The sequence below is a fragment of the Vulpes lagopus genome, chromosome 13, assembly GCF_018345385.1.
Source record: "Vulpes lagopus strain Blue_001 chromosome 13, ASM1834538v1, whole genome shotgun sequence".
NCBI lineage: Eukaryota > Metazoa > Chordata > Mammalia > Carnivora > Canidae > Vulpes > Vulpes lagopus.
In genome coordinates this window covers 27,716,153-27,860,331 of record NC_054836.1, presented here as the reverse complement: position 1 = coordinate 27,860,331, position 144,179 = coordinate 27,716,153, and positions in this window count along the sequence as shown.

Here is a 144,179-nt window from a genome sequence, read left to right as displayed (position 1 = left end):
GCTAAAGGATATTATGCTCAGCAAAATAAGTGAGCCAGAGAAAGAAAAATATCATCTGATTTCATTTGTATGTAGAATTTAAGACATGTAACAGATGAACACAGGGAGGAAAAATCAGAGAGGCAAACCACAAAATAGACTCTAAGCTTTAGAAAACTGAGTGTTACTGGAGAGGAGGTAGATGGAAGAGGAATTAAATGGCTGATAGGTATTAAGGAGAGCACTTGTGATGAATTACTATATTCTGCACTTGAACCTAATAGTATATTATATACTGTATTTTACTGTACTATACTATACAGTATTAGCTAACTGGAATTTAAATAAAAACTTGAGGAAAGAACAATACTTATTTAAATAGTATTTAAAGTCCCAAATTCCTTCCTTGCCTCAGCTTGGTGGATGATTGCTATGTCTATTCTCACCCCAGTAGAAGTCTGGGGACTTATTCTCAGAAGAGGTCTCTGAACCTAATGATAATAAGCCAATAGCTTCATCTGAACACTAACCCTAACACAAACCCTATGGAGATGTCTCCTAACTGTAGGATACCAGGCACCTACCCTCATCCTAACCATAACCCTTGCACTAACCCTAGATCTGAGAAAATGGGTTCCTGAACATATGGCAAGAAAAACTCAGAAGCAGCCTAGTTATTATGGAGAAAACCCCACACATTTAAGAATTGGTAATATTTCTGAAAATGGACATGGAGGTAGATAAAAAGGGGGGGGGGGAAACCTGAATATTTATTTATTTTTTAAAGATTTTATTTATTTATTCATGAGAGACACACACACACAGAGAGAGAGAGAGAGGGAGGCAGAGACACAGGCAGAGGGAGAAGCAGGCTCCATGTAGGGAACCCGATGTGGGACTTGATCCCGGGACTCCAGGTTCACGCCCTGGGCCGAAGGCAGGCGCCAAACCACTGAGCCACCCAGGGATCCCCTGAATATCTATTTAAAGAGTATTCAGAGCCCCAAATTCCCTACTTGCCTTGACTATATAGATGGTTGCCATGTCTATTCTCACTCCAGCAGAAGTCTGAGGTTTTATCTGGAGAGATCTCTAAACTGCAGCAAACTAGGCATGTACCCTCATGCTGGCCTTAACTCTATCCCTAGAAATGAGGGAAAAATAAGAAAATTTAGTATATATATTCAACAGAATATTACTCAGAAATAAAAAAAAGAATGAATTCTTGCCATTTGCAACAAGAATGGAGTTAGAGAGTATGATGCTGTAAAATAAGCCAGTCATAGAAAGACAAATGCCATATGATTTCACTCATATGTGTAATTTAAGAAACAAATGGGCGAAAGTTTAAGAGAGAGAGAGAGAGAAAACAAGAAAACAGATTCTTAACTACAGAGGATGAACTGATGTCTACCAGAGGGAAGATGGGTGAGGGGATGGATTAAATAGGAGTGCATTTGTCCTAATGAGCACATGGTGTTGTAAGGAAGAATTGAATCACTATACTGTACACCTGAAACTAATTTTACACTGTATGTTAATTAACTAGAATTTCAATAAAAATGCACAAAAAAGAAAAAAAGTTTGCATAGGAATCCAACTGTGTGTGCATGTGTGTATTTTACTCTAAACTCTTAAAATGTCCAAAGCAATTTTTTTTTAATTTTCCATCTTATAAAACTTGGGTAAAAATTAAATGTTTGAACTCAATTTTTCAACCAATTTTTTTTCTGATACAATTCTTACCCAGCAGGTTTCTCATTTGAATTCTTAGTTTAACTAGCCACACCAAATTTCATTTGATTAGGTAGACAATCTTATATATCAATTGAGAGTTGATTTTCATTTAGTGGTTAGACCAGCTCAAAAGCCACATAAAATTCACCAAAAAATATCTTTACTTCATTATAAATAAGTAAATTACACGTATCTGATTAAAACTATAAAACAAGTAATTTTCTTCCTTCTTATTCTGTGTAATGAATATTTTGCAATGCAAAAGTCTTGAGTTCTGAGACTGTATCATTTTAAACGGAACCGAAAGCATGAGTTACATAGTAATTCCATTAGGATTTTGACAAAGCTTCTTCAGCCATTTAGAAACATAAGATTTTTTTTTCTTTTTCTATTATCCCTGTAAGAAAGAAATATATAGATCAATATGAGAAGTACTAGTGGTGTCAGTTGCTTGATAATATTCTCTCTAAATTTCTTTTACTAAAAAGTCATGCAAGACATATATTAATTTGCTTAGAAAAGTTTGGGAAGCACAAATGAGATATTGTGGGTATAAATGAGTTGTTTGGTTTTGGTTTGATGCCCAGACTTAGGCTGAATTCACTTTGTTCTTGTCAAATCAAGAGCTCTTCAAGAGAGTTACCAGTGGTAAACAATAATCATAAAGCAGCCGTCAATCACGTGTCATCCAGAGCCATCCTTTTAACATCACAGGGTAGATTCTAGGTGTAAAAGAGGAAAATATGGGTTGCCTTTAGTAACCTAGTATTTTTAAAGGAGAAGAGAGCTGAAAACAAATACAGTAATGAGAGAGCTAATAATACAGCCTCCTGTCACTAACAATCTAAATTATATTCAGGTGAAAGTTGAAAAACATAGTAAAATATGACTATTTTGTCTGCAATATGTTCACCAAAAAATTCAAGAGAATTTCTACAATAGTCAAAAACCGTTCTGACATATATTCCTATGTACAAATGTGTGACAGTCACTGATAGACATACGTATGTGTGCATATGTGTTCCTTGATAGAAAATGTCATTGGTTCTAACAATTTACTCCTAAGTAAAAACTCATATATATGACTGATGTCATAATGTAAAAAATCCAGAGTTTTTATTAGTATTATAAACTCACTATTAGGGTTTAAAGGTTAAATTTTTTAGATAAATGAAAACTTAGTACTTGAATTTTTAATGCATAAAGATTATTGAAGCAGCTAAGATCTGATAGCAGCTGCACAGCCAGCTCTTCTCTGCAGTTTTGTGACAACATAAGTGAATAACAACATAATGATCTGCAAGAAGAAGATGGGGCCAATTTAAAAAAAAAAAAAAAACAGAAGATTTTTTTCTTCCTCTTCTTGATAAATATTAGGTAAAATACTATTCTCCTGCTAGAGTTCACCAGATAGAGATCTACATCACACTGATGGTAAGAATAATTTATTTATTTATTTATTTATTTATTTATTTATTTATTTTTAATAATAAATTTATTTTTTATTGGTGTTCAATTTGCCAACATACAGAATAATACCGAGTGCTCATCCCGTCAAGTGCCCCCTCAGTGTCCGCCACCCAATCACCCCCACCCGCCGCCCTCCTCCTCTTCCACCACCCCTAGTTCGTTTCCCAGAGTTTAGGAGTCTTTATGCTCTGTCTCCCTTTCTGATATTTCTTACCCATTTCTTCTCCCTTCCCTTATATTCCCTTTCACTATTATTTATATTCCCCAAATGAATGAGAACATATAATGTTTGTCCTTCTCGGATTGACTTACTGCACTCAGCATAATACCCTCCAGTTCCATCCACGTTGAAGCAAATGGTGGGTATTTGTCATTTCTAATGGCTGAGTAATATTCCATTGTATACATAGACCACATCTTCTTGATCCATTCATCTTTCGATGGACACCGAGGCTCCTTCCACAGTTTGGAGAGGATGCGGAGAAAAGGGAACCCTCTTATACTGTTCGTGGGAATGTGAAATGGTGCAGTCACTCTGGAAACTGTGTGGAGGTTCCTCAGAGTTTTTTTGTTTTTTGTTTTTTTTATTGAGAGGGAGAGAGAGGGGAGGGACAAAAGGAGAGGAGAGACAGAGAATCTTAAGCAGGTTCCACTCCCAGCATGGCCATCCCACAAGATGATGATATGAGCTAAAATCAAGAGTCACATGTTTAAGCAACTGAGCTACCCAAGAGACTCAAGAATAAAATGTATTATGGGAGATATGGGCTTCATCAGTCTGAGACCAAGCAATGCCCCCAAACTCCAAACTTCTCCAAATGATAACATATTTCCATGATTAGTCAGTTTATCTATCTATCATCTATCTATCTATCTATCTATCTATCTATCATCTATCATCTATCTATATATATATCATCTATCATCTATGTATCTATCATCTACTACCTATTTATCTATCTATATGTATCCAACCACCCATCCACCTATCTATTCTATCATATTTCTATTTACCCTCCCATATGTATTAATGATATATATAAGAAAAATGAAGTATGAATGGGATAAAAACTCTGTGCATAGCTTTTTGCTTTGCTTTTCTTTTTTTTATAAATTTTTTTTAATTTTTATTTATTTATGATAGTCACAGAGAGAGAGAGAGAGAGAGAGAGGCAGAGACATAGGCAGAGGGGGAAGCAGGCTCCATGCACCGGGAGCCTGATGTGGGATTTGATCCTGGGTCTCCAGGATCGCGCCCTGGGCCAAAGGCAGGCGCCAAACCGCTGCACCACCCAGGGATCCCCTTGCTTTTCTTATTAAGTAGGCAATGATTCCTTGTGTGAGAAATAGGAATTACTGCTTGAGGAATCTATGGAGGAAATCACTGATATAAAATGACTTAGGACTTCCACATACTAAGGCTACATACTAAGTTTTTTCTTGGCTGGCTAATAAACAGAGTTAATTGCATTGCCAAAAAAAAAAAAAATAGCCTGTAAAACTGCAAAACAAAACAAAACAAAAACCTATGTTTATCATAAAAAGGACAAATAACAGTAATATAAGATATTTTCTTTAATTGATTTAAAACCAGGCAAGTGTTAACTATAGCACTTTCTGAACTCCTGAAGCTTCCATTTTTAACCTTCATTTTGAAAACATTGTAGTGTCATATCTAATTTGACATACAAATAGTCATGTGCTCATAAGTGATACCGTTTCCACAAATTGACTATAAGCCTCTTGAGGACTTGACAAACTGCTTCATTCTTTTACTTCAAACCAAACCTACTGTAAGGTTCCAAGGAGCTTATTGAACAAATACTGAGGAATAATTAAATACAGTTGTTTACTGGCACTTATAACATTCCTAAATATGGAAAGAAAGAAAGAAAAAAAAACAAGCACTGGATATTTGATCTACATGTTAAAACCCTAATTAGCTTTATTGGTCTTCATGATGATTTTTCTTTCTTTTTTTAAGATTTTATTTATTTATTCATGAGAGACACAGACAGAGGCAGAGACGTAGGCAGAGGGAGAAGCAAGCTCCCTACAGGAGGCCTGATGCGGGACTCAAACCCACAGTCCTGGGATCATGACCTGAGCCAAAGGCAGATGCTCAACCACTGGGCCACCCAGGTGCCCCTGATTTTTATTTCTGAGACTTTGGGAACTCTTCAAAATATTATTTTTTAATAAACAGATTAAGATGCAAAGATAGAGAAGAAGAATATTCCTTTGGAAAGAATGGCTTTATTAATTAATAAGAAACTATAATCTCTTATAAAAATACCTCAGAAGTATAATTTTTGCTTTAGTGTACCATGAACATAAATACTGCTTTGAATCAATAAAAATGCATTAGTGACAAAAAGAATATTTGCAAATTTCAAGTCATTGATGCCTAACTTGTAGCAGCTTAGAGGGGAGGGTATCAGGATGATAAGTTAAGTATCCAGGCTACTGGTGAGCTGACTTTGCCAGACTGTGATTTCAAACACAAGATATCATAATGGCTCATAGAGGCAGAAAAAGCTAACTACTTCCACATTCTGTTTTCTGTGATGGAATCTTTCCTGAATATCCCCAGGCCACTGTTATTTATTTCTACAAAACAAGATTATTTTAAGTTGTGAGAGAAGGAAAGCTTCACTTAATGAACATCATTTGGAGAATACTGTTGTGAGGTGTTTGATTCCGATGGATTGCAAATGTTTCAGCTAGTCACCAGAGGCTACAGACTCACACACAGCCCCACACATACACATCTGAACTCCCTGACGAGAACAAATAAGTCTATTGTGTTAACCACTCTTTGTGAAGAAAGCCAATTACAGCTAATTCTGCATTGCTCATTGTACAGTTTGTGGAATATTCAGGCAATTATTTAAACCTTCATAAACGTGCACAGAGCAAACACCCTGCATTTTAAGCCGGGCTCCATCACTTACTGAGAGACATCTTGGGAAGTTAACTTGTGAAAAAAAGAAGATAAAACACGGATATCCTCAGGTTTGGGTGCAGATAAAACAAGGTGGTAGATACAACTATTTAGATCTCAAAGTTAAAGTATTATTATTAAAGTCTTCAGGCAGCTTTGTTGCAAAGCATGCAGACAAATCAACAATAAGAAACCACAGAGGAAGGGAAAATATATTATGAACTAGAAGTGCCATCTCATAGTACCACAGGTTAGGTGGCTTAAACCACAAAAATAGATTTCCTCACAGTTCTGATGTCTAAATGTCCAAAATCAAGGTATTGACAGGGTTGGTTTCCTCACAGGCATTTTTGGCCTGTCTGTGTGCATCTTCTCCCTGTGTATACACGTGGTCTCTCCTGTTTGTATATCTCCCTCATGTCCTAATGTCTTCAGGTATGGACACCAGTCATATTTGATTAGAGCCTACCCTAACATGATCTCATGTTAACCTAGTAATTACCCCTTTAAATGCTTTATTTATATACTCACATTCTAATACTCATTCAAATATACCCACATGTAAGATACTGGGGATAGGACTTCAACATATGAATTTTGGCAGGGACACATTCAGACCATAACCAAGAATGTCAGGATTACCAGAGATAAGAAAACATGGTAAGTGAACTGACTCCAGATTCCATGCAAGGTCAGTCAGATAACCCATAGCACAGTTTACAACTGAAGGTCTTGAGGGCAGAAAATTCTCACGGAAAGTTTGATATCTCAAGTATCTTAGCACCTTACACAGAGTCGACTCTCATTCACTGTTGGATATACAGAATTCAAGTGAACTCAGGATTGATTTGGGTAGGCAACTACATACAAACATATTTATGATTAATAATTGGTCTTTCCAATTATGCATAATAAAACAATTGATTTGTCAGTATAATACATGATAAAATATATATTAATATGTAATATATTGATATGCTATATACAGTTATATATAACAGTATAATAGGTCATACATGGTATGATATACATATCATGCATGTATTAATATATTTATATATACTAATATGTAGAAATTGAAAGACAAATTAGGATGAACTTACCCTTTGAATGAAAAATGATAGGTGAAAGGATATAGTAGCATTTCAAAAAAAGGAAAAGCTTCTTTCAATTAATATTGAAGATATTAGGAGATAAACACTGAAAGACTGGAGGATACTTTAGATGTTATAGTTCATCAAGGTTGGAATAGCTACATTTCAGACTTGTATAACCAGATGCCTGTAGGTGGTATTCCTTAACATTAAGAACACTGGCCATGAATACAGTTTTTTAAAGATATTTATTTATTTATTTATTTATTTATTTATTTATTCATGAGAGAAACAGAGAGAGAAGCAGAGACATAGGTAGAGAGAGGAGGAGGCTCCCCGCAGTGAGTCCGATGTGGGGCTCAATCCAAGAACCCCGGGATCAAGCCATGAGCCGAAGGCAGATGCTCAACCACTGAGCCACCCAAGTGTCCCGGTATGAATACATTTTAAGGAAAACATGTTAAATTCAATCTTGAAGATGATAATCTTCAGATGCACTTAAGATTACCAAGTGGATATTTCAAATCAAGAGTGTATATGCGTCCATATTCACACTGCAGTAACAAATTTCTCCGAGCTAGAGAATTATATCTTGCATGACTATGTGTAGATGCTAATCTATGCTTAAACAATTGGACATCTACCATGTTCTAGTACAGTAACAAAAAAAGATAATCTCTAATGTCAGCTGTGATGAGATAGCTATTAATCAAATAATCACACAAAGACCTATAAAATGAGACCTACGGAAAATGGTGGGAGAAAGTCCACTGGATTTAGTGGTGTGAATGTTGATAATCACCCTTTTCAGGTCCTTTCTCCCATGATTAGTGGCTCCCCCTCCCCCTTGAGCACTGGTGTAGGTTGCAAGAAAAGTGGCATGTGAGGAGTTAGGTTCTGTGAATGAATACACATTTTCACATATTTCAGAAGTTTGGCTTTGAAAATGGGGAGAAAATTGATAACATATGGCTGCAAAGGGATATGAGGTCAAACGAAGGAAACGTTATTTTTTAATGGCAGATATTCTGAGCAAGTTTATAAACTTACCAGAAGGGTCCAGCTGAGAGCAAAATTATAAATAATTGATGGGATAAGATTATTGATAAGTTGTAAAGAGATGGGATGCAAAGCTCATGTGAAGAGCCTGATCTAAGATGGGGAGATGAGTGCTTCTCAAGTGTAACAGGACACAAGGAAAATAGTATGCATGCAGGTGTTAGATGAGAAAGTACCATGTGAAAGTTTTTAATTAAATATATATAATTTTAGGTTAACATAGAAGTTGCAAAGAAAAATGGAGTCTCTGTGTATTATTTACCCAGTTTCTCTGAATGATAACATTTTATGCAACCAAAGTACAATTATTAAAAACAAGAAGCTGTCATTGATACAATACTATTAACAAAACTACAAGTTTACTTAGATTTCAACAGTTGTTGTACAGTTCATTCAAATTTTATCACATGTATAGATTAATATAAATACCACCAGAAATCAGAAAAAAAGGCTGAGTCATCAACCCCAAAGAAATTGCCTCAGGCTATTTTTCACAGTGACAAACACCTTTCCTCGCCCCAGCCCCTGGTGACCACTCTTCTCATCTGCAGAACTATAACTTTGTCTTGGGAAGAATATTATGTAAGTGGAGTCATACAATGTATAACCTTTTGAGATATTTTTTTTTTCATTTATTGCAATGCCCTTAAGATCCATCCAATTTGTTGTGTTAAAAATAATTTGTTCCTTTTTATTGCTGAGTAGTAGTCAACTGTATGAATGAACCATAATTTGTTTATTCATTCACCCACTGAAGAACACGTGGACTGTTTACAAGTTTTGGCTATTACAAATAGACAATGAACATTCATGAAACTTTTCTTGTGTGAACATAAGTTTTCATTCCTCTGTGGTAAAATTCCAGGAGTAGGATTCCTGGATAACATGGTAAAGTGTATTTATAAGAAACTTCCAAACAATTTTCTAGTAAAGATTATCTGTAGAAAATGAGAGAGATGAATAAATAGCTGAGGAAGGTGAACAAGTTTTGAAACAAATGCCAGCTTTCATATAAAATTACTGTTTGGGATCCCTGGGTGGCACAGCGGTTTAGCGCCTGCCTTTGGCCCAGGGCGCGATCCTGGAGACCCGGGATCGAATCCCATGTCGGGCTCCCAGTGCATGGAGCCTACTTCTCCCTCTGTCTATGTCTCTGCCTCTCTCTTTCTGTGTGTGACTATCACAAACAAATAAAAAATAAAAAAAATAAATTACTATTTAAATTATTTATTATTGAGATTATTCAAATATTCTCCCATCAAAAACATATACACACATTGAATATATTTAAATACTATCACATTGAATATATTTAATACTATTATATTTTAAATACAATTACATCTAGAATTTAATCAAGTGTCCTACAATCACAGTTCATCATAGGATAAATGCATAAATCCATGGAAGAGGCTCTGCTTTAAGAGATGTAAGGGACTGTAAAATTCTTTTTAAAACAATCTGTAAACGTCATTTATTAATATCTTCACTAAATTTCAGTGAAGACTGTAGCCATTCTGAAGAATAAAACATGATGTTTATTTGCATATGCATTTATTTTATATATATTTTTAAATTCTTGAACATTATAAACATTTTATATGCTTATTACTCTCAGTTGTGAATTACAAAAATGACAACTCTGTCTAAATGATAGTGAAAAGAAATTGAACTTACCCCAGCCTGAAGTCAATTTCCCATGTATAGGTAAAGGTATAAACTAAACAAATGTCAAAAATCATAAAACTCTTTTTGTGTGAAGAGACACAAAAGAAAAGAAAGAAACTCAACGTTTGGAATGTGTCTCTTCACACAATGTTCTTTAATGTTCAAAAGGCCACTTTAGTTTTCAACACGAGTTTCACAAATAAATATAAAAACAATTCTTCACCTGGAAAGAAAGATATAAGTTAGGAACATAACCACTTACTGTTTATTTTAAAGGCACTGAAGTTTAGAGACAAAGATTTAATAGTCTTCCTTTACCTGTTTGTTTTCCTCAAAGTGGTACTGAACAGGACCTGAATTTAAAAATAACAAAATTTCCTTTCAGTTTCTAGAGCAATTAGACCAGGAAAATCTATTATTTTGTGATAGGAATTGGTAACAAAGTCTTTATTTTCTATTTCTATCCTTTCCTTCATCATTTCAGGAAATCATTTGACATTTTGTTTGCATTTGGGCCAATCAGATTGACTTGACTTTTCTTGCATTGTATCTATTGCAAAGTGGAAGAACAGGAAGTTGTTATAAGTAACATTCAACTAGTCTCTGAAAAGACTAAGTAGCAAGAAGCTATGTTCTACGTCAGGGATTCTAAATTGGCTTTATATACTGAAGATTTAAAATGCTAGAAAACTGGCTTTAGTAGAAGCTGAGTGTCTTCTGGGAGGAAAGAAAGCAATCCTAAATGTAACAGCCAAACCATACACAATTGTTCCTAACGAGTCAGGATTAAATAGAGTTCAATAAAAATTCTTCTCAAAAAGTTTGTCCTTTTATTCTGGGACATTTTTACGACTTGAGGCAAATTTCTGCTTTTAATTTTAGAAATACTAACATGCATTCTATTAGAATTATTCCTGTATATTGTTTTTCTCAACCTTGGTATCATTAGTACCTTAAAGACAAAGGCTTATTTTTTCATCTTTATATCTCCCATGGGCCTTCCATGATACTTCACCAAAAATTCATATGAATGTGTATTGAATTGCAAAGGCTTAATCCTAACTTAGAAATGGTGTTAGGAAAGGGAGGGAGTGAAGAATCCCACAGAGACACAGTCTTGTGCTTTCCTGGAGCCTTCCGTTCTGGTGAGATACACACTAGCCCTCCAGTGGCTTAAAGAAATTCTGTTTTCCCAAATGTATACTTATCCAAAGTACTGCAAATTAAAGGTTTTTGTCTTATATCTAGAAAGCTTACATTTTCTAGAATTCATCTTCCCTTTTTTGTCCTACAGGACAGGGAAGATTCAGTTTTTGTTTCCTTTTAACAACACAGTCAACAACAGATATTGGTGACGATGTGAAGAAAGGGAAACTTTCTTACACTGATGGTGGGAATGCAAACTTGTACAGCCACTGAAAAACAGTATGGAGGTTCCTCAAAAAGTTAAAAAGTAGAATAGTTAAAATATGATCCAGCAATTGCACTACTAGGTATTTACCCAAAGGATACAAAAATACTTATTCAAAGGGGCACATGCACCAGATGTCTATAGCAACATTATCAACAACAACCAAATTATGGAAAGAGCCCAAATGCCCATCCACTAATGAATGGATAAAGAAGAAGTGGGGTGTGTGTCTCACACACACACACACACACACACACACCCACATACACACACAAGAATGTTACTCAGCCATAAAAAAAAATAAATAAATCTTATCATTTGCAACAACATGGGTGGAGCTAGAGAGTATTATGCTAAGCCAAATAAGTTAGAGAAGGACAAATACCATGTGATCTCACTCATATGTGGAATTTAGGAAGTGAAACAGATGAACATAGGAGAAAGAAAAAAAAAAGAGAGAGAGAAGGAGGGAGGCAAACAATAAAAGAGACTCTTAACTATAGAGAAGACACTGAGGGTTGCTGGAAGGGAGGGGGGAGGGGGCATGGGAAAATTTAAGTGAAGAATCACTAAATTCTACTCCTGAAACTAATGTTGCACTGTATGTTAACTAACTAAAATTTAAGTAAATAATTGAAACGTTAAATTAATGCTTTCTATGGGTACATTCCTCTGGAATTCCCATAGTTCCCTCAAGTAGATGTTGAACTAATTTTATATTGCGAAACAGACATGTATGCATGAGGCTGGGGACAGACATACCTAGACACATTCTTATGCTTCATTATATGTGTATGTATGAGACTTTAAACATTTATTCTAGCTATTTTGCCTTTTTCTACTTTCATTTTTGAAGGAATTTTTAAATTGCATTCTTATCCTACAACACCCAGATGGCAGATAAGATGAAACAAAAGTAACTGTAAGAAAAACTGAAAATAAGTTTCTTAATAAGAGAAAGATTTAATAGAAATGATGTCATCCCTCTATATAGATGCCAACAAACAGAACAGAAATACAATAAAACTCAGGCAGTGCTGGAAAGCCATTTGCTAGCTATTTTCAGCTTCAGCGAATGGAGCCAAACCTATGAGGTTGGAGTGCATTAAGTAAAATCCTGAAAGCTTTATCAAGAGTTTTATTTTGACATGAATATTTTGCTTCCCTAATATTCAAATGAAAGATGAAGGATGGCAATCCAATTAGATAGCTTCCTATATGTCCCATATTCATAATTTACTTTTTAAAATATCTTGCCATTTGAAGGAAGAAAAGCAAGTAAAATCAACTTCAGACTCAGTAATGTCTATCAAACAATTTCTTATTGAGGCCAGCTCGCTTCCTGTCTCTAAAAGGAAAATAGACAAATAATGCAAATAGAAAAATTCTGTCTCTATGAATTTTGCATTCATTATCACTCTTGATAAGCAACTGAATTTTTGGCAACAGAAACAGAGTTCAAATTCTAATTTATGGTCCTTGATTTTTACATAGTTTGCAGATAGGAAACAGAGAAGCTAGATTCTGATGGCAAATCTATGAAAATTTCAGTGAGTTTGTATACATGCATTTATCCAAAGAGAAATTCCAGACTTTCAAAAATATCCAAGAGGGAAAAAAGTTGAGCATCACTGTCTCAGAGCACACTTACTAATTCTTTGTCCTTTTAATAATATAACTTAAAAGACTTTCAAAATAAGTTAAGATGAACAAAAAATTATAAACTGAAAGATAAAAGTGTCTTTAGTAATCATTAAGCCCTACTTAGTAAAGGATTGTTGAATTTGAATTCTCAATCCCATATAAACTAATTATGGAATGCCTGAGGAAGAGTCAGCAAACTTTTCCTTCAAGGACCACAGAGCTAATATTTTAGGCTTTGAGATACCAGGGACAAAGTCAAGGATATTTTATAGGTAAGTATATAATTATTTTAAAAGCAACCATTTTTTAAGAGTATACAAATAAAAGTAGGCAGTGTGTATTCAATTTGGCCTGCATCTTTGCCTAGAACATGTAGAACTTTGCTCTATAAGAACAATTATACCTTTATGATTAGATGGGTTTTAGCTTCATGATTGGAAAAGACAGAATTATTTCAATTTTAAAGGGAGGAAGAAAGGAAATTATTATATACTTTCTAACTATGTGAAGCACTGCATTAAATGCTTTATGAATATTGTCTTTTTGAAAGCACAGGACAACCTTGTTAGCAATATGTTGTTCCAGTAATGCGGTAGATAAAGAAACTCTGGGATGTTTAGTAATTTTTCCAAGGTTATTTATTCGGAGTTTTTAAGTCCAAGAACTGTGCTGAGTTCTGGGGATGCAGCTATGGAGAAGAAATGAGGCCTGACCTTAATATTTAGGAAGAGAAGGTAGGCTGGTAATTAAGCAATAGAGGAACACTAAGTTACAGAGAGAAGGCCAGGGAAGCTTCTGGGAAGAAGTGACGTCAAAATGTGTTTGGAAGTGTCTGCATATAACAGACATGTGTGCAAGCACAGTATCATGAATAATTCTACCCATCTTTGTAGTGGACATCTGGTAGTTTTGACCATTTGTACCTGTGCATTAGAAACAGTCTTTATTTTTAATGGGCAATCTTTTTCTAATCTCAGTGCATGGGTTTTAAGTGAGTCCCTCTCATTCCTAAATCTTTGGTGTCCACGAATTAAGCTAGACTTTTATTGGTGCAATTCAGAAACTGAGTAACAATTTATGCTATGCATTTTAAGCAGATTGACTAAAAGCTTGCGCCTTTCAAGTTCATCTTTAACCTCTTTGAGGAAGGGCGAACTTGAAAATAAAACCAATACAGATTGAAGAGCTATTAGCAAAGCTCAAATTAATTAATTCATTACTTGATTAATTAATTGATTTTCTAAATCTAATGATGGCTGAAAATCATCCTGGAACTCTTTAGCTGTGATAGCCAACAAATTCCCCTCCCTGTTGAGATGAGTTTGATGTGGTTTCTGTAACTTATAACAGAAATATTTCTAATACAGCTATGATCATTTCTAAAATGTGTTACTCCATAAAAAGTATCTTAAGGGTTATGGGCAAATTGTAACATTAAAAGATTTGTGCTTTTAAGAGGATGTTCTGGATTATTTGAAAAAGTAATGATTAGGTGATAAAAGAGTCATGCCCACAGAAAACAGTTTGATGCTGGGTGGTATTCTAGACAAGAGATGATAGGTCACAGAAGGTGAGAATAAAAGGAGTAATATTTATACAAATATAAAGTACTAATATTTAAGACTTGGTGACTGATTGGATATGGGGAGGGGGAGAGAGAAACCAAAGTCAAGAGTAAGGCTCTATGTCTAGTTTAAGACACTGAGGAATGACATGCCTTCAGATAGAGAACTTGCACCAGATATGAGTGTCACCAATACGTCCCTGGTAACTGGAACTAAAGGAATGGATGAACTTACTGAGGGAAAGAGTGAGAAGGGAAAAGGGCCTATGTGATCACTGTGAGGAATATCAATATTTAATGTGTGGTTGTAGGGAAGAGGAGAGTGAGCAAGAGCAACCAGAGCAGATGATAAGGGTACAGTCAAGCATGAACACTAAGGAAGCCAGAGACACTAAGGGATAAAGCGTCTGCTGAATCAAGCAACCAGGAGGTTTCTGGTGACTCCTGGTCCTTGTGTTCATGTAATTTACCAAAACTCCTGGCTGACTCCAGCCTCTCCTTCAAACATCAATTGAAATGCAACCTACCTGGAGAGGCCTTTCCTGTAGAGCCTTTCATTTCAATTTGCTCAAGTGTTACAGCCTCTCAAAGACCTTGTGCTGTGTAACACCTAGGAAATCTGTGCCTGCCCTGCCTCCCCCCCCCAAGAGCCTCTGAAGGGTGGGCAGCACTCCTTTCAGGAGTATTTCTCCAGCACCTGTTAGATTGCCTCACACTCAATAACTCTTTTTGTTAAGTTAATGAATAATATAAAAAAGGAAAAATACTGACTTTTTAAATCATAGCTTCTAAATATCACAAATTTAGTGTAGAGACTTTCAAAGAAAGGGAAGAAACAGACAAGGTATGCAAACTTGAGAGGTTTTATAATTAACTTTTGTGTCTGCTCATGAATAGGATAGAATGATCTCAATTAATAACAAGAGACTATCTATATGTTGAGGATGTAGCAGTTTCTGGACTTCTAGGATTCAAATCCGATCTTTACCTAGTTAGTGATATAACTAGGGCAAATTACTTATATCCGCTGAACCTCAGTTTACATATCTGTAAAGTATGGGGACAAGATAGTACCTATTTTGTAAGGTGTAGAGAGAATTAATAATGTAAAATATAATGGCACCCACTATAGAGACAGGTACAGAGTAATATGTATTCAAGAGCTTTGTCTTATTAATATTACTGATTTGATCATAATAGATTATATGTTTTCAAGATTTTTCACCGTGAGGATTTTTTTCTACTTAGGTTTACACTTTGGATTATACCTCAACAAGGTGAAAGAGAGAAATGCAAGAAAGAAATGTAGAACTGATTAGATAAACACGGAATTCAAAATTTACCTTAAGCAATTCAACGAATATTTATTTTGTACATGCACATGAGAATAAGCCTTTGTATAAGCATTGTTTCTTTTTCTATTTTTATGAAATAAACACAACTATATGTTTTAAATTCCTTTCCTATTGCTACTACTAGCGTTAATCTTAAATCCTCTATTACTCCTTCCCCCAATCATAAATAGGACAATCGAGGCATTCTGGCATTCCGAAAGGCATATGAATATCAAAATGTGGCCTAAAGCTTAGATCAGATAGATATTTCCAAAGACTTCTTTCGCTCCTTCATGCTAGGGCAGAAAACTTTTTTTGGCGTGATATTTACTTTAAATTTCTATAGGCTTTTTCCCATAAGGGTGTGACATTATTTTGACACCCCTACAGCCATCTGTTTGCTCTTACAGCTGTTCTTCTATGAAAAAATTTGTTGAGTTTTCCTCTCACCTTGTAAGTTCCTCTGTGCCCTGTGGTCCAGAGGTAAATACTTGCTCAATCACTGTAATCCAGTGAATACCCAACTGACAGTATACCAGGCTGAGGATGTTGCCAAATGATCTATGCATGTTGAAAGGTACACCAGCTTAAATCTTGATAGATTATTACCAAGCCCCTCGGGGAGTACCAAGTTTTCAGTGCACACCTGACAGCCATTAAGCAAGTCTGGCTGCCTAGAAATACTCACTCAGTTCCTAAGGTTGATGGAATGTCTGTACTTAGTAGAGTTGATGACATTTTGTGTCTAGCCCATTTTTCATCACTAGTAGAGTGACACATGATTTCATAATTGGTTCAGTATCATTCACTTTCCCTTACAATAGAACAGCTGGAAACTGATGTGAAATATAAATTTTGTGTTCTAAGAAACACTTTAACCTAGTGTATATGTCACCCCAAGCATCTCTAAAGTATTTAACTAGGAAAAGCATCCTAGTGATGATTGCTTTATAAAAATACATATATAGAATAAAGTAGGTTTTACTAAACCAGATCAAAGGATTGGTCAAATATTTAGGGCTGATATCCTAAGAAGAGTAAATAAACAATTCAGCACCAATGGAAAACATTCACACAGGCAAAGTTTAATTATAAAATTCAGATGAAAATTGAAATAAATTCTTCAATCTATATAGTACTATGCTACCTAAGGATGAACTAAGAAATATGGAAAATTAACCTAAAGTGTTGGACACATATTTCAGCAGATGCCAGATCAATCCTTTACTGTAAACATATTAAGTCCTTTTTAAACTGACTTTGAATCCAGTCATTTCAATTCAATTCAACAAACATATAACAAAGAATTTCTATGTGCCAAGTACTATAAAAGACGTTGAGTGCCAAAAAATATGACTAGGATAAAATTCCTGTCCCCAGATATCTAATATTTTAGCACTAGGCAGAAACAATATAAATGCATACACGTAACTGAAATGAAATGGCTGAAAATCAAGGACTATGAAAAAATTATTTTATGTTTTCAATATTTCTAGTACCAAACACCATGACAAGTTCAAAGTAGCTACTCAATGAATTTCTGTGTGATGAAAGGAGAATTAGTAACTCTTGTTGATAAGGAGTGTTGAGGAGGAATTAAAATCTCGACATTTAATTATTAGAGGCTTCTGATTCATGAAGAAAAATAAGAATGCCCTGATTCAATAGAAAACTATATTTTCAGCAATTGTGCACAGATATCTTCCTTTTGCCTATTATCAAAACTATACTAATAAAATTCCGCTACTGCATATTTACCCAAAGAAAACAAAAATGCTAATTTGAAAAGATATATACATCCTTACATTTATTACAGCATTATATATAAGAACCAAGAAATGGAAGCCACCCAAGAGTCCATCAATAGATGAATGGAAAGAGAAGATATTATATATATATATATATATATATTACATATATATATAATATACACACACACATATATATATACACATATTGAGATACATGGAATACACACACACACACACACACATACACACAATGGAATATTATTCAGCCATAAAAAATGAGTTCATTTCATTTACCACATGGACATTATGTTAAGTGAAATAAGTCAGACAAAGAAAAACAAATACTATATGATTTCACCCATATGTGGAATCTAAAAAACAATTGAACAAACAAAAACAAATGCATAAACAAACAAAACGCAGAAACCCACAAATACAGAGGACAAACTGATGGCTGCCAGAGAGAAGGTGGTGGGAAATGGTCAAAATGGGTAAAGGAGAGGATATACAGGCTTCCAGTTATGAAATGAATTAAGTCATGGACATGAAAGGTGCAGCATCAGGAATGTAGTTGACAATATTGAAATATCATTGTATGGTGACGGATGGTAGTTACACTTGTGGTGAGCACAGCATGACATATAGAGAAGTTGAATATCTATGTTGTATACCAAACTAATGTAACATTGTGTGTCAACTATACTCAAATAAAGGAGGAAGAAGAAATAAGAGCCACTTTATTTGTGGATGGGCAAATGGATAAAATTCCAAAAGACAAAAATGAGTACATAGAAAGAGCTTCTGACACAGAGAACCATATACTGAACATGAGTACAGTATAATCAGGAAAGCAAGAATTACATTCTCTGAATACTGAATATTCTATCCAGGATACAAGAAGATTTGTATCGGAAAAATGTGGAAGTATGGCAGTCATATAGGTGAATATAAAGTTAAGAAGAACCTACAATTTTGAATTATGGAATATGGATTTATTGGAAAATAAGTGAGGAGTAATTCAAGATAGTTGAATAAAATGATGACAGCATCAAGTGGATAAAAGAATCAGAGGAGCGATCAGGAAGTATTGAAATATCCTCATTTATGGAGAGACAAGCATTTAGATGTTAAAGTGGGGATGAGTTTGATTTTAAATTATTATTAAGTCTGCCTGCCTGATATTTTTCACATCTAGCCCTTAAAACATATTAAATATTCACAAATCATATATATACACATATATACACAAATCACACACACACACACACACACACACCATCCCAACTGAGCTAATTCAATATGTTACAACATATTAAACATATTTTAAATATACTTAGTTTACTCTAAAATCAAAGAGATCTACTTATGAAACTTAGTTATAATTATTTAGAGCATTCCTCTTTGAGAAAGTTTAAATGGTGGATAAAGAGAGTATTCTGCTCTTATTAACAATTTCTTGGTTTATTATACTGTTCTCCTGATACCTCTGTATCTATTTTTCTAAGCCATTTAGAAATAGCTGTGAGAACTATTTTCTTTATATATAGTTTGAAAGCCTCTTATTGCATAAATAATAAAATCAAAAGGAGTGGCATTATCTGAACCAAAGTATTTAGACACAACAATCCAGAAAAGTCCACTTCAGACTTGAATTGTTTTAAGCCATATTCCTATTCCCATGTGTCAAGCTTACCTCCAATGGCATCCCCTTTCCCAAGAGCCCCAAAAGTGACAATGCTAGCCGATCTGGACACTGATCAAACAGATGACAAAAATGCATGGCACACGCTCTCCACAACTAAAAATTTTATGTTTCCTGAACTTATCACCTTTGTGCTATTGATTGTTACTTTCTTTCCCCTGTCAAAATGCTGCAACAATATTTGAAAGCTTCCTTTACATTTCATGTCCAGAATTTCCCTTTAATCAAATTGAGTACTCCAAGTTGTAGCTTGCTGTATCTCTCCCTCCCTCTCTCTCTCTTTCTTCCATCTTCTCTCTCTCTCTGTCCACCCTTCTCTCTTTCCTTCTTTCTCTCCCATCCCTTCTCCTTCTCCTCCTCTTTTCCTGTTAAGTTAAGAAGAACCTACAATTTTGAATTATGGAATATGGATTTATTGGAAAATAAGTGAGGAGTAATTCAAGATAGTTGAATAAAATGATGACAGCATCAAGTGGATAAAAGAATCAGAGGAGCGATCAGGAAGTATGAATATCCTCATTTATGGAGAGACAAGCATTTAGATGTTAAAGTGGGGATGAGTTTGATTTTAAATTATTATTAAGTCTGCCTGCCTGATATTTTTCTCATCTAGCCCTTAAAACATATTAAATATTCACAAATCATATATATACACAAATCACACACACACACACATACACACAATGGAATATTAGTTCAGCATAAAAAATGAGTTCATTTCATTTACCACATGGACGTTATGTTAAGTGAAATAAGTCAGACAAAGAAAAACAAATACTATATGATTTCACCCATATGTGAATCTAAAAAACAATTGAACAAACAAAAACAAATGCAATAAAAACCAAACAAAACGCAGAAACCCACAAAGATAAGATTGAGAATGATTATTGTATAAGTATACTTAGGAAGCTAAAGAAACACAGAGGAGAGTATTATAACTCAACTAAGATTCTGTGGACCCCCCAGAAGAGGTGGTATTTCCACAAAGCTTTGAAAAATGATTTGAATATTAAAGATTTTGGTAAAGTACCTTTGGGATGAAAGGTATAGCTTGACAGAGAGAAGGGGGGATGGACAAAATGGGAGAGGCAGGTCCAGGCTTATGGTTTATAGGACTAAGCCACAGGAATAAAAGGCACAACATAGAGAACACGGTCAATAGTATTATAATAGTGTATGCTGTCAGGTGGTAGCTATACTTGGGGTGAGCATAGCATAACATATAGAATTGTCCAGTCACTGTGCTATATACCTGAAACTAATGTAACATTGCATGTCAACCATATCTAAATAAAATAAAGAAACAATTAATAAAATTATGTCAAGGAAGTGCAAAGTAAGTCACAAAAGGTATGGCTTGAGCATCTACATGCTAGTATATAACATTTATGTGCTTTTAGGGTAATTAGAAGTCATACTGGACAAGATATGAGGTGGAACATTGAGGAATATAGTCCTGAGAGGATGACACAAACTTTTATGGAAAGGACCAGAGGGACTGAGGACATCTGAATTACAATCCTACCTCCCCTGCACCTCTAGAGTGATGGTTCAAAAAAGCTTAAATATAGTGACTAAAAAACAAGGAGGAAGTGTCCCAGTTATCCCTGACATTTTCTTATAGACTTTTAACATCATGCCTCATGATTTCTGATCAGTCTTTGCCTTCGATATCTAGGTTTTAATATTCACTGGTCATGGGATGCCTGGGTGGCTCAGTCAGTTAAGCGTCTGCCTTCAGCTCAGTTCATGATCCTAGCACCTGGTATCGAGCCCCATGTCTGGCTCCCCACTGAGGGAGGAGTCTGCTACTCCCCCTCCCTCTGCCCCTCTCTGCCCCCCATCCCACTCATGTACACATGCTTTCTCTCTGAAATAAATAAAATCTTAAAAAATATATATTCATGGGTCATCTCCAGCATCAGATTCCTTTCCAATATAGTATCTTCCTTAGTAAGCACTACTTCTCTGAAAGGCCATATTATAGATACAAATGGGGCATCTCTTAATTTTAAGCTCCTTATATTTCAAAAACCTTCATAAAGAAGGTCTTTAACTTATTTAAGACCTTCGTATATATGTTTCCAAAGTAGAACCTTGGTACTTCTTAATTGCTTTCAAAGGAAACAAAACTATATTTGGATAACACTATATAGATAAGCAAGCATTCATGCACATTGTCAGCTGATATCAATTCAAACGGGACAAAGATTCATTTATCGATTATGGAGGTAATCCTGAGTTTAACTTTGAATAACAAGGTGTAAAATTACATAATGTGTCAAATAAAGATATTTGGAATCATAAAGTCTGTGGCTCACACAGTCACAAAATAATCTATATTTGCATCCTACTTCTCTATATTTGAGATCTTAATCATCTGATCAAATTATAGGTAACATTGCATGAATGAAAAAATTTAACATCTCATCCTTTTCTGCTGAAAGCACATGTAATAAGGTACTGTAATGTTTTATGTTAGCACATAATAACATGAAATAAGAGTGTAGATAAACAAAAACTAAAAGATTGAAATCCAATTTTAAAAATGTGTTTCTCTAATTACTAACAGTATTTTGGGTGTGGGTTATCAGATTCCAAAGTCTGTCCAGTTCCTGCAATAAGGAACATGATACTACTATGGAAAATCTGGATCAGAGGGGCACCCGGGTGGCTCAGTCAGTTAGGCATTGGACTTTTGATTTTGGCCCAGGTTGTGATCTTGTGGTCATGAAATCCAGCCCAAGTTGGGCCCCATGCTCTGGGGAGAGCCTGTTTGGGATTTTATCCCTCTTCCTCTGTCCCTTGCTCACCTTGCTCATGCTGGCACATGCTCTTTCTCTATGATAGAAAATAAATAAATAAATCTTTTTTAAAAACCCTGAAAATCTGAGTGAGATAAATCTGTGAGGACAAAGGGCTCAAGTTGCTGAAAACATCCCCATGAGTGGATAAAATGATACCTTAAAAACATAAAGCTTGATTACAGATTTTACAGGGTCTATGTCTCTTTTCTCATACAGAAACATTAGCATTCTAAGGCATTCTATTCCTTAAATAAATAATCATTAGCTTTTTCTGTATTGTAGTATGTGTCCACAACACTGGGGATATAGTTAGTAAGAAAGTGAGGAATAGAGACACCTGGGTGGCTCAGTTGGTTAAGCATCCGCCTTTGGCTCAGGTCATGAACCTAGGGTCCTGGGATTGAGCCCCACATTGGGCTCCCAGATCAGTAAGAAGTCTGCTTCTCCCTCTCCCTTGGCTCCCACCCCCTGCTTGTGGCATGTGCATGCTCTGGTGCCCCCGCTTTTGTGCTCTCTCTCAAATAAATAAATAAAATCTTAAAATTAAAAAAAAGAAAATGAAAAATAAGGACAGTAAGTATTCACACAATTAGTGCAATGTCACTTGCTATTACAGTGGAGAATATTCCCACTCATTCAACTCTTAGTAAGTTCCTACCTTAACTCATGACCTGAGTTAGGCACAGGGCCTACTGTAGCAGGTCAGGTCTAATTCCTGATTTGAAGATGTATGCTGTCTAACTAGGATTTCCAAGCCTATACATCCTGAAAAACCTCTCGGATATAGTGAGTCACAATCTTTAGATTCTATCCAAGGTATTATAAGAAAAGAAAGAAAGGAAAAAAAATTGTTCCAAATGATTCTGGTAATTTTCTGTTCGTTCATGAAATCTTTCTCCTCTCCAACAACAAAAGAAAACATAAAATGTTATCCTTTTATTAAACTTTGGCATTTGGAAAATATTTACTCTGATTCACTCTGGTTTTTTTTCTCCTTCATCACATCTGGTAAATGCTGCAGAATGGTCAATTTCCTAAGGGATAATATCAAATTTACATAGATAGGTAAATAGGTAGATAGATAGATAGATAGATAGATAGATAGATAGATAGATGATAGATAGATGATAGAAAATAAAATTTCACTTTCAAGTAATTTGAAATTTTTAAGGTTTCTTTTTTTTCCAAGTATGTTTGACATCTAAATTGCTTTTTGATGTAGTGGCTATTGATACCATTTACTAAATACATAATCATAGCAATCAACACAAAACTATTTGATACATTTGAGACGCTTAACCTACTTTGACTCTGACATATACATATGGTGTTATGCTTGTAAAGCATTGAATTATGTTGGCAAGAGTTACTTGTCCATTCTGGAATAATAATACTGGAAAAACTGCCTGAAACATGTAGCATCTCCTCTGGCATAAAAACTCAATCACTCTGCCCATCTATTCATAGAGATTTCTTTTTTTATTTTTAATTTTTTTTCTGTGTGAATTGAATTGCCAAGAAGGACTCTCAAGATAAACACTTGAATAAGAGGTCCAATACCAGATCTTAAAAGAGTTCTATTTTTACATACGAAGTTATTGGTCTTTGTTGCCATTATTGTATGTAATTCTAGTATATCTGTCATGACAGTGCTGCTTGATTTTAACTAGCTAAAAGCTGAGGAAACAAATGTAAAAGTAGCACTCAACCATTCATATATATTATTAATTTTAAGGTTCAGAAGAATTTCTGGAAGCTGGAAATGAAGAAATTTAATGCCATTCTTTCAAGTTTGGTGGGGAAAAAAAAAAGTCCATGATAGCATTAACCCAGGTGCCATTTGAAACAGTTTAAATTATGCTCTTAAGAGTTAAAATTAAAACAAAATGACCTTATTGAAGTTCAAGCCTATGCTTCGATTGCTGCATGCTATATTAATTTTTTTTCACCAGTTCAGCTATTCCAGTATAACAAATTGGCTTTATCTCCATTGGTCAGCTTCTTCCTCTAATGCAGACAACTTAATGGATTTCAGTTCTAAATAGAGTATGGTTTGTTTCTGGGTATTAATTTCAACTTTAGTTATTGTGCAAATTATGCCCTACCTTGAAATTGAACCACGTTGACCACTAAAACAGAAAAGCCTAATATATGATCCAAATTAGCAAATGTTGCCCAGACAGCAAAGTTAAGTTGGCTTGATTTCCCCATCCTTATATACTATTTTGCAAAGCACGTTCTCCATCTAGTGGTTAGAAAGCTCATAGTATGATCCAACACTGATTCTCTATGCATTCATCTTTTTAAAAATAAATAAATCAGGGGTATGTGTATGTACACACACACACATTTACATATATAACAGGTGTGTGTGTGTGTGTGTGTGTGTGTGTGTGTGTTTTCCTACCTTCTACACTACTTTGGTGGAGGGGACCAGACTTCTTTCCTATTAATTATATCTAAAGTTGGACCCTGAACTTGTTGATAAGAGAAGCTGTTCTTAAATTGCTTGGTAAAAGAAGAGTAAGAATCATATGAATAGGGGCAGCCCAGGTGGCTCAATGGTTTAGTGCTGCCTTCAGCCCAGGGCATGATCCTGGAGACCCGGGATTGAGTCCCACATTGGACTCCCTGCATGGAGCCTGCTTCTCCCTCTGCCTGCCCTCTCTCTCTCTGTGTGTGTGTGTCTCTCATGAATAAATAAATAATAAAATCTTAAAAAAAAATCATATGTATTTAAGGGTTTCTGCAAAGTATAAAGCAAAGTATATCTCCTGGAATCTGGGTTCTTGGTTATGGTTCTATTAATTATTTATTTTATAGAGTATAACACTCTCTACCCAGATTCACATTAGGACCAAGAGTACCTCATGTTTCTTTTCTCTGTGTCATTACCAATAAAATGCTCCTTTTCTTTTCATTCTGTTAGTTCAGCTTTGTTTCTACCTATTGACACATTCTTAAAGTAGTTCTTATGCCAAAACAATTAAAAAAATAAAAAGCTGTATCTTGGGACACCTGGGTGGCTCAGTGGTTAAGCTTCTGTCTTTGGCTCAAGGCATGATCCTGGGGTCCCAGGATTGAGTCCTGCTTCAGGCTCCCTGGAAGAGCCTGCTTCTTCCTCTGCCTATGTCTCTGTCTCTCTCTATGTGTCTCTCATGAATAAATAAATAAATAAAAGCATATTAAACACTACCACAGATCATAAGACATTGTTGCTATTTTTACACAAATATTAATTCCTATTGTTTTTATCTGGAAATTTTGAAGAGTTTTCCTTGTTCATCTGGCAAGTGTTGCTTTGATAAAGTATGGATGCCTCTGTGAACCAAAGCAAATTCTGCAAGAGCCAAAAATCTCCCCCTCGCTAATGCCAGAAGGGGAAGCTTTAGAGCCAGAAATGTTAGAATTTATATTCTTCAATCTGCCCATTTCACAGGAGAGAAATATGGAGCAGCTCAGAGCAGTTAAAGGATAGATTAGAGGAAAAGAAGGCTTCAGAATAAGCATTAGATTCAAATACTCTCTTCCACTACTTACAAACTTTGTTATCCCAGACAGGTGACTTAACTCAACTGATTCGTAGTTTTCTGTTCTACAAAATATAAGAAGTATTATCGCATTTGGGAAGATGCTTATTATGCTTATTATGAAGATGAGGCAAGATATGCATATAAAGTGCTTATAACAGTGCCTGAGCCATACAAGAATATCAAAACAAACAAACCAATTGCTCCATGGTATAGTAAGTTAAAATGAAAGACCTCGGTCTTAATCCTGTCTTCATCCCAGATTTTCCATTGTATCACATTACGATACGTTTGATCTTCTAAAGATTCCATGATAAAATAGTAGAATCATGAAGCTGAGCAAAGAAAGTGCATATAGCAGTTGCTGACTTAATGACTTGATGTCTCTAAAACTTAAACAATGAGGAGAAACATTAAATGCAGTTGTAATGATCAAGTATTTATTCGTCCCCCATTAGACTAAAATCTAAATTTTAAAAAGGTGTAATGTCAATTGTATCTCAATTTTTTAAACTATACTTATTATATATAAGACTATAAAACTGGAGCACCTGAGTGGTCCAGTCCGTTAAGTGGCCAACTCTTGATTTCGGCTCAGATTCATGATTTCAGGGTCACAGAATTGAGCCCCCACTCCTTGGGCTGGTGCTCCGCATAGATTCCGTTTTGGATCTCTCTCACTTTCCCTCTCCCTCTGCCCGTCCCTCACCCCATTCATGCACAACTGCACTTGTGCATGCTCTCTCTCTAAAAAAAAAATCCGAACTATGAAACTAGTTACGTATATTTGTATTTATGTTGTGTATCTCACATTTCTCAGGTGAAAATGTGTCAAGACCATTTCTCTCTTAATACCACTCTAAGCACCCATATTAAATAAACAGTTTCTTTATAAGAAAAAGAAAAAAAGGTAGTTAATTACCAAATGTATTACAGCATGAATAGCTATTAAAAAAATCTACAGATTTTTTTTTCATTAAGTTAAACAGATTTTTCTCTATATGATATCTAAAGTCAGATAATTACCAGTCTTACAGTTCTTTTTGGAGAATGACAATTGGAAGAACATTCTAATACATATCTTAATTTTGCTGGAATAATTTTTTTAAAATTTTTTATTTATTTATGATAGTCACAGAGAGAGAGAGAGAGGCAGAGACACAGGCAGAGGGAGAAGCAGGCTCCATGCACCGGGAGCCCGACGTGGGATTCGATCCCGGGTCTCCAGGATCGCGCCCTGGGCCAAAGGCAGGCGCCAAACCACTGCGCCACCCAGGGATCCCTTGCTGGAATAATTATAGCCAACAATATTTGACAGTAGTAAAATTAATTAAAATATTTTATTAAAAAGTTATAGACATGTGACAGAGCTAGTTCAAAATACAAATGCTTCTTGATAGATTTCTTTGCATTATATTTACTCAAGTAGATGTCAGTCATTTCTTTGTATTCAAAGACAATAAATTCTTCTCTAACTGAAAGGGATATCCTCTGGAAATAAACAAATGTGAATATGTAATAGTAAGAAATACTTTATGGGCAGCCCGGGTGGCGGGCGCAGCGGTTCAGGGCCTGCCTTCAGCCCAGGGCGCGATCCTGGAGTCCCGGGATTGAGTCCGCGTCGGGCTCCCTGCATGGAGCCTGCTTCTCCCTCTGCCTGTGTCTCTGCCTCTCTCGCTCTGTGTCTCTCATGAATGAATAAAAATTTAAAAAATTAAAATAAAGAAATACTTTACGGTTTATTCTGGAAAAAGATCTGTGAAGTTATTCCATTCATTTTTTCCAGTGAGTTTAAAGAATGCAGTTCTTGGAAATTGAGTTATCAGGACTCTCTTACACCCTATGTCATACTTTATCTTGTTTTGATCTCATTTTCTAAGTTCACGACAAAACTGGATGGGATTTCTAACATTCCAAAATACACTGATATTGTGTTTTCCCTGGATAAATATTTAGAGTTCTTTGTAAGTTGTTTTTTTTTAATTTTAAACAATATATAATTATAATAAATTAGAGGCTGTGAGTATAAAATAAATTTCAATAAACGGACAATTTTAGGGACCTGTTGCTAACATGTTTATAAAGGCCAATATTGCCATCTAGTGGTTACAGGTGAGATATATGATTTATAAGAAAAAGCACATTTCTTATTTTTAAGACAATTCAAATAATCTAAACGTACTTGATTGTACAGTTTTTAAAGTAAGTTGCAAAAACAATTCAGTGAAAGAAAGATAATCTCATTAAAAATGGTATTGGGAAATTACACATCCAGAGGCAAGAAAAAAAATGAACATTGACCTAAACCTCATGTCTTATTTAAAATAAAAACAAACTCAAAAAAAGAGCAGACTTAAATGTTAAACATAAAACAAAAACTTTTGGGAAAAAAGTATAGGAGATAATATTTACAGTTTAGGGCTTGATAAAGAATTCTTAGACTTGATTTCAAAAGGACAATCTATAAAAGAAAAAAAATTGAAAAACTGGAACTCATCATAATTAAAAATCTTTGCTTTGTGAAAAAAGGGTATTTTATCTTGTTAGGAAAATGAAAAGACAAGCTCATGAACTGAATGAAAATAGTTTCAAACCACATATCTGAGAAATGAAATGACTATTGTTTAGAATATACAAAGAATTCTTAAAACCCAATAGTAAAAAGTAAACAATTCAGTAGAAGAATGAGCAAAAAATATTAACAGACATTTTATTGATGAGATATGAAGATGACAAAAAAAGCACATGGAAAGATATACAATAACATTAGCCCTTTGAGAAATGCAAATTAAAATCACAATGAGATATCATATCCATTTATCAGGATGGTTAAAATAAAATAAAAAGTAGTGACAACACAAATATTGAAGAGAATGTGGAGAGGCTGGATTAATTATGTTTTGCATGTGGCAATGTAAAATGGTGGAGCCACTATAGCAATTTCCTATAAACCTAAACAAGCAACTAACATAGATATTTAAGAACAATTTAAATAATCTAAACATATTTACCTGTGGAAGCATTTATTAATTTTAATTGCTTCAAATTCAAAGTTAAATATGTTCTTTATGAAAAATGTTATTTATGAGTAAGAGATTGAATGTGTATGCTTCATATGTCATAGTTTTTTTTTTCCTTTGCATATGTGAAAATTGAGTTGAAACAGAGAAGAAAAGTGTATTTGATAAATTAGGAAGCATGTAAAGAACTGTCAACATCCAGACTGCAAAAAGCCTAGAAGAAATTTTCTAGAATGTTTATGTAAATAATTTCTCAAATAAATCACAGTTACAGAATTTCACTGGCATAAAATTCTTCCTTTTATATGTTATTAATAGCTAGCAAATATAGAAATTGTATCTTTTAAGTCAAAATGACAACAATTCTTCCTAATATAAGAAATGCAATGGATTTTTCTTTACTTTGAATTATTTTTCTTCCCACAGTAGAAATATTGTACTCATGTTTTCTTATTTAAGTGATAGGCTACTGGAATGAGACTCACCTGGAAGTAGTACAGGAGAAGCAAGAAGAATGAATGTCAATAAATAATTACATATTTTAAATTTAATTATATATAATAAATATTTTCATTGAATAAATAACTTTTTTAGAGAACTATGAGATTTTGCAATACATGGTATGGCTTCTTGATTTATTTGTGGAAAAAAGAGGTAAATATGTGAAGAACTCTTGACTGAAAGTTAAAATTGAGAGTCTAAAAAGCTAAAAAAAAAAAATGTATGACATTGGGCAAGTCACTTAACCACTCTGGGCCCCACTTTTCACATCTGTTCAAGGACAGAAATGTACTAATGCATTTTCCTACTTGACTGCTCCACAAAACCAAGCCAGGAAATAACCAACTTGGAAAGCTTCATGTTTTGAATGCTCAAGTGAAGGTGTTTGGTGTCACTGTTCTTTGTTCCCAATGAGCATTGTATGGTGATAGATGGTGACTATACTCACAGTGGTTTTAAAAAAAAAAAGTAATTAGGCAGGGTGTCTGGGTAGATCAGTCAATCAAGTGTTGGTCTCTTTTTTTGGTTCAGGGTCATGATCTCAGAGTCTTGAGATCAAGCCCTATTTAAGCTCCGTGCTCGGTAGGGAATCTGATTGAGATTGTCTCTCTCCCTCTCCTTCTGGCCTTCCCCCTCCCCTAAAATAAGTAAATATTTTTTTAAAAAAAGATTAGGCTAAGTTCAGTTGTGGACTGCAAGTCTGATTCAAGGAACTCTCCCCAAAATACTAGGCAAAGGGGGAAAAGAACAGAAATGCATTAGAGCATTTGGAAGATAGATTCAGTTTCTCATACTCATCTAGTCATGGTCTGTGAAGGAGCAAAAAAAAGAAAGGAAAAAGTTAGAAATATTAAAAAAACAATTCCCTAAAATGAAGATAGATATACGTCTTCAATCAAACTGAATGCCTAATAAGATGGATTTTAGAAATATATCTGAAACTAGACATCACTGTGAAAGTATTGAGAAAATGTTAAAAGCTGCAGAAGAGTGAAGTGGTGATGGAAAAGTTACTTAGAGAAGAATGAAAATCAGATTTACACAAAATTTCTCACTTTCAGAAACTAGAAAATGGAGGAATTGTATTTAAAGATGTATGAGAAAATAATTTGGACTTAAACAGCAATTTAACTGTGGGGTGGAAAACAGCATCTGATATTAATGATAACTCTTAAATGGTCCTTGCACACTGCAAGGAGTGTTTTCCTGGTGTTTTTTTACTTCCCTCCTCAAAAAATGACAGCTTCACACATCTTCTCAGCTCAAATTTTGTACCCATCCCCCTACTCACCACACCTTCTTATTGTCTATGCTGATGTCTTGCTTTATGGACTTAGGAAAATAGAAGCAGTCAAATGAATATTCTTATTCTCCTATACTCAATCTATCATTTTCGCTAAACTCTCCTCTTAAAATAAATAGAATATTACCATTCTTTCAATGGCTGCATTTTCCTTATGACTCACATCCTCTTCCTCTTGTTATCCCAACAATTCTGCCATTATTCTTTATCTCCTCTGCAATATTAATTTTTTACTTCCTTCTGGATGTACCACTTGATCATGTTTTAATGTCTCCCAGTGCCCTGTAGCTAGTACCTTAACTCTTGCTTCCCTCCATAGTCTCTGTTGTCTGTGGTCACTGAGGCCTTTTCTCACTTCCCATTCTCTCTGCTTCCCTCTGCAATGAAGCTTCTATTCCAGATCACTACAGAAATGACCTTTTTTTCAGTTCTCAAAAGAATTAAGGTTTCTTGTCTCCTCACTATGACTCCTGTGACACTTTGCTTCTCAAGTACTCCTGACTATTCCTTGTCTCTTTTTTGGGTTTCCTCTGTGCTCCACCTCTAAATGTTCGAATATCCAGAGCTTAGTTTTAACCTCTTTTTTTTCTCTATATACTGTTCTCTCTCTTGGAAAAATTCTGTCTCAAATTTTATCTAGCTCAATTTTTGGTGGGGGGGTGGGGGCAGGCAGAGATATAGTCAGAGGGAGAAGCAGGCTCCCTGTGGAGAACCTGGTGTGGTACTCGATCCCAGGACCCTAGGATCATGATCTAAGCCAAAGGCAGACACTCAACCACTGAGCGACCCAGGTGCCCCTAGCTGGTAAGTTCTTATAATTTAATTCCTAGCTGAAATGTCTCTTTCTTCAAAAACACCTCTCCTAACCACTCAATATCTCTCAGATTGTATTGTTTTGATTTTCTCAAAGCAGTTATCACTATCAAACTGTTCTCAATTTATTCTTTCTTTTTCTCTCTAGAATGTAATCTTGGTAACATGAATGAAAGAAAGGGCTCATTTGTTCACTACCAAATCTCAAGTACCCACTTTTAAATACAAAAGTACACTTTTAAATACAAACAATGCGACAGCCCAGGTGGCTCAGTGGTTTAGCACTGCCTTCAACCCAAGGTGTGATCCCGGAGACCTGGGATCGAGTCCCGCCTGGGGCTCCCTGCATGGAGCCTGCTTCTCCCTCTGCCTGTGTCTCTGCCTCTCTCTCTCTCTTTCTCTCTGTGTGTCTCTCATGAATAAATAGATTTTTTTAATAAATAGATTTTTATTTAAAAAAAATAAAAATAATAAATACAAATAATGTTTAACATATAAAAATATTCTCAGCTTTATAAGTGTTCAGAAAATACAAACTAAGTTTATGATATTTTATTTATTACGTAGGATATTATAAAATATTAATACCGGCAATATTAACCAATAGAGGCTTTGGAGAAGGTATTTTGGCAGTATCAATCAACATTGAAAATTCACGTACTCCTAGGGCACCTGGCTGGCTCAGTCCATAGATCATGCAGTTCTTGATCTTGGGGTTGTGATCTCAAGGCCCACATTATGCCTAGAGCTTACTTAAAAAAAATTCATGCACACGGTGCAACTTTCAGGAAAGTACTCATGAGGATTCCAACATATGTACAGAGAGTTTTGTATAAGGATGCTAGTTGCAGAGCAAAATAAGGATGGAATCTAAATATGCATCAGTAGAAGTAGATAGTGCTCTCTTCCCCACAGCCCACTCTCTTTCTCTGTTTGGAAAATTATCTCTCATTTTTTAAAAATTATCATAGAAGGTCACAAATGCCCATAGGTGAAACAAATTATATTCAAATATAATAATACATGTTATGGAAATACATAGAAAGTGAACATAAGAAAACAAAGTGCACTGCAAGCTCTTTATGTCTGAGGAGAGGGTTTTTGTGTGTGTGTGTGTGTGTGTGTGTGTGTGTGTAATTAGGAGATAGAAAAAGGAATTTTACAATCTACATTCTACTTGGTATGCCTCTGCAATGTTTGAATCATATATATAAGAGATTGTAATAGTGTATAATAGATGCCTATGTCTCTGCCTCTCTCTCTCTCTCTCTCTCTCTCTCTCTCTGTGTGTGTGTGACTATCATAAATAAATTAAAAAAATTAAAAAAACTTCTGTAATAGTGTATAACAGATAATTTTTAAAAGGTAAAATATGTCAAAAAGAGAAAAAGATGGTTTCGGATGTCACACTGATAATAGATTTTAAATGAGGCTAGTGGAGACCAAGCAATAGATGCCTTAATCTAGCTTTTAGAAATTAAAAATGAGAGACTAATATCCAGAGAAAGGCTATTTATATATATAAAAGTGATACTGTCATTGAATAATTGAATTAATGAAAGAATGAAACCCAGGGTATAAAAATAGAAATCTAGACAGAAAATCGAAATTTGATGTCATGAGCATATATTGACAGTAATTGGAGTCATCAGATGTGATGAGATCAAAAAGGGAAAATAGACAGAATGAGAACACAGAGGGAAAAACACACACACACTTAATTGTTGGGCTGAGAAACTCAAGAGAGGAAGACAGAGTATGAACAGGAGTAAAGATAGAAAAGTATGGCTTCTAAGTATCTTAAGAAAATGTTTCTGGAGAATTAGAGAATGACCAAGAATTTCAAATAATGCTCAGTGATTAAGCAAGATCAGTATTAAAATGTGTCCAGTCATCATCTAAAGAGGGAGCCAGTGGTTACCTTTGGGAGTAAAAAGCAGTTTTTGTAGAGGCCATGGTAGAAATCTAGATTGAAGTAGGTTAGTAAGCCCATGTGAATAGAGAAAATGGAGCAGGTAAGTGTAAGTCTTTTTTTTTTTTTTTTTTAGAGATAGAATGAGAGGCAGAGGGAGAATCTTAAAACGATGCCACATCCAGCATGGAGCCCTATATGGAGCCCCTAAGGGAGCCCCTCAAAAGGCTTGATCCCACAACTGTAAGATCATGACCTGAGTGGAAATCAAGAGGTGGGCACTTAAGTAACTGATCCTTCCAGGCGCCCAGTGTAGGTCTTCCTTTTAAAAAGCTTAGTTATACAAGAAAAAATAAGGGGAAGGGAGAAGCGAAGCAGTCCAAACTGGCAGTTAAAGATGGTGGTCTGATGGAGGTTCCTCTGCTGCTTCTGTTGCTTTGATAGCAGTTATTTTTTAGTTTTTTTTTAATCTTTTCCTTTTTTTAATTTTTAATTTTTATTTTTTTATAAATTTATTTTTTATTGGTGTTCAATTTTATTTTTTAGATTTCTAAACTGTTTTCAGAGTAGCAGAATTGGCTATGGTTAAATCCTGTTAGGGAGAAGCCAGAAAGCAGAAGAAAGACATGGTTCATGAGAGAAAGGAGAAGACTGGGACCAGGGAGGACACCCAGAGCAGGAAGTACACCTGATGGGGTCTCCAGCATGACTGACAGGAAAGGACAAAGAACTGAGGATTTTTCAAGTGGGTAGGCAGACAGTGGAGGTGGTTTTTGGCTGAAACCTTACATTTGATACATACTGTCGCCCATATTCACAGTATCGTATCTAGCTTGAGACATACTCATTTTATGATCAGTAAAGATTTAGCCTGCAGCTGAAAACTGAAAGGTAGAGACAGAAAATAATTGTTAAGGAGGGGACTTTACTGTGTACCTGCAGGTTTGTGTTTATCTGGTCGACTTTTTATTAAGACAAAACTGTGCTTTGTTTCAACGCACAAAGTGCATCAAATAAAAATTTTAGTAGGTATGCCTTCTTAAAAACCATTTTTAAGCTTGTGTTTTCATTCTTCCACCAGGTGTCAGCATAGCTCTACAGGACCTGTGCCTCATGCAGCTATTTGAACTGTTACTAGAAGCCAGAAGTAACTGACTGAAAAAATAAATAAAACAGAAGTCTTCTATTTTTCTCGAGAGCCCTGCTTTTTTTGCAGCTCATTAAGGAGTAGATGTCCAGGGATCCTCATCAAAAAGAACATATATGTTGCCTAAGGAATCTTTTTATCTTTTAAAATTTGTGAGAGCTGCTCTACTGCAGTCCTACCCAAGGGGAGATGAATTGGTGAGGGAAACTGACTGGGAAGAAGCTAATCCCAGCCCTGTGCTGGTCATCCCTTGATGTGAAGAGGTCGTGGCACACAGCATTTGTCATTCAGTTATGGGCTACTAGCAAGTATCTCAAAATATTGCCTTGTTGTAAGAGCCGTAAGAATCTATAACCCTTCTACCCTGGCTCTGTCTCATTACACCTAAGAAAGGGAGGCCCAACCTACTCTGGGCAATGTACTACCTTTCTGCAGTGAAACAATTGTTCCAAGGTAGACACAGTTAGGATTCTGAAGAGGAGCACGACCCTGCCATTCACCGGCCCCAGGATCCAGAGTCACCATTTCACCTCCCTGAATTTCAGCTCTGAAACATGTAAGGTATTCCGTCCTCCCTGTCTTGGAGCTATTTCCATGTGGCCTTACAATTAAGGGAACTATTTTAGTGTCTGTCATTTCTCAGCCCTTCCAAATGCTGCAGGGTCCAGAAGATCTCTCCGGATAATTAAATCTAAATCCAGATTCTCTCCTTAAGAAGCTTCCCTCCAGTGTCTGCGGTTTTAGGATGAGTCCTGTCTGAGAAGTTGGGGGGCAAGCCTTCTGTGGAGAAGACCTCCCCAGCCAGCAGTGTGAGGCCATTAAGAGACTCTGCACTGCAAACAGAGATCCTAGGCAGCCTTTTGGTCCTGTTAAAACCTTAAGTGAAGAGGAGACCCAAAGAAAGGGTCTTTTACTCTTTTTTCCCTACACTTTTGTCCACACTGCTGTCAACAGCTCGGAAAGACTATGAGAGTCTAGCAGGTCACTGCCAGAGTCAGGCAGTGGTGAAAAGAAACAGGGGCTATAACAGGTGTTCTCCCTGGAAGCTGAAGGCCATGGACACACTCAACTTAGATGAAGGCTTTTTCTAGCTCTAGGGAGTTGATGTCCTTTAACATATTAGATATTATTTATAAAAATTAAATTTATTAATTATTATTGAATTATTAATGAATTAAGCATTATTTATAATACTATTTAATATATTAAATTCTTCATACTGTAGATATAGATTTGACTTGCACTCATCCTTTCCCATTCCATGCTAGATAATTCATATAACATAATTAAAAACCTTAAAGGAGGGGGACAGGGAATATCTCAGAGTTACAATAAGAGCATAATACAAAGTCCCAAACAATTCTCTAGACCAGTGTTCTCAAGCTTTTCTGTATAATTCAACATGAAAAAAAAAGAGAACAAGGTGAAGCCTTATTTGCACTTGCCATATGCAGTGACACAGATGTCCTCAATTTGTTACCAGATTTTCCTGAGGGAAGTGCAGGACGTCCACAACATGGATCACTTGGCACTGTTGCTCTGGTTCCATCATTCCCTCTCAGCATGTTATGAGATGTAGGCATTTATGTGACCCGTTAAACTGAGTTCCTGGCCATCCAATCTGGCTTTCCCTAAACTTGCCATCATGAAATGGACTAACACTAATTCTCCTACTCCTGCTCCAACTGTAACACAGCCCTATGATGATCTAAACATTCTAACTGAACTTCAATTTGGAGTGTATGATGGGGACCAAGTTTCTATGACCAGAAACTTGGGATGGGCGTGGGTGCATAGAGAGTATCTCTTTTCAGGGCTTTTTAAAAATATTATTATTGCTTAGTTTTGTTTTGTTTTATCATCACTAGCCTTTAAAATGGCCCTGCAATATGTACATAATGTGCAGCCTTCCACATATGTGATACACTATTCGAATTTGAGAACCCTGAGTCTGTGCCCTGTTCACTGAGATCACTGATCATGTTCTAGAATGCTATGGCAACTCAGATTGCTATAGATATTTCCCACTGCTTTCCTGAAATGTCTGCACCTGCTACATGCTGTAGACTGAATATTTGTGCCCCCCTCCAAAAGTCATATGTTGGAACCAAATCCTTATGTGATGATATTTGGAGATGGAGCTCTTGGGAGGTGATTAAGACATGAGTGTAGAGCCCTCATGAAAGGTTTAGTGCTTTTATAGAAAAGACATCGCCCAGAGCTCCCTCACCCATTCCACCATGTGAGGACAGATAGAACAGCCATGGACCAGGAAGAGGAGTCTCACCAGACACTGAATCTGCCAATGCCTCCATCTGTAACTTACTTCCCAGCCTCTCCAACTGTGAGAAATAAGTATTAGTTGTTTTAGCTACCCAGTCTATGGTATTCTGTGACAGCAGACCCAGCAGATTGAGACACTGCATCTCTGAGTAATAACAAAGAGTTTCCAAAATAGCAGCTATTGTGGATCATGTAGTAAACAGCACAGCTTTAAGATATGCCATAACTGTATCACTGTTAGACTGAGGCTTTTGCTAAGAGTCTGCTTAGATTATATAACATTTGAGTCATATGTACCTTTTGTGGAACATGAAAGGTACTGGATTCAAGCTATAACACCTAAAAGCTGTGCAACTTCGAACAAGTTCCTTAATATCTTTATGCTTTGGATTTCACATGTATTATTATCCCAATCTGTAAAATTGTGGTAATAATTCTATTAACCTAAAAAAAAGTTGTCGTGAGTGTTAAATAAATTAATACCTATTAAGAGTCCAGAACAATGCCCAAAGAGAGTAAGTATTCTAGAAATAGTTGCTATTATTATTGAGATGGAATAAAAAGAACAAGCCAATATTCTGTCGTGGATATTTTATTAAAATTTAAACAGAATGAAATTAGCAGTTGAAGGATCTCCCAACATTGTCAGAGAAGGAGTGGACTGGCTAACTTAGGATATATATTTTTTTAAGTAAGACTACTTTAACCTTGGATAACTATGTCTAATGGTATTGTCAAGATTTTTATCCCCTAAAGTGAAAGCTTTTAGGACCAACAGTAAAGAGTTCAAATATTATATTCTATTTTTTAAAGATTTTATTTATTTATCCATGAGAGACACACAGAGAGAAAAGCAGAGACATAGGCAGAGGGAGAAGCAGGCTCCATGCAGGGAACCCAATGTGGGACCCAATTCCAGGATCACTCCCTGGGCCAAAGGCAGACACTTAACTGCTTAACCACCAAAGCATCCCAAATCAAATAATTCTAAATACCAATTCTTCTCGACATTACACCAGAATCTAATATTTTAAAACTGAATGCTGTGAAAAACTAATTACAGCCATGCTATTCTGAAAAGTTCTGCTCAAGCAACAAGCACCAGAAGATTATAATTGTTAGCACTACATACACAATGGTTCTATTTTGAAATTTTTCTTCCCTAGTGAGCTGTATTTTGAAATTTTTCTTCCCTAGTGAGCCGTATGCATTTATACAACACTGGTAGAAAAGTCCCCAGTGAAATGAAAGCTGTGGCTTAGAAATGAAAATGACAATATGAATGCAAGGCAGGCAACTTTCAGCACCAAACAGTACAGGCATTTTTTGTTGTTGTTGTTCTAGATACATTTGCCTTAAGCACATCTGGAATTTGTGTGAATTCCTTATTTAGACTTTTGGTTATTCTTCATAAGGACACCTGTCATTGTGAAGAATAATTTGGTCTTATAACATGTAAGACATGTGGCTGTAGGCCTGTGTCTTAAGACAAGTTCCCTGAAAGCAAAGCCTGAGACAGGATTTTTGTGCAAAGAATTTTTGATGGAGGGAGTGCCCTTGGGATTAACCTGTAAGAAAGTGAGCAAAGCAGAATGGAGTAGGAGAAGCAAACTAGCAAAATCTAATTTCAGCCTTATGCCACAGGGAATTATGAAGGGAAAATGCACCCAAAGTTTGTTCTCCTCATTCAGTTCACCATTGACTGTGGGTTACCCTAGGGGAGGTACATAATGCCACAGAAATTTCTTAGTGAGCTAAAGGACTTCACCAGGAGAAAAAGGAAATTATGAGATAGCAGACAATTCTCACAGCTGTTAGGGGACTTGAAGACATTGCCAGCCTGGAAAAAGGTGATCTGGGACAGGCATCAACAGCATCTACTCCAGCCATCACATTACACAGACATTACCAAGGGACAATGGACAAAATTAGCCAGTAATGCATAACAGCTCATAACTATCTCTCATCATTTTAATATCAAACATCATCTTTATGCCATGCAGACTTTTATCTGAATTATAATATTAACTGTAATCTTACCCTCTTATAATCGATTTGTTGCTTAAAGATGTACTCAGTCATGACAGCCAATTCTAAACAACTTGTAAAGGCAATGGTACCAACCACTTTTTAACCTCCCACACCTTCACTCTTATTCTTTTTTTTTTTTTTTTTATTTATGATAGTCACAGAGAGAGAGAGAGAGAGAGGCAGAGACACAGGCGGAGGGAGAAGCAGGCTCCATGCACCGGGAGCCCGATGTGGGATTCGATCCCGGGTCTCCAGGATCGCGCCCTGGGCCAAAGGCAGGCGCCAAACCGCTGCGCCACCCAGGGATTCCCCACTCTTATTCTTTTAACCACTCAAATGGCATAGCATTATTATAGGAATATGATACAAGATACGATGATGTAGATAAATATTTCTGTATGGTGCTGAAATACCCTCACCGTGAGACATCTTTTCTTTCTTTTTTTTTTTTCTTGTTGAAAAATTACTTTGACAATTATGCTTTTAGAGGCTGTGCTTTTTCAAGAATATGTTTCATGATTTGATAATGAGTGCCTTAATGTGTACATAGATGGTGACTTAGAGTAGAAGTCAATACAAATGGTTCAAGAAATCTTGGCACCACTGGCAGAAAAATGTAAAGATTCTCTATGGCAAATTCAAAGTCTTGTCTAAGGATATTAAATAATCTTAATATTTATATATTAAGTAATGTTTTCTCATTCCTACATGATGAATTTTTAGACTATAACCACTTCAGTGATAAGCAAACATTTGGTTTAATATACTATTGAAATTAAATAATAAGTATTAAGGACTTATACATTAAAGTGACAATTTCTAATTATCATTTTGTCTACTTGTTCTGTTTCCTTTCCTCTGCTGACAAATTATTATACAACATTTTATGCTCATTGAGGTTGAAGGCATTGATACATTTCTGACAATATGACAGGCTAACATGAAGAAAATAAGACAAATGACATAATGTAAGCTATGAGTTTGTGATGAGAGGTCTTTTTCCATCTTCATATATTTTATACAAATTACATACTGTCTGCTATCATGGCTCTCTGTAAAGTTCTCATACTCTTTATTTAGAGATTGGATTCATGTTTTCTTAAACCAATGAACATTTACAAGTATAATTTGAATATAGGGTTGATTACTTCTTTTGTATTCATGCAGGTGGCTTTGCAAAAGGAAAATAAATGTGACTTAGAAATAAATGTGGACTTAAAAAGGAAGACATATATCTCAAAAGTATATTCCCATAGCCACATCAAGGCTAGTCAGTCCTATAGAAAATCCAGTGAGGACACATGCATCTAGCTTCTGCTTGGCTACTCACCAGTCACCCACATTACCTCATGCAAGTCAAATAGCTTCCCTTTATATCAGTTTAATTATAGGAACAATGAAAATAAAAATACCTTTGTCTCAGATTTTTTTTTTGGCCTTAATGAAACTTGCATGTGGTAATGCATTATGGTGTAAAAGTACTACATGAAAGATACTGCTGTTATTTCATGAATCAGGGAGATACGGGTATGTAAGATGTTAACCAGGAATACACCACATGAGAATACAAGTGTTCTAATAGGATTCCACTCACTATTAAAAGCTTCAGGTAAATTGAGTCACAGTCTCTTCAAAGAAGTTACTTTTATTAACATTCCTCAAAACTACATAATCCAATTTATGTAAAATTAGCTGGAGAATAAACTATGTAGCCTACTTGAGGGGATATGGATACAGTTTTATATTCAGGAGGTAGTGCTGTAATGATCTTCCAAGGCTCTGAAGAAAAACTGGGGATTATATTCTTCTAGTACTTTCATTGTTTCCTTGAGAAGCAAAATTAAAAGTAATTGTTCTAAGAAAAGAAGTGCCTATTAAGTATAGATCAGAGAGAAGCTTAGGAAAAAAATTTAAAATAAATGTGGTTAGCAAAGAAGATACAATTTAGTCTCTATTTAACATATAATTTTAATAGAAAACATTAATCTCATCCTGATTAATTTTGGTTCTTGATTATGTTCTTGAAAATCCCCCAAGGACAGGGATGGCTATGAGAATGCCTGTGAAAGCACAGCCAGAAAGGAGGTTAACATTCAGAAGAATAAATGTAGACACCAAATAGACATTCATTTGATTTGCACACAAAACATGAGTCCTGGGTCCATATTTGTGTGAGTGTAACCATAGAGAAAGATACCATTCCAAAGAATAAATGTGTATAACATATTAATATATGGACTGATGCACACAGTATTAAATGTTTTCATATATATTCATATACAATAATATGGACTCAAGGCCTGTTTTTTGTGTCAAGAGATATGTATAGTATCCTTAATATATACAATTATAAAATTCTGAGAAAAAAACTTACAAGTTTTACCATGTCACTGATAAACGAAAAACAAAAGAATAAAAATTATATATATACATATATATATATACAAGCTGAGAAAGAAAATAGAAATAAATATAACACTTTAAAATTATTGTCAACACAGAATGAACAAACATTTCCAAATTTCTAAAAAGAAAAGAGATTTTTATTTGAGAATATGTTAGGACAGCTGCCCAAGATACAGAGTCCACAAAGAGTGACCTGGCAGGAAAACATTTAGTGTAGGGTTATATATATTTTTACAGACACTAATTATTAGACAAAGAACATTTTGGAAAGTTGTAGGCCTTAAGCTTCTAGCGCACGCAGGGCGGTATGACTTTAATCTTATGGGAATCAGGGAAGTTTCTCACTTTTTCTTATCTTTTGTATTCAGAATGCTCCTTTTTGGTTATTTTCATTACCAAATATGTACAATGCATGTGAGGAGCAGACACAGAGCCCATGCTTTGAGGTTTTACCAAGTCATTTTGACCTTAGTGATTGTTAGAGTAAAACTTCCCTGAGAACCCAGATCAAGGCCCACAAACATTAAAAGTTGAAAGTTTCCTTTATCAATATTATGCCTACAATCTGATATTCAGTTCTCCCTAAACTAAATGACTTTTTAATGATGTTACAGGACTTAGCTAACCCTATATAAACATAGAGAACCAGATATAAACATGTGTGTATGGGTACAAGTTGCATCAATACATGTTAACCAATCGAAGGGAGCAGCATAGAAAATTATTTTCTTATGAAACCTTAGATTAATTCATTCCTCTTTTCGTAACTTGATCTATAAAGCAGAGTGAAAGAAGCCAATACCTATTGCTCAAAAATACTAATAAACTATTAAGATCTTATACTAAATATAAAATCATGTGATGGTATCAATAGACATAGAAAAAATAAAACATCTAACAAAGTCCAATATCCATTCCTGAGTCTTAGCAAAGTAGGAATACAAAAAACTTATATAACCTCATAAAGGGTAGCTATTAAAAGGAAACCTATAGTGGTCCCTGGATGTCTCAGTCAGTTAAGCATCTGCCTTTGGCTCAGGTCCTAATCCCAGGGTCTTGGGATGGAGCCCAATGCAGGGGGCTCCCCGCTCAGAGCGGAGCCTGCTTCTCCCTCCCCAACTCTCCCTGCTTGTGCTCTCTCTCCCTGTGAAATAAATAAATAAAATCTTTTTTTTAAAGGAAAACCTATAGATAATTGTATATATGATGAAAAATTTGTTTCCTCCCTAAGATCAGAAAAAAGGCAACAAAGTCCACTGATACCACTTGTATTCAACATTCTATTACTAATTCTAGCAAGTGAAATAAGAAAAATAAATAAAAATCATCCAGATCAGAAAGAAAAATGTGAAACTATTTTATTAGCTAAATACGTTATCACCTAAGTAAAAAAAAAGGGGGGAGAGTAAAATATCCAAACAAGCTATCAGAATTTATAAATGTGTTTAGCATTGGTGCTGAATCCAAACTCAAGCAATAAAAATCAATTGTATTTCTATAAGCTGGCAATAAAAAATGGGAAATTAAGATGGATTAAACAAAAAATCACTGTAACATCAAAAAGTAAATATTCAAAAATAAATCTGAAAAAGTACACATAAGGAATATACAGTGAAACCTACAAAATAATACAGAAGAAACTAAAGAAGACCCATATGAAAGAAAAAATAAACCATGCTAATGGATTAAAGGATTCTATCGTGTTAAGACATCAGTTCTAAGTTGATATATATAGCTTCAGCACAATCCCAATGGAAAGCCTTCTAGTTCCAGAATACCAGAGTTTCATTGTAAAAATCAACAGTATGATTCTAAAATTCCTTTGGAAACAAAATGACTTAGTATAGCTAAATCATCTTTGCAAAGGAACAAATAAATCTTGAGAAATAATACCACTTGCTGTTATGAAAGACATTATTATAAAACTTTGACAATAAAGAGAATGTGGCATTAACATAAGACAGACAAATAAGTAAATGAAATAGAACAGAGCCCAGAAGTACACCCACAAATATTTGGGAAACTCATTTTTAACAAAGTTATAAAGGAAATTTTGAGAGGAAAAAAGATAACTCCTCTCAATTGACAATTCTGGAAAAATTGAATATCCATATGTTAAAATAAAAAAGAAATTAACACATACTTTTCACTATACACAAAAAATAATTCAAAATGGATCTTAGACCTAAATATAAAACACAAATCTCTAACACTAGAAAAAACAGACACAGGAATATCTGTGACTTTAGGCAAAGATTTATAACTGTAACATTTAACGCATGATCTCTAAGATAAAATTTCATATTTTGTATTTATCAAAATAAAATATGTACAACTTGAAAGACATTGTTTAGAAAATGAAAAGACGAACTACAGCCAAGGAGAAAATATTTCCAAATCCTATTATCTCTTCAGAACTTCTACCCAGAATATATGAAGAATCCTCAATATCCAATTAAAAAATATATATACAAAAGGGCAAAATATTTCAATAAACATTTTATCAAAGAAGCTACATGAATTAAAGATAAGCTACATGAAAAGATTCTCAATATTGTTGGTGATTAAGGAAATATATATCAAAATCATAATGACATGCCACTACAGACTTAGTTGATTGGCTAAAATTTTAAAGACCGCATACTAAGACTTGGTGCGAATATGGAGGAATTGGAATTTCCATACACTATTGAAGATAATATAAAAGGGTACAATCACTTTAAAAAACAGGATGGTAATGTCTTATAAAGTTTTTATTTCTGTGTTTGTTTGTACATACCCACTGTATGAACAAGACTTTGCGCTTCTCGGTTTTTTGGCCAAGAAAAAATGAAAGCATATAACCATAAAAAGACATGAATGAATGTTTATAGAAGCTTTATTTATAATAGTTAAAAACTAGAACAACCTAAAATTCATCAACAGGTGAATGGATAAACCAACAGGAGCATATCCATACAACGGAAAACTACCTAGTGATAAGAATGAAATCACAATATGAATGGATCTCAAAAGGATTATGCTGAATAAAAGTCAAACAAAAAGGAATATAAACTTCATGATTCTATTTATATACAATTTTAGAAAATACAAGCTAATTTGTATGATAGAAGGCAGAACTGTGGTTGCTTGAGGCAGATGAACAAGGGGCAGAGCAGGGATGGCAGGTGTGAGTTATTTCAAAGGGCTAGAAGGAAGTTTTGGAGTGAGAAATATGTTCATTATCTTGGTTGCGGGGATAATTTCATAGGTGTACACACTTACTTAAAACAGCGTACTTTAAGTATGTGAAATTTATTGCATGTCAATCACATCTCTATAAAAATGCCATACAAAAATCAAAGTTCTGACTTTGACAGGCTCAGAGACCCTATCAGCAACCTCACCTGGATATAATATACACAGTAACTACTTGTAGGTAGTGACAAGTGGGCCAATGATACAGACTCTGGCAGGAAAGCCGGCCTGCAATCTTACTGGTCAGGTGAAATAGAAAAACGAAGCAAGGAAACCACAAATGCTGAGGGAAAAGTAAAATCTGAGATGGGAAAAAGGATATCTTCAAACTCTTTCTACCCACATGTCTGACTGATTGGTGAACCAGGATGGAACAAACTCAAAGACACTCAGCCAAAGACAAAATAGCTAAGCTAAACCTAGACTGAAGATGCCAAGCAAAAGCTCCTGGATTGTGTAGAGGCATAGAGAGACTATTACAATAGAATGCATACTCATTTGCAGGAGAGTAGGGAACATAGTTCTTATCCTTTGACTTTTAGCTCATCAGGTGGGAACTTTGAAGGAGAAAGAGGGCGTGCACGTGGAAACACTGTAGCCTTTAAGTCCTAAGGAGTTAGGAGGGAAAAGCCAGAAGACCATGAACCCTGAAGAGAATGGAGGGCTCACGAAAAGGATTGAGTCAAAGAGAGATCCTAAACTGTGCATCTACATCTCTTGCTGAACTCTGAATTACACATGCACAAAACATACTCTCTAAGAATCTTTGCTTGAGATCAAAGTTCTAAAGAGCTATTACATGAAAAACAAAAGTTTTAGTTCAACCTCTTAAAGAAAATTACCTGTTTTTATTTTTAAAACTATTCATCATGGAAAAATAATGGAATCCAGAATTTCTACAACTTACCAGAATATAATACAAAGTGATCTAACACAAAGACCACCAAGGAAATAAAAATATCTTTCAAGAGTAAAGATATCAACCACTTCTAACCTTGGAAGGAAACAGTTGTTGAAACCAATGGGAACACATTTTTAGGTGGATTTTAAGCTATCTTCAGTGAAATAAAATAGCATTTTTTTGAATACATGAAAATCTCAGCAGATAAATGGAAAGCATATGTGCTGCCGAAGCAAGCACATAGATAAATGGAATGTCTCAGTAGAAGAACATCTTTAATTGCTGAAGGAAGAAAATCCATTGACCAAAAGTTCTATATTCAGGAAAAAATACCATTCAAGAATAAAGACAAAATGATGTTTTCAGATAAAAGAAAACTATGAGATTCTGTGGCTAGAGACATTCACTATGAGAATGTTAAAAGGAAATTCTTCAGGTTGTAGGGAAATGCTAATTGACAGAAGCTCAGGTCCTCAGAAAAAAATGAACAATGGAAAATGGTATAAACATCTTAATAGGGCAGCCCGGGTGGCTCAGTGGTTTTAGCGCCTGCCTTCGCCTGGGGTGTGATTCTGGAGACCTAGGATCGAGTCCCACGTCGGGCTCCCAGGGTGGACCCTGCTTCTCCCTCTGCCTGTGTCTTTGGCTCTCTCTCTCTTTCTCTCTCAAGAATAAATAAATAAAAATCTTAAAAAAATCTTAATATATTTAATAAACTTTGTCTTTTTTGTTTAAATTTCTCTACAAATCCTATAAAAGTTTAAAACTAAAATCATTATATTGTGAGGTCTGTGTTTTCAGGTATATAACAACTACAACATAAAGGACAGAGGCGGGAGATCATAGGTCCATCAAGGCTTCAAGTTTTCTATATTTTGCTTGACATAGCAACATTATCATTTCTAATAAGTGGACTATCTTTAGGTCAGTGATACTATTGCAAACTAGGATTTTTTTAGGAAATCTAAAAAGTGAACAGAAAAATTAAAATAAAATTTTGTCATTTTAATAGTAAAAAGGGTCAGGAAAAGAGGAATGGAGAGAAAAAAAAACAGAAACAAAACTTAAAAAATATAAAACATTGGTAAGTCCATTTGTTTTCCAAAATGTGTTAACTTCATCATGGGATTCTCATAATTTATTGGAACTACAGTTATTAAACTGGGCACAGAATGGCCATCATCTGTCCTGCTTTATAGACAGCAGCTGAAACTAAAAGAAGGTAAATGACTTCTCAGTTAAACTTTGTGCATTAGATAAATATTTGTTGTCAAAAGAAGATAAATGAATTTCACCTTTATAAATCCATTCTAGCTGTTGACAGGTGAAGTGTTTCAGTGAACAATGACTTGGGTGCAGAGAAGATTATATCAAAAATGTGTCCAAAAGAATGGCTCCAGCTACGTTGGCTAAATCTATACTAACTACTGGTGGGATTTTCTGTTTGTTTGTTTTTTTTAAGGTTGTTTGTTTGTTTTTTGAGGGAATTTTTCCCTGAAAAGTAAATATATATCCAGCTTTTTAGTAAATGAGTTCCCTTCCCAAATAGCATTTTAACAAAAGTAGTCTCATTAACATCAGTGAGAACAAATCCAAAATTAAAATTTATTTTATATGTTTATTTTTCAAGTTGAGAGTGGCTTTTAAGGCTTCTATTCAAATCATGGATTCCTGCTTGGTGCTGAGTGTATTTTATAGTGGTACGACCTCACCTATTTTCCTCTAGTAGTATTTGTCATTGGAAGGCAATACTTAGTACTTAGGGAAGGAAACTGAGGCATAGGTATATTAAGCAACTTGGCAAAGGTCATAAAGGCTGAGAGTTGGTTTTTCAGTTTGAAAGATGCAGGTTGAAATGTAGTTTGAAGGATTTCAGTTTCACCTTTGTATAATTGCTGCAGATTGAGTCTAAGAACATTATAAAATACATTTCCCATAAACTAATTCAAAGAATTGACCTATGCAGATGCACAATGGAAATGACTGATATGAAAGCTTTAATTTTAACCCAGTTTTAACTGAAAAAAAATCATTTAATTACAGAAATATTTATTCTTATTCCTTTTTCCTTTGTGCATTGACAATTCTTGGACTGACAAGCTTCACCCAATTCTGCAGGCTGTGAAGAAGGCAAGTCCAAGTGTACAAATCCAACCAGAGGTCCCCTTTTCTCTTCTAGATCCTGCTCCAGGTACACAGGATTAATGAGTTCCCTTCCCAGATAGCCTTCAGCCTAGCCCAGGTTCTGTACAAACTTCTTTCTCTGATATGGTCTTGAGAAGGCACACTTTGATGCCAGTGTGTATATTTCTAGAACCAAAGGGTAGTCAAGAGATTTGCAACTGATAAAGGGGGGAATTGGATGGAGTTTAGACATGAAGGCTGGGTGGCCCAAACGCATATACAAAAAAAACCTCTGTTTGGGAGCCCTGAGGTCAGTGTTTAGGATGAGAAAGGAAATAGGCTTCCGTTTGGAAACATGGATTTACACCTGCTTGGGCCCTGCAAATGTGTGCTCACAAATACAACCTATTGTTTATGTGGTTTCCAGTGAGAGATTGTGGTCCACAAGGATAGAGTGCAAATTCTAACAGTTCGGTGACAGACATAGTATCTTATGACAACACTAACTGGCAGGATTAAATATGTTAACACCGATCTCATAACGAAAACTCAAAAACTGTTTTCAGAAGAACATAAAAGCTATAGTTCTAATAGGAGCTGTTATAATTTCATAGCGTTGCCAGATTTTATTCTCTCTCTCTCTCTCTCTTTCTCTCTGTCTCTCTCTCTCTTTAATAACCAAGTGTGCACTTTTATACATAAAGATAGGCTTTTTTTTCCTTCCTTGTCAGGGTCTAAGAGGGGGCAATTAAAGATTCTAAGCGTCTCTTGATATTTACCGGACAAAAGAATGTTCCCAGGGTATCCTCTTCTTAAACTCCTAAAGAAGATTCCTACTTGATGTAATTCATTTCTTTCCCTTGCTATATTTTGATAAGGTTTATGTTATTGCCAGATAGTTTCTTTGGGCTTTGGGGTGCAGAATCAAGCAGAAAATAGGAGAAACAAAGTCATGTCTGGGCTAAGGCTTCAAGGAGGATTTTCAAGACGCTTGGAAGACAGAAAGATTATGTAGGCTGTGAAATGCAATAAAAAGCAAAGGACAGAGGAAAAAGCTTTTCATTTTATCTTGTTTTGTTTTATTTTGTAGATATATTTCTGTTGCTCATGGACTGCCTTCCTGATATATGAGAAAATATGTAAAAATCTTGAAAACTGACATTTGATGTAATAACTATTGCATAGCTCTCTTACATAAGAATCCTAGGAAAGTCAATTTTGTAGCCTTGGCTTTGATCAGGTTACATTTCTTTGTTCAAATACTAAGTTCAGACCATAGTCATCAGTTGAAAATAGCCTCACAAGCTATTCAGGCTATAGTCCAAAGAAAATGTAAGAAGTAAAAAAGATGAGCTTAAACATTAATGTATGAGAAGAAAGAAAATATAGAAATAAATAAGCTTATTTTTGACCAAAAAAATATAATATAAAAAGAAATATAAAGTTTCAGGAAGGAAGAGGTCAATTCCATTTGGAAAGATAACAAAAAGTTTCATTGTACATTTTAGAATAGGTTATCATTAAAGGAAAAATGGAGGATGGCAATTTCGTCTAATCAAGTTACAGAGGCCATTTGAGAAAGAAAGGGTAGTCTTTTTTGGCTAGGCTATCGGGTACATATTGGGATAACAGTAGGTGAAAATCATAGGTTGAAATCAAACTCAGATAGCTTTATATATAAGGTTCGAGAGACTGCACTCATTCAATAGATAATGAAAACTTTGGACATGGGAAGAAAATGAATAAAGTGATACTTAAGATGTATCGGGTGGTGATGCATAGGATGGATCAAGTCATATTCATCATGATGTCTGTCTATTCACCATATTTATCCCATATATTATATATACATTGCAATGTTTGACCTTTGCCAACATACGATCATGACTTTTCAATAATGCTCTAAAATTATCAGGTTAATTTCACTGATTACTTTGAAGAAAGCAGTATATTATGTTGCTTAAGGAACAGTTTTAAACCTTGATCAATTTCCTTAATTTCAACTTTCTTATCTCCAAACAACCATGTTACTGCATATTACATAGTTTTTTCAAGAATTAAATGTTACACATGAAAAACTTAGGATAATGCCTGCTAGAAAATAAGGAAATAAGAAATATTAACTTTTATTATGGCATTATAAATAGGGAAACAAAAATTAAATTTACTAGGGTATAATCTGCTGTAAATTTTCTATGTCAAAAGTAATAGACTAAAGTACAGAAAAAAATTTACTTGTAACAGAGATCATAAGATCTGTTCTAATGGGACCGTAGGAATTGTTCTCCTGCAGTGGCAAATGAATGCTTTGACAATTTGAAGATATTATCAGTCAAGGGAATTTCTCTTATTTTCTGAAGGGTTGCTATAAATAAATAACACTTGTCTGGAAAAGCAGGCTTTCCCACACGATGCAAAAGAAACTCTAGGAAAATCTTTCCCTTTGAAGAGCCCTGTCTCAGAAGCCCTGCTGTAGGTATTTATAATGGTAAGTCCTGTTAATTTATTCATTAGAGAGGAGAAAGATTTTGAGATCAATGTCATCTCATCAAAACGAATGATTCTGAGAGAAATAACTTCTCTGAATCAGGAAGAAAATCTGGTTGTTAAGACTGTAGCCAAACATATGTATATGAAATAGGAAAAAATGGAATAAGTTACTTAAGTTCATATTTAAATAAAAAAGAAATGTTAAACACTCTAGAGTTGTTTTTTTTTTTTTAATAGACCACATAGGGATCATAGGGATCTATGAACAGTATAAATGATTCTGTTGTATTGTACCAATGTATTGTTGGTATAAGAGATTTGACTCTACTAATAGAGCAGAAAACTCTTAGTAAATGGAAAAGTAAAAACACGTTTTGTAGCAATGGGATGATGTGATAACTCCTGTCTCCAGCCTGTCACACATACACATGTGACTAGAATGCCTGTCAAGGCTTCAACATGACTTCTGTTATTCAAACTACTAATCCTCAGTCATTTAAGTTATGACCTCCAACTATCATTTTAATAAATCTTTTTAGTATAATACCCTATTTTCACTACCCTACTTATCAGAGTTCTCTTTAGGCAATTAACCTTGTATTAGATGAAAAGTGCTCATCAGAGACGCACATCTCAATCATCCATTATATTTGTAGTGATGTATCATTTTAATTTTAGGTGAAAAATTCTGATTCAGTGAGGGTTATTAGCAGCTTCAACAGAATTGATCAGGCTAATTAAAATTGAAAGGGAAATTATTGGAAGACTGGGAGGAGGCTTCTACAATAGCTTGGAAATACCTGGGAATTTCTGGCCTGGAACTGAGCAGTAGGAGCGAAGCTATAATCCTACCCCAGTCCTGGTATGGTGAGGTCCTCTACTCCAGCACCACTGATAGTGAGACACTCTCGATACCATCACTGCAGCTAAGACAGATCCTTTAAACCCTCATCCATATTAAATTAAGATCCTGGGTAGAATGTGTTATGGATTAAATCATGCCCCCTTTTCATCCTTTTGACAAATTCATATGTTGAAGCCCTAATGCTCCTTCTGTACCCTAAGGTTCTTAGGGTGTTAATTAAGGTTAGATGAGATCATTTAATCTCAAAGATTAAATGGATCTTAAGATCCATTTAATGGTCCTAAATCTGATAGGCCTGATATCCTTATGAAAAAGGGAAAAGATTTGAGAGATTCTTTTCTGTCTTTGTGCATGATAGAGAAGAGGCCATGTTAGGACACAGTGAGGTTATTTTAATAGCTTGCAATAAAATGAATGTGTGAAAAACCAGGGAGAAGGTCTGCCCAGAAACCAATCCCAACGGCATCTTGTTCTTGGACTTCTAGACTCCAGAATTGTGAGAAAATAAATTTCTGTTGCTTCAGCCAACAAGCCTGTGATATTTTGTTATGGTAGTCCAAGCCAACTAATATAGAAGGTTAAGACTGGATTTCTACCAAATATCTACTGCTTGGTATCATTGAAGTGGATGGGAAAAGTGAGCATCTGGACTTCTGGGCTTTTATAATGGAGGCTAAACCTGTCCCTCGCAGGGACTCAGACAGAGGAATTACTCTCACGTAGGGGAGAGGCAGCCCAAAAGGCAACATAATGTACAATGTAAGATCAGTAAGCAACTTGCATTGCTTAAAAGAATGCAATTTATAACACCATGTTTTACATGCTTTAAAACATGGCAGTCTTACTAGATGAAATATTTTTCAAATATTGTTACAAAACAATAATTGTTGACAAATTATCCTAGTACCTAAGGCCTTAACTGCTCTTTTCTAAAGATTTAAATATATATATATATATATATATATATATATATATATATATATATATATATTTGAGAGAGAATGAGCATGAGTGGGGGAGAGGAAGAGGGAGAAAGAGATCATCCAGCAGACTCTCCACTGAGTGTGAAGCCCTACATGGGGCTCTATCACACAACCCATGAGATCACAACCTGAGCCGAACCAAGAGTCAGATGCTTAATCAACTAAGACACCCAGGTGCCCCTTCACTGCTCGTTTTTAAAGGATATTAAGGGATGCCTGGGTGGCTCAGCGATTGAGCATCTGCCTATGGCTCAGGGCGTGATCCTGGAGTCCTGGGATCGAGTCCCACATCGGGCTCCTTGCATGGAACCTGTTTCTCCCTCTGACTGTCTCTGCAAGTCTCTCTCTGTGTCTCTCATGAATGAATAAATAAAATCTTAAAAAAGGATATTAACGTCTGGGCATATAAAGTAACCATGTGTTAACTCTATCATCTAAAATAGAATATCTAATAATCTTCCTTTTGGAAAGAGAAAATAGACATAATAAAGGACATGATAATAATCCTTTCAATACAACCCCTTAACTCCTAAGATATTATTTAATAGTTATAGTTTTGTCTTTTTTTTTTCCTCCCTGGCACTGATGGCCAATTCCATATAATCTCAGCTTTATGTTCATTGTAGTCAGGCCTATTAGAAGGACCAAAAATAAAAATTTGGGACCTCTAGGTGAGGTAATAATAAGAACTCTCTGCTGTCTCCAGCAATCCCCATTGGCATAGACATTAATGCTGAGGTACATGCTCTAACATCAATTAGGTGTATTTTTATTTATTAAATTGTACAGTCTTATTACAAAGTGTTAGTGAGGTTGTTCCAAAGTGCAAACGATCATATGTCCCTGAAGTCTGTTGAGTCAAACAGTTCTAGATGCAACAGGCAATATTTTGAAAGGGTCCATACATTTTTTTTAATTAATTTTTATTGGTGTTCAATTTACCAACATACAGAAAAACACCCAGTGCTCATCCCGTCAAGTGTCCATCTCAGTGCCCGTCACCCATTCCCCTCCAACACCCGCCCTCCTCCCCTTCCACCACCCCTAGTTCGTTTCCCCGAGTTAGGAGTCTTTATGTTCGGTCCATACATTTTGAACCAGCAATGCCACTTCAATTTGTTTTCAGGAAACTGTAAGGGAGAAATATATAATTGAACAATGTCTTAGTTTGTTTGGGCTGCTACAACAAAACATCATGGATTGGGTAGCTATAAACAACAGAGTTTTCTTTCTCACAGGTGTAGAGATTGGAACTCTAAGATCAGCACTGTTGGCTGAGGCTTCTTTTCCAAGTCACAGACTTTTCCCCTGTATCATTGCACAGAGGAAAAAGGGAAGGGAGACATTCAAGCCCCCTTTACAAGGGCACTAATCCCATCCATAAAGGTTCTACCAACTTGACTTAAGCATCTCTGAAAGACCCCAGCTCTTAATACTATCACTTTAGGCATTAAGACTTCAACCTATGAATTTTGGGAGACACATTCACATCACAGCAAACAAGAATTTCACTGTCATAAAGTTTATATTTTAGGGGAAAACTCAAAACAAGCCATCCAAAAATGTGGAATTATGTCAAAAATTATGTTATGCTTGACAAGAGATGTGTATTCAGATATTTAAAATTATATTTTATACAGGGCACCTGGGTGGCACAGTTGGTTGAGTATCAAACTCTTGGTTTCAGCTCAGGTTGTGATCTCAGGGTTGTGGGATCCAGCCCACAGCTGGGCTCTGCACTCAGTGGGGAGTCTGCTTGATATTCTCTCTCCCTCTCTCTCTGCCTCTCCTGTTCATGATATTTCTCAGATAAATAAATATGTCTTTTAAAAATATATTTTCTACAGATATTTAAGGATATTCAGAAATTCTCAGATGATAGCACTAAATTAAAAAATAAAGTTATGTATGGGTATTTAATGAGAACAGATATTTATTGAGAACGTAGGATGTACAAGTACTCATCCAAATGCTAAGGCTATAACAATAAACCATGCAAACACTCCTGCCTTTGTGGAGCTTACATTCTATTCAGTGGAGACCAGGAATCATACATGGGCATGTATGCACACGCACACACACATATACACATACACAAATGCATGTGTGCACACATAGACAGACCTAGTATGTCAAGTAGTAATGAGTGCTATGCATAAAAATAAGCCTGAGGCAATACTAAATAGTCAGCTGAAGGGAGAAGGGTGTCAATTTTCAATGAATGGTCAGAGAAAGTCTTCCTGAAAAGACATACTTGAAGGAGAAGAGGACAAGATTAAAGCATGAGGCCATCAAAGGTAAGAGTTTTCCAGCAGATAGAAAAGTAATGGCAACAGAATCCAGTTAAGAGAGAAAAGCAAATGCTGAGATGAGGATTCATGGATTCTGAAATATTGTAGAGGTCATCTGTGTGTTCATAGATGAAAATCTCTTTATATTTTACATAATAAGTCCAAATAAAAAAAACATTTTTAAAGGCTTTAGGGTTGGAATGGTTGAGGTAATTGAGCTTTGTCCATTTTATTCTGATAACTTGGATTAAAATGAGTGTGTGCAAAAGCAAAAATTAAAAAGCTTGTGCTTTCTTCCTTGTACTAATCATGATACTTTGAGATAATAGAGGACAGAAATATCTATCTAATAAAATTAAAAGATTTTTATTATTGATGTTGAGAAATAAAAGGAACTCACAGATAGATTTTTAAATACCTTTTATAATATAAGATTAATTTTTTCTCTGGTTTTATTAGCTTTGAATTGATCTAGGAAAAACATGCTCTTTTGTCCACACAATTTTGTGGGAAATATGGGAATTATATTTTCCCAATTATATGGGAAAATAAAAAGCATTACAGGTTCACTAAAAATATTTTTTAATGTTTTATTAGAACTAAGATTTATTTAGGCACAAGACATAAACAGACATTTCCCCAAAGAAGACATATACATGGCCAACAAACACATGAAAAAATGTTGAACATCACTCAGAATCAGGGAAATACAAATCAAAAATACAATGAGATACCACCTGATACCTGTCAGAGTGGTTAAAATTAACAACTCAGGAAACAACAGAGGTTGGCAAGGGTATGGAGAAGGCAAACCCTCTTACACTGCTGCTGGGAATGCAAACTGGTACAGCCACTCTGGAAAACAGCATGGAGGTTCCTCAAAAAGTTAAAAATAGAGCTACCCAGCAATTGCTCTACTAGGTATTTATCCAAAGGATATAAACATAATGATTCAAAGGGGCAAATGCATCCCATTGTTTACAGCAGCAATGTCCACAACAGCCAAACTATGGAAAGAGCCCAGATGTTCATTGCCAGATGAATGAATAAATATGTGGTGTGTGTGTGTGCATGTGTGTGTGTGTGTGTGTGTGTGAATACATACATACACATATATACACAACAGAATACTACTCAACCATCAAAAAGAGTGAAGTCCTGACATTTGCAATGTTGTGGATGGAACTAGAGGATCTTATGCTAAGTGAAATAGATCAGTCAGAGAAAGACAAATACCATATGATTTTACTCATATGTAGAATTTAAGAAACAAAATGAGATCATAGAGGGAGGAGGGAAAAATAAAATAGGACAAAATCAGAGAGGGAGACAAACCATAAAAGACTCTTAACTATAGGAAACAAACAGAGTTGCTGGAGGGGAGGTGGGCAGGGGAATGGGTAACTGTGCTGGGCATCAAGGAGGGCACATGATATAATGAGCACTGGTTGTTTAAGTGATGAATCACTAAACTCTACCTCTGAAACTAATAACACACTATATGTTAATGATTTTAAATGAAAACCGGTAAAATAAAACATGAAAGAAAACTAAGATTTCTCTTACTAGTCATAGATAATCACCTAAATTACACCAAAGCATGCGTGTGTACTACACGTGTGGATATTTTACTCAAAGGTTCTGTGAGGCCAATTTTGTAGAGATTTGTAGTAGCAGAAGTATCTCATGTTGTTCTGAGAAGGGCTGCACTGTGTCACTCAGCACAATGGTGTTGGCTAGTAACACGGCCTGTCTGAAGCCAGGACCAAGCTAGCACCTGGCCCTGCACCTGGCCATGAATATCTGAAAGTCATTATCCAGAGGAATGGTTCGGAACACACTTTCTATTTTTAAATTATTAGAGAGAATCATTTAAAAAGATGATCCTATTTTAGTTCCATTGTCGATAGCTGTCTATTTCGTGCTTTGAGGTCATAATCATTGAAAGATTGCTCCCTATCCCACAGGTCACAAAAATTCCCTTGTTCTCCTAAGAATTACCCTAAAGGCAGTTACAAAAAGAGTTATTGAATTAATTGCTTTTTATTTTACTAGAGTTAGGGTTGAGAATATTTTGATGATTTTTTAAAAGCCTCAGACAAACTGGTATAATTTAATTCACATATTTGTATGGTTAAAATTACAGAGGTATATATTAATTTTCTACTAGAAAAAGTATGTACCACTTGAGAGGCCAAATAGCAGAATGGTTACTGCCTTTCATGTCCAGGTGTGCAGGTTGTGTACTGCTTTACTTCTGAGAATTATACCACTGTGTGGTCCTGAGACTTTTGACTCTAGAGAAGAGCCAGTGGTTCTAAATTCCTGTTAAGATGCTCTCTATATTTTTGAAATTGGAGAGGGAAGTAAATACCATGGTGTTCTATTTGTTTTTTCTGTTGTTGTTGTTTTGTTTTGTTTTTTTTTAAAGATTTTATTTATTTTTTCATGAGAGACACACACAAAGAGAGAGAGAGTGAGAGAGAGAGAGAGAGACCTGCAGAGACAGAGGCAGAGGGAGAAGCAGACTCCATGCAAGGAGCCCAATGTGGGACTCGATCCCAGGATTCCAGGATCACGGCCTGGGCCGAAGGCAGGCGCTAAACCACTGAGCCACCCAGGGATCCCCATGAATAATATTAACTCCCTCATAGGAATGTTGGGAGAATTGATTGACTTAATAAAAGTACTTAAAAACTTTCTTGGGATATGGTATAGAAACAAGAAACCGAAGCAATTTTTATCCTGCAGGTAATCTCTTGAAAAATATAAGAGATTCTTGATGTGATCATTACAGCTCTCAACTGAATAATTTCCTTAGGCCTCACTCCAACATTACTCCTGATTTGCTATAGAATTTGGCTTACATAATTTACCTCTTGGATATACAATCTTGTATATGAAGAATATAATAAAGCCAAAGATGTATAGCCTATGGAATAATGTGTCCAATTGGTGGCATAATACAAATCAGTATTTTATATCTGATGTGATAAAGAGCATAAAATACATGGTTTGGATGGTATTTGAACTAACAATCAAATACCTATTAGAATATGAGAGTAAAACTCTTTTCAGCCAGTGTTAAAACAGGTCTCACTGGCCCCATGGTAGGAGCAATATGGATAATCTTAGAGTACACTCTAATATTGTGACAGATCTATTTTTGCCCAAAGTTACCAAAAAATTTGTAGACCAGGGAGTAAATATTAAGTGGTATTTTAAATAATTTATAAGGGTCAATACTGGAGAAAAAAAAGGAAAGATGTGTAGGTAACCGAGGGTCAGAATGAAGTATACTTTGAAGAGTTCATTTCATAAGCCGTTACCAGATGTGTTCTAAGTATGATCTCAAGTACTATTCTTGGGGCCAAAGCAAATAGGAAGCCACCAAAAATTGTGAATGTCTTATATTACATAAATGAAGCTGTCTTCCAGTTATGTTGTATATTCTATTCCTAATTTTAATTACTTTAAAAAACTTTTACTGTCATGCTAGATTTCTAAGGTAAAATTATATTTGTGGCAGTATGATCGTAACACACAATACTGCACTTGTTTCATTTTTACAGACACTAGTTAGTCACTGTCAAAAGTCCTTTAGCTACAAATTCACAGATTGGGCAATGAACACATGCTTTCCGTGAGAGAAACGGATTTAATTTGGAAGTAGATATTAAGGTAGCATTCTTTTTTTTTTTTTTATTTACCAAAGGTTTACTGAGTACCTTCTATGTTCTACACCTGCCGTCGCCAAAAATTAAAACATACTACACTTTCTTTTTTCCCAAGTACACTATACTCCAGAGTGGGGAGAAATGTGGAAAATTTTACAGAATGAGGTCAATGTTTTTATATGTGGACAAAACAACATAGAATAAGGAAAACATTGGCTTAGAGGAATCAGAGAGGGCTGGAGAGTGGAGACTTCTGAGCCAGTCTTTATTTTAAGAACTACCTAAAATACATTTACTGTGTGTATATGTGAGCCCTACTCAGAGAAAGAACTCAGAGGCAGAACAGCAGCTTCTAGGAACTATTTGAGGATCAACAGAATTACTTTCTCTACCCAGAAGGCTAACTCCTTCTGTGCCCTCCCCAGAGCACATTTCTCCAAAAGATCTGTGGATGCAGTCATTAATTTCTTCTATTTGTATAGAGTTTGCTTCAAGGTTGTTATTACATGTAAGCCTGCTACAGACAAGAATTCCCTGCTAGAGCATTCTAAACTTCCATTTATGCTAAGGATACCCAGGGCAGTATCCAAGGAGAATATCAAGCATGTGTTTTTCAGCACTATGTACCAAACAAAACAAACCTTGTTTTAATTTGATATACAGTTACTCTTTAGTACACTGGGTGGAAAGGGATGGGATGGAAAGTCACAGGCATCGATTTTTGCTTTTGATACTAGGTGGATATTTTGAACTTCTGTTGCTAAGAATTGGTCACCTCTGATCAATGACTGAAGCCACCAGCAGACAGGAGAAGAATTAAGAGACAGGGAATCTATTTATGGTCCTATGTGGCATTTGGTGCCCGAGTAAAAGGAAATCCCTTGAAAAAAACTTTGAAGTGAAAAAATGATCTATTTCTTGACAAGATAGCTTCTAGGATGCTACAGAATTGTGCAGAAGGAATAAATAGCTTCTGACATCATCACAGCTTCCGTATTCCATACAATCATCTTATACCATATAATACTAATAATTCCCTCGCTGTCTGTGGTATGGTTTGATGTTCTGAACCAGCTCACAATGCCACCTTTTCACGTATCCAGGCATTTACATATTGACCTAAATCCTATCACATGCTGTTTAGAAAGTTAAAAGGGAAAAGCTTTCTTCCTTTTTTTTTTGTCCCTGATTTCAGTTTCCCAGATGGTATTAATATTGAGTTCAAGCCAGCTGAGCACCTGTGTGCATAGTGGGGTCTTGCACAATTTATTTTGAATTTTTTTCATAAGAGTTGTGCTAATTATAGAAGCAGAAGCAGTATTTGTACATATATAAAAATAAAATATGGAAATTCAAATGATGAATTAACTTTGAAAAATTATCCACATTTTAGTTTGTTTAGTTTTTCTCTCTGCCCAAATTTGATTTTTTGCTTTGTCTTAGTTTTTTTGTTTGTTTGTTTGTTTTTGTTTTGTTTTGTTTTGTTTTTGTTTTCTTGGGGGGGGGTGGGAAGGGCATGGGAAATAAACAATTTTTACATTCCTCTCCAGGAGGAAGATTTCCCTGTAATATCTTATTGTTGCACATGTGATGTGACTGTAGAGTACGTAGTAAGAATGAGGCTCAGAATAAAAAATAATAGCAATTATTTTCCTTTTTTACTTGTTTTACTTCTAAGGTACTGCACATTCCTTGTCAGTATGGAGAATTTTACATCTATTTAGCAAATAGTCAACACTCAGAAAGAATGTTTTGAATGAATTAAAAAAGAATAAACGAGGTAGTTAGTTGAATAACACATAAGCCATGAGGATTATCAAGGACCTACTCTTTCCTATGCACCAGATGTTGAAATTGGTATTCAGTGAATGTCTCCAGAAAAGGGAGACAGAGGAGAAACTCTGCTATCATAGTTTGGAAGAAAGCAATAGAAAAAAACTGGGAACCCTTCTGTGATAAAGTAAAGATAGCTCAGTTGTCTACCAGGAAATTAAAAATATTAAGAAACAGAAAAAGAAAGAAAGAGGAAAGGAGAGAAGGAATAGCTATATATGATCTCCATGAATGAAAAGTCATGTAATAGGAAAGTTTTTTAAAAACATGTAAGAATAGAATTAAGTCAAACTGATATAAATATGACAAACCAACAAAAGCTCATATTAAGTCTATTCTTAAAATTAAAACTAATGATTAAATAGTACCTTTATAACAACAACCTTGACCTCTGAGAAGTGTGGAGGAAATGAATGGGAGGTACAGACAAAAAAAAAAAGTCCTAATGCGTCATCTTTCAAATGGGAAAGCTAAATCACTAAGTCATACTTTTATCGTATAATGTTGGAAGTACCTTGTCATTGAGTGTTGAGGAGGCTTTTCCTTGGAACCTTCTGATTTTGACTATGAGTCAAAGAACAGGGAAGTTAGATGCGAAGAACCCAATGTTCCAAATTGAACTGCCAACCATTTGGGACAGATCACTCAAAACTGTCCCCACTACCACTAGCCATCACTTAGAATTTTCCCAAAGGAGGGTGGTGAGGGGATGAAAGCAGAGGCAAAGGGCTCCAACTTACAGAGAGTGCACTGGTCACTATGTTGGCAGATTTCTTCCACAGGAGGCCAAGTTAAAGGGGTTATGGGATTCCAAAGAGACCACCCAAATAACTGGGGGGAGTGTTTATAAAATGTGAGCTCCTTGTACAGCAGATTTGCTCTTGCCATCTCTCACCTCCTTTAGCATGAGAAGTTGGCAATGGAGTCAGATGACAAGGATCAACCAAAGGATCAGAATTCACCAGAATATTAACAGTGCCTCTTTGCTCAGTAGCTAGATGTTGGAAGATATACAAAATATGTATTAGGATGATTGCAGCAATAAGCACATGGATTTTCTGTACTCAGTCACTTAAATATTAATATTTAATTAATGAAAACACAACTTTTATTGGTATAAACAAAGAAGATTTTTTTCTTAAACATCAAAAGGAAAGAGCTTATTTTTATCATTCCTTCCTTTTTTGTTTTTAATCTTTTATTTTTATAAATCAAATTAATTGTTTTTCCATTTAAGTAGACTTTTTAAAAGAGCAATTTTAGGTTCACAAAAAATGAAACAGAAAGCACAAAGTGCCCATATATCCCCTGCCCTCCCCCTGGCCTAGTAAACACACATATAGCCTCCTCCATTATCAAATTCCTTCCCTAGAGGGGTTACATTTGTTACCATCCATGAACTTTTTTTTTTTTAAAGATTTTATTTATTTATTCATGAGAGACACAGAGAGAGGCAGAGACACAAGCAGAGAGAGAAGCAGGCTCCCTGCAGGGAGCCTGATGTGGGACTCGATCCCCGGACTCCAGGATCCCTGAGCCAAAGGCAGTTGCTCAACCCTTAAGCCACCCATGCGTCTCTCCATAGACTTAAACTGGCACTTCATTATCACCCAAAGTCCACAATTTACATTGGTGTGCTCTTGGTATTCTACATTGTGAGTTTCAACAAATGTATAATGACATATTTCCAGCATTATAATATTATACAGAATAATTTTGCTGACCTAAAAGTTATCTGGGCTCTATTTATCTCTGCTTTGCCACTAACACCTGGCAACTACTGTTTTTTTTTAATGCCATTTCCTTAGTTTTGCCTTTTTTCAGAATGCCATATAATTGGAATCGTGGAGTATATAGCATTTTTAGATTGGATTCTTTCACTTAGTAATATGTACTTAAGTTTCCTCCATGTCTTATTATGACTTAATAGCTATTGCCTTTTAATCTAAATGATATTCTATTTTCTGGATGTATCACAATTTATCTATTAATTTAATGAAAAACATATTGCTTGTCCTAATTTAGACAATTGTGGACAACATTGCTGTTAACATCCATTTGCAGGTTTTTCTATAGACACAAATTTGTGTCTCTTTAGGCTAAATATGAACAAGCACTACTTCTGGTACATATGGTAAGAGCATGTTTACTTTTATAAGAAACTGCCAAAATGTCTTCTAAAGTGGATGTACCATTTGCCTTCCCACTGGCAATAAATGAAAATTCCTAATGTCCCATATCCTCACCAGCATTTGGTGTTTTCGGTGAAATGGATTTTGACCATGCTAATAGATATGTAGTAGTGCATGTTTTAATTTGAATTTCTCTAAGAACATACTATGTGGAGCACATTTTCATTTGCTGATCTATGTACCTTCTTTAGTTATGTGTCTGTTTGGGTCTTTTGCCCATTATTAAATTGGGCTGTTCATTTTCTTATTGTTGAGTTTTAAGAGCCCTCTGTATATTTTGGATAAGAGTCTTTTATCAGTTTTTTTTTTTCAAATATGTCTATGGCAACAACTCCTCATTCTCTTGGCAATATCTTTTGCAGAGCAGAAGTTTTTACTTTTAATGAAGTCAGGCATATCAATTCTTTATTTTTCATGGATCATATTTTTAGTGTTATAGCTAAAAGAAATTGGAATACCCAATATTATCTAGGTTTCTTTATGTTGTATTTGAAGAGTTTAATAATTTTGTATTTTACCTTTAGATCTATAACCCATTTTGAGTTAATTTTTATGAAGGGTTTAAGGTCTATGTCTAAAATTCATTTTTGTTTGTTTTGTGGGATTTTTTTTGGCATATGAATGTCCACTTGTTCCAGCCCATTTGCTAAGAAGACTATCTCATCTCCTTTGTATTTCTGTTTCTGTCAAAGGTCACTTGCCTATATTAATGTGGGTTTACTTCTGAGCTCTCTTTTCCATTGATCTGTTTGCCCATTCTTTGGTCATTACCATAGTATTGATTACTGTATTCTGATAGTAAGTCTTGAAGTCAAGTAGTATCAGTCCTCTGACTTCGTTCTTCTCCTTCAATATTGAACTGGGTAGTCTGGGCATTTTCCCTTTCCATATACATTTTAGAATCATTTGCTAATTTAGAGTTTGTTAATTTAGAATACACTTGCTAATATCCATAAAACAATTTGTGAGGATTTTTATAGGGATTGCATTAATATGCTTTATAATAAGGATCAAGTCCTGCATCGGGCTCCCTGCCTGGAGCTTACTTCTCCCTCTGCCTGTGTCTCTGCTCTGCCTCTCTCTCTCTGTGTGTCTCTCATAAATAAAGAAATTAAAAATATTTTTAAAAAAGCTTTAAAAAATAAATTAGAAATTGCTAACCTAAGAACTATTCAAATAAGAGGAAATGTGTGTTTGTTTTTAATAAAATAATTTATATAATATTTAGTTTGGTAATATGAAAACATTGTGCACTCACTAGTATTATAGGGTAACTTAAAATAAAGGCCTGTGAAAAAACCAATTTAATCTTTTGCAGATCCTTCCAATTAGTAAATTAATCAAAGTTTAAGAGGCAGCTAGTGAATACCTATATACATATATAGGTATTACATATATAAAGTACACTTCAGTTGCTCAATTCCTTCCTACAAAACAATTGGAGAACATTATTAAAACCAAATAATGGTCCTGGCTGGATATTTCCTCATTTCACAATAAGTGCATAGGAATAAATAAGTTCTGTTTAATTAGTATTAAGAAAGACTTATTGGTCTCTGCTGCATATATGCTACATAATTTTTCTTTTCCTAAATGGATTAATAACACAAATAACTCCATTTACTAAACACTTACTTAACATTTATCACATTCACCAGAGTGATGAATTGTTTCTACTCTGAGTGCTTTCACACCTATAGAAACATTGTACAATACATATAACAAACAAAAATGTATAATACAATACATATAACATATATTTCAGTTTTTAATAAGGTATTATTTGAACTAGATCAAGACCTTAAAGGTAAGTTAAAGAAAGGCCAAAATAGAATTAGTTGAACTAGGAATGTTTGTATACTGATAGGCACTTTATATGTGGCAGCTCAGTTAATCTCAATCACTGCAAATTTAGCTTCATCTTATTTACTTTATATGGCAGGGCAATCACTCAAGTGGGTTAAATGATTTTCCCCAAATCATACATTGCATCAGGATTTAATAATATTTTTTCTAAGCTTTTTGTACTTTGCCTACAAGTTTCAAGAAGAAAATAAAGTCCTTAAGATAACCTAGATGGCTTTTTATTTTTCCTTTCACCATCCCTAGCTTATCTTTAGTATGGTTGATTTCCCAGAATACATGAAAACATTTCACAGGAATAAATAATGGCAGATAAATTTTAAAGCATAATAAAAATAAACCCTCTAGTCTGAAGCAAACTGGGAATGATAGTCGAACAGTGAATAGAAAAAGAGAAAAAAGAAGCAATGAACACCATGAAATAATATTTGCATTGGTATAGTAAATAAAAGTCTGTGGAAGGATGAGTGAAAACATGGCAGTAGAAATAAGTAATAAAAAATGGAAATAGAAGAAAAATGATGATTTAATCATGACTTCATTCTAAGGCAGGCTAACTATGAATATTTACCTTGACCACAGGCCTATTATTCTTTCATGAATAGAAATATCAGCAAAAACAGTACAAAAACAAACCCCTGTATTCGCACAATGTAATAGCATTAGTTGACACAATAAATCTGGCTCACTCTTCATAGATGACATGAAGATTCCTTAGTGAATGGATGCTCCTTTAAGCACAAATCTAAAAGATTAGTGTATTATGAGTAGAATTTTCTTTTATCCTCCATTCAGTTCAGCAATGACCACACATGCTAATGAGTAGCTGATAATAGCCATCTGTGCAATAAATGCTCAATTGTGACTTTTAATTGTGTCATAGAAGCCAAAAAGAATGCAATGTAAATTTTTCTCAGCCAATTACTTTTATTACTCACTTCATGCATTTAATTATTCATTGATTTATAAAAAGATACAAGTTTCAAAATGGAATGGACCTTAGAGACAATTTACTTAACCTTGTCTTAAATGTATAGAGCATTTTAAATTGCAAGTTGATGTCCAGTGTAGACACAGAAAAATTGGGGCAACATTGTTTGGAAGAACGCTCTAATTAAAATACTGAGCTCTTTGACGCAACACCATCTGCAAGCTCTGCCTTAGCTTCTGCTAGTCTGCAAAGGAGGCTGACCTGCTTGACACTGAAAGTGTTTCCATCTGTAGGGAGAATAGAGTTTTTATGAGCAGACCTGGCAACTGTACCCCAGAGACAAATTTAAAAAGGACTACTTGCCTTTTGTCCAGATATTTAATTCAAATTCTGAGTATTAAAAGGGAAAAATAATTGGGAAGTATTCACAATGAGTTTATATATATATATTTGTTTTGTGAGCAAATACGTATATATTTCCATGCGTGTGTGAGATTAACTGTGTGTGTGTGTGTGTGTGTGTGTCAATATATTCTTTTGTTAATTATAAAGAAATAGGAAATCAAACTTCTAGCCACAGGAAGTCTAAAATTTCACCTTTACTTATGCAAGGTGAAAATATTTTGTTGACTCTGTACTTGAATTATACAATGCAAATTCTTACCACATTTGATTGATCATATAGTAAGTTAGGACACTTCAGTAAATAACGTAAGCCATATAGGCAATGGGCTAGAACTATAGGACCTGTGCAGTGTGCAGATAAGGAGAAATGTTCTTTTTTTTTGACAGATTGTGATAATAACCATAATAGAGTGATGATGATGTACATGAAACCTAGTTTCTTATTTTTATTTCTGGAACAAAATATAGAATACATAAATACAAAATAAAATGCATTGAGAATCTAGACAATGTTTTGGCCATCTGGATACATTTATACAAATCCATCCCCACTAGATCAAAATGGCATTACTAAGGGATCATAGTTTTTTGTTTCTTGCTTTTATTTACTTTGTGTTTACAGGTGTTTTGAGCAACATTATGCTGAGGATTTTATTCATTTATTTGAGAGAGAGAGCAAGAGCTTGCACAGTCAGGGGGAGGGGCAAAGGGGGAGGGAGAGAATCTCAAGCAGACTCTGTGCCAAGTGCAGAGTCCAGTGCAGGGTTCAATCCCATAAATATATGAATAAGAAGGCATCTGGTATTAAATAATGAGAGGTTTTTCCATGATGGCAAGATTTAAAATTTTTATTTAATTTCATTCATCTGTTATTTCTATACCCACAATCACCACTTAAAAGATAAAATAAAATACTCCTCCCACCAGACTGCTTAAAGGATAAAATAACCTCAAATGCACTTACCAAAAAAAAAAAAAAATAGGCAAAATCTAATGAAGAAACATTAAAATGCTACTAGAGGACAGAAAAAGGACCTAACATCAATGAGATTTATGTATATAAAACATGAATTGTCGCAGAGTTACCCTCCTAATTTATAGAATCACAGTGAAGATATCAAAATTGTATTTAAAGAGACCCTAAGCTAAGTAACTTTAAATTCCATGAGTAAGGGGCACCAGGATGGCTCAGTGGTTGAGTGCCTGCCTTTGGCTCAGGTCATGGTTCCAGGGTTCTGGGATTGAGTCTCTCATCAGGCTCCACACAGGAAGCCTGCTTCTCCCTCTGTCTAGGTCTCTGCCTGTCTCTCATGAATAAATAAATAAAATTTTTAAGAAAAATCTTTAGTAAGAAAACATTCCATGAGTAAAATATTAAAATGCAAGAGAACATAATTTTTTAAAGAAAGGTATTTGCATACTTTTTTTTGTTATAAATGCATATAGCACAGCTGCAGAGTGGAGCTGGTGCATGCACAGTCCAGAAGCAGAGCCAAATAAATACAGGGATTTAGTATTTGATAAATTTTACATATCAAATCAGTGTGCAAAAGAATGATTACTTAGTAATTGAGACTGGAACAGTTAGGGAGCCATGTTGGAGATAATGTCACTTAGATGCGTACCTCACACCATACTACTTAGGAGTCCTTTAATTCAATAATGGACCCTTCTCTGTGTCAAAAGCTGATGTTCTACCTGAAGCTTCAGAGATATCACAGTAGAGATGGAGGAAGTTCAGGGGCAAATGTACCTTTAATTCCTCCCAACCACCTCCTCCAACACTCACAGCTGTTTATCATTATTTTATCATCCAGGATTTATTTTCTTCAGACTCCTCGCATCTTGTGTTATAGCCCTGACCTTTGCTTCCAAAAAATTCCCTATGGATCAAGGTCCTTGTGCATATTTCATACTCAGTGATATTGTGTCCCTAATTATCCAGCAAACTTCTAGATCCCTTCAGCTCAATAATGCCCCAATTATATGACAATCATTTAAATGAGAACACACTAAAATTAGAGGGAGTATGTGACTGAGAGGCAAATTAATCTTTTTAAAGACAATACTTAAGGGAAAACATAAAATATAGTAGGCAGTAGATTTCAGCTATCTGCTCTTATTCTTTGCCCCTGCAGGTGAATGCCTGTTACAACTCACCAAACTTTGTTTTAGCATTGTATGCCCTGTGTTACAGAAAGAATTACAGATAGATTCAGAGTTAATAGAAGTATAGTTTACCTTTAGTCAGAGAAATAAAGGGAATGAAATAGTTTATTTAGTTCAACATATCTAATTGGATCAAGGCATGGTAAATGGTAGGACTTCAGTTTATCTCTATATCAATTCCACTTCTACTGCATTTCTGGAAAGAGGATACTATTAGAATGCTAGTGACCAGGAAGAGAGGTCAAGAATAATCAACCCATTCCACCTGTTGACAAATATTCCCGCTGATTTAAAGATGAGACATAGAAAAATCATAATTGTTTCCATTATATATACCACAATACATAAAGGGGAAAATATAGATCTGAATAAAGAAAATGCCAATTTTAGAAAATAACTTTTTTTAAAAGACTTTATTTATTTATTTGAGAGAAAGAGTACAGGTGCACAAGCAGGGAGAGGGGCAGAGAGAAAAGCAGAGCAGGAAGCCTGACTTAGGGCTCAAATCCAGGACCTAGGATTATGACCTGCTGAAAGGCAGATGCTTAACTGACTGAGTCATCCCTGGAAAATAACTTTTTAAAAATTCTTAATATAGGATTCATAAAAACCTAACCAAACACACACACACACACACACACACACACACACACACACCAAAACAAAGCAAAAAACAAAACAAAAACCCAGTGGCCATAATGAACAAAGAACAAATTTATACAAGGACAAATTGGGTATTAAAGTTTTAATGTACAAATATTTCAAAGTGGTTAAATCATATTATTGATAAGCTTGAAGGACAATATATTGATGAAATAAGTGAATTGCAAAAGAGGACTCAACATTTCATACCTATTATGATTCTAACTATGCAAAATATATACTTTCTTTGGGAGATAAATCACCAAAATATTAAAATTGGTTACATATGGATAATTATACTAGGGATTAGTAACATGTTTTTCTAAGTATCTTCCTAGATTTCTCAAGTGACAATATGTGTTACTTTTTTACTGGGCGTTGGTATGGTATTTAGTTACTATTTTTTTTAACAACAGGCTTTATTCAGTTTAAGATTTTTCCAGTGATTTTTTTTGTTGTTGTTTCTGTTGTTTCCTTCTCTTCCAGTATCCAATTTGGGATAGAATGTTACATTTGGTGACCATGTCTCAAATCTCTACACTGCTGTGACTGTTCCTCACATTCTCCTGTTTCTAATGCCCTTAGCATGTTTTGTTTTTTTGTGTTTTAATATTTTTCTTAAGTTTATTTATTTGAGAGAAACAGTGAGGGATAACACGAACAGAGAGGAGAGGGAGAAGCAGCCTCCTAGCTGAACAGGGAGCGCCTTGCAGGGCACCATCCCAAGGTCTTGGGATCATGGCCAGAGCCAAAGGGAAAAACTTAATGGACTGAGTTACTCAGGTGCCCTAGCCTTAACTATTTGAAGAGTTCTGGTCAAGAATTTGTTAGAATATCTGTCAGTTTGTCAGATGTTTTCTCCTAAATAGACTAGTCTTATGTATTTTTGGAAAGAACATCACAGAGCTCAAGTACTCTCACTGCATCAAATCAGTGATTACAGATCAGCATGACTTACGACTGATGATGTTAGTCTTCCCTTTTTATCTTTTATTTGTTAGAAAGAATGACTAAATTCCACCTACACTCAAGGGGAGTTGAGTTAAGCTCCACCTTCTTAGGGAGGAGTATTAAAAAAAAAAAAAGTATGGACATTTATTTAAACCAGTGCAGTGATAAATAAGTATTTTGGAGGAGATAATTTGAAACTATGCAAATATCCTGTTTCTCCTTAAAACTGGGTGTTTCTTTTATAGTTGGAAAAGAAAAGCCTTTACACATAAATCTGCAAAAAGTAAATCATTGGATATTATACAATATCCAGAAACTGCCCACACCTTCCTTCTTTGTGTCTTTCTTAAAGTCCCCTTGGAAGAGCTAGTTATGCTGTTTTTATTATTTAAGTATTTAAACTCTTTGTATTTTATAGGATGCCAGCAGTATGCCCACCCAAAGGAAAAAAAAACAAATGAGACACTATATTCTGTTTTCTTCCTTGATCTCCTTTTGCAGGCAAAACATCCTGTTAACATTTTATAGTCAGACTTCCACATATATAATGCCAAAGAAGTAACTTAGATTTCTATTTCCTTAAATCACCTGGAGGTTTATTAATAACATACATGCAGGCTTGTGTGTGGCATGCACACATGCACATGCACACACCCATACACACACACCTTTTATACTATACCCACAACCTTGTCCTACACAACACCCTCCCCAGTCCCTTTTCCTAGATTCCACAAATGTATTGTTCAGTCAGTTCTGGTTGCTATAATAAAAATACCATAAACTGGGTGGCTTAAATAGCAGACATTTATTTTTCACAGTTCTAGAGGCTGGGAAATTCAAAATCCAGTCACCACCATATTCTGTGTCTAGTAAGGTACCTGCTTCCTGGTTTCTAGCCAGCTGTCTTCTCTCTGGATCCTCTCACTGGAGAAGAGGAGAGGGAGCTCTCTAGGTTTCTTTATAAAAGCTCTACGCTCTGGCCCCAATCACTTCCCAAGGTCCCACCTGTAAATACCATCAGAGCAGGGATTAGGTTTAAACAAATAAATTTGGGGGCTGGGGCCGTCCCAAACATGCAGTCTACAGAGCTCATTGAGTCAATATCTTCTTAGAGGGATTTAGCAGGTTGCTGATTTTTTGAAAAGCCCACAATACATTTCTGACTCTATGCCAAAGTTTGGGAATAGTTGACCTAAATAATGTTGCAATTTACCTTATACATGAATGTATAAGAGTTAAGTGACAATCCCAGGAGGTTTCTTAAGATGATATGGCATGACCAAATAGAATGTGAAAATTTCAGCTTGAATCAGTATAAGTTTCAGGAAAATAAATCCTTCCAAGAATGTATAAGAATTTCTGTCACGGACATGAGAAGGACTGCAGTTGTATTATTCTTAACTTTGGAGTATATGGCTTATAAGGAACACAAATATTCATAAACCCAGGAGAAGATGTAGGTTTATGTTATATTATTCTCAGATTTCCAGTAGACCAAAGAAAAGTCCTCAAGGAAGTCATATCTCTGTTTAAATATCAGCACAGGGATATTTAAATGGGATTTCCAGGGACTGGCAGATTTTCATAATTTTTGCTGGCAGTTACAAATATAGCCTCCTTGCCACCATGCTGCTGCCATTTTGCCACCTAAAAGCCTCTCAGCATGGTGGAGATGATGTTTTAGGAGTCCACAGGGGATGGAACAGAACCCTACTTCACAAATTACTTTTGCTTTTGGCAAGATATCGTTTCCCCAACCAGAAATGAAAAATGTGGTTCCAAGACAACAGCATAATAGTTACTCAAAAGAGTATTTGCATAATTTTGTTTTTGAATTTGCATTAAAAATGACATGCAGACCAGCATACAATTCTCCAAAGACCTTTAATCATTTCCTTGTTCAGTAACTCTTTTGCCAAGAACATCCTATGTGTCCATAGCAAACTTAATTGTTTACTGGAACAGTGTTATTTACGAGTTCCACACCATGAGGAAATTATGCACTTTGATATTCATCGTTTGGTGATGGCATGTGAAAGACAATGCCCAATATAGAAATCCAGTAATAATGTTGGGCTGAATTGTTTAAAATATCAGAATCCACAAAAAGAAAGCCAAGTTGTTATTCTGCTTTTGATATGTTATTAAAAATGTGCTTAATAATCACTAACTCTGGGTGCCTGGTTAGTTCAGTGGTTGAGCATCTGCCTTTGCGTCATCTTGGGGTCCTGGGATCTAGTCCCACATCAGGCTTTCCACAGGGAGCCTGCTTCTCCCTCCACCTATGTCTCTGCCTCCCTCTGTGTCTCTCATGAATAAATAAATTCAAAAATCTAAAAAAAAAAGTCACTAATTCTATGTGATTCTACTCTAATAGAATGATTATTAAATCTAACCCAGTGTTCATGAAACAATTCAATTTGTGATTTTTAAATACTAACAGAAGTACAAGTAGGGTAAAAACAGCCATATTGGAAATGTTTCCTTGCCAAGCTAACTGCTAAAATTTTACTGAGAATGACAAAAAAAGGAAATATTCATAAATTCATCAAACAGTGTTATTTAAGGATAAATGGAAGAGTGACAAATAGTATGTGAAGGGTAACTTGAAAATATTTTAAAGATAAAACTTAATGAAATCAATTTTGGGGGGGAAGAAATTGGGGAAAACTAGTGGTTCTTCTGACATTGTGTCAGTAATGGAAGAAAGTACCTAAAAGGATCTGTCTAGTCAGAGAACAGTAGAAAAATTTTCTATGATGAGGTATTCTGTGTCCCCCATATCACTAGGCAAACAAGAAATTGGGACAATTCGTGGTTCTCTTGACATTGTGTTAGTAATTGTAAAGGAATTGAAAGTGGACCTGTTTAGTCAGAGAATGGTAGAAAAATTCTCTATGATAAAAAGAGAGCTAAGCAGCGAGGACACCTATGCAGTGCTGTGCAGGTTAAGTCAATTCTCCAGAGTAACAAAAGAAAAAAGAAACTGCTATGTAGCATTTGCTGATTTATTAGTAAATACTGCCACTGTGGCTGGTTTTGAGCCACCATGGTGTAGCATTAAACATGGAGTTGAGAATCAGCTCTCCTGAGCTGGTATGAGCTGGTTCCAGAACACCTTTACAAAAGCGACATTTTCAACCTCACCTTATCCCAAAGACTGAGAGGTTTCTTGAACGCTCAGATTTGATCTGAAAAAAAAAAAAAAATCATGCCTTGGAAAGAATCTTAATGTTGCTGATATCTAACTACTTTGTTCAATATTCTAATATAAATGTCAACATAACCTCTCATTATTCACAAAGTTTTACTGGAAGGGTTTGGTGCAGTAAATGATTTTATATACTTCTGGAAAACCTAGCATTTAGGAGGAAATGTTTTTACATGGTATCAAATCCTAATGTAGGAAGTAAGATGAAAATAGAACAAACAACTGATCATGTCATTCATTTGCATCAAATTGTCTTCTGGCCTCTGTTGCCTCTAGAAGACATATGACTTGTAACACCTACTCACTGGCATCACATCTACTTTTAGGGTAGCTTCTATCATGCACCATTGCAGGGGTCTGTGTGTTCATATTTCTTGCCAGTTTGTGTGTGTGTGTGTGGGGGGCATGCTATTTACTACTTTGTACCTAGTGCCTAGTCCAGTGCCTGGCACACAATAGACATTCAATAAAAAATTAATATTTATTTATTTTGTTAATGATCTGATTGAAAAAGATAAAAAGATCCCAGAACACTTGTGTTCTTTGCACTTCTTAAATTAATTGAACTCTAAAGCACAACCTAAAATTAAAGCAAGATAGAGACACCTGGGTGGCTCAGTGGTTGAGCATCTGCCTTTGGCTCAGGGCATGATCTCAGAATCTGGGATCGAGTCCCACACTAAGCTCCCTGCGAAGAGCCTACTTCTCCCTCTGCCTATGTTTCTGCCTCTCTCTCTGTGTCTCTCATGAATAAAAAAATAAAACCTTTAAAAAAATAAAGTAAGATAAATTGCAATGATTTAATGCCATTTGTTGAAGAGGGTGAGAAATATTAGTTAGATAACATGTTTATAATTGAAGAGTTTTATTGTAATGGGCTTACCAGAGTGTCTTAGAATTTTATACTAAAATATACTTTAAAAGAGTATTTACACTCCTCTACCACTTTGATGTTGTTGTCACTATTGGCATTGGTTATTAATGTTTAGAGATGTTCTTCTTATAAAGTTTCAGTTGTCATCATTATCATCATCATTTTCCGTACTCTGTTATGACAACAGTTTGGACAGTAAACCATTATATTTTGTCTTGGGCCCAATTATTATTTTTTTTTAGGTAATTCTGATTCATTCAGCATAACTTTAAATAATTTTTACCTAAAATAGTGTTGCTGCTGATGTGGTAGCACAAAGAAGATTGTATGAGACACTATATTAATAAATTTTAAAAAGCCATTCTGAACGCATTAAGACTTTAATAGTCAAAGCATGCAAGGCCAACCATTGGCTCATAGTTGTGACAGAAATGAGGCAGTAGGACAAGAACAATTAGACTTTGGAACTTAGAAATCTTCCCTTCAAAATTCCTGAAGAAAACTAATTTTGAAAAGCAAAGTACATTGCACTGAAGGGAATCCAAATATAAATGTAGCTTGATTTACTCTATAATATAAAGGTCAGGAATTGGAATCATTACTACTTATTTTCCTATGACAAATTTTATGTTTTGCTTTAAAGAAAATAGAATTTACTTATGTTTATTCAATTAAAGAAGATCTATTTACTGTCTATGATGTGCAAGCCATCATACTATAAACTAAAATTTAAAAACTACTAATTATTTAGATTTAATCACTGCTCCTAAGAAACTCTTAGTCAAGTGAGAACCAAACACAATAACAAGATGTGTGTTAGATGGTATAAGAGTTTGGGTATTCGATTCCAGGTTAACACAAATCAGGACATGATTATCTTAACTGGCTATCAAGAGCTGACAGGGCCAAGGAAAAAGATATAGTATTTGTACTTGAACTTGGGCAACATGTAAACATTTGCCAGGTACCCAAAAGTGAGAAGAGACACTCCAAGAGTAAATGCCTAGAGAGAAATAGCAATGCAGAAAAGCTAATGAACATCTACAATACTGGATAAATAGCTGTTTTATAGAAGATCCACTTTCAGAACTTTATTTAGTTACTAAGGTAATGTCATAAGTATCTTCCACATTTCTTCCATCTGCCTTTTTATAGTCTTGCAACAATAAGACCCTAATAAAGCCAGAACTAAAATACTTGTTTTTTCAAAGTATTTTTACAGGTTTTGTTACTATTATACTCCTGTTGTCACATCAAGATGTACAAAAATAGAGGAAAGTATTCCATATCTAATCCCTCAGTGAGTACACATGGTATCTTTTCAAATAACAAATGATTTCAAGGCAAATATTTGAACTTGTTTTGCCCTTCAAGCCTTGGCTGTGGTTTGTGTCTGAAGGGGAAAATAAAAAAGAAAAAGGAAAATTCTTTCCAGACATCAATGCAATCTCTGACTCCTGCATCCTAGCTGAAATCTTTGTCATAGAATCCTAAGGACTCAGTACTGTCTAATGCCTGGCACATAGTAGGTCATCAATATTATTTACGAGTAGATGCATGGATGAACAAAAGCATTAATGAAAATCCAGACATTTGCACATGTGGATTTTAACTGAAGCTCTTTACTGGAGAATCAAGAGCTGTGGTCTATTCTTAGTCTTCATTTCCACTAAAGAAAGTAATTTGAAAAAATAAAATAAATTTCCTATCACAAAACTATACACTTAAGATATCCTTACATTGGAATATTTATTAAACCATAAAAAATTATTTCAAATGATAGCATTTATGTTTTTCTGGACTTATTGAGATAGAATTGACATAAAACTCAGGTAAGTTTAAGGGTGCACACCATGTGACTCGATACAAGTGTATATTGTGAAATGATTACCACAGTAATGTTAATTCATCACCTCAAAGAACTACCAATTTTTTTGTGATGACAATATTTAAAATCTACTCTCTCAGCACCTTTCAAGTATTTAAGACAGTATTGTTAACTATGGTCACCATGCTGTAGATTAGATCTTTAGAACTTAACTCTGTCTTTTACAGAATATCATATAGTTTGAATTAAATATATGTAGTCTTTTCAGATTGTCTGCTTTCACTTAGCAATACACATTTGAGATTCCTTCATGTATTTTTATGGTCTGATACCTCATTCTTTTTGGTAGGAGGTAATATTTCACTATCTGGATGTGCCACAGTTTACTTATTTGTCGTCTACTAAAGGACATTTGGTTACTTCTAGGTTTTGGCAATTATGAACAAAACTGCTATTGACATCCATCTGCAGGTTTTTGTGTGGACAGAGTCCTCAATGCATGGCATTTCTACAATAATTTTATTTAATAATGTCATTAGCTGGCATTATTTTAAACCTTATTATTAACCATTTAAGGTGCCTTTAACTTGATTAAGAATTAGTCTATTTGAGGGACGCTTGGGTAGCTCCGTGGTTGAGCATCTGTCTTTGGCTCGGGGCGTGATCCTGGAGTCTTGGGATGGAGTCCCACATTGGGCTTTCTGCATGGTGCCTGCTTCTTCTTCTGTCTGTGTCTCTGCCTCTCTCTCTGTATCTCTCATGAATAAATAAATAAAATTTATAATAAAAAAGAATTAGTCTATTTGAATCCATGTTAGGGATTGAATTTTTTACCCAGAAAACTACAATTTACCAAATTAAATTTTGACTTAATTGCATATATGAAAGTATAAAAGTGAATTTTAAAGTGTGATAAGATATTTTTCTTACTTATCTAATCTAAATCTAAATCATCTTCTTTTAACGCGAATCCAATTAGGAATCAATCCCTCATTTTAGGCTTTAGTGTGTTTGTAATAAGACTTTTTAAGAATCCATTCTAGGTCCAAAGGACTGACTACCCAGGCTTTCACTTACTTCTCTCCTTAAAATCCACCGAAACTACAAGAAAAAATCCTAGAAAAACAAGAATAATACTTTCAGAAACCAAGGATTACTGAAGAATTTCTTAAAGATATAAAGCAGATGGGATTTAATTGAAAAAGAAACCCCACAGAGGTGAGCAACTGACAACTCAATAGGGATTTCTGAAAAAAGAAAGTTTTCCAAACAGAACACCAGAAAACTCCCCAGGATCAGAAAAGCCTAACTTGGGAGCCAAAGCAGTCCCTAGGGCAATTGGCAAGATAATTAATTAAAGTGCTGGGGAACTGCTGGGCCAAGATACAGCTCTCAGGCACAAGCTAATGTACTCTAAATTTAATGGGAGTTCTGCCTCCAGGAACTCCCAGGGTGGGCTTGGTGCCTGGAAAAGAAGTAGGGCAATGTCCTAGTCAACCTCCACTGATAAAGTAACACTGAGTCCCTACTAAAGGATCAATGAAACAAAATGAATAATCTGTACACAAAACCTAAAAATCTCAATAGAAATGTGATTAATATGTTCAGAATTTTGGATGAGAAAAACCCATCATAAGCCTACAACAAATCCCAGAAGTCACAAAGGATAAATTGGCATATGTGCCCAGGTAAGTAGGTTTACCTTTATCCTGACCAACTATATCATAAAAAAAGTAAAAAACAAATGTCAGCATAGAGAACATACCTAAACTACATGTAACAGACAAATATGTGATCTTCCAAATATGCAAAGAGACAGAGATAGATGGAGAGAGAGAGAGAGAGAGAAACTATAGACCAATCTCTCTTATTACACACAAAAATATTTAATAACAATTAGTAAATTGAATCCAACAATGTAGGAAGAGAATTATACACCATGACCAAGTGACATTTATTCTAGACTTGCAAAGCTGGATCATCAGGCAAAAATCAACCAATATAATCCATTATGTATGGTCTAAATGTTTCCGTCCCCCCAAAATTTATATGTTGGAAGCCTAATGTCCATGGTAGTGGTATTAGGATAGAGTTTTGGGAGGTGATTAGGTCACAAAGGCTGTGCTCTCATGAATAGGATCACTGCCTTTATAAAAGAGGCATAGAAGAGCATCTTTGCCCCTTCTTGCTATATGAAGATACAAGAGAAGCCTGTAATCTGAGAGGGGTTCCCCACCTGACCATACTGGCCTTGATCTGAGTCTTCTAGCTTCCAGAACAGTGAAAAACAAATTTCTACTTATAAGTTCCCCAGTCTGTGGTATTTTGTTGTAACAGCCCAAACAAAGTAAGACATAGCAACAGATTAAAGAAGAAAATTCATATAATCATATGACAAGTGATGAAGAAAAGACATTTGACAAAATCTAGTAGCCATTTATGATAAAAGCTCTCAGCAAGTAGAATTAAAGAAGTACTCCAACTTGATAAAGATCACCTACAAAAAACTTAAAATCTACATAATATTTGATGATGAAAACTGAATGTGTCTGTCCTGAGGTAGTAAGCAAGCAAGCACTTCCACTCTTAGTGCACTTATTCAAAATGAGAAGTTTCAGGCAGTACAAAACAACAAAAAGAGAAATGATGTAGATCAAAAACAATGAAATAAAACTGCCCATATTTGCAGATGGCATGATTGTATATTTGGAAAATTCCCAAGAATCTTTATAAAATTGTTCAAAAACAAATTAGTTCAGCAAGGTCACAGGATATAATTTTAGTACACCACAATAAAGCTCAATGCACAAAAACCAATTACATTTCTATATACTAACAAGAAACATGTGAGAATGGAAATTAATAGCACGATACTATTTACAATTGAGCTAACAACACGAAATACTTAATTAGAAAGCTAACAAAACAACTCAGCATCTGTGTAATCTGAAAATTACAAAATGATGATAAAATAAATAAAAGACCTAAATTAATAGACATATCATGTTAATAGTTTGGTAGAGTCAATATAGTGAAGATATCAATTCTCAAACTCACCTATAGGCTTAACGCAATTCCTCTAAAAATTCCATCAAAGTTTTTATAAACATAGATAAGCTTGTTCTAAAATTTATATTAAAAGGCACAGGACCTAGAATACCTAAACAATTTTATAAAGAATAATAAAGTGGGAGAAACCATTCTATGTAATGTCAAGTTTTACTATATTTGGCACAGTAATCAAGACAGTATAATAGTGGCAGAGAGACACATAGTTCAACTGAAGAGAATTAAGAATTCAAATATAGAGGAGCATAAATATGTCTAACATGTTTTAGGACTTTTTTTTTACAAGAGTGCAAAAACAATTCACTGAAGGAAAGACAAAATTTTTAACAAATAGTGCCAGAGCAATTGACATCTATGGGCATAAAAATAAACTCCTACCTAAACCTCACACCTCATATTCAGCATTATGTTAAAATGGATCAGTAAAACTATAAAACTATTAGAAGGGTAAAGAAAATAGAAAATCTGGAGCCTAGAAATAAAGACTTCCTAAACTCAATACCCCAAAACATGATCCATGGAAGAAAATCTGATAAAACTTCATCAAAACTTTCATTCTACATATGACCCTGTGAAGAGTTTGAAAAAAAGATATCAGCTGGGAGAAATATTTGCAAACAACACCTACAACAAGGAATTATATCTAGGATAAATAAAGAATTTTCAAAACTGAATAGTAAAAAATCTGATTAGAAAACGTGAACAGATACTCCACTAAAGAGAGCTAAATCATGACATGAAAATATGTTCAATATCACTAGCCACTAGGAAAATTCAAATAAAAACCACAATGAAATATCACTTATATTCCTATCAGAATGGCTAATATAATAATTTAATAGTTTCTTATAAATCTAAACATCCAACTACCATATAATCTTAACAATTATACATCTGGGCTTTTAAGCCTTAGAAATGAAAACACAGTCACACAAATATCTGGGCACAAATGATCACAGTAGCTTTACTTGCAATTGGCCCCAAACTGGAAGCACTCCAGATGTCCTTCAATGGATAGATGATTAAACATACTGTGGTACCATGGTCCATATGTAGCACAATGTTGTACCATGGAAAACTACTTAGCGATCAAAAGGAACAATCTATTAATATATACAACCTGGATGAATCTCCAGATTATTATGCTTAGAAAAAAAATCAATCCCAAAAGATCACACTCTATGATTCCATTTATGTAATAATCTTGAAATGACAAAATTATAGAGCAGAAGAACAGATGGGTAGTTTCTGGGGCTTGGCCAGGGGAGAAAAGTGGGGTAGCTGTGATCCTAAAAGGGTAGCATGAGATATCTTTGTGATAGAACTCTTCTGTATCTTGACCATGGTGGATGCCACACAAATCTACAGATGTAATAATTTGTATGGAAGTAAATGCCTACAAACCAACACACACACACACACACACACACACACACACACACACACAAATTAGTGCATGTAAAATTGGTGAAATTTAAATAAAGTAGATAAATTGTGTTGAAATAAATTTCCTGGTTAAGGTATTACATTATAGTAATGCGAGATGTTATCATTGGTAGAAACTGAGGTCTGCTCAAGGGTGTAGATCTTTCTGTATTATATTTGACAACTGCCTATACTTCAACATAAGACAAAATAAAAATAAATAAACTTAAGAATCTATCTCAGAGATTCTGGTACATTTTGTCTATAGCAGGGCCAAAGGGTTTTACTTAAAATCCATTCAGCTCTCCCTCCCTTGCTCACTCCCAATCTCTATCTCCCCGCTAGGCTGAAGTTAGAGCTTCAGTTTCAGCCTACAGAACTCAAGGCCAGATATTGTTATGACATACTTTGCTATGTTTATCTCAGTATTATTGTCAATAAAATAACTATTTTTAATATTCTAATAAATCAGGTAAAAAAGACCACTAAATATGATTTAATAAACAATGATCTTAAAAGTATTTTAATGTCAGAATTTTAGAAATATTTGCAATAACTGATTGTACTTTGTTTGCACTACTTTTATGTACTAGATGCAACATTAGTTTAGCCTCATTAGGAGGCATTTTAATTTAGAGTGTGAATATAGTTTTATGTGGTTTTCAATTATTTTTCTAAAATAAATTAGCTTATTACTATATACACTGGCAAATACTGTTGGCAATAAAAATGGCAAATAAAAATGACAAAATACAAGTCTTATTCGGAATACAGTTATGATGAAAATCTATACAGAGAGAGAGGGAAAGAGACAGAGAGAGAGAGAGAAAGCTTTAGCTCACTTGTTTCAACCAAATCTTGATTAAATAAAATTCCATGACAACTAGCAAGATTGAACAGTCCTACAGAGCCTATTGTAATCAAATCAGGCTTGAGTCATAAGTGAAAATGAATTCAGATTGCACCTCCTCCTAAATGTTTTTCTAAGTAACACTCTGAAATAAAGACCCTGTCAGAGGGAGCTGGCAAAAAATTACAGATTATAATTCTAGAGCCCACACAGCTCCTTTGTCATACTTACTTTTAACCAGAGTGTTTGGCTAGAGGCCTAATTTGGAATGTTAGAAAGGATTCCCAGGGTCATTTTTTGACGATGTGGCATTAAAATTGTTCTCTGAACTGTGATAATCATTACTGTTCATAACCATCAGTATTTTTCTTAGATCACCCTCTTGCAAATAGTCTTGTGGTACATTTCCTATAAGTCTAGTATAGCTAAAACCCTCAGTCCTGAAGGATGTCTTGGGTCACTGTTTTCTAATGTACTGGGGTACTCTTTCCCCTGGTGACGAGGTAGGCTAAATAGCATTGCTATAATTATGATTGCTGCAATCCAGAATTGAAATCAAAGAACAAAAATGAAAGCCAACCATGCCAACCACATAGTGAATGCTCTTTTTGTCCCATGAGCATATGATTTAATATTCTGCATTCAAAGCTTAGTCTTATGCTTTTGTCATTTAATGGCAACAAATGGCTTAATCATTGGAGTTATTAGAAGAATATTTAAATGGCTGAATGTTACAAGGATAAAAAACAAATTACAGATATGTTGCCAATCCTGGATTTTGCTAGGAACATAGTCATTTCTTTTCAAAAACCAACATTTTCTCATAATAGTCTGGGGAGCTTGTCTTTCCCATTAAGATCTTTTCCCATTCAAGGGATCAAACTCTTGTCAAAAGCATCTGATTCTGCCTTAGTTTACAGAATACTTGATTATTTCCTTTAGGCTAGAACAACCCTAGGCAATGGACTCACTCCACCTTTAGACAGACGATAGTTAAATACCTTCACTCAACATTATCTGAAGAGTCTAGCTGAATTCAACTCTTTCTAGACTTGGCCTCAGGTTGAAAAATCAGGATCCTGCTTTTCTCTTGCCTTAATAGTCCCTGTAAACTCCACATTCTTTCCCCTATAACTTTTCAGAGAAGAGCATGAATCTAACAGCCTAAGAGAAGGAGAAGCTAAAAGAGTTCCTTTGTCCTTGAGTCTAGCTTGAGAGCTACATGCTTTTAAAGAGCCCTCTGCAGCCAAGAAGAAGTGAATGGATTTTTAACATTTCCTGGCACTCTTCTGTAGTCACTTTTCTCCTTATGAGATAGTGTGTCAAATAGTAATCTTAGGAGGAAGAACTGGGGGTTGAGGCTTTGCTGTTTTACTAGAACTTTGCCGTCCAAATAGAAAAACTTACCAGGAGAGCAGCCAAAGGAAAGCAAGCCAGAAATTAAAGGGGGATCAACAAAGCTAGTCCCTGGTTCTGTGGCATTTCTCCAGATTATCCTATGGCTGAGTTTGCTTCATTTTTGCACTCTCTCCTCATTTTCTCTGATGTCATGTAGCTATACCCTGAAACTTTGGTGTCCCTAAATATCACCCAAGATATTTACCATGTTAGTTCCTAGGCTCTGACCCCAAGAAGTTCTGATTTAGACTGTTGTAGTGCATAGGAATCTTAATCTAGGACTAAGCAAAGATTTCTTAGGCTTCATGCCAAAAAAAAAGATCTATAAAAGGAATGAATGTGATGAACAGGCAAATGTGATGAACATGGATTTTAAATCATACTTTTAAAAAGAAAAAAAAATAAAAAAATAAAAAAAAATAAATCATACTTTTAAAAAGAGTTCTAAGGTTTATGGGTAAGCTGATGAAAAAGAACATAAAACATACTACTGAATCCATCTTCACCAGCGTAGCTGACTAAGCAGAAGACTGGACAACACTGCTCAGAATTAAAGAATATAAATTTAAGACTATGTATTCTTGACCTTCCTGGAAAACTAAGATGCATTCAGATAGAGAAGAAACAACTCTTCACCTTCTCCACGTGTGGCCACAGATTCAAATTAATTCCCAAACCTCAGGCCTTCTGCCCCACATCTCACCCTGTTTCCTACCCCTGACACGTGTACTGGAACTATAACTAACAAGTGAGCTCTGCCTTGGTTTTTGTGCCAAAATTCTTTTTGAAGAAATCTACGTTAGCACCAATATTTTTCTAGCACTAGTTCCTTCTCGAATTTTTGTTGGTGTCTCCTCCTTCTTTGTGAAGCCATCTGGGTGTGATCCTGAGTGTTTCATTCCCTCCAGAGTGCAGGAATAGCTCTGCCTGTCTACTCTCCATTTTGTTCAATCTTCCTAGATTTATGTGCTGTCATCACTCTTCCCTTTGAATCCCATATTTAGATTCCCCACACTTCCCCTCAGGATTACTGTCTGATGCTTTAGCACCTTCGTCCCAAGGCCTTGCCCCAGATGCTGGTCTGATTCTTTCAACACAGTCAACCTGAATCTCACCATGTCTTGAAACAATATACTTTGTGAAAGAAAGCCACTAAATTGGCCAGCATAATTGAAACGAATTATCTTAATCTTCCCTAATCCACTTAATCTGGCCAAATCATGGTAAACCCTCAACACCAGACACTTAAAAGAGGAAAGATATCTTTTTATTGGGTAGGAAGGATAAAATAAGTTGAAAGTGATTGACAAGCATGTCACTTGTGTTTTTCTAGTACTGAATCCAAAGGAACATCTCATCAAAATAAAGGCATTTGATCCTAAAGGTTAATGTACAGTAGAAGCCTATCTGGATTCCTCTTTCTTGCTGTGGAAATAATAAACAGGTTGGTTTAAGACTATGTTAATACCATAGTAGACATCTCCGAGAGTATCTTAAAGTCCTACACAATTGTATCTTCTCTTAACAGGTACAGTGAGATCTGCTTCTCTGGTTCATCTATGCCAAGCCAATACATCTGAACTTAGTTTTCACTTCGTCTTTAGAGCCATTCAGAAAAAAAGAAGAAAAATTGTCTTTACTAGATCAACTGCTTTTTCTTCCTTGCAAAGGCACCTTTTTTTTTTTTTTTTTTAACAGTATGATTGTTTGGTGTGAAGTTGGGGCTGAGATTAATCTTATTTCTTATGGATATGCCAGTACCATTTCTTGAAAAGATTTTTCTTTCCTCAAAAGAATGATTCAGTTCCTTTGATGGAAGTCAATTGACTGGATAAGTGAAACTGTTTCTGAACTCTTCTGTTCCATTGATCTGTCTGTCATACCTTATGCCAGGACCATGCTATACTGATTATTCTAGCTTAATAATAATTCCTGAAGACACTTGTGTAAATTTCAAACTGGCTTTTTTTTTTTTTTCATTTTCAGGAGTCTAGACCCTTTACATTTTTATATACATTTCAGAATCAGCTTAATAAATACTGAAAGAGAGAAGAGGGAGAGAGGGAGGGAGGGAGAGGAGGACAAAGGGAGTGAGAGGGAGAAACAAGAAATAGTCTCCTGATGGAATAATAACTGGGAATACATGGAATTTGTGACTCAATTAGGTGATAACTTACATCTTTAAAGCACTGTGCCTTCCAACGCATACATTTGTTTTGTGTTATTTAATTTTCATTTTTTAGGTGCTATTTAGTTTCTCTGAGCATTGATTTCAGTGATGAGGTCTTACATGACTTCTACCAAATTTATTTCTAAATATTTTTATATTTGTCTCCTCAATAATAAGAATTATTGTAAAATTTTACTTGTGGTTATTTACCATAGTATATAAAAACTAATTTAAAAAAATAAGCTGCTCTCTGAGAACTTGCTCAGTTCACTCTTAGTTCTAATAGTTATTTGTAAGATTACTTAGGATCTTCTACATACAAAATCACGCCACACACCTACAGAGAAACTTCCAATCTTTATGTTTTTTTTTTTTATTTTGATTTCCTAGATTTATTTTTATGGCCAGACTTACCAGTATGATACTTACTAGGAGAGTAAGAGTGATCATATTTGCCTTATTTTAAACTTAGTAGGAAAATAATAAACATTTCACAGTTTGGTATAATGTTGGTTATAAATTATCCCAGATGCCCCTTACCAGATCAAAAACCTTATATTACTAATTTTCTGAAATATTTTATTATGAATAGGTTCTAAAGTTTGCAGAATATTTTACTATATCTACTGAAATGATCTTTAGTCATCTCTTCTTTGACCCTTAAGATTGTGCATAACAATTATTTTTGAATGTTAAGCTAACCTTGCATTCTTGTGATAAACCACTTAAACACACACATTCTGTTAAAGGTTTTACGTGAAAAACATTGATTAGTAATTTATTTTAAAATTTTGTTTCAGGTTTTGCTATTAGGGTTATGCGAGCCTCATAAAGTGAGATGGGAAGTATTCATCTTTCCTTAATTGTTAACAGACTACTGGAAATTCTGACTTCCTTAAATGTTTGATAGAATTCTACACTATATCATCTGAGTCTGGATTTTTCTTTCTGAAAATATTTTGGTAATGAACACAAGTTCTTTAATATAGTTTCCTTACCTATAAAATAGGAATAATAATAGTATTTCTTTGTAGGATTTTAATCAAAATTAGTTGGTTTGATATTTGTAAAGTTCTATACTAGAATCAGGCTCACAGCAAGTGATCAAGAAATATCTGTTAAATATATAAAGCATCTGTTAACATCTTAATGCTTCTTATTCCAGATCTTGTGCATATAAATAATAATTATTAAGAAAATTAAGGTTATAATATACGGGATTAATATGCTTCTTAAGAAATTATGTTTCTCATATCATTAGAATTTTGTAATTATACTATGTAGAATCCATCATAAGAATGTCCCCATAAAGATTTAAACAATCTCTGTTAGTTGAAGAGTTACATCCAGTGATCATTTTTTTAAAAGATTTATTTATTTGAGAGAAAGAGAACACAAGTTGGGGGAGGGAGAGAGGGGGAGAGACAATTTCAAGCAGACTCCATACTGAGCTTGATCTCACAACCCTGAGATCATGACTTGAGCAAAAATTATGTTGGATGTGATTTTCCTTAATAAACTAAAGAAAGGAATCATTCCTAGTGTCAAAAGTCATTACGCCTTTCAAATAATAGGAAGCAACATGTGTGTCAATCATTTATGGTTTCAGATAAGGAATAAATACCATGCATGAGGAAATCATTAATAAACAGTTCTTTGAAAAAGACTTGTAAACGTCTACTGTGTACCTAAATATATCTGTTGGATATATATAAGAGTTGGATGCTGCACTGACTGATCCACCCAGATGCCTACCCCAAAGCTTATTTTTTAAAATAAAGTATTGATATGAAATTCTTAGGATGGAGGCTTTGAAGATATTTTTATCCCTTATATAAGCTACCAATTATTTCCCAAAAGTTCAGTTCTTTTACCAAAATATTTTAATAGTACAGTCTTTCCAACACTGGATTCTACTATAATTTCCATTGTTGCTTATTTCACTGGTAAACTAGCATATGTTTTGCTTTAGTTTGAAAAATGAATAATTTTGTTTTTAAATTTTATTTATTTATTCATGAGAGACACAAAGAGATAGGCAGAAACTCAGGCAGAGGGAGAAGCAGGCTCCATGCAGGGAGCCTGATGCGGGACTTGATCCTGGGACCCCGGGATCATGCCTTGAGCCAAAGGCAGATGCTCAATCGCTGAGCCACCCAAGTGTCCCTAAAATGAGTAATATTAAACATTTTTCTTCCTTATCATTTTAGTTGTGAATTATACCCTCATTTAATGGACTCATTTTTATATTTATTATTAGTGGATTCTGTGTCCTTATTTATTCATGATATGAATATAGTGTGTTAGAATTTTGCATATTGATTTTCAAAGTCTCAATTTATCATTCACTGTGGTTTTAACAGTGTTTTGACACAGCAGAGTGTGCCCCTCTCAGGTTTATGTATTAAAGTTTATGATTTCCTTAATTTTCTTTTCTCTTTAGACAATTCTTGAAAGTGTTTTATAATTCAATATTCAATTTTCTACTATTTTTATTGCTTACTAATTTTTTCATCTTAAGAATAAAAACAAATATTTTATTACCTTCACATAATAGATGAGGGTACTGATGCCTGGAGGATCACTTGACTTAGTAGGTAGTGATATTGAGACCTTAATTCCAACCCTCCTATTTCAAAGCCCATGCCAAACTTATGACAAGCATACTGCAAAATTACATGCTCTAAAAATCTATTTTAAATTTATTAATAGACTATACATTTGCGAAACAGATTACTATAGGGTCCAGGAGGTAGGGAATGGAGGTCAGATGCCTTTAGGACAAGTTAGAAACTGTTGCATGTGAAGCTCAGTGTCTTAAAAGTTATTAGAATTATGGTATAGTAGGAAAGTCCTATTTTTTTCCCTAAGGGATCAGAAATCATGGAGTTTTTTTATTTTTTATTTTATTTTTAAATTTAAATTCAATTAGCTAACATATAGTACATCATTAATTTCAGATGTAGTTTTCCATAATTCATCAGTTGCAGAAGGCAGGTTTTTTAAACAGTGTTCACAGGAGTAATGTCTGCACAGTTAGACTCAAAGGACACCACTGGAGTCTACCAACCAACCTAATATGTAATAATCTTGCCCCAGTCCCAACCAGCTCCCTAGTTTAAAAGACTCACCTTAACCTCTAAAGCACAAAGCCACAAATCCTATGAATATTCTTCTATTCACCCCTTCTAGACACTGTTAAGAGTATCATGGTGGAGTTCTCTTTTTCTGCAGCAAATTCTAATCATCCTGGTTTTGCTATATGAACAGGTTGTCCACTGGTGTTTGCAGAATTCAATACTTTGGGAAACCACTGTAAAGATCAAAGGAATAAGCCTTGATATGTGTGAGAAAAGACTCTGTTGAGAAACTTCAAGTTTATTCCTCTGGTTTTGTTCATACATGGGTGTTATCTGTCTAAGAGTAAGGAGCAGTTACCAGTAGCCTGAAAACACACAGAATGTTTTAGAATGGAGAGGGAAGAGAAAGAGCATCATATTCATGGTCACCCTGCAATTTGTGCAGGGCTTGGAGTCAGTAACTGATTTTTCTCATCGGGTAAATTATTTGTGCCCTTGAATAACTACATAAAATGTTTAACCTCATTATGATCCAGAGACACATAAACTAAGTGATATGTCATTTTTTCACTCATTTGATTTGTAAAGACAGTACATGAAAATAAGGAAAAAAGGGGGTTATCTTTAGTATTATTAAATGTTAACACTGTTATGGAAGATCAAAGTAGAAGGATGATTGATGGGCTGACTCTTAATGATGGATTCACATACTTTGAATAGTAAAATATGTCCAAATACATACTGACAGTGGTGTATTGTCATGGTGAGGGACATAAAGAAAGCAATCTGTCCCAAAAGGAAGGACTGTTTTCTCACTGACATATTTTAGAATGGCTAGCATATGGTAATAATACAAAGCAGATCAACTTTTAGTTGGTTTCAAATGGCGTTTTTACAAGCTCTATGTAAAATAAATTCCTTTGCTGTTTGCACTGGGGCAAACTGTTCTCCACTCTGACTCCAAACTCAACATCTTAATATGCTGTTGCTTACTTGCACTTTACAGGTCTCAGTTCTCATAAGAAACACTGAGGTCACCTCAGTGACTGGATGTGATTTTCCTTAATAAACTAAAGAAAGGAATCATTCCTAGTGTCAAAAGTCATTACGCCTTTCAAATAATAGGAAGCAACATGTGTGTCAATCATTTATGGTTTCAGATAAGGAATAAATGCCATGCATGAGGAAATCATTAATAAACAGTTCTTTGAAAAAGACTTGTAAACGTCTACTGTGTACCTAATTATATCTGTTGTGTATTTTTAAAGTCTATTTCTCTTTCACTTTTAAGTAAGAAAAATATGACAGTTGTGGAAGAAATATCTAATGTTTGGCTTTCCTAGAATTGTCTTTAACAAATATTATTAATTATTAAATTTCTAAGTAGGAAATGAAAAGAGATCCACAGGAATTCACAAGAAAAATATATTCACAGGAGAAGATTACTGCATTTTGGGATTGCATTTTTTTTAAACAACCTGAGAGTTTGAGTATAGTCTTGATGAGGTAAAAGTGTTTTCATCAGTTCTGGACAAAATTTTGTAGTACATTTTCAGTTGCTGAGCATAGTTATTACCTATGTTTAAGACAAGATTATTGGGGCACCTGACTGGCTCAGTTGGTTAAGAATCTGCCTTTGGCTCAGGTCATGATCTCAGGATCCTGAGATCGAGCCCCATGTCAAGCTTCCTGCAGTGAGGAATCTGCTTCTGCCTCTCCTCCCTCTCCTGCCCATTCTCTCTCTCTCTCTCTCTCTCTCTCTCTAATGAATTTTTAAAACATTAAAAAAAGAGGATTCTCAATAAATTAAAAGACACCTTCATGTGATAAAGCATTACTCAATATTCAATAATTAAATTATTTGAAATATACCTCATGATTTCTATTAATTTTATTATTAATCCTGGTTAATATTTTAAATTATTTAAAAAATTTAGAACTTATTATATTGTATAGTAAAAATTGCTATAACAAATGAAATGATTTGAGAATTTCAGATGACACAAAAATTGATTAATAATAAAAGTGTTGTAAAATTGTGACTACATGGATACTCAGAAAATAATAGTAGGGAGATAGGTAGAAAAGCAGGTAGGCACTCAGGTAGGCAGATTGATAAATACACACATTAGGGCTCAACAAGCAAAACATAAATCACTAGTTTTGCTTTTTAAAGAAAGATTTTTATAAGTAGTACATGAATTACTTGATATGGGTTTTTTAATAAATTTATTTTTTATTGGTGTTCAATTTACCAGCATACAGAATAACACCCAGTGCTCATCCTGTCAAGTGCCCCCCTCAGTGCCCGTCACCCATTCACCCCCACCCCCCGCCCTCCTCCCCTTCCACCACCCCTAGTTCGTTCCCCAGAGTTAGGAGTCTTTATGTTCTGTCTCCCTTTCTGATATTTCCCACACATTTCTTCTCCCTTCCCTTATAGTCCCTTTCACTATTATTTATATTCCCCAAATGAATGAGAACATATAATGTTTGTCCTTCTCCGATTGACTTGAGCAAAGAATTGGAGGGGAAAAAGACACAATTCAACACCAAAAAAAAAAAAAAAATCTGATTAAAAAAATGGGCAGAGAACCTGAATATATATTTTTCCAAAGATACAGAATTGACCAAAATACACATGTAAAAATGTTCCACATCACTAATCATCAGGGAAATACAAATAGAAACCACAACGAGATATCACCTTATACCCATCAGAATGGCTAAAACAAAAAGACAAGAAATAACAAGTGTTCGTAAGGATGTGGAGAAAAAAAAAAAAAAGAAAGAAAACCGTTATGCACTGTTGGTGGGAATTTAAGTTGGTATAGCCACTGTGAAAAACAATTGGGAGGCTCCTCAAAAAATTAAAACTAGAAATACCATAGGATCCAATAATTCCAAAGGAAATGATAACATTAATTCAAAAAGATAACATGCAACCCTGAAAGACACGAGGTGAAAATAGGTTAAGATAGCAGAGTAGTAGAGGGACCCTGAGCTCACTTCCTCCTTCAAACGCAGCTAGATCAACATTCAACCATTAGGAATAAGATCTGAGAATGAAGGAAATAATCTGCACAGTTGGAGGGAGAGAACTCGGCAGACATGCGATTTGGAGCTGTGAAGTTGGGGAGAGGAAAGTCCTGCAGCCATGAAGGAGGGACCCCTTTTTGTGGAGCAAAGTCAGGGACAGGGAGAGAGAGGGAGAGAACACAGCAGGTAGGGATGGTACAATAAGCCTTGGTGAGGAGATCGCGTGGGTCACACTGGGAGAGCTCATCTCCCTTCTCAGAGTATATTTTGGAAAAGCATATTTTGAAAGAGCATATTTTTCCTTTCTAAGGACAAAAGACCAGCCAGGAGTGATTGAGCGGTTCTCAACAGCAAGGTCAGATGTGTGCAGAGGACAGAAAACCTCCTAACAACTTTTCGCTGTGAGCCACAACAGACAAACTTCTTTGTGCTCACCCAGCAGCTGCTTTTCTGGGACAGAAATGAGCAGAGAGCAGAGACCAGGGCAGACTAACCTGAGAGCTAACAATAAACTCTAGCCTCAGGGATGGGATGGAGCTATGAGAGGCCTCCAGGGGATGAGAGTGGGTCCATACCTTGCCAGGTCCTTTAAAACTTGGAGTCCCAGCCACCCAGCCAGAGGTAAAATACAGATCTGTGGCTCCCAGTGAACCAATGGCATGGGCACAGACAAATTAAGGACAGGGAACACATCTAACCAAGCCTCTTGATTACAGAATGCTCCAAAACAGCTTCCAGTGAAAGCAGTACTAATCTTGCTTCTTTTTTTTTTTAAATCTCTTTTCTTAATTTTTAAAAAATTATTTATTTTTTATTTTTCTATTTATTTTCATCTTTGATTATATATATATATACACACATATATATATATTTCTCTTTATCTTTTCTTGTATCAAGTTTATAATTTGTCCATTTGTTGGTTTGTTTCCTTCCTTTATTTTTTGGATCAAGCTTCTTATTTTTTTCTCTTTTCTTCTTTCCTTACTCTTCTTCTTTCTTTCCTATTCTTTGGAATCAGTTTTATAGTTTTTTTTTGTTTGTCTGCTTATATGCATTTGTGTTCCTTTTTCTTTCTCTTATCTTGGATCAGGCTTTTTTCATCTTTTTCTTTTCTTTTCTTTTTTCAATTACAGATTTGCCTTGACAAATAAATCAAGGTACATCTAGTTAAAGATCCCAACACTTCCTACTACAAACAAGGAAGATCTCTATAGAGGAAAGACCATTGGGAAAGAGCAGTCAAATGCAACAGCAGAGTATACACAGAATACACCATATACTGAAGTTTTTGTTGTTTTATTTCTGTTGTTTTGTTTTGTTTTTCTTTTTTTCCTTTCATTTCTGATAAAATGACAAGATGGAGATATTCATCCCAAAACAAAGATTTAGTCAATATGGATATAAGATATCTAAACTAGATTTAAACCAATGATTATAAAGATACTAAGTACTGGGCTTGAAAAAAAAAAAGCATAGAAGACAATAGAGAATCCTTACTGTAGAAATAAAATAAAATAACAAAAATCTGGTCAGGCCAAAATTAAAATAAAAAATGCTATAGAGGCTATAAAAATGAGAATGAATGAGGCAGAGGAGTGAGTCAGTGGTAGAGAAGATAAAATAATGGATAATAAGGAAGCTGAAAAGAAGAAAGAAAACAATTAGATCATGAAGACTTAAAGAACTCAGTGATTGCATAAAGTGAAATAATATCCGGAAAATAGGAGTCTCAGAAGATGAGAAGTGGAAGAAAGTGGCAGGAGGTTTATTTGAACAAATTATAGCTGAGAACTTCTCTAATCTGGTGAAGGAAACAAGCATTTAAGTCCAGAAGGCACAGAGAACCCCCCTCAAAATCAATAAAAATAGGTCAACACTTCAACATATAATAATGAAGCTTACAAATTTCAGAGAAAAAGAGAAAATCCTGAAAGCAATTTAGGGGGAAAGAGGTCCTTAACCTACAAGGGAGACACATAAAACTGGCAGCAGATTTGTCCACAGAGAGCTGGTAAGCTGGAAAGGACTGGCATGATATATTCAAGTGCAAAAAGATACATGCATCCCTGTATTTATTGAAGTATTATTTACAATAGCCAAGATATGGAAGCTAAGTGTTCATCCATAGACAAATGGATAAGGAAGATGTGATATGTGCATACACACACACATACTCCATAATGGAATATTATGCAGCCATTAGAAAGGATGAAATTGTGCTATTTGAAACAACATGGATAGACCTACAGGGTATTATGATAAGTGAAATAAATCAGACAAAGATGAATACCATATGATTTCACTCATATGTGGACTCTAAAAACAAATGAATAAACAAAAAAACAGAGTCAGACCTGTAAATAAAGAGAACAAACTGTTGGATGTCAGAGGGGAGAGTGAGAGGGATAGGCAAAATGGGTAAAGGGGAGGGACAGATACAGGCTTTCAGTTAGGAATAAGTTACAAGAATAAAAATTACAGCATAAAGAATACAGTCAATGGTATTGTAAAAGTATTGTATGGTTACAGATGGTAGCCAGTGTTGAGCATAGTATAACATATAGACTTGTCCAATCACTATGTTGTACACTTGAAATTGATGTAACATTGTACGTTAAAAAGTCTTTTGAAAAATTTGGGGTAGTCATTTATTACTAATATGACATATAACATTTACTAAGTATTATTTTTTATATTTTACTCAATATACTAAGACTCATGGGTTATTTGACCCAAATATCTTAATGCACCTAAGAAGGGATATAATTCTCTTAATTTTCTAGGAAGGATAATGGATAAGTGACATGGGAATTTATTTCATAAAGCAAAGAAGGTTGAGCTGGAAAAGAAAAAAGTCTATGGTAATCACATCCCAGCTTGGCTTCACAATATTTAGAGCCCCTGAATAGGGTTTTGACATGTAGAACCACAAATAGCAGCTCACACTGTATTTTTCATTCTCTGAGCTTCTTTTCTAATGTCTGATTCTCTTTATTAGGATTTTGGTAGATAGCAAAAGACAGAAAAGTAATGACTCTTTCCTCCTTAATGATAATAGAAGCACATTTCTAGAGCTTTTCTTTTTTTTAACTTCAAAGAAGAAATTCAAGTGAATCTTTATGAATCTTAATCTCTGCTAAAGAGATCCTAAATTTGATTTAAGTCAGAGTAGTGGAATTCAATCATGATAAAGTTAACATGTCAGCTAGAAACATTCTCCTCAAACTGACTGGCAGAGAAAAACTTCCTCTACCATACTAATTACAAATAGAAATTCTCCTCTTCATCTTCTCCTTTAGGTACTGGTATAAATTCATTGGTATAAAGATTTTGCTAATGTGTAAAGAACGTTTGGAATACTTACACAAAGTAATGTCAGTAAAGATCTCTCTTTCTCTTTTTCTCTAGCTTGTAAATAAAAATAGTTATGAAAGTGCATTGTTCATTGGTTTAGAAAATAGACTTTAATTCCCAATGCCTTGCATTCTTATCCTACTTTTGACACTTACCAGTTGGGTGATCCTGGGAAAATTTACTGACCCCTTGGTACTTACTCTTTCTCATTTTGAAAAATAGAGATAATAATAGCACCAAAATGACAGGATTGTTATAACGATAGAATGAGATAATATATATGAAGTTACAACATCTATTAAATATTGGCTATGACAATAACAATCATGACATATAATAATTTTATTATTACTCTCAACAAAATTCAAAAGATTGCCATATCAAAGTAACGGCATAATTATGTAAGCTATAGTTAAAAGTAAATTCCAAGTAAGATGACAGAAGGGAAAATTAATCATAATATTTTTCAGTTAGAAATGACAGAAATCTAATTCAACTAGACTAAGAAAAATCCTGGATGTACTATTCTAAATAGCTAAGAAGACTCTGAGTTACTGAGTTCAAAGATGCCGAGATCCAATAATCCAGGTACTAGTCATATCTTTCTCTTTCTCTTTCTCCCTCTTCCTTGCTCTCTCCTCCTGACCTGTGCCCTTGACCTTTACCTCTTAACATGGTTTCTGACATTTTTCCCTTGCTTCCTTGACAGTTTCATCTATATGCTTACTGCAGGAACTTAAAGTTCCATCCAAGAGAAAGAGATGCCTTTTTTGTGCTGCTTGTTCATATGCCCACTTCTGGATTAACAGCTCTGTCCAGGAAGAGAAGAGGACAGTGGACTGTAATTAGACCAGACAAAGGCTATTCCCAAAAGGAGGTATGTAGACAAATGCATGTTTACTATAAAACAGTTGTGGGTGATGTCATTGACTAAAGAAAACAATGGAAAGCAAAGGTGGAATTTACCAATGGTCAGAGACCAGAAATTGTTGGATGGAGACTTTTCCAAGAGTTATAATTGGATATCATCAGATTATTGTATTTACATCCTGCTGTAAAAATTTACAACGGGTGGGTCAGTTGGTTAAGCATCTGCCTTTGGCTTAGGTCATGATTCCAAAGTCCTGGGACTGAGCTCCACATTAGGCTTCCTGCTCAGTGGGGAGTCTGCTTCTCCCTCTCCCCACTACTTGTGCTCTCTCTCACTATCTCTCCCTCTCTCTGCCAAATAAATAAATAAAATCTTTTTAAAAAATTTACAACTCTGTTATTTTTTGGCATTCAATTTAGTGACTGTATTAGTCATATATATTTTTGCTTCTTCCCCCATATAGTATTCTAATAACCTGGGGAGGATGTGTTAGCCAGGAGTACTGTATTTATATATATATAAATACATATAAATACATACATATATATATATATATATATATATGGATTAAGAAGGCATCAAAAAACTTGGTAACAAACATATCTATGTAAGATTTAGAATGCATTGTTTCCTAAAAATGAACTAAACCATTAAAAATATCAACCAATTGGCCCAATGATGGATCAGATTTGAGGCCAGTATGAAAAGGTGAAGACTGGACAACTCATATAGAATTGTTCGATTTTGGGATCCCTGGGTGGCTCAGCAGTTTGGCGCTTGCCTTCAGCACAGAGCGTGATCCTGGTGTCCTGGGATCGTGTCCTGCATCGGGCTCCCTGCATGGAGCCTGCTTCTCCCTCTGTCTCTCTCTCTCTGTGTGTGTCTTTCATGAATAAATAAATAAAATCTTTAAAAAATTTTTCGATTTTTAGAAATTTGTCACCAGTGTAAAAGGAGCTAAGATGGCAGCATAATAGGAGGATGCTAGGCTTACTTTGTCTCTCAAACACAGCTGGATAACTATCAAACTATTCTGAATACCCAAGAAATCTACCTGAGGACTCACAGAACAAATTGCACAACCAGAGGGACAGAAGAGGCCACAATGAGGAAAGTAAGATATGGGGAGATATGGTTTGGGGGAGAAAAGATCATGGTTGCTGCAGAAGGGAAGGATCCCTGGTTGCAGAGAAAAGTGAGGGAGAATGGAGAACACAGGGATAGGCACAAGGATACCACTTAAAACCAGTGACTGGGAAAATGAGAGGGGCCAATTTTTGTGAGCAGTGCAATGAGCAGGGCTCAAAAGACTGGAGATTTAGAGGTCAGTGTGTTTGGCTAGAATACAGCCCTAAGAGCACTGCCCTGCTCCTGGAGAGAAAGCAGGTGAGCAGCCCCAGGGCAGATTTGAAGTTTCCTTAAGGTGCCTGGGGAGAGACTGCTTGTTCTTGGAGTGCCTCTGGGAGAGGTGGCATTTGCAGAGATGCCTCTCCAAGGACAAAGGAGGTGGAAGACACTATTTCTCTCCCCTACTCTTTAGCACAGGTACAGGGAAGCTGCACCCGCTGAGGGCAGCTAACCCCGACACTGGCTGCCTAGTCTGCTGTGCTCCAGATCCCATATCCCTGCACTTTGGTGCAACTATCTTTCTGAGTTAAACCTGCAACCATCCCAGCACAGTGAGACACTCCCTTCAGAAGACCAGTGCAGCCTCTGGGCCACAGCACGTCCCTAAAGTTTGGAATTTTAAAGGTCAGCAGACATGGCTGGGACAGAGCCCAAAGGGCACTGCACTGCTCCAGGCAGGCAAGGAACTTGGAGAAGGACAGCATGAGAAGAGTGATCTGAAAAGTGCCTGAGATGCACGGTGAGAGATTATTCACTCTTCTGAGGATGCTTCTCTCACAGCAGCAAGCACAGAGACCCGTCTCCAGGACAAAGAAACTGGCTAGAGCCTTTTCTCTCTCCAGCCCCTCAGCATATCATCTTCAGTAAACAGCTCCAGCACTGGCTGCCTAACCTGCCTCCACCAAGTCCTGCCCCCCTGCCCTCTGCTGGTACTGCTTTTCTCAGGCAGGTGTACCTAAAGACCAGTGTAGAGGGACTCTCCCCCAGAAGACCCGCAGAAATACCCCCACACACTACATCTACCAAACAAAGAGTTTTACAAGGCTACAGTTGGAGTGGAAGTAGTTATCAGGTCCCAGTTAACAAGGAGACCAGAGCAGACCAAGTTAAAATGTCAAGTTTCAAACACTACCCCCCTGCAAACAAGGAGAAACTCTGCAGATGACTGACCTGAGGTACACAGCAGCCAAACCACAGCAGCAGAGGGCATGCAGCACACACCAGAAACACTCCCTGAAGCACCCAGCCCTGGACACTATATGAACTCCTCAAAAAGCTATTACTTTTAAGAGCGGGAAACCAAATAGGCTTCTCTAACACAGAGAAGACAGAGACTTATAAAAAAAATGACAAGAGGTAGGAATTCATCCCAAAAGGAAGAAGAATAAAAGGTCACGGCCAGAGACCTAATCAAAAGACATACAAATAATAATGTCTGATGGAGAATTACTACAACAGTCATAAGGATACTCACTGAAAAAAGCATGGAATATATCAAGGAGATACTTACCACAGAGATAAAAGAGCTAAAACCCAAAGTCAGAAATGAAAAATGTAGTAACAGATCCAAAATACACTGGATGTAATGACCACAAGGATGGAAGAAGCAGAGGAACAAATAAATGATATAGAAGATAAAATAAGAAGATAATGAAGCTAAATAAGAGAGATAAAAAATAATCATGGATCTTGAGAACAGACTTAGAGAACTTAGTGACACAATAAACATAGTAGCTTTCATGTCATAAGAGTCCCAGAAGAAGGAGAGAGAGAAAAGGGGGCAAAAGCTTGAGGAAATAATAGCTGAAAACTTCTTTAATCTAGAGAAGGAAACTGACAACCAAATCCAGGAGGCAGAGAGAACTCTGGTCAAAATCAAATAAAAAAAGAGCACGCTGACATCAAGACATATTGTAGTTGAATTTGCAAAATATAATGATAAAGAAAAAAATCTTAAAAGCAGCATGAAAAAAGAAATTCCTAACTTACACGGGAGGAACTACAGGGGAGCTGCACACCTCTCCACAGAAACTTATCAATTCAGAAGAGAGTGGCATGATATATCCAATGTGCTGAATGAGGAAAATCTGTAGCCAAGAATACTCTATCCAGCAAGGCTATCATAAAGAATAGAAAAAGAGAAAAAATTACCAAACAAGAACTAAGGAGTTCATGACCACTAAACCAACCCTGCAAGTAATATTAAAGGGGACACTCTGAATGGGAAAGAAAGACCAAGAGTGACAAAGACTTGAAAGGAACAGAGAAAATCTCCAGAAACAACAACAAAACAAGTGATAAAATGACACTAATTACATATCTATCAATAAATACTCTGAATGTAAAAGGACTAAACACTCCAATCAAAAGACATACGGTGTCTAAATGATTAAAAAAAAAAAAAGACCCATCTATATACTGCTTATAAGAGACTCATTTTAGACCTAAAGATACCTGTAGATTGGCAGTGAAGAGATGGAGGAACATTTAACATGCTAATGGAAGTGAAAAGAAAGCCAGAGTATCAATACCTATATAAGACGCACTAGATTTTAAAGCAAATATTGTAACAAGACAAAGAAGGTCATTTTAAAGTGGGATTATCCAACATAAAGATCAAAGAATTGTAAGTATTTATGCCCCTAATGTGGGAGCACCTAACTATCTAAAATAATAACAAATATAAAGAAACTCACTGATAATAATGCAATAATAGTAGGAGACTTTAATACCCAACTTACATCAATGGACAGATCAATAAACAGCATATCAACAAAGAAATAATGTATTTGAATGACTCACTGAACCAAATGGACCTAACAGACATATTCAGAACATTTCGATCTAAAGCAGCAGAGTACACATTTAAGTGCACACAGGATAGTCTCCAAAATAGACCACATACTAGGCCACTAATCAGCCCTCAACAAGTACAAAATGATTGTGATAATACCATGCAAATTTTCTGACCACATCACTACGAAACTTGAAGTCATCCCTAAGAAAAAATTTGGAAAGACCACAAATATATGGAAGTTAAAGAGCATTCTACTAAAGAATAAATGGGTCAACCAGGAAGTTAAAGAATAAATTTTAAAAATATGTGGAAACAAATGAAAATTAAAACACCACATTGGGATCTAGCAAAAGTGGTCATAAGAGGGATGTATATAGCAATACAGGCCTATCTCAAGATGCAAAAAAAAAAAAAAAAATCAAAAAAACAACATAACCTTATATCTAAAGGAGCTAGAAAGAGAACAATAAGCAAAGCCTGAAGCCAGCAGAAGAAGGGAAATAATAAAGATTAGAGTAGAAATAAGGGATTAGAAACTAAAAACAACAGTTGACAGATCAAAGAAATCAGGGGCTGGTTCTTAGAAAAAATTAACACAACAGACAAACCTCTAGCCAGACTTATCAAAAACAAAAGAGAAAGGACCCAAATAAATAAAATCACAAATGACAGAGGACAAATAACAACCAGCACCTCAGAAATACAAACGACTATAAGATAATATTATGAAAAATTGTATGCCAACAAAGTGGACAACCTGAAAGAAATGAATAAATTCAGAAATTCTTAAGAAATTCCTATTAAAACTGAAATGGACAGAAATTGAAAACTTGAACAGACTGATAGCCAGCAACGAAATGGAATCAATAATCAGAAACCTCCCAACAAACAAAAGCCCAGGGTCAGATGGCTTCACAGGAGAATTCTACCAAAATTTTAAAGAAGAGTTAATATTTTTATATCCTTTGGATAAGTACCTAGCAGTGCAATTGCTGAATTGTAGGGTAGCTCTATTTTTAACTTTTTGAGAAAACTCCGTACCGCTTTCCAGAGTGGCTGCACCAGTTTGCGTGCCCACCAACAGTGTAAGAGGGTTCCCCTTTCTCCACATTCTTGCCAACATCGTTTGTGTCCTGTGTTGTTAATTTTAACCATTCTGACAGGTGTGAGGTGGTATCTCCTGTGGTTTTGATTTGTATTTCTCTGATGGTGTTGAGCATCTTTTCATGTGTCTATTAGCCATCTGTGTCTTCTATGTAAAAAATGTCTGTTCATATCTTCTGCTCATTTCTTAACTGGATTATTTTTGGGGAGATGTTGAGTTTGATAAGTTCTTTATAGATTTTGGATACTAACACTTTATCAGATGATTTTACTCACAGATGGAATTTATGAAACGAAACAGATGAACATAGGAGGGAAAAGAGAGAGAGAGAGAGAGAGAGAGAGAGAGGCAAACCATAAAACAGAATCTTAACTATATAGGCCAAACTGAGAGTTGCTGGAAGGGAGGTGGGCAGAGGGATAGGCTAAATGGGTAATAGGCATTATGGAGGGCACTTGTGATGAGCACTGGGTATTATATATAAGTGATCAAATCACTAAATTCTACTCCTGAAATCAATATTAGACTATATTAACAGAATTTAAATAAAAGCTTGAAACAAAAGAAAATGTCTATACTACTCAAAGCAATGTACACATTTAAAGCAATCCCTATCAAAATACACAAGACTTTTTTATGGAGATAGAACAAACAACCCTAAAATTTATACTAAAACACAAAAGACCCTGAGTAGCCAAAGCAATCTTAGAAAAGCAAAGCTGGAGGCATCAAAATTCCAGATTTCAAGTTATATTCCACAGCAGTAGTGATCAAAACAGTATGGTACTGGCACAAAAATGGACACATAGACCAATGGAACAGAACAGAAAACCTGAAAATGAACCCACAACTATATGGTCAATTAATCTTCAACAAAGTAGGAAAGACGATCCAGTGGAAAAAAGACAGTCTCCTCACCAAATGGTGTTGGGAAAACTGGACAGCAACATGAAAATGAGTGTAATTGGACAGCTCTCTTACACTATAGACACACACACACAAAAATCAAAATGGATAAAAGTCCTAAATGTGAGACAGGAAACCATCAAGAACCTAGTGGAGAACACAGGCAGTAACCTCTTTGATATCAGCTATAGCAACTTCTTACTAGATATGTCTCCTGAGGCAAGGGAAACAAAAGCAAAAATAAGCTGTTGAGACTACATCAAAATAAAAGCCTTCTATACAATGAAGAAAATTATCAACAAAACTAAAAGGCAACCTATGGAATGGGAGAAGATATTTGCAAATGACATATCTGATAAAAGGTTATTATCCAAAATCTTTAAAGAACTTATCAAACTCACAAAGCATGAATAGACATTTTCCCAAAGAAGATCTTCGGATGGCTAGCAATCACATGAAAAGATGCTCAAGGAAATACAAATTAAAACTACAATGAGGGGAGTACGTGGGTGGGCCAGTCGGTTAAGACTCCAACTCTTGATTTTGGTTCAGGTCATGATCTCAGAGTTGTGAGATGGAGCTCTGCTTTGGGCTTCATGCTGGGTGTGGGGCTTGCTTGGGATTCTATTTCCCACTCCCTCTACCCCTCCCCTCATCTAAAAATAAAAGCAAACTTACAATGAAATATCACCTCACTCGAGTCAGAATGGCTAAAATTAACAATATAGGAAATAAGAGGTATTGGCAAGGATGCAGAGAAAGGGAAAGGGAACCTTCTTTTTACACTGCTGGTGGGAATGCAAACTGGTGCATTCACTATAGAAAAGACTATGGAGTTTCCTCAAAAAGTTAAAAATACAACTACTCTCTGATCCAGCAATTGCAGTTCTGCATATTTATACAAAGGATATAAAAATAGTGATTCAAAGAGGCATATGCACTGTAATATTCATAGCAGTATTATCAACAATAGCCAAATTATGGAAAGATCCCAGATTTCCATCCACTGATGAATGGATAAAGAAGATGTGGTATATATACAATGGAATATTATTCAGCCATAAAAAAGAAGGAAATCTTGCAATTTACAATTACGTGGATGGAGACAAACTGTATTATGCTAAGCAAAATAAGTTAGAGAAAGACAAACACTATATTATTTCACTCATTCATGGAATTTAAGAAACAAAACAATGTATATGAGGGGAGAAGAGAAGCAAACCAAGAAACAGACTCTTAACTATAGATAACAAAACAGGTTATCAGAGGGGAGGTAGAAGGGGTGATAGGTTAAATGAGTGATATGTATTAAGGAGGACACTTATGATAAGCACTGAGTGTTGTATGTAAGTGATGAATCACTAAATTCTTCACTTATAACTAATATTACATTGTATGTTAACTAACTGGAATTTAAATAAAATTTGGAGAAAAAAAGACGTTTATCAGTGGTAATCAGTAAATTATTTCAATGTATATTATAAAAAATAAACATAAAATTACAAGTAAGTTGTCCAAAGAATTCTTCTCCTGGTCTTTTTCAGCAGAGTAGTTCATCTCAGGATGAAATGGGTCACTTGATCAAATGAGACATACATCTCCATTGTTTAGGTCAGAATCAGCTATGAAGTATTATATAACATGGATATTGGAATTAGGCACACATTTATTAAAATACTGGTGATTTCATTGATCAGCTGTGTGACTAGGGGCACTAAATTTCAACTTTCTGAGCACTATTTTGTTCTTTCACGCAATGAGAATAATAATACACCCACATATGTTATTCTGAAGATGAAGTGTGATTGCGTCTTAGCACAAAGATTTACTTCTTTGATCCCCTCAATTTATGTGGTTTAGACTGCACAGATGCGATCCATAAGGCCATAGTATAAGGTATTTTGAAACATGAAGAGCTAATAAAACTTTAAAAAACCCAATTGCTATTGGAAAATTAATTTACATTTTAAGTTATACCTTTATACTTAAATTACATTTTGAGTGATATCTTTCTATTACCTAGCCAATACAAACGAATGCAAAAAGTTTTTACTGCAATTGTGATTTTAACAGGTGGTCTGAATTTTGCCTCCTACATAGTTCTAAATTTAACCAATACTTCTCTAACGCCAAGAGCAAAATCTCATTATTTTTATTATATAAGCCTTGTAAGATTTTAAAACCGCAACAAACCACTTTGTCTATTCACAGGAAAATAAACTCTAAATATATTCCTCTTACTGAATTTCCCTGGAAACAGCTACATATAAAGGCATTGATTTTCTCATGTTCTAATTTTATCATATCAAAATGGATCCGCTTACAAGTTTGCAAATACATCACTGAAGATACTGTGAAATATTTCTGAAGTGATAAAATAGACATTTTGAATCTATTTTTTCTTTGCCCTGAGAAGCATGTGTATTAGCTAGTGATTATAGTTTCCATTACACAATTCTGTCTTACAATCAGTTATAAATTTAGTCAGCTAAAACTAATTTCACTAATATAGATAAAAGTAGACTAAAGAGCACATTATCTTTATTAAATACAGAATTAAAAAAACTTTTATCTGGCAACATGAAGAAGTTAGCTATTCATTTTTTTTTCTATGATGGAAAATGAGGCAAAGATTGGGGAGAAACAGTAACTATCAGGATGTGGAATGCACACATCTTGAGCCTTCGGTGAGTTTCTTGATCCATTCCTCATCCCACATTCATGAAGCTCCCCAGAGAGATGCATGTACAGGGAACAAGTTCAGACAAAAATGTATATCTAGATTTGTCTATGTATCTATTGATTGATTGATTAATCATAACTGAAACTTTGACCCAATACTTAATATATAATCTCTGGGAAAGCCGAACTAGACTCAGACAAGGACAAATTGTGCCACCTATTCTAAAAGAAGGTGGCCCCAGGTAAACTTACCATGAAAATTACATGGAATTTCAAAAGAGAAGCATTAGAAAAACAGTGAAGTCCAAAAAGTAAAATATTAAAAAAAAGGAAAACAAACAGACTATTGCAAAAGAAGGTCAAATCTTGACTCTTGTTTATTACATTAAAATTTCATTGCTTCACATTTGGATGAATGTATTCCTTATGCTGAATCACCTCTAGCAACACCTCTCTTTCTTTAGGTTAAGTACAGCCACTGTGGAAAACAGTATAGAGGCTCCCCCAAAAAATTAAGAATAGAAATGCCATATGATCCAATAATTCCACTACTGGGTATTTAAACAAACAAAGCAAAAATACTAATTTGAAAAGGTAATGTATCCCTATGTTCACTGCAGCATTATTTATAGTAGCCAAGATATGGAAGCAAGCTAGGTGGTTACTGGTAGACAAATGGATAAGAAAAATGTGGTCTGGACATACACAACAGTAGTGTACAGCCATAAAAAAGAATGAAATTATGTCATTTGAGACCGCATGGATGTACCTAGATGATATTATGATACACGAAATAAGTCTGACTGAGAAAAACTTACCTAACATATTATTCCACTCACACTTGGAATCTAAAAGACAACAAACAAATAAAAATTAAAATCAGACCCATAAATACCAAAGAGCAATCTGATGGTTGCTAGAGGAGGTGGGATGGGAAAAAGGTGTGGAGAGGAGAGGAAGATAAAGGCTTTTAGTTATGGAATGAATGAGTCATGGGAATAGAAGGCACAGCATAAGAAGTACAGCCACTGATACTGTAATAGCAATGTAATGAAACAGATGGTGGCTACACTTGTGATGAATATAGCATAATGTATGAACTTCTCAAATCACTAAGTTGTATACCTGAAACTAATGGAATATTGTGTGCCAGCTACAGTCAAATTAAAAAAAAAAAGAATGAAAAAAAGCTTTGACCATCTGATAGTAGAAAATTCTACTTCATTTTTCATTATTAAGTCATTAAGGAGGAGAGCTAGGTCTAAATAGTTGGCCAAGGGAAGAATATAAAATTTCTGCTCTTGGGACTCCTGGGTGGCTCAGTTGTTGACCATCTGCCTTTGGCTCAGGGCAGGATTCCGGGGTCCTGGGATCGAGTTCCACCTCGGACTCCCTGCATGAAGCCTGCTTCTCCCTCTGCCTCTGTCTCTGCCTCTCTCTGTGTTTCTCATGAATAAATAAATAAAATCTTAAAAAAAAATTCTGCTCTGAAAATTTTCAAATGTTTAGTAGATGTTTTAATGGATATTTCTTTGATGTCTCCTCTGAAACATATTGAAATAGATCAGGAAAATTTTTCTTCAATTCATTTTAGTTCATTAGAATACCATACTCTATACCAAGCTAAGAAATCATCCCTACTGTATCTTGTATGTCAGTTATATTCATATACAATGGGAGTTAAAATGAGAATTCCCTTGCACCCCCATTAGATATATAGTTTGAAGGAGAAATAAACATGTATTGTCTTAATTCACTGAGATTTCAAAATTGTTACTCAGCATAACACAAGCCTATTAGGACTGATGTATAGAGTGATCATACGAAGAATACAAAGAATGTGAAGTCCAATTGTCCACAAGCTACCTATTATTCATTTTTCACTCCATATAAAATTTAACCATATTAATTCCTCTTAATAAAACCCTTGATCCTAGAGTGAAATTAAACTTTCAAAGTACAAAAAGCATAATCTTAAGGCATTTCTTTCTATTCTATTCAGACATAAGCAGAAAGATCTCATTAAAATACTCAGTTGGAGAATAAATTTCTTTGTTAGTATTTGAAGCCAGGACTTTCTTCATCTGGGACTTATGTAGTAGCTTTATAAGCATATCTAAAGTTAGATTATTCAAACTGCAAAACTCTAATGTTCCAATTTTCTAAAGTTCCCTATAGACAAAAAAGAAACACAAGAAAATCACAGTACCAGTTCAACACTATCAATTTTAGAAAACATAAGCACATCCCAGAATCAATTTTGATTACTGTGGCATCTTCCTCGCTGCAGATTTATTTGACTATTACAGAGTATTTTCCAAGCTAAAATAGTGTGTCCCAAAACTGCTTATAATTACCATAATTCTGGTCTGCCTCTCAGCCTATCTTAAAAATGCACTGTCTTCAAAAGTAACACAATTTCAACATCTTTTTTTCTAAAATGGTATGATATGCAGGGGCAAGACATGATAATATCATTAATATTTTATTGGTCCCTGGTCTTATAATTCCATGTATAGTTTAGACTCTAGAGTCAAACAACATTGTTATTCTCTTTCACTGATTATAATGAAGGCAGTGTTTTATTTTTCTTGTGAAAAATAGGGAGACAGAAAAAAAGAAGGAAAAGTATTCCTGATTTCCAGCCCTTACTGTATGTCAATCAAATCAGGCCATCTGTCCAAAGTTCATCCCTGTTCACAGGGATAGAAATTCTAACTGAGATTCTACAATTTTCACATCTTAGAGGGATAAATAAAGACATTACTATTAAAGATTCTTCCTTATGGGGCAGCACTTACCTATTTTGGTCATTTTGCTTTTGTCTTTAACTTTATACATACATACATGATTCTGAGACTATACACACAGAAACACACACACATACACACATAGTGCACATACACACAGCACACACATGTGTTCTTACCTAAAAGTCCAGAATTCATCATTTACATAAGAAAAATCAATATCCAGCAAGCATGTGCTTGGAGTATCTTAGCAAGATTTCAGAGAAGTCACAGGAATCCTGCAAATGTAGTCTAAGTATTTCTACTGAATGAAATTACAAGAAGCATTCAAGCAAAGGTAAAAAGGACACAATCAGATAATCAGGGGTAGCCAGTTCTAAGCCACCCACAAGTGTCTTAGTATCACCCATTAAAAAGTCAGTACCTTTCTTATTGGAGTTTTTCATGTTTCCTGCTAAGGCCAACCCAAAACTATATGACTTTGAGCACTGAATCCATATTAGCCAACAGCAATTGTAAAGGCAAAAGAAATTTCTCCCATGGGGTTTTGACTACTAAATTGTGATTGTCTGTAACTTCTAAAGGTCCTTTATACACATTCTATGTGGAATACTAGCCAATAAGCTTTTCACTGCAAAAAAAAAACCTCACAATAAGAGAGGTATAATTTTTTTCATCCAAGATCTCATTCTCCAGACATACCCACCTGCATTCACTTTCATTTCAATATGCAAGCTGGTGGCAGACTTGAGCCCTGTGTTCAAGTTGAAGAAAGACTGAATTGCCCAGTTTCCAAATGACTCAAAATACTAAATACATGAAGACACTATTTGGCACAATGCCTGTCTCATTGTAACTATTTCCTTGAGCCAACAGGAAGTTATAAACACAGAAAAAACAAATACTAGCTCTTTACCATATATACATATCAGAGTATATGGCCAATTGACAAGACTAATATTAGTACAGATGATCCAGCATATAACATGCTACTCTAAGTGTCTCCCCATCACTTATGCCCTGTATTTTAAAGTGAAATGGAGTTCTGATATGCGAGGGAGTGAGTTACAGTATTGGAGAGAGAGAGAGAGAGAGAATTATTTAAAAGCTAAAAGGTAAAAGGAAACATTTAAAAATGTTGTAACATTAATGAATATTTTTAGTATTTAATTACAAATTAAGAATCACAAAGGATGATGATTCTTAAAGTTTTACAGTGATTTGGTAATATTTAAGATTAATAATATATTAAGTAACTTTAAGAAGTGCCTAAGACAAGGGCCTTATAAAACTACTTCAACTGGGGTAGTGTATTAATCATGTTTTGTTGTATTCTGTATTTTGTATTGCTTTGACAAGTGGGAGGCCTTGTTGGCCAGGTCAAACCTGTTCCCTCGAGGGCTAACTAGTTTCTAGGGCTAGCAAACAACACTCCCGTAAGCATAACTTTCAGATACAAACTAACAAAGCCAAAGTCCGTATCCTCAACTAACTTTATCTAATTCTCACACATCAAGCCAATATTTACAACCTAAGTCATCTCAGAACCAAGTAGTGGACCCCTCTTATAGCCCAGAGCCCACTAGAATTATTCAAACTATTAAATCCTAAGCTTGCTCAAACTTCTCTACCCTGCCTTGGTCATTCCTTCCTATGGAAACCACAATAAAGTCTCTGGGCCATACTTTTCCGTGGCTCCTTTTGCCTCCTGACCAACCCAGTGTTTCCCCATGTGGCTTTGCATGGTATGGCACGTACCCTTCTCTTATTAGCACCAGTGAGTAATAAAACTTCCAATGGCATTGATCTCATTATGTCATCATTCAGTCATCGTTATAAATTGAATCTCAAGTTCAATCAAAACAGGCAGTAATGATAAATTATAGAAGAAATGTAATTTATTGAGTTCTCTTCACTTTGGTAATAACTGATAATATAGTTCTGATACAAAATATGTACTTTGCTGAAGCACATCTGTTCCTTGGTCTCTGAGCTGATCTTTTTTCTTTCCACCAAGCTGTTATTTGTTGTTTCTATCCTTTCTCTCCCACTTACCTATCAATCTATGCTTACTCCATATGCTTGCCATCTTTGTATGGCATAACTCCTTCATACTTTATAATTTACTCAAAATCCATATAATTATTGACCTATATCAATTCACCTACATGAAGTTTGTAACATTGTAAGGGTAAAATCAAACTAAAATTATATTGAGCTTGTTTTGTGTACTATGAGAAATCAAAGTCTAGAGTGTATGCTAATCCTCCAGTAAATTAAATGAAATTATTCTGTAAGAACATAGAATTTCATTCAACTAGACAACTTTTTACCTTATTCTTATCGAACTAGTCACTCATAGGACAGTCGTGTCAGATTAAGAAGTCACACATTCATGATATAGTTTATAAATTAGAGCTTTAACTCTATAGATATAGTAAGCCAAATATCCTATGTATCTTCTATCCACCCACCAAACAAAACTTGGAATGAATAAATTAATATTTTAAAAACATAAATAAAATAAATAAAGACATAAATATGTGATTTTTTGAAATTTCTCAGTATATATAAATAGAGTATCTAATGTAGAGAAATAGATGGAGCTAGCTCGGAAAAGTGGTTATCAATAAAATGCCGTGAAACTAATTTATTTGATTATCAGCCATCTATTAATTGAGAGTATATCAAAATAACTGTATGATTAATAATAATAACACATATAAAGAATTCCAGAAGTCTTTCTGAGCTGCCAGAGTGATTATATTATTCTCAAAAAATAATAAATATTTGGGAAATATTTACAATTAATTGAGTGCTCTAGTCTAAACATGCTATTATTTATTCATGTGTGTTTTCTAAACTATATTTACATCCCTCTCTGCCATCCTCTGTATATCATATTGAAAAACAATTGTCTTCTCTTGATAATACATTGTCGGCATGATGAGGATCAATTATTCAGTTCTATGAATGTAGAAAAAGATATTCATATGATAGGAAAAATGGTGTGATTGCTATTCTTGTCATAAGTTTTCTCTCATCCCCAGAAAATTATTTTCTTTCTTAATTCTTTTTTTTAAGATTTTATTTATTTGAGAGAGAGAGAGAGATTCAGAGAGACAACATGAGAGAGAGACATCACAAGCAGTGGGGAGGAGCAGAGGGAGAAGCAGACTCCCCACTGAGCAGGGAGACCTACACAGGGCTCCACCCCAGAACAGTGTGATCAGGACCTGAGCCAAAGGCAGACACTTAATGACTGAGCCACCCAGTCACCCTGGAGAATAATTTTCTGCTTTATTATAAATATCCATTTGTTAAACTTTTTCACATGTATTTTTAGGAATCTATGTGACTAGCTAAGCCTAAAAGAGGATCCACTGGTTTATGGAATTCAAAGAAGATTTTAAGGACTAATCCATAGGAAGAGAATAATGTAGTCAAGCCTCATGAATAACTGGAGTCAGTAATTCACACCTGGAAGTTATATCTTGTTTCTTCTGCTCTTTGCACATTGGCTTTATTCTTTCTTACTAAACAATGACAGGACCCGTAGATACTGACAACTCTATAATTTTATACCATCTGATTTTAGTCAAGAAAGTCAAGCTTGGCATTCTTTCATCCTCAGTATCACAATTCTAGAAACAGGAACAAATTAATGTAGCCTGACTAGGTTACTTGCTAGGAAATATTCGGTGTGATCTGTGGACACCATCATATAAAAACACTGCAGAGAGAGGAAGGAGAACGTAAGCATATCTGAGGGGAGAAAGATTTTTTTAGGGGAGGAAAATGGTGCTGAGGATAAAATCAATTGATCTCTACCCCATAGGAATGAAAAATCTAGTTTATAATCAGTTAGCAAAAGGATTGTAAGTAACTCTTTACAGCTTGCAAATACCTCTTATCTTGTATATCATTCTGGGAATTAGATGAGCTTTTGTTGGACCCAAGTAATGCCCAAATATTCTCTGTCAAGCTCCTTTCCACTCATTTCATCTTCAACAAGTTAAAAAAAAAGTCACAATGAAGATGAAGCATGAATTTGTGTTTTTTATTTTATTTTATTTATTTATTCATGAGAGACACAGAGAGACCGAGAGAGGCAGACATAGGCAGAGGGAGAAACAGGCTCCATGCAAGGAGCCTGACATGGGACTTGATCCTGGGACTCCAGGATCACACCCCGGGCCGAAGGCAGACGCTAAACCGCTGAGCCACCCAGGGATCCCTATGAATTTGTTTTATATACATTTTATATAGCCAATCAAATATTTTTTTTTTTTACCGCTCAAAGAATTTAAAAGGAGGATCACATCTTTATTTTCCTCTTTATTATTTCTGATTCAAATTAGACTTGGACTCAAGGAAAGGAGGGCATTGATAAAAAGCAGAAAGAGTTTGGCTTTTGCATTCCTAAAAGTAAGGATTTTGGTGATTTAAGAAGTTTTCAGGCATATTTGGCTGTAATGGATATGAGCCTTACAAACCAACTTTAGCACTGCTCCCAGCCCAGTGCAGCACAACCCTTTCTTAACCTTCTATCCTTAGATCAGTGACCAGTATTGCTAGGCAAAACTCTCTGTGGAAGTTGGGTTAGAGCTCCTGCCTTTTAGTTTTCATTGGTGGCTTGCACACCATAGGAACTTGAAGCAATGACTGAGTCATTCAAGCACACATGCCAAGAAAGGCTAGTAGGCTGGGCCCTAAGAGGAAGCCCCAGTTTTAGGCTATCAATTTGACTGCTGGAAACAGAACAGAAGAACAAGGTCTGCTGAGGCCTATACCTGACTAGTGCATGAAGGCAGAAAATGAATGGAAGAGAAAAAGATACTGGCAAATGAGGCTCCATTTCAGTCTTGGAATCTTACCAGCAGGATTAGCAATTCCTCTTCCCTTAGGAGGTGAGAGGTAGGAAGAGGATGGAATAAACAGGTATAGGCCCTACAGACCAAATCAAACCTCAACTCTGTCATGAGTGCCCCTCTCCACCCACCATCTCCAGCCTCCCTTACCATTTGCTGTACTAGGAATCACTATTACTGCATGTTTCCATTGTCCGTCTTCATCAGCGCTCTTGATTTTTTTTCCCCTCCACTAGCTTGAAAGCCCGAGAGTGAGAAGACTTCTGTTTACAAGCCCCACCTAGGGCTTTCAATTCCCCACAGCTTGCCACAAGCATGCTCTCAGATCCTGAAGAAATTGAAAGCCAGACAAGCATTTATTCAGAACATATTTATAAGAAATGAGAAAATACCTATCATGAATACTTAAATATCTTTGAATGCCTTATTATAATTTCTTTTCATTTTCACTTCTCAGTATCAAGTAGACAACAGTAATAAGAGACAGCAATTTTGCAGAAAATGTCAGAGTAATGTACTGGGGAAGTTCTACAAAGCTGTTCACTAAGCACTTTGCCTGATTTTACTTGGTTCTTGGAGATATTAACTAGAGAGATTCTTGAAATGAATCTGTTTTATTGCAAGCTTGATTACCTACGCATCCCTAAATCAGTCCATCATATAAATGACAGCTTATACTTAATGAAAGAGGCCACTTATTTAACTGCTGATTATTTTTGAGAAATCCTTTTAACCTACTTCCCTGTGAAAATTAAAATAGGGAAAAATATACTTTCACAAATCTTCAAAGGAATGCATTTGTGCTTTTTATAGAAGAAAAGGCGGGATGAATATGGCTCGCCTTACCTCCGACACATCCTTATTGGGCCTAGAAATTAAGACATAGAAGTAATTATAAAAAGTATTTTCTCGTAGATACAAAAGCTGCCCCAGAGACCACTGAGGAGGCACAGAGAGTGGTGACCAGACATGTAAAGCCATGTGACCTCAGTCCCTATACTGGTTTCCCCTGCAGCACTATATACAACCCCTACTTTCATTGAAGAGGCTGTGTTGTTGGTATTTACCCAGGAGACACAGAAGTTATTCTATAAGGAGTAATATAAGCATTTTAGGGCAATATAATAGGTTTATTCCTTCCTATAATTTTAATGGTTCTTTATTCTCTTCTGAGCTTAGTGGAAAAAGATTTTAAATATGACTTTAATGCTGATAATATGGTTAATTTTTCCAGCTGATATATCTAATCCTGAGAATCTCCCTTGCTTTATAAGCAGAATGAAATTGTGATAGGTAGATGGTATAGGTCCAGTGTATTTGCTATATTTTCTAAAGAAAGGAGGTACATGTTCAAATCCTTTATATGTCATCAATATAAAAATTAAGCTATTTTCTGTTTTTTTTTTGTACTGAGTCTTCAAAAGCCAGTGTGTATTTTATACTTACAGTGCATCTCAGTCCAGATGAGACATATTTCAATATTCAGGCACCACATATGGCTAGCGACTATCATAGTGGACAGCAGAGCTAGCTCTAGGGAGTTATGAAAGTCTGTTAAAAGAATTAACTTTGGAATTATACATGGAAGTATGGTTTCCCATAGATTTTGCTTGATCCGTAGGAAAGTAAATTTATCACTTAGGCCATAAGATTGGAAGCTTTTTAAATGTTTTCTGTATTCACGTAACTAAGCTAAATCTAGGACAAATTTAATTATAAATAATAATCCGTACAAGTAAATTACCATCTAATAAATGCTTTCTATTGTCAGCCTGAATCTGGGTGCTTGGATAACAGTCCAAGCTCTGTTACTTTGTATTTTCTACTAATGTGCTTTCTAATTAGATCAGTTTGATAAATTAACATCCCATCCCTGATCTTTCCACCCACTGTTATTCAGCTGACCCCAAACAAAACAAGATTTGTTCTCAGTAAACCCAAATTTCATTTTCTTAGCAAAACCTGGAGGATAACTGCCTGCCATTCCCTAGAAGAAAGTCTTTGTCCAACAGATTATTGGTTAGGTTGCCTCTTCAGAACCCACAGCCCGTCAATCCCCATCAAAGCAACCTGAGCAAAGTCATTTTCCCCAGCAGCAGATTCAGACTGGTCCAGGGCACAGACTAAGCCAACAGCTTCTGGCTGTGTGCTTTTGAGAAATCCAAAAAGCCCTCATTAGCTCCTAACTAGCTCTCTCATTTTTGAAAAACTGTCCCCCAGTATTTACTACTTACTCCTAGAGCCACACTTTGCTGAAAAGGCAAATATGGTATAACACATTCAACTTACTGGAATTCAGCAAATAGCTGCTAGGTGTTAGAGAACCATTCATTTTAGATTGGGAAAGGAAACCAAAGAGCACGCAGGCTCTCATAGGATATTGCATTATTGTGGAAAGTGACAGACCCAAAGAGTCTGGAGAGTACTACTGACCTGGGAAAGGTATGGGCACACAAAGGAGGGTGATCAAAAAAGAAATACATGAAGGAAAAGCACTGTCTTATCATTGTGTCTTGGGCTACGTTTTTTTAGTAGATATGAAGTTGGAGATGTTTTGAAAATATTTGATTTGCCTACTTTTTTGGAGCATTTGTGCTACCTTACAGACTAAATTCTGGTAAATTAGACTCTGGTATCTTAAAAAGGAAATTGATTAAAGAATTGAATAAGGGAAACCTTGTTTAATATATAAAAAAGGGAAATAACTAAGCTACGTGAATCTGGTGTTATTTTGGTGAAATAACCAAACAATGCACTGTGTAGAAAATTTGGCATATTTTTTTCCCTGAGATTTACACAGAAAGTGTTCTACTTTCCTTTTTTTTTTTTTCAATGAGATATTAAATGCTCACTATGGGAAAATGTTCAGAAAATCCTCTCTTAAAGAATAATTTTAATGTGTCAGAAACTGCAATTTGTGCCAGACAACTAAGTGATAGGGGTCCATTGTGGGACTTTAAATACATCCTTAATAGTTTCTAAATCCTTTTGTGAACTACAGTAGCATGAAATGTTATTTATTTAATCAAATAGAGCCATTATTCACAATAGGAAATGCACAACCCTATCTCTGTTGAGAACTGGAAAGAGCTTCCAGGGTAAAGAACAGAACAGGGCTGGCATTTATGAGGCCAGATAACCAGACAAAACCAAACGAGTCTGACTGCCTCTTTTATTGCCTAAGTTCACAAAATGTAATCCATAGAAGAATTAGTTATCCAAATTCCTTTTCACATTGTGCCTCTCCAATGAACTTCCCTCTTCAGAAACTCCACAGCTGCTCAAACAAATGAATTCTGCGGTGAGGGGTTTTTGAGGCAAGCACAGAACTGTGACCCAGGTCGGATTCCTGTCCTTTTCACCTCCATGAGAGGCATCAACCTGAGCGCTGCTACTTGGGCCATTGGGAGCATGCTCTGAATGTTGAAAATGTTGCTCAAAGCAGAGCATCTTTAAGATAAGGGCAGAGCAAAAATTAATTTTGCTTCCAGAAGGGAGTTATTATATACACACTTGTTATTATATACACAGACTTGGCACAATAACAGAAGGTAAAATCCGCACCAAGTAAATTGATACAGTAGTTAAAACCCAGGCTCTAAAACCTGATAGGTTCAAATTTCAATTTGGCCACTTGCTAACTGGGAGTGAGCAAACATTCACTGTTCCAAGGCTGTTTCATGTATTAATGCATCACAATAGCTATTTAAAAAGTTATTATTCTCCATGTGAATGGTGAATAAACAGGCACGGAGCATGTAACTCTCACACAGGTAGGAAATGAAGAACCTGGTTTGAATGCAAAACAATAATTGTGGCATCTGGGCTTTTAGCAAATGTGTGGCACAGGTGACAGAGACTGCTTACTCTTGTTTCGGTTAATCAACCTTTCTTTTCTGTATGATCATCTGTAAAATGGAGATAAATACAAGACCTACCTCGTGGGGTTAAGTGTTCACTTGTGAACACAGTGAATTTAGCACAGTGCCGGAAACCCAGTAAGTACTCAGTTAATGTTGTTTTACCCAAGGCATGTCTTTCTTCCAGTCAGTTTCTAGAGAACAATTTATTTCTAAATGTTAATTAATCAAGACCGCTAAATCTGTTTATTGGCTCAGATTTCCACAACATCTCACCTTAACAGTCGATAAATGTCTCAAGCAGGTGTCATCTGATATTGCAACTGTCAACTGTTGTGATTGCATCTGTGATGGTGAAAATGTCAACATGATACATGGAATGATTACTAATGAAGCAAAGAAGAAATTGCTCAGAAGCATGAACCAAAGCCCCTAATGTATGGGATGACTGTCTATACTTTCCTGCCTCATCTGAATCTTTTTGAAGGGCAAGATCTATTCAAAGCAACCTAGATCTTATGCCAGGTGGCAATCTTGAAATACACTTATGTAAGTCAGCACTCCTTGACATGAATTCTAGTGAGGGGACTGAAGGGACTGTATAGTAGGTATGTGCACCTGCTATTTTGCATTTAGCAAATAAGTGATATGGTATTGCAAAAAGAGACTGTTCAAAGAATACACTGTGAGAAGCCATTATTGACCTAAATCCCAAGGGGTATTAGTAAAAAATACTGGGTTTTTCACTGAATTTTCCTATTACAAATTATTGAAAAACTTACTCAATACCTATAAAGATATATTTTAAACAAGGTATCCAAAGAACATGTACAGACAATAAGAAATATGACAATTTTATAAGATAATTCATTTCAAAATTTAGGTTATCATATACTTAAATGGTGATAGACTTTTGATATACCATTTCCAGTATTTAGGGAGTCAGGGTGATTAAGAAAGCTGACTCTGAAATAAATAAATAAATAAATAAATAAATAAATAAATAAATAAATAAAATAAAATAAAATAAAATAAAATAAAATAAAATAAAAAAGAATGCTGATTCTAGAGTCTGATGGCCTGGGCTCAAACCTTGCCTCTACCATTTATTATAAGCTGTCTGATTGGGCTGCCTGGGTGGCTCAGCGGTTTACCGCCTCCTTCAGCCCAGGGCCTGATCCTGGAGACCCAGGATCGAGTCCCACATTGGGCTCCCTGTATAGAGCCTGCTTGTCCCTCTGCCTGTGTCTCTGCCTCTCTCTCTCAAACGAATAAATTAATAAAATCTTTAAAAAAATAATGTCTGATTTTAAGCAAATCATGTAAATTCTTTTCACCCCCTAAGTCCTCAACTACAAATGATAATAATAATAATAGTTTTTACTTTTAGGTTGTTATGAGGACTCAAGAATGAGTATGTGAAAAAGGAATTTTGAAAATATTCACATGAATGCCTGGCTCATTTCTTTTTTTAAATAAATGTGCTCAACAGTTTTATTTTACATCTTAATAAAATGTTATTAGTAGGTAGTGAATTTCCTACAGGTACATTAATACACCGAGAAAATATGTTAACTATGTAAGGTCACCTGGGTGCTATTTACTTTTCAAGTGTTATTTCTGTAATTTGCTAAATAGTTTCATCAAAGCACCTCATATAACACCAGAAAAAAAAATTGCCAAATGGAACTTGAGGAACAGATTAAAACAGTAATCAAATTGAGAATATATTTAAACAAAAATGATGAAATAGGTTAGCCTATTATTCTTTGATAAATCAAGAAGCAATGTAAATATTCATATGGAGAGATTTAGCAAAGATAAATACAAAGTGCCTCTTGCAGGATGTGACTATCATTAAGTGAGGATACAATTACAAATTAAGGAATTGCTATCTAGTCAGCAGTCTTGAGAACACAATTTCATTATGCTCTGAAAGGAAAGATAAATAGAATTTAGGTTAACCACATAATGTTGCTACTAAAGAAAAGTCAAATTATCAAGCAAAGAAAACAACATTATTATTCTTTTCTGTTATATAGTTGATTTCATTCTGAAGCACTGCATTTGGCAAAATGAAGTCATTTGGAGTGAAAGAATATTACAAAAAATATGAATTCTGATGACAAACATAACAATCTTCTACTTAATTGCTCTGCCTGTAATTGACCTAGAAAGAACAGCAAAGGTACTTATTTTCATTCTAAAGATCACATACCAAAATGATAATAACTAGAACAGAAACCAATTATTTTCACATATTAACCAGGCTAAAACAGAAAGTAATAATGTTGAAATGCATTAGTCACAATATTTCATAAATCCAGCCTTTCAAGGAATGAATGCTCAATAACTGGCTTGCAGATTTCCAGAAGCTACAATTCTATGATCACATTAGCATGTTCCACCAGTAAGTTTTTGTAACATGAATTTTAGGACCTACTTGACCTTGAAAAAAAACCTTGAAAGGTGTTTAATTCCAGATTCCACAAAGAAAATAATAAGAATATATCAGTCCATTATTACAAATATAAATTGTGGGCCTCTAAACAAGTTTGAATAAGGAATTTGTCACTATACTTGCTCAGGACTCACTCTGCACTGACACTTTGTCACAGATGTGTATGTTTTTTACACATCAAATTTTCACTGAAAGCATCTTTAGCAAGACAAGATAACAGCAGGGTTTAGGCAGTGAATAAAGGTTTCCAGAAGTCAATATGCCATGAAGAATCACTCCACTTATCTTACTGACCTGAAGTCCCTGCTGTAGAGACAGGAGACAAGACTCTTCAATGAGAGCAGCCCTGGACACTTCACCCTCAGATTTGCCAGGACAAGAGGACATCCTCACTGTGGGTGGGACTGAGGCTTACTCCCACACTCCACTATTGGGACACACTATACCAACCCCCATCACAGCCTGCACTGACAGGCCTTTCATTATTGGCATCCTAACAGGACTGGGACACATCCCAAACTCTGTCCATTAGCGGTATGTTTAAGATATCTGGGCTCTCACTGGGGCGCCTGGGTGGCTCAGTGGTTGAGTGTCTGCCTTTGGTTCAGGGCGTGATCCCGGAATTCCAGGACCGAGTCACATGTAGGGCTCCTTACATGGAGCCTGCTTCTCCTGTCTCTGCCTCCGTCTGTGTCTCTCATGAATCAATAAATGAATTATTTTTTAAAAAAAGATATCTGGGCTCCCTAAGCACTTAAAAGGGAGAAAATCTGATTAATGGAGGGAAATGGACTGGATTTCTGGATGTCTTAAATAACCAAACTGTGTGGTCTCCAGAAATGCACTCTGGGAACTAAATGAGGAGCCTTATTTTCATCCCACTTTGAAAGGTGTTCTTTTCCAGAGCCCAACATACTACTATGACCCATGGGCTAAACCTTACTTGCTACCTGGTTTTGTGTATCCTGTGAACTAAGAATGTTTTTAATACTTTAAATGGTCACATTTTATTTTTTATTTCTTTTAAGTGGTTGTTTACCTAAATAACATCTTCAAATTTATCTCTTTCCCTCAGAGCCTAGAAAATTTATTACTTTGACCCCTTACTGGAAAAAAATTACCAACTCTGTAAGCCCTACTTACAGAAAGTAAGGCTTATATCTACTAGGAGAACTCTTTAATCAGTTGCTTAAAGTCTAGATGATTGTGGCTTTCTGCCCATTAAAAGGTTTTGTTAGAAATGTTATAAAACAGGTCATTAGATGGGTGGCATTGGAGTGTCCAAATCTTTGACTTTAAAGAAATGAGAAAATTTCATATATATTGAACTATATAATAATGGTAGTCATACCACTAATGGCTCCAGAAGATATCAACTTGTATTTTCTATGTAGTAAAAATAAAGCCCAATGACTATGTGGGTAAAATAGCTAATATTCCAATACTAAGGAGGATGGATTTCATTTTCATTGGAACGTTAGCATTTCCCAACAATTATATATAGATCTTTACTTCCCTATGAGCTGTTAACAGATTGAGTTGTTATTAGTTACCATATTGAGAAATAATTGTGAAATTTTGGAATAAAAAGTTAAATAGGATTTTCCTGCAGGACTACTCAGACACTTGATGGTAGAACCATACTAAGTTACATTTAGAGGCCTAGTCTACATGCTCAATTCTTGAAGTCTAAATAAGGGTTGTACCCCCTCAGTGACGAGAATGGAATATGGGATCTGGATTTCAGCTGATCAGTTCATGACAATATCAATTTATGCCTAACACAAGCTAGACCTTGAGATTGTTGTTCTGTGATTAATAAAAGGCAATATTTCTAAATCTCTTTCTTCAAGGGCCCTGCTACCACTTCGGTGGAAAGCCTTTAACAGGTAAAATTCTACTTAGAGTGCTTTTCTATCAAATTTGTATTTGTATATTATTTTATTGAAGAACACAGAATCATTTTTGGGCAATACTGCATTCATGAGTATTAGAATGAATAAAATATTTATGACTCAAAATTTTTCAGGAAACACTCAATCCACCTACAGTGAGCAGCAGCACATAAATAGTATTGATGGATTGTCAAGTAGAAAAGAAAAGGAAAAAATAAACAGCACACGAATTTATATTATGCCATGGAATTCAAAGAACATTGTTCCTATTACACATTAATCAGAGCACACAAAGCAATAAAGTTTTCTCAAACTACTATAGTGCAAGAGATGTCAGCAGTGTGCTATTGAGAAGCCAAAAAGATAAGAAAAAGTAAGGCTGACTTCTATATTTATCAAAATACAAAATACCCAAGTCTTTACTGTGGAAAAAAATTGTAGCATTGAGATGTATTCACAAATAATATTTCTATATAGTAAATATTAAAAAACCTTTGAAAGAATTTTGAGGTAATAATTAGCCCAAAATCATCGTCAATATATAACAAAAGGATAATAACTATATGTAACTAATTCTATTCAAATGGATGACTTCTCTTTCACTTTATAGCAACTTTCCTTGTTTCATTGTTCTTATTACTGTGTTTTCTTACCTCATCTTGTTTGGCCAACTATGAAACAGAATTAACAAGGGGATTTCCCTCTACCTATCTACTTACCTAGGTTGCTGCAGGGATTAAATGAGTTAATGTATTTAAACCACTTAGAAAAGAGCTGGGAACATGATCCACTCTCAAAATATTAACTGTCAGCATCATTTCCTTAGAGACCCTATGATAGATTTGGTAGTTGTCAATCCCTTGTGTAAGTTCTTCATAAGTTCTTAAGCAGAATCAACAACTTGCGCTGTCTTTTTGTCATCCACATACAGGTAGTTGTAGTATTTGTGGCTACCACCAAGCCAATGGTGTGCTGTGAAATGTTTAACCACTGACAAACCTGGGGTGGAGAAAGAACCTCTATTTGTAGTGTTTTCTGATTTCCTCATGCAATTTCAAACTCCAATGCATTGAGAAAAATGGAGTTGGGAAAAGAAGCACAATTGGCTGTTATAGAATAGTGGCCCAGGCTTCAACACACTACTACTTCCACCCCTCTCCTTGTTTCTTTCACATAAAGATGTGTGTTTACCAACCAAGAGGAGTATACCTTATGACTGCAAGATTTGGTGACAGGGAATTGCAAGAATCAGTTTATGTAGGAGTCTAAGTGGAATTCTATTCACAGCTAATCTCATTCATATTAAGCTTCCATAATGTCAATTCAGGAGTAGAACTGTCAAGTAAATTATTTGTGAATTTGAAGAACACAATTAAGATAAACCATGGGAACATTCAACAGCTTCACAGAAATGTGTTATTTGCAAAGCTCTGTTCCGACCTTTTTGAAGAAAACCTTAAGATAGGATATTACATCCACCCTCATTTAGCTTACATCCTTATTGAGGTGATAAAACATATGCAGTAAGATATACTGAAGAGGCAATCCACAATATTATTAAGAAAGTGTCCAAGGACAAATCCAATATTTATTAAAATGCAAGTTATTTCTAGAAATTTTTTGAGTTATTTAAATTATTGTATGTAGGTGGCTCAGTTAAGTGTCTGCCTTTGACTCACTCAGGTCATGATCTCTGGATTCCAAATAAATAAATTACTATAAGAACTAAAAAAAGTGTATTTGTTTGATACAAAAAAAATTCCGAGTAGGGAAAATACCCTCCTTCTTCTAGAGAACACTTTTTCTTTTTTTCTTTAAACCAACAAAGAACTGTTTTAGGCATTATGACTTTACGCTTCACACTCACTCATGTTCCATTTAAAAATGTGACCTGTGTGGCATTCTAAGCAGCTAGTTAACTAAATTTAAGGTTGAATCTGAGTAATTTAACAATGAAACATCATGGCAAAAGAAGTATGGGGTCTGCAATGACAACTATGAGAAATATTTACAAATTATTCATATTCACTAGAATATTATTTGTAAGAGCAAAATATTTATACAACGTAAAGGTCCACAGACAGGAGAGCTGCTAAGAGCTATGGGAAAAAAAATAAAACAATAAAAGACATTGGAAGTCATATAAGAATTAGGAAGCACTCTGTGTTGATATGGAAAAGTTTCAAGATATATTATTAAATGGGAAAAGCAAAGTACAAAAGAACAGGCATATGCTATGATTTTTTTAAAGAAAAGGACTAATGTACAATTATTGTCTTGAATACACAAAAAAAGTCATCTCTGAGAGGATAAAATGACTAAAAGTAGTGGCTACTTGTTGGCATAAGGAAGGAGAACGGGGACAACTGGAATGGAGTTGAGAGAGAAGCTCTTCATTCCCTATCCCTCTTTACACTTAAGTTCACGTTTTGTGAATAAATCACCTCCCTTATGCAGATGTCCTCCTCACCACCACTAGAGCTCTGGTATCCTGCCCCAGCTCGAAGATTTCTCCGCCACCCCCCAACACACATAGGCATACATTTCATAGCCTCACATGATAATCAAGAACACTAACACATCAAGAGGACTTGACATCAGAGGACTTGATATCAAGAGGACTATCCTAGTCCTCTACGGGGAGAGTGTCATTTTCCTGCTGAGTCAAGCATCAGCCCTGTGACCAATTATCACCTTCCTGGTGGCTGCAACATGATATTCATTTTTTAAAACTTGTATTTCCAGTTCTGCCAGTCTCCAACACATATTATTGACTAAATGTATTAATAAGTTAATGAATGACAATCCTTTATGATCTGGGAAAAAAGAAAGTTTACAGGACTTTTTACATACTCTTTTGTATTGGAGAAGAAAATCTTACATAAAAATGAAAGAAATCAGAATAGAAGAAAATCAAGAAGTTTCAAAAAATTCCAAAAACCATTTTGTCCTTGGAAAATGTGCAGAACAGGAAAAAAAAATAGAGCAAGAGTAAACACTTGGTGATTATCACAATAGGCTTCATGGTGATATATGTTTCCTCCCAATACCTCATTTTATTCTTACACATCTCTGTGAGGTGAGCAGTAGCAGTTAATCCTCTTCCCTATTCACCTATGATGACTCTCACAATTATCATACAAAGCTAAAAGAAACAAAGCAAAATTAGAAAATTTTTCTTCATTAATAGATGGACACATACAATTTACCCCAATTCTAAGTTTGTAACAAGCTGTTATGGGAGATGATGTTTACATTTGAGTATAAAATAGACATTCTATTTTTTAGACCTTAGTTAACTCCCTAGGTTGAGGGGCAGAGACCATGCATTACACTACATAACTCAGCCATTGAATAAAGACCAGGGCCTCCTTCTGACTGGATAGTCATGTCCACCTAGAAATGATTACTATTCAGGGAAATGACATCCATTAATTCACTTAAGTCTGAGCCATTGTATAATTACATATTTATGAACCATATAAAGGTTGGTAGAGGCAAAATGATTGGTTTGCACTACCTGTACAATAGGTTATGTGTGTTTGCCAATCCTCTCTTAAGGAAGTTAGGCTCCTACACTCCCATAGAAACTGGGAAATAGGGGCCCTATCTTTCTTGATAATTGCATTTCAAAGGGATGACTCACTGGTCCCTGAGAAGGACATTCCTGGTTTACAAAGCTGACAGGAGGCTGAGAGAAGATTTACATCTGAAAGGGACAAAGAATTTATAATTGCAATTTTTCTGGTATTAATGTTCTAAGAAAAGGGAGGTCAGGAGCCTAGAATCAGGAAGAAATAAGTTCCAAGATTGAGTCCCACATCGGGCTCCTGCATGGAGCCTGCTTCTCCTCCCTCTACCTCTCTCTGTGTCTCTCATGAATAAATAAATAACATCTAAAAAAAAAAAAGAAAAGAAAAAGTCTATTTAAAGTTTAGTCAAGGGGCACCTGGGTGGCTCAGTGGATGAGCGTTTGCCTTTGACTCAGGTCATGATCCTGGGATTCTGGGATAGACTTTCCCATCGGTCTCGCATCCGGCTCCCAGTGGGGAGCTTGCTTCTCCCTCTGCCTATATCTCTACCTCTCTCTGTGTGTCTCTAATGAATAAATAAATAAATAATCTTTTTAAAAAATAAAGTTTAGTCAGGCTGAGGGGAATGATAAGGCCATCTTAGTCACTAAGAAAATGTAACAATAAAAATAAACACAAACTCCTAACATTATCAGTGTCAGATCAATAGACTTTCTGCATTGATCTGAGGTTTATTTAAAAATAAAAATTAGCATTTGTTCACTTCCAAGATCCTTCTCAGATTTACTGTGGCTTATGGCAGTCACCCTGTTGGCTTTTCCTAGATGTAGCTGATTCCAAACAAAATTGCTAATTTGCACTACTCTCTAGAGAGATTAGCCCATATATACAACTACTTTCCAGATATAACACTTATATCTTCCTGACACCTCACATTAAGCCTGCTCCAACCTGAACTTGCTGTCTCCACATTCAATTGCTCCTTCATCACAGAGCTGCACCAATATCTTCATAGATAAGTTAGTATTATGAAGTACAACTAAGATTATGGAATTAAAAAATTTGGAACAGGGTAACCCGGGTGGCTCAGTGGTTTAGCGCCGCCTTTGGCCCAGGGCATGATCCTGGAGACCCGGAATCAAGTCCCACATCGGGCTCCCTGCATGGAGCCTGCTTCTCTCTCTGCCTGTGTCTCTGTGCCTCTCTCTCTCTCTGTGTGTGTGTCTCATGAAAAAAATAAATAAAATCTTTAAAAAAAAATTTGGAACAAGCTACCACCTATAGAATTAGGTCTAACTCTTTACAATATGATCCTAACCTCCTTTTCTAATTGCATTGTACCTGAGAACATCTGCTGACCATGAGCTTTATTCTTCAGGCTACCAAAATAGCAATTGGAACACATTGGCCATTGTGTATCATGGTGTGTTCCCTTCTGTTTGTCCAGAAAGTTTAACTCTAACCTCTTTCTTCCAAACCTCATACCTTCATCCTTTAATCCTTATTTCAGGCCCTATCTACTTAGTAGAGCATTTGACACACCCTATGTCCTTAATACAATAAAAAAAAATGGTTCAGTCTTCCAGTTTGTTTTGATTTCCTTTCTTATGTTTAATCATTTTTTGCCCTATACATGTTAATTTAAATAATATAAACTTATTTAAATATATACTATGAAATTAATTAAATATAAGCTTAGTTAAATATAAACTATGAACTTCTAAGTTGTTTAATGTCCTACTTCTATAATCCCCAGTGACTGAGCACAGGGCCAGACATATTTTAATGCCCAATATTTGTGGACTAAACGAAAATTAAGTGTTTACATTCAATTCATCCTAGGTTTTAAATAAAGCTTCATTAGTTTCACTGGATGATAATTTTATAGTAGCAGCTATCATGTATGTTTAGTTCATGAAATATCAGTGCCTGGCACATTGCCTGGCAAATAGTAGGCACTCAATAAATAATAGCTTAGTAAATGGAAAAATAATGATTAGAATATTTGAATAACTAAATCCCAGTATTGCAAAATACGCATTTGTTAGATTTGCCTAATGGCATATAACAGAAATGTTCTAAGACTGGGAAAAGGTAAACAGCAACAAGTATTTATTGAACACAAAATGTATTGCCTAGATAATTAAGAAATAATTGTCTTTTACAAGGTAGATTACTCACATGCAAAATGATAGGATTAAATGCAATGATATGCTTTTAATAAACACTTGAGAACGTTTAAATAACCAAAACCAAAAAAAAAAAGTTGAGAAAAATAGTATTGTTAGAGCAGAAAGAAGTCTAAAATCCTGTAGAAAACTTTAAAAATAACAGAATTCACTGGAAACCATTATTCCTACCCTCCCCCTCCACTGGCAAGGTGTTACTGGTATGTCTGTGTGGGTTGAATAACAACTTAAGGGTTTTTAAAATTTGTGTCGTAATATTGTCACTGTTAAAGTTTCCTCCTCACATTTTCATAGTTTATAGTTCCTTTGCAAATCATAGCAATGGTGCCAGGGGAAGTGATCACCTAAGGATTTCTGAAGTCAAAAGCAATGAAAGGACACCTGAGTGGCTTAGTTGCTTGAGTATCTGGCTCTTGGTTTCGGCTCAGGTCAGGGTCTCAGCTCAGGTCATGGTCTCAGGATCCTGGGATGGAACTCCACATCAGGCTATACACTTGGGTTCAGAGTCTGTTTGTCCCTCTCCCTTCCCCTCTGCTCATGCACTGCACTTGTGCTCTCTCTGTCTCTCAAATGAATAAATAAAATCTTAAAAAAAAAAAGAAAAGTAATGGAAAAATTCTTAGCTTTAGCCATAAGAATTCCTCAGTGTCAAGCCATTAGGGTGTGGAATTGTATTCAGCTGTGTATCTGCGGTTTTGGAGGTACAAATTATTTCTTAATAATTTTCCAGGAATACAGAATATATAATCCAAAGAGTTAAATGTATTTGAAACAAGATGTATATCTAATTTTAGATTATTTTTAAAGGAATGTTTAATTGATTTAAGTTATTATTTCAATGATTCCCAAATGATTGGCAAAAAGGTAATGTTTTAAATCCAAGCACGCAATGAAGAAGTTGGCTTTTATCCTTCAGAAAATTGCTTAGGCCAAAGATATCCTGATGTGCTGCTGCAGGAGCTTTTCCCCTGCTATCTGTAAGCTACCTCAAGTTAGTGTTCAGAGCTATAGAGCCTTTACCAAATCATAATGATGTATCTGCTCAGAAAAACAAATTCAATATTGAACTAATGGTGTTAAAGCAATTGCTATTCATCTATTTAAGCAAGAATGTGATTTCTTAAAAGTGCATTTTGTGTCTGAATTATTCTTAAATTCTAAAGAATCAAAACTATGGCAATGGCAATGGGTACATCAATGCATTTGTAATTCTATTGGCAGCATTTGTATTTATTAAAATCAGAGCGTAGGAGTTGAACCTGGAAGCTAAGATGAAAGTTTGTCCAATGTGCTCTCTTGTCCCCAAAGCAACTCTTGGGGACCACAGCTAGGAGAAAGAGTGGAAAGCCATATTTTTTTTACTTCTTTTTAAATTTACTCTTCTAATTTGATTTTTCATCTGCCTACCATATTTTGGCAGTGACACTGACATAATAGAATGATACAATTTACTATAAATTAGGTGTGAGGGCATCCAAGAAGATCCAGTGTTTTCTTAAAGATATATTAAGTGTTCAGACAGATTTCTCAAGCATTTATTGAATCTCCCTCAGAGAAAAGGGGAAATTGCTCAATGTGGTGATCTTTATTTACAATTAGCACTAGTTCTTTAAATATATTGGAGCAACAAGTACAAAGAAATAAAGTATTCTTTCAAAGTTAAAGAGTATGATACTGACCAAATTCCTTAGTAGCATTGACTCTATCTTTATTGCATTTTTACGGGCTTATTATGTAAAACACATAGGCTACTAACAAAACATATGAGTTCAATCAATCATTTCTATCTTATTAAAAATGGAAATGTTCTATAAATTTCATTGTTTGCCTAAAAATTCTATTTTCATGAGTTTATTTTCTGACATCTTATATTCAGTTGTCTTGGTAAGACGTATGATGGGTTTTGCAGCATGTAGTTTTTAGTGATAGCTTCCAATTATTCTGAAATAATTTGGGCTTGTCTCCTTTGTCATGGAGCTAAGGATAATCTTAACCTTGAACACTTTCATCTAACGAATGGAGGAAATGTGCAGTTTTTTGTGCCACTGGACATTTTATTATAGGGCTTTTTAATTTTGCCTTTATTCATGAGATAGGACAGTTACATAAAATACTTAAACACAAATTTCAGGTGTCACACTCATTTTTCTATGTTAGAGAGAGAAGGAAGTATTACTAAAAAATTGTCTGAACTCTATTTCTGGGTGGGAGTATAATCATTGAATCTCAGAATTTATAACCTATGATGTCTAATTTTTCCTTCAACTATGACTCTTCTATATGGCATGGTCAGGTGGCCTCATCTCCACAGTTACCTGAGTAGTGAAACCACTGCCATCTCATTAAGTAGCTATTGTCAAAATAATTAAATCTTCCTCCTTAAAATTACCATTAATGAGAAATGATACAGCTACCAGTCACAAACTGAATTGGAAAAAAAAATGGAGAAAAAAACTAAAAGAACCCAAATTGATGGCTGAATAGGTTAATAGATCAAAATGTAAAGCCTTTCTATTTGAAACAAGTGAGAGGATTCCACTTATGATTACAACAAATATCAACTTCTTAGGAAAAGCTTAACAAAACTGTGCAGAATATAGCTGAAGAAAAGTTTAAGACTTTCATGAAGAACATAAAAACAAATATGAAAAATTAGAAGGCATGCACTGCTTTTGAAAACATGGTATTGAGTTTTTTAGTGTATTATAATGTTCAATATACTTTCAATTGAATCCCAACAGTAATATGTTTAATTCACCTGAATAATACTTAAGTTTTTGTGGAAATTAACCTGTGAAATTAGCAGAGTTCTAAAGAAGACTCGTAGTTTGTTTTGTTCCAATGGATTATGAAATACTTCAAACATAGAAAAGAGTATTTATAACATATAAAATATAAAGTAGGGGACACCTGGGTGGCTCAGCAGTTGAGGGGCTGTCTTTGGCTCAGGGCATGATCTCGGAGTCCTGGGAGTCCTGGGATGAAGTCCCACATGGGGCTTCCTGAATGGAGCCTGCTTCTTCCTCTGCCTATGTCTCTTCCTGTCTCTCTGTATCTCTTGTGAATAAATAAATAAAATCTTTAAAAAATAAAATATAAAGTGGAATAAAACACAATATTTTGATTGTTTTAACTTTGAGAAATGACCATTTCTCAATTGCTTTCTTTTTCTTTTTAAATACTCTACTTATGGCTCTTGATGAAAAAGTAGGTATTAGTAGGTAAAAATGACTGGTGCATTGTAATCTAAAACTACTGTATGACACTGACATAAGTGACTTTAAGGAACAAGAAAGGGAGATACAGATCATTTATAGACTATTAAGTAAGACCTCAATACTAATAAGGAAAAGACTCAACTCTCATCTTAAATCTCTTTCCACTAAACATGATAAATTCAGCTTATATGGAAAGAGTAAATAATGGAAAAATGCATTGGTTTGTTCTCTCAAAATGGTCTATGAAATTATTCTGATAATTTCATTATTTCCTAGGTGTTTTTTGAGTAGCAAATATCAGTTTTCATAATTGAACCTGTAATCTTGTTCAGGAACAATCAATTCCTGTGGTTAGCTTAAGAAGTAATGAACTGGGGATCCCTGGGTGGCGCAGCGGTTTGGCGCCTGCCTTTGGCCCAGGGCGCGATCCTGGAGACCCGGGATCGAATCCCACATCAGGCTCCCGGTACATGGAGCCTGCTTCTCCCTCCGCCTGTGTCTCTGCCTCTCTCTCTCTCTCTATGACTATCATAAATAAAAAATAAATAAATAAATAAATAATAAAAAAAGAAGTAATGAACTGGGACACCTGGGTGGCTCGGTGGTTTGCAGCCCACCTTTGGACCAGGGCGTGGTACTGGGGACCTGGGGTCGAGTCCTGCATCGGGCTCCCTGTGTGGAGCCTGCTTCTCTCTCTGCCTGTGTCTCTGCCTCTCTCTCTCTCTCTGTGTCTCTCATGAATAAATAAATAAAACCTTAAAAAAAAAAGAAGTAGTGAACTGCCTAAGCTTCCTATGTTAGCCTATTTTTCATGTATAATCAGCACATAGAAAGTATGCTATTACTTCCCAATAAACCACAGAATGGTCTTCAACAATTTTGCATGTTTTCATATCTCAAATATGTAAAATGCCATCATTTTTTTCTTGAAGCTGTGGCTTGTCTAAAATATATATCATTTGTTACTTCAAAAATTTTTCATGAGCAAAAATAAATGACTTAGAATACATTAATATGTAATGCATGTCATTTATATATATTTGCAATATTTTTGTCTAGAACCACGTAGACAGTAATCTTACAAGTAACAATACTAGTAATATTTTACTTTAATAGAGACAATAAAAATATGAAATTTATGATTTTAGGATTGCAAGAGTTTAGTGCAATGATTTTCTAGAATAGTGATACAGATTGAACAGAAATAAATAAGCATTGCTCTCTCAAAATTAACACTACAAAAATTGTGTTAAAATGGGATTTTTACTGACCTTCATGCTACCTTCTACTGTGCCTCTTAGTAATCCAGAATTTAAGTTTCCTGTCTTGATTACCTAGTTCAAAAGCTCCCCAAACACCAAACCGCATAATGAGGTCACAGTATCCCTCCTGGCTTCTTAAAATATTAGTAAACTGGCACCAGAAAATGGGAAATGAAGAGGAAAAGTGTAAGTCAAATGAGGAAAATGTGATGCTTTGATATTTGCTTTGTATTTTCCAAAGATAGTAACTATTTGAAAGGTTCACTTTCCTTTTTTTCCCCCATAAAGTTGTATTCCCATGACATTTCTTCATGAAGGAAAAAGAAAGTAGATAACACATGTGAAGTAGTGCTCAACAGCATCAGAAACCAAAGAGGTTAAATTAAGATATATTTTACTGATATGTAATATGGAAAGATAGAGTCAGGAAAAAATATTCAGTGGCTACATATGTGTACACTATTGATGGCCAAGATCAGTTCTCTTTGTCCAGTAACTCAAGGCATACCAATTAGTGATTATTTTCAATATAACCTGTATGTATCTCAAAGATATCAAGAATGCAGTGAAATCGAAACTTAATATTCTACTACTGGAGCTTAGTAAGCCCTTTGAATGGGATAATTTGATAATATCTATCAAAATCTTTCAACACATTATTTGTAGACCAAGTAATTCCATATATAATTAAATATTTTAAGGAAACAGCCAGGAATTAAGGATTGTTTTTTGTCTTTTTGCTTTTGGAATTGCTACTTAATATTTTTAAAGTTAGGACTTTAAATACTCAATAAATTGGGAACACCTGTGAGTGGCTCAGTCAGTTGTGCATTCAACTCTTGATTTCAGCACAGGTCAGGATCTCAGGCTGGTGAGATCAAGCCCCATGTCAGGCTCTGTGCTGGGCATGGAGCCTGCTTGGGGTTCAATCTCTCTCCCTCTGCCTCCTCTCCCCTGCTGTTGTGAGTGCTCTCTCAATCTCTCTCTAAAAAAAAATAAAAATAAAAATAAAGAAATAATAAGTTGTAATTAATCTCTACAATGTTTTAAATGTATCATGTGATTTCTTTATAAACTGACAAGAAAATATTCTCACAAATAAGATTTCAAGTAAGTTATACATACACATATCACATGAAATGAAGGAGAAGAAACAAAATCAGCTCAAGATAGTAAGAATTTTATTTTTACCTTATGTTTCTTGCTATTTTCCAGCACAACTATGTCAATACAATAAGCACCTTTATGACTGAAATGGATTTAATGTAACTATTCTACATTAAAATTATTTCTGAGTTGAAAAATATTTCTTTTACATCCATATAGCAGAGGGGAAAGAAAGGCTAAAAGTACAGATTATGCACACTAAACATCAAACAAACTACTTAGAAAGAATTAGAAAGAATCAGAGATCACTGTCACTGTCTTCATGTATTATTTGCTTTAGAATTGAGCTTTAAGGTCTTTTAGGTCTTTAAACAGACTTTGTTCATACATTCACGCCCCTACACACACACACACACACACACACACACACACACACACAGCCACTCTAGTATGGTGAATGCTTCTGCTCACTGATATACTATATGGAAGGAATGTGTTGGAAGGCACACGAGTTCAGTGGAAAAGATGCTGCAGAGAGCTTCTGAACACGGAGGCAGGGGAGGAAAGGGTAACATAGGCAGATGTTTTTAACTCTTGAAAACATGATAGCTAGAAAAAAATCAAATCAATCTTTAATTCCCATTTTTATTATTCCCATTTTTATTATTCCCATTTTTATTTTATGGTAATTTCCAACTTTAGTGATGTAAAACTTAGGGAATGACAATTATTTAATGGGGAAATTCACACAAAATTAATTTGTATTTTCTTGAATATTTCAAATAGTATGGATTAGTCACTAGGGAGAGTTATTTTTAACAATCAGCCCCTCGCTTAGCATTGCATGACCAAGAAATTGCATAAGTGCTACACACAGAAAATAAGAGTGAAATATCCAAGCATCTTTTTTTCTATTAGCTAGTCTAGGTTGGAAGAAGTGCTTATTTTGTAACTAATGGAAGGAAAGATGGCCCTCTGACAGTTTTGAGGATTGGTAATGAAATATATGCTTTGAAAGAAGGTAAAACATGACCAAAGTAATATTTTTAATATTAATTTCAGTACTAGAGAACAGAAATCAGGAATCATTTCTCTGTGAAGCACAAAGAAACAACACTAACAATGTGTATTTTGCTTGCCTATCCACTTTTGAGCAGCAATTCCCCTACAAGAGTAGGGGAATTAATGTGTTACCCAAAGAAGAGACACCAGAAGGATGAGGGCTCTTTTTGCCTCTAGCACTGGCTGACATAAGACACAGCAGTTCTTTCAGCTCTATCAAAGGCTGACAAGACAATTGTGGTGGAATGGCCTTGGCTGCTGGGCCACAGACGTTTGAGTATGCCTCAACCTCTTCAGCCATCATGACCATGGAGCTGACAGTTTGCCATTCTTCAAAGGAAGGTGAAATGACCAATGGAAATCTGAGGACAGAGATAATGAAAAAAGAAAAATAGTGGTTGCTTTTGAGGCTCTAAACAGTACTTTGACACTTAAAGGAAAAGTAAAGGTTTTAATGTTGTAAGAACTATAACTGTCCATAATTTCAAAGCCAAGCAGTTTGGTAGGCTAGTAATTTACATCTTGATGGCATCCAACACCAAAGTTTACTAGAATACTGACCTCTAGTAAACTTGAATGACAGCATTTCAAAATCATTTACCTTTATCATATCAGAAACTACTTATGAACCTGTTTTATCAATTTTATTTGCAAGCCTAGCACAGAGAAAAGAAGAGTGGTATTTGTCAGGGGGGGAGAAGGGGGAGGAGGAATACATTTCCTCTACCAACCCCAGGCTGGTACCAGCAACTTGTTCTCTGCTGCCCTGGGGTCACCTAGATTTACGTAAAACTTCAAGGAAATGAGTAATGTGCATTCTTTAATAGAGTCATGAGAAGAGGTTATCCCAGCATATTCAAACAGAATGGTTTGCCTGAACGATGGTAGACTCTTGAGGGAGGGTGGAAGTTAACTTCGTATTCAGTATTAGGTTATCAGTGGAGTGGAAAGAAATTGACCATCAATTGATTTCTGATTAAATTGATAGTTCTAATGTATTTTGCTAACAAAAATGAAAAAGCATTCCAAGACATTTTGATGAAAAGAATAAAACTGGACCACCGTCTCATACTATACGCAAAAGTAAATTCAAAATGGATGCAAGACCTAAATGTGAGACAGGAAACCATCAAAATCTGAGAGGAGAACACAGGCAGCAACCTCTCTGACATTGGCCATAGCAACTTCTTACTTGATATGTCTCTGCAGGCAAGGGAAACAAAAGCAAAATTGAACTACTGAGACTTTATCAAGGTAAAAAGCTTCTGCATAGAGAAGGAAACAAGCAACAAAACTAAAAGACAACCTATTAAATGAGAGAAGATATTTGCAAATGACATACCTGATAAAGGGTTAGAATCCAAAATATATAAAGAACATATAAAACTCAACACCAAAAAACAAATAGTCCAGTTAAGAAATGGCCAGGAGACATAAACAGACATTTTTCCAAAGAAGACATCCAGATGGCTAACATGAAAAGGTATTCCACATGACTCAGCATCAGGGAAATACAAACCACAACTATAATGAAGTAACACCTTACACCTAGTAGTATGCCTAAAACTAACAAAATGTTGGGAAGGATGCAGAGAAAGGGGACTCCTCAGGGTGCCTGGGTGGCTCAGTTGTTTAAGCATCCAGTTCATGATTTCAGTTCAGGTCATGATCTCAGTGTTCTGAGATCAAGCCCTGCATCGAACCCCATGCTCAGCAGGGTGTCAGCTTGGGATTTCTCCCTCCCCTCTACCACTCCCCCCACTTAAGCTCTCTGTCTCACTCTCTCTCTCAAATGCATAAATAAATCTTTAAAAAAAGGAAGAAAGAGGAACGCTATTTTTACATTGTTGGTGGGAATGCAAACTGGTGCATCTACTCTGGAAAAAGACTATGGAGGTTCCTTTAAAAAGTTAAAAAAAGAACTACCATATGATCCAGCATTTGCACTGCTAGGTATTTACCCAAAGGATACAGAAATACTGAATCGAAGGGACACATGCACTCTGATGTTTATGACAGCATTATCTACAATAGCCAAATTATGGAAAGAACCCAAATGTCCCTCAATTGATGAAGTGATACATAAGAAGTGGTGTATATATAAAATGGAACATTGCTCAGCCATTAAAAAAGAATCTTGTCATTTTGCGATGATGTAGATGGAGCAAGAACGCATTATACTGAGCTTAAAAATAAGTGAGTCAGAGAAAGACAAATACCATATGATTTCATTCATATGTGGAATTTAAAAGACCAAACAGATGAACATAGGGAAAAGAAAAAAAAAAAAAAGAAAGAAAGAAAGGCAAATCCTAAAACAGACTCTTCACTATAGAGAACAATTTGAGCCTTGCTGGAAGGGAGGTGAGCAGGGAAATGGGTTCATCAGGTGATGGGTATTATAGAGGGCACTGTGATGAAGACTGTGTGTCATATGTGACAAATCACTAAGTTCTACCCCTGAAACTAATATTATACTGTATGTTAACTTCGTAAAATTTAAATAAAATCTCAAAACTGTAAAAAATTTTGTGGAGAATTTCTCATCTGTAGAGAACAACTTAGAAATTCCTACTATATGTAAAAATCCATTTGTCCTTTTACACAGCTATTTCTCTTCAAGGCGTTTATCCCTCAGGTTCTCTCCACACATACAATAAATGAGGTTTATTAGATTATTATGGTGGACAAAGTGGAAGCAATCAAGTGTTCTCTATAGAATATTCATTCTATGGAATACCATACATCTTTAAAAGGGAATGAAGATTCGATGTTGTGATATGGAAAAATCTCTAGAATATGTTGTGAAGTGAAAAGAACAAGGTACATAGCATAGCCTAAATACAGTAGGTTATATTTTGTATAAGAAGAGATATTTGTAATACAAAAATATAAAGATATTTGCAAGTATTTGCAGAAAGATATACTGGAAGAATAACAAAAAAACTAATAACAATGACTACCTGTGGAGACAGGGTTAGGAATAAGGTAGAGAGGAACCATGTGAAAAATGAAACTTAATAATGCATAGGTTTTCATCTCATTTTTATATTTTAACCATATGAATATATTATTAGTCAAAAATAAAATTTCTAAGTAAATGAGTGTTCATTTTTAGTCTACCTTTACAATCTTGATCTACATAAAATGACATTCTCTCAAGTCAATTGATTTTCAAGGAGCTCCCATTGCACATAATTACTTTATTAGGCCTATAAATCTTGTGTGTTTGAGGCTAAAGATGCATGTAATCATCTAACATTCTAAAGATCTGTTTGGATTTCTGTGTTGGTCATTAGAGATGTTTATAAATATTCTGATTTTCCTGCCACATCTATGATATGGCCACATTTTGCTGCCCTTGTTAAAATTAGGTGACATTGTATGCCTTTGTCTAATGAAATATAGATGAAAGTCATGTGTCACTTCTGGGCAAAGGCAGTTAATTGCCAGGGCAGTGATCTTCTATCCTTGCTGAAATTATTTTGGAAGCTATATTAAAAAGGATTTCTATCAGCCTGGGCCTTAAAGTATCTTAGAAAGCAAGTTTCCCTGCTGATCCATATTAAGTGTGCAATATGAGAAAGAAGTAGAAAAGCAGGGACAAAAAGCATGTATTTACAATAGATCTTTAGCTCTGAGAATAATATTCTCAGGTCTTAAGACTCCAGAGTTTACCGTATAGTGGCTTTGCACAAATCTTTCTCATCATGATTGGATGACACTAGTTACTTAAATTTAATTTCATAGTGAGCACTGGGTGTTGCATGGAGTTGTTGAATCACTATATTGTAAACATGAAACTAATACAACACTGTATGTTAACTATACTGGAAATAAAATAAAAAAATAAAATAAAACAAATTTAACTCCATATAAACACAAATTGCTGACTAGAAAGATTTGCAAACTTGCAGAAAATGGACTGTTAGGCAGACCTCAGTGCCTAATTTCTCATTAGTCGCCTTTCTCACTATTAATTACAAACCACCTACCTAAGAGATAATAGGTCAGTCAGTCTCTGGAAGAACTGATACTTTCTGAGTACAAGGAAAACATCTAGATTCTAGATGTATGGATCTCAAGGTCAGACTCAGAATCCCTGGATCCTGTCTGGACGATGTGTCAGCATCTTGCCATGGGCCTCTGAGCTCAGCACTCTCTAGCCACCACACTTCAGACAAGCACCTGCAACACACAGTTTTGATGAAAGAGACTGTGATCATGAAGTCTTCAATACCTTCATAATAATAAGATTAAAAATCTAACCTGTCAAATTCTATCCACCTACCATAGATAACTATAAATTTACGTGCTAATGGTTTAAAGTGTTTTCTATGAAAGAAGGGAAATGTAAAATGAAGAGGTACATGATCATTACAATTCTCAAAAAAGAGTTAAAACGACCCAATTCTATCAGGCTAAACATTAGCTAAATCTTAACAGAATTCACTGACCAATTCAATTTTTGAAGGTTTACAGGTGAAAAAGAGTTCAGATGTGAAAAGGTTAACAAGGGCAAACAAGTTCTTTAAAGCTTCAATCTAATAAAAGCACACAGAAGTGCTGCTCATTTTGTTCTCACTTTCATGTAGTTCAATTAGGTTGTCAAGATTAAAATGAGGTTTAGCACAAGTCAAATTTTCTCCTTTCAAGGCAGTGCTCAAGATTTTTCTTTGAATTTTGTAAGTGTTGCCGACGAAGAGAGTACAGATGAAGAGCTGAATCGGAACATTCAAGGAATCATATATTCATGAAGTTAAAAAGTATGGATAGCTATTTATATGCACAGATGTTTGAATGATGAGTTACATGTATAAACTTAGAAACCAAAATTAGAAAAAAAAGAAGGAAAAGGAAAATAAAAGCTATATTATCTAATTTATCAACATTTGAGTTTGGTGTGTTTTTGTGGGTGTTTATCTGTGTTAGTTAAAACTTTTATTGAAGTCCCTTTAAAAAAAAAGTATTAAGTGAGTGAGCTTTCCTTAATATGTGATACAAGTTTGTAATTTATATTAACACTAAGGTAACGTGTTAAATCACTATGGCCCTACTGGAAAATGTGCTATATCTCTAGTCTTATGACGTATCTGTTTAATCTTTTTACAGTTTAAAATATAACATTTAGAAATATTGCTACCAAAACTAAGGGCGAAATTTGATTATTTTTTAAACAAAACTAACAAAGCCAGTTCTCTATATATGAATTCTTTCTCAAATACCAGCTATCATTTAAAAATATATATATATTATAAAAATATATATATTATATATTATATATTATATAAAAATGTATATATTATAAATATATAATATGATATATAAATATATATTTATATAATATAATATAAATATATATTTATATATAATAATATAAATATAATATATTTATATAATATATATTATATATTATATGAAAATATATATATTATAAAATATATATATATATATATCCAGCCTCTGCACTCAGTGCAAGTTTGTTTGAGATTCTCTCCTTTTCCCTTTGCACCCCCCTTCTCTCTCAAATGAATGACTGAGTGAATGAGTGAATAAACAAATAAAAAATATTTTATAAAATATGTCCATGCCTCAAATTATTATAGAAAGTTTATCTATCTGCTATTATTATTTCCTCTCACTTTGGGCTCAAGTACATTTCTGTGTGTTGAATTTGAGTACCACCCACCTTCTCCTTCTTTTCAGTGTCTTTTTTGGTTTCATTTTTTGTTTTTTCACAATCTCATCTAATGAGCTAACAATGTCTTTCAAGTACAGGAGAAACACTTTGGTGTTTCTTATGCTCTTCCTCATCTTCCTCTTCCTCCAATGTTTCTTTCTCATCTTCCCCCCTCTTCCTTCTGTTCTTGCCCTCCTCTTTCTTTTCCCCACCTCCCTTCCCCCACACATTTTCCTGCTCCTCCTCCTCCCCAACTGTTTCTCTCTCCTTTCCGCACCATTATGATAGATGTGCAATTCCTGCTCTACTGACAGCATCAATAATTAAGGAAATGGAACAGGAAAACAACTGATTTGAGTTCTGATGAGAAATCTGCAGACAAATCAACATGGTTTAAAGTCTCATTTATAACTCGTAATAGCCAGCATCAAGAGATAAATACAGCAAAGAGCCTTTATTTATACATGTGCGGAGGAGTGATTTCTATGCACAAGCCCATATTTAGATAGTTCGAAAATCATACAGGAAAATATTAGCAGTTTTACACTAAACATTTTCCAGATTAAACGAATGCTTTTCTGCTGACTGAATGGAGCAAAATTTAATCATCACGTGAAATTCACAACTTGGGGAAAGAAAAGCATTAATATCAAATACGGTTACCATACAATAGTGCTAAACTAAAGGAAGTCTCTTCGTTTTACTTTTCTTTTACAGCTTTACTCCCAGAGCAGAGCTGCTATAACTGACAGCAGCTGCAAAAACACTGTTCTTATTTCATTTGTGGCTATACACATATCAAAAGCCACCTTCCAAAACACCCAGTGGTCTCTGAAGAATAAAGAGTACCAGTTACTAACTGCAAGATGTTAGAATGAAGTCCAATGATTTTGATGCAATGTTGATTTCTTTTTGTGCATTGTGGAAGGAACTTTGTTTTGAGGATGTACCCAAAGCATCCAACAAAAAGCAAAACAAAACACAAGTCAACAAATGCATGATGGCTGTCATTGTCCTGCCTCTAAGCTATCTTTGCTAGGTGTGATTTCTTACATGTAGGTAGGATGGAACAGTTTCCTCAATTCCAGGGCATCCAGACAAAGTCTTGAAGCAATGCTAGTGACTGTTGATAGCAGCATATGGTCTATGAATCAGGATGGGGAAAAGGCAAAAAAGGAACAAAGAAACCTAATTCTTGTCATGTAGCTTAAATTAAAACTAGATTCTTATCTTTTCTCAGCTTTTGAAATTTTGTAAAGTAAGGCTTTATCTCAGCCTCCAAAATACCAAATCTTGCTAAGCATAAAACTAAAGTGATATAAACAAACAAGTCATTTAGAAAAGCTGTTTTTCTGGGTCCCCCAGGGGATGCAGTCAGTTAAGCAACTCTCTCTTTCGGCTCAGGTCATGATCTCAGGGTTGTGAGTTTGAGCCCCACATCAGACTCCACACTCAGAGCAGATTCTGCTGGGGATTCTCTCCCTCTCCTTCCCCTTCCCCACCCCATGCACTCATCTCTCTTAAATAAATACAACTTAAAAGAAAAAAAAGAAAATAATCTGTTTTTCTGAAGAACTGCTGAAATCTTTAATTCATTCTGGCCATGAATCACTATATGGTAAGGGACACTGTGACAAGTGCTAAGGAGACATGAAGAAGCCTAAGACAGCACTGATCTCTATTATTTTACATCTAAGAGAAGAAAAGGTAACGTGGCAAAGGTAACCATTAGAATTAAGCAGTCAAGATTCAGTAGCTGATCTCTCATTGGACATGATATGGTAGCAAGAAGATGCACTTGACGTTAGGCAAACTTGGGTCTGAGTATCTACTCCACTACTATGCCACCAGGGAAACATTATTTAAATTCATCTATAAAACAGGATAACACTCATCCTGCAAGCTTTCTATATGATTATATATCACACTACATGCATGCAGCTTTATCAATAAAGTAGGTTTTTTATAATTAAAGTGGACATTTTAATAAATGAGGGAGAATACACACCCCTGGTCTGGGTACGCCTACTTTCTCTAAAGGAGCAGTATCTGGTCAACAGCTCTTTGAATGAAAGAGCCTGGTTCATCCTTCCTCAGAGACACTGACTTTGTTGGTGAGGCCTTTTTAATTTTTCAACTCCTACCACATTCCTTCATCCCCAAAACTTACACATGATGCAGAATATTTAAAGAACTGCTCTTTAATGATAACTTTATATCCACCAAAACTCTAAGTTCCATGGGCCTAATGGAAAGCTTAAAAAAAATACCATTTCCCCGGAACAAAGGAAGTTTCTCCAAACCCCAAAACTGAATCTATGCAAATTCGGACTCTTCAAGGGTCCATCTCCATCATTCAATCCTGAGCATGAAAAAAAAAAAAAAATCACTCTACTCATGGGATTATCTTAGAGGTTGCTAAATTTGGCATCAAGGCTGGAACTTACTATCTATGGATCACTATTGAAAGGAAGAAGATGGGGTGAAAGAAATCCCACACAAGCAAGACTCATCTCTGGCACCAGCCATCAGCATGCCCTCTCTCAGATCTGCTATGACAACTCACAGTTCATTAATAGGCAATTGATGGCAGGTTCTGGCAACATCACTTAAGGGGAAAGTTTTGTACAAAACAGAATCCTTTGAGCTAGAAATGATTTAAAACCTTTAAATATCAAAGAAAAAATTGAGTTAAATTCATATACATGACTTGCACAGATTTCTAAATAGAAAGATTCTCTTTCACTGCAATTTATTTTTGTTTAGCTATATCCCTAGTCTGGTAGAAATTATCTTTATACTATCACCCCATTAAGACACTTTTATGAAAAAGATTCTCAAAAGTATGTTATTTCATTTTGTATAAATTATTGAAAAATGCATGGCAGTCCGGGTGGCTCAGCAGTTTAGCGCCACCTTCAGCCCAGGGAGTGATCCTGGAGACCCAAGATCGAGTCCCACATCAGGCTCCCTGCATGGAACCTGCTTCTCCTTCTGCCTGTGTCTCTGCCTTTCTCTCTCTCTCTCTCTCTCTCTCTCTCTCTCTCTCTGTGTGTCTCATGAATAAATGAATAAAATATTTAAAAAAGAAAAATGCAGATGATCACAAAATTAGCTTAATGTATCTACTAATTGTTTTTTAAAAATTCACTTTATGTGCACCAATCTTTGTAAAATCTTACCATCGGAACAAAAGTTTCAGTGATGATTTTAAAAGTAATGCCAAATCATTTAAATCAATTTTTGAAGACTCAAACAAATCAGGATTTATATGATCCTATAAATATGTGAGGTGTTTACACTGGTGACAATGTGATCCAAAATAATTCATATTTGACATTTTCTGGCACTTGAGTTGATTCAGAAAATTAGATTACTTAATGTGCATTATGGATTAAGACAGGTCCTTCAAATGACTTGAAAAGGGGGCACCTGGGTGGTTCAGTCAGTTTAAGCATCTGCCTTGAACTCTGATCATAATCTCAGTATCCTAGGATCAAGCCCCACATATGACTCCCTGCTCAGCGGGGAGTCCCTCTTCCTTTGCCTCTCCCCCTGCTTGTGCACATGCTCTCTCTCTCTCTCAAATAAATAAAATCTTTTGAAAAAATAAAAATAGATGACTTGAAAATGAATTATCAAAACAATAGAAGAAACATTAGATTTCTAGGAAAAAAACAGCTTTAGGATAAAATCAAGTTTTAAATTTTTTGTTTCTATTGATCCCGAAGTTATTCTATTTGAAGAATTTATAATGACTAACCAGTTTAATATGAAATACTCATAAAGCTTGCCTACAGTTTTAAAAATTATAATATTCATTAATATAGTATATTGTATAATAGCAAAAGTAAGTATATTATGTTGAAATAATGAATTTATTTATTTTGGAATAATGAATTTAATTAATAATGAAATCAATTACTAGTTAACCACAATTCATGTGATTTATAGATTTAAAATGCCAAGAATAGTAACATCTCAGCTATATTTACTGAATGTCTATGTTCAGGTTCTGTTATCACTGTCTTACATACTTATATATTAGAAGGTTATTCTTGAATTTGATTTTAAAGGCCAAAAAGCTTTGTTTTGAGAATCAACATTTGATTTCTTTTCCAGATCAACTTAAATGGCCTTTTGTGTAAAAACAAATTTGTATTTTTAAATTGGCCACCAATAAGTGGAAAAAAATGTGTGTGATCTTTTCTTTTTATGGATTTTCAAATAATTTTTCTAAAATAAATCAATCAATTCCACAATATTTAAATCCAAAAATAGCCAATGGTTCTTTGTATCAGGAAGTAGTCCTCTATCTTTTCTTTTATCCTGAAATTACCCGTTAGCACTCCATGGAATTCTGAGCAGGGTGTGAGAGAGGGTGAATGGTGCCAAAGGCATGGGATGACTCATAGCTACTCCTGCGATAACTGTCTTAATGCCAAGGCCAGTTTTTGCAAGAAGCTGACAAAGTTGGATGAATATCACAATTCTAAATAGGTCATTATTTGTTTTTACTGCTCTGAAGCTTGATTTCACTTTGGTGCCTAATCTCCCATTATCTTCTCAAAAGACACATACCTTTTGTAATCCTATTCTGTTTAAGGGGCAATATATTATCCAAGTGTAGGAGTCTAGTGACAGTTTCTGGGGAATACACAGAGATTTAATTGATTAACTCTATATAATGCTTCCTTGCTAGGCAATGATACATGGCCTGGCTTTAGTAATTGGCTATTGGTGTTTTTTTTTTTTTTTTTTTTTGTGGCACTTAAAGTGATACATAATATTCTATTTATCTTCCTAGGAGAAGTAGCTGCGTAGACAGAAGTCCTATAGGCTTTAAAAGTAAACCAAACTTAGTTCAGATTCCTGATTTAGATTTTTGTTAGTTGTAATCCTTAGGCAAATTATTTAAGCTTTCTGAGATTTGAAGTTCATCATATTTAAAATTGAATACTTGTTAGGCAGATTATGTGACTCACTTGGTAAAATTCCTAATGTAATATGTGGTTGTTAAACAATACTTGTTACATTCCTGATTATGAGCATAATGGTATATTATTCAATTGAGATAAATTTGATGTTTTAAAAACCTCCTTCGCTACATTAATATTATGAATACTAGAGCAATTGTATAACATCATCTTTCAATCTCTTATATACGGTCAACCAGATCCACATGCAGCAAGGATGTCCAAGCTCATGGCTCATTACTCCCAAATGTTTAGATCATTCACTTGCCCATTCCACCAAGTCACTGCTAATTACAATGTGATAGTTGCTCATAAGGCTCTGGAGATGCATAAATTGAGGATGCAAAGCAGTCCTTGTCACATGCTTAGGTATCTAATGAAGACTTTTTATTCTTAATAGTCCCATAACACCTCCATAGAACAATATACCTGGATTATGCCAATAAAACAATAGGTACATGGCTGTGTTTTTTCATTGAGAGTATGGTCTTACGGACATCAGTATTATTTTCTAATGTTCACTACTCAGTTCATCAAAATATGTAAGTGATACGAAGACCAATATATTCCTCATACATATGCCTTGTTATTTTTCCATAAGTTATCAGTAAAGGAATAAACATTTACTTTTTAAGGCAAAATATCAGTCAAAAAAAACATAAAAAGGAAAGTATAAGCTATTGTAATTCACTGTGTTCTGCAGCTATAGCTGATAACTCTCAAAATAATGTTTGCCATAAGAAGCATTTCCAAGAGAGTTCTTTGGACAAACAATAATGTTTTAGAGTAAAAGAAAAATTTTAAAAATAAAATGTTCATTTTTATTTGCCTTTATAATGACCTTGAAAAATTTCTCTGTCAAGTAAAAATTGGCACAATTGTCTTTATTTTCAAAAAAGGAAAGGTTTTTATCCAAGAAGAAAGCTTCTATTTAGTGATTTTTTTTGAGTGATTATACTGCGTGAAAGTACAAAATGTCTCTGAAACCACAGATGTTTACAAGATTTTTGGTTTTTTGGCACATATTTTGTTGAAACATGCCAAATAGGTGTTTTCAAAATGCATTCCATTCTACATCCAGCCAAGGAACCATATTTGGTATGGCTTATGTTTGAAAGCAAATGTTATAATAAGCTAGAACACTGTTTATATTTTTTTTCTATCTTCTAACTCTCCAGTAATCAACACTGTCAGGAGCTTTCTGACCATGGCAGTGGAGAGTCAGATGTGTAGCCCAATGATTGAAACATCACCTCACTTATTTATAAAATTTGCTCCTATAATACCAGTATCATTTGAAAAAGAGGGCTGGGAAGTCATTATGAATGATTTCTAGTCCCTTTATGCTGCTGGGGACAGAGGCAGGGAGAGAAGGGTGTTTAAGAACATTGGCCAGAGCAGATAGATAAAGGTCAGTGAGAAGGTCATGGATGTACCAGTCTGTCTTCTTTTCCCCCTAACTCCTAAGCCCATACCATGTTTTGGTATTTCAGTTGATATGGTCACGTGTTCTCATCCTACAACCTGGCCTACAGAACAAGGCACCTATAGGGTGAATGGACATTGTTATGTTTAACTTCTTGAAAGTTGAATTAGAGGTCATGATTAAAGCAATAGGAAGAAATCGGTGGTCATACCAAAAACTAGCCACGCTACCTCCCACTAAGAAAGGATCAAGAGTTCTTTTAGAAAAATGTCTGTCATTTTCTTTTCCATCTTTGTCCCTTTTAGTTTATATACTTTTTTCTCCTCCACTTATTTTTATATTCTATTTTGCCCCAAATATTTCCCCCTCCTTAACATTATTTATTTACTCATTCATTTTTTATTTAACATTTCATAATAGTAGAAAAGTAAACTTCACTTAGGTTTATTTTTACTTAAATAATCAGATACAAAATATAAGATTTAAATGTATGAGTAATTTGTTTCAATGCATGATTTTTGTATATTTAGTTAGTAATCCACCTTTCTATTCTATTAGAATTGATTATAAGTTTAAATGATAACCATTTTAATTTAATTTATGGAGATTTCAAAACCCAAGCAATACTGATACTTAACCAAGCAAAGACTAAAGAATTTAGTTCTTTTGAAGCATTTTAAAGAACTAATAAAGAAGTATTCAATAACATTCAGTCTTATATAATATCCCACATAGAATGGATCAAAGGGCACATAGTGAGTATGAGAGTGAACAGTTTGGTATAATAGATAATCAGAATTTATAAACTTAAGTCTTCATTCTAATAAGTGACCACGGATCATTCACTTGGTTCTCTGACTTAGCTTCCTTATCTATCTGTGGATTAGAACTCATATCTCTGATGTATGTGTAACTTGTAATAGACTTGTGGGGTCATATAAAATTACGTATATGGAAGAATTTAGGATATATATCACAAAACAAATTATTAATGCACTGTTTTTCCTAATTAAAAAAAATCTTATATTCTCCATTCTTCCAGAAAAAGCATGTAGTATTTAAAGACCACAAACACACACACACACACACACACACACACACAGAAATTTTAATATGTTACTCTCTGCTTAATACCGTTCAGTGATTTCCTACTAAGTTTAGGAAACAATCCTACTAATTACCAGGGCCTACAATGTGTTATGTTAGTTGTTTCTCATTGTTTTCTGTTCACGTGACCCCACTTCTCTTTCAAAAAGACCAAACTAAGGGTCTTTGCTCTAATGCTTTCTCTGATTAAAATGCTTAGCGTTCTTTCCTCACTACTAAGTTTAAGTGAATCACCACTACTACTGTCACTCTCTCCTGATAAACTGTATCATAATCTGCAATTATTTGATCAAGTCATTTGCTTAATCGCTCTTCATGCTCTACC